The sequence below is a fragment of the Taudactylus pleione genome, unplaced genomic scaffold (assembly GCF_031769625.1).
Source record: "Taudactylus pleione unplaced genomic scaffold, aTauple2 ptg000114l, whole genome shotgun sequence".
In the NCBI taxonomy this organism is placed as follows: Eukaryota; Metazoa; Chordata; class Amphibia; order Anura; family Myobatrachidae; genus Taudactylus; species Taudactylus pleione.
In genome coordinates, this window is record NW_028284516.1 from 697,766 (window position 1) to 841,944 (window position 144,179).

At 44.4% G+C, this 144,179-nt stretch overlaps 1 protein-coding gene across 3 annotated transcripts; it reads right to left on the reverse strand.

Moving 5' to 3' along the window:
• Window positions 1-16,967: 16,967 nt before the first annotated feature.
• Window positions 16,968-77,053, reverse strand: ESRP1 (epithelial splicing regulatory protein 1). 3 transcript variants are annotated; one of them, XM_088471362.1, is made up of 16 exons: window positions 76,732-77,053; window positions 76,410-76,538; window positions 71,078-71,191; window positions 56,200-56,314; window positions 46,594-46,692; window positions 45,552-45,606; window positions 44,129-44,236; window positions 43,408-43,540; window positions 43,286-43,328; window positions 41,520-41,821; window positions 41,112-41,330; window positions 35,411-35,609; window positions 28,248-28,419; window positions 24,105-24,258; window positions 22,279-22,388; window positions 16,968-20,329 (listed from the first exon to the last, which is right to left on the reverse strand). In XM_088471362.1, the coding sequence occupies exons 1-15, from the start codon at window positions 76,864-76,866 to the stop codon at window positions 22,305-22,307; spliced, it is 2,061 nt and encodes a 686-aa protein (XP_088327488.1). In that variant the 5' UTR covers window positions 76,867-77,053; the 3' UTR covers window positions 16,968-20,329; window positions 22,279-22,304. The 3 variants fall into 3 exon arrangements, with proteins under 3 accessions (XP_088327488.1, XP_088327489.1, XP_088327487.1); XM_088471363.1 differs by having other exon boundaries at window positions 35,423-35,609; window positions 44,129-44,239; XM_088471361.1 differs by having other exon boundaries at window positions 44,129-44,239.
• Between the last annotated feature and the right edge of the window lie 67,126 nt (window positions 77,054-144,179).

A 144,179-nucleotide genomic window follows, 5' to 3' on the forward strand; every position in this document is an offset into this window, starting at 1 on the left:
ATCTCTGGTATGGTGCGATCCCGTTTTCAATGTGTGTGAATACTTTTTAGCATGCAAGCCATGGTGCTATCTGATATAAACGAGTCTCTCTATGGTTTATCTACTGTCGGACGCCATCTTCGAGGTGGCACCTGAGTATATTGTGCTGTTTAAAGCAGACTAGCGGGCGCCATCTTTGTTGTGTCATGAACTCGTTTGTTTTGTATGTTTTCTCGTCATGCATGCATGCCTTGACATTCTATTTCAAGGATGTCCTATTTCGTTGATATTTACATCCACTGGCTGTATGAACTGCCTCACAGCTATACTACATAATTGTTTTTTATTTATTTTTCATTTCTGGGTGTATCTTAGTGAGTCATCATAGGGGTAGGGTCCTAATGTATTCTGATTGCTATTTAAGGTGGCTCTCACACAGCATTGATCAGTGGCTGTGGAGAGACCTGTGTGTTTGTGTCCTGATGACGGTCCCTAAGCGGATTGAAACATCAACTCTAATGTTTTAATCAAGATAAGTAATAAAGATGTGATTTTATTCTACTACCTTACCTGGTGAGTGCCCTCCTTCTCTGTTAAACTCTAGATATATATATATATATATATATATATATATATATATATATATATTTTATATATATATATATATATATATATATATATTATAGCCATGGCCAAAAGTTTTGAGAATGACACAAGTATTGGTATTTACAAAGTCTGCTGCTTCAGTTTTTATGATGGCAATTTGCATATACTCCAGAATGTCATGAAGAGTGATCAGATGAGTTGCAATTAATTGCAAAGTCCCTCTTTGCCATGACAATTAACTTAGGACCTGATTCAGACCCGCTCTCTAGGATGCGTTCGCACGCAACCAGCCGATTGTTTGCATTCCGCGTACGCTCGCCGCCCATAGACAGCCCTGCAGAATGAGTGACAGGAGAGGCTGTTTGTGGGTGGTGATGGGCTGGCCGCTAGAAACGGGGGAGTGGAGGTGCGAACGCAGGCATGCCTGAGAATCTTAACGCCGTTTCAGAGGAGTGCATAATTAAGAGGCAGCGTCATAGTACACGTCACTTGGTTGTATTTCACACTGAAGCACTTGCAGTGTTTGCGGTAGGGTATGGTCAGCCACAAGCGCTGCGTTTGCTTCTGATGGTACTCAATGTACCGAAGGTTGCATACACTTCCTGGAGATGACGTGCGTAAGTGGGCATCTTAAGACAGGCTGGTGGGCGTCTGCATACACAGAGCGATCACACGCCAAGACATAGTGGGCGTGCTATTGCATTGCCGAAATTTGCATATGCATCCAGCATGCGAACGCATCTAGCGAGTGGGTCTGAATCGAGCCCTTAATCCCAAAAATATTTCTACTGCATTTCAGCCCTGCCACAAAAGGACCAACTAACATCATGTCAGTGATTCTCTCGCTAACACAGATGAGAGTGCTGACGAGGACAAGACTGGAGATCACTCTGTCATGCTGATTGAGTTAGAATAACAGACTGGAAGCCTTAAAAGGAGGGTGGAGCTCCTCTGTTAACCATGGTTACGTGCAAGGAAACACATGCAGTCATCAATGCATTGCACAAAAAGGGCTTCACAGTCAGGGATATTGCTGCTTGTAAGATTGCACCTAAATCAAGAGCAAACCTGCGTCTGGTTGATTTCCAGCACTTCCAGTACCACTCCATTTCCAGTGTTTCCCAGTACCATCCCATTTCTACTAAATCCCAGTTTGTCTCATTACTAGTAATATCCAGCTTTTAGTGATTCTCAGTGTTATTTTCTAGTATAATATTCCTGTCTTCTGCCACTCCCAGGTACCTGTCCAGAGGGCCGCAACCTGCCCAATTGTTGCGGTGAAACCCAAATCCCAATAGGAGGGGTCACTGGTGACGACCACCAAGAGGGTTAGATGCCGTGCCTCTGGGCAGGTCTAGCCAAACTTGGGTTTGGCCGCAACAGGAAGACATTTTCACTGTCACCCCCGTCAGTTACTGCTCTACCACCTTAACCCCCCGGTTCTTGGCCTCAACAGGGGTGTCCCTAGTGCCCAGTTGTGACATTTTGACCAGGCCCAATATTCAAGCCTCCGGGTTTCTGGGTGAAGCGGGTTTTCAAAGTTTAATCTCTCGTGTGGATGCTCAAGAGACAAATCAGCAAATCTTGAGACAACAACTTCAAGAACTGTCCAATCAATTAAAGGTTTTTCATCCTGTTCTCGCTGCCTTAACTTCACAAGTTCTGCCAGTGAATTCTCCTGTGTCATTTCCTTTCAAGTTTCATTCTCAAGCTTCAACTACCCCTACTGAAGAAATTTTTGCTGAGTATACCAGTCAACCTCTCAAGTGTCCTCTGGCCTCTCCATTAACTAATACCAGTGACTCTAAATTGTTTCTAGTAATTCCCAAGGTTTCTAGTGCTACTCCTGACTTGACTAACATCTCTCTCAAGCAAACTAAAGTAAGGCATCAAAGTTTCCTGTGCCCTAAACTTACTGAGGTTGAGCGTCAGCGGCGCCGGGGACTATATCTGTGCTCATACTATGGTGATGATGACCACTTTATTAAAGATTGTGGTCTTTGCCCTCCGAGACGCGGAAGAGAGGGTGAAACATCCAACATCCATGCTTTCATGCTTTTGGTTGTTCTCTTCAGTCATTGGAGGTTCCTGTTTCTGACAAGGAGACGATGTCCATTAAGCAAAAGAAGGTTCAAGTTTTTGATTGGGGTCCTGTTACAAGATGCTACTACCCTCGTCTTGAGATTCCTGGGAGACTATTACGAGCTTCTAAAGTCAGCGAGACACCTGATAGCTTAGTTTTGAAAGAATCACTCAAATTTACCAGATGTAGGAGAGACACAAGGTTCTGTTGTTTCTGGTTGCAATCCGGTTGAAGTCTGTTCCACTCCCAGTCTCAGTAGGCCATGTGATTCAACAGGTTTTGAAGGGGCAACAAACTTGCTATCCTTGGAAAAGGAATCTGACGTCACAACACCAAGAAAGACAGTTGAGCTGTTACCCTCAAGGGAGCAACTGTGGTTCAAGTTCAAGAAGAGCCTTTAGAACAATCAGACTTTATTTCTTCTGTTTCAAGTTTTAAGAGGGAATTTCAAGTTTCACGCCCCAGGAGGGGTTCTAGAGTATTGTACCCCAGGAGGGGTCTTCTGATGTAATACCCCAGGAGGAGTTTTTGAGTTTTGCACCCCAGGAGGGGGTCTCAAGTTTCTCACCCCATTAGGGGGTTTCTAGTTTCTTACCCCAAGAGGGGGCTTCATGTTTCGTACCCCAGGAGGAGGGAGTTTCTAGTTTCTCACCCCAAGAGGGGGTCTGAAGTTTTTCATCCAAAGAGGGGGTTTCAAGTTTCTCACTCCAAGAGGGGTTTCTAGTTTTGCACCCCAAGAGGAAGCTTCAAGTAGTCTGCCTACTTCTGATGGGGATTTTCATTTGTCCACTTTTGAATGTGCTTCACAAGCTTCAATTCCTCAGAAGCTCACTCCTAAAGATTCTGGTATCAAGCCAATTCTTCAGGGAGCAGATAATTGCATGGAAGGGTGTTAAATCCTATTTTAAATCTTACCACTGCTCTTGGTGCCAAGTGGATGCACCTTGCGTATGGTGATACGCAAATGCGAATGCACAGTGTACGCAACGTGTGATGCTTACACAATACCTTCCTATACTGTAACACTAACAGTATGCATAATAATTGCTACCTTCATAGCAAAATACAATGTGAATTACAGTGCAATATATATCACAGTATATTAACCTTATGTGAAAGCATGTGAACACACACACCAGTTTCTGTGGTAAATATTGTATTGAAATATATAACATTATCATTGAACAAGTTATACAGTGGTACAATATAATACAAGAACAGAGGTCAGAGTTTACAAACCAGTATATATACGTTCGCATGCGCGTCCCTGGATCCAGAGAGTACAGTCATCACCAGATGACTGGTAGATTACAGCTACTGGTCTCTGGATCAAGGAAGCCTTATTTTATGCAGTTATATTAAAGGGTGTGTATAATGGCAAGTTGTGTTTCTTTCCATTGGTCCAAGGGCGGGACATCTCCAGTTCACTAGGAGTCATTGGCTGGCTCAAACAGTGGGTGGTGCCTAGGCTTCAGGACGCTGTTACAGGAACTCACCTCTGGGGTTCCCTCCAAAAACAAGCTCAGCTCAACCATCGTTATATGCATAAATCTGACATTGTCGCATATTGCGGCAAGCAGATATTGGTAATCTATTCTGAACCATCGGATTACTGCTAACACAATTCTGCACAATATGATACTAAACATGATATTAATATGTGGTTCCATCCTTGGACTATATGTATTGTGTGAGCCCCGAACACTGGGATATATATATATATAATACATTGGACATGTAATATAAATGTCTAATTCTTCCTATATACATATATACTGAAAGTACTAAATCATATGTGTCTGTATGTATACATGTATCAAATAGGGAATTTCTTGAATTTAATGTACATCAAATATATTAGTTTGTTAGGAAGGCAGTTTGAACAGGTTTTTTTTTAATGTCTAAGTTACAGAACAATGAACTGGCCACTCTTTGCACAGGTGTGTGTAGGCGATACGTATAATTAAGATCCAATCTCAGTGCAGCAGACCTGGGGAGGTCATTAAACCAGTTCATCCATTGTCCAGTGAGGGCCAGATAAGGAGATGAGGAGAGTATATATATATATATTGGTGTCAAGAGACCTCAGGCATCACATGCTTGTTTGAGTAGATCAAATACAGGGAAATGTTGATGAATAGGAATTCTACATTTTACGACACCATGCTTGTTTGAGTAGACCTATTCAACCTGGGTCAGCAAACACGATTTCATCTCCTTGGAGATTACTGGCTAAACTATAATTATCTATTGCATTTGAAATCTGTAAGACTAGGCCAGTTATTGCATAAGATTTTGGATATAAGACATTATTTTGTATTTAATATTTTTATCTGCCTTCGACAAGGGCTAACCTTTGTAATCACAGTAGTCTTGGAATCTATTAAGAATGATGAAGCCAAGTTATTAATAGAGAGCTATGGGGACAAGGTTTCTGGAAATATTAGAAGAAAGACCAACTACCTTCTCATGGGTCGCGACAGTGGAGAATCCAAGCGAGTGAAAGCAGTGAGTCTTGGAGTCAAGCTTATTGATGTGGATGGCTTGTTTAAATTAATTGACACCTCGTCTGAGGAGTCATCTTCTGAGCATAGCATCTCGATAAACAACGATTTGTGTAACATTAATTCTACCCTGTAGTTGAATTCTACCAATTCTGTAACACATGATACTTTAACGTCTATAATTTTCGATGGAGAAGTGTCCAAGTACAGCTCATTACTTAAGCAATATGAATTTTCTAATGAGAGCCGATCCATCTTGTGGTATTACTTAACCCACTCATTGAGTCCAAGGATCCAATCCTACAAGATGTGATGGCCTTCAGTGCAGCTCTGATTAAAGAATTTGCTTTTATGTGTCCGTCTTCAGATACCTTTTCTGACAAAAGTTCTATTCCTGCTCCTGAGCATAATTCTACTGCCCAGGATTCATCGAACACTCCAGCATATGTTGTTTTTGATGGAGACATGACTCAATATTATGCACTACTTGAACAATATATGGTCTTAATGGGAGCTGATCCTTCAAGCGGTATTACAACCTCCAACCTTGTTCAATTCCTTCTTAACTTCAGAGGAAAGGAGTTGGAGTGGGTTAATCCACTCATAAATTCCAAAGACTTAATACTTTTAAATCTGAGGGCTTTCACAGTATGGCTCTCTCTAAAGAATTTTCTCCCTCTTGTCCGCCTTCTGCTACCTCCTCTGATGAAATTTCTAGTGCAAATTTACCACCCTCAGACATTAAACTCAGATACACCGCTTTACTTCCTTCTCAAGATTGTACAGTACAGGATCAATCAGTCCGAAAGAAGAAGTCTCAAAGGAATATTAAGAACCAACAATCTGACACTATCAGAGTTGATTATGCTTCTCTCTGTTCATCTCCAGAGTCCTCCATGATTTCTAGTCATATCAATTTTTCCATTAGATACAGACTTGGAGTCAGTATTAAATCCTTTACAAGGCAATGTCCAGTTTCCTGAGGATCCTCCGTTGTCTGAGCCTATTCTTCCGAGCCATATATTCCCCCAGGATTTGCCTATGAGAACTACGACTGTTCAGAGGAAAAATCCATACTTTCGTACTAGATATCAACTGAACATTGGTAAATCTACAAGTCCAAGCACAAAATATGGTAGTTGCTCAATCAGCTTAATGATATACTACAGGTGCTTGTAAAGGGCGGGATTTACACTGAACACAGAAAAAAGAAAATTGCCCCCCAGCACACTGCAGATAAATCAAAAATACTTGAATCCTACATGATAATAGAAATTCAGAGGTATTGGTTTACATACATTTGCAAATTTGCAAATATGAGCTCTCAGCTCATACATGTACTGTTATCATGCAGTACATCAATTTGTAATTATATGACCCAGAGTGGGTGCTACTATTATGTAGCAATAATTATTTTGGGGTGAGCATTTGGGAGTGGGGCCCCCGGGGTTGTTCTGGCTGGACCTTGCTCATGGCATCACCACTTAATTCACATAGAATATTTTTTCACTTATCTATTCGTTTGTATATTATTTATGTAATTTTAATTCTTTTACATTTCATTAACACTTATTGATTTATCTTTACACATCTATCCTTTTACACTTCACTATCACCTTTTTTACCTTGGCTGGAATTTTTTTGGGTGCCTTGCTTCTCGGACGTGAACCCCTTAATGTTAGGGACGCTGGTATAGAGGAGCCTTGACATCGGCCCAGCGCTTATTCATATATTTGCAAATGTATGTAAACCAATACCTCTGAATTTCTATTATCATGTAGGATTCAAGTATTTTTGATTTATCTGCAGTGTGCTGGGGGGCAATTTTCTTTTTTCTGTAAATCTACAAGTCCCTCAAGTCTGAATTTTTTTTTTCAGTTTTTCTGGTGCCTCAAGTTTCAAAGTCTTGAAATTTTTCTAGTGCACTTTCTAGGTGTCTGGAGTCCACCCTGAAAGAGGGGGGTACTGTCAGGATGCGGCCTGGGATTGGCCGCTACTCACCTCCGTGTAGGCGTCCTTGAGCTTAGGTGTTTAGTTGCTGACAATGGCCTGCCCTAACCAGGTGGCCTCCTTCTACAACATCACCCTCACTTCTGCACTTGACTCCGTTGCCCCCACCTCCTCTGTATAGTTTACTTTGTAGGCGGCTGCTGCTGCTTGTTGCAGGCAGGCGGCAATGTGCAGTGCCGGTGTGTGTATAGAGATTGTCCTTGAGGCGCTGAGGTGGGCTGCAGACAGCCTGGAGGCTTATGGGGGAGCTGCAGCTCTCCATCTGCCATTTTTCTTTAGGTTCAGACAGCTGTAGCACTGAGCTCCGATCATGGCAACTGGGCCAGCAAAGCAGAGGTGTGGGCAGGGCTGGATTAAGGGAGGGGCGACAGGGGCAGTCGTCCCTGGGCCCCCACACCCAGAGGGGCCCCCCACTAGCAGCGGTGCGCTGTCTGCACCCGCTGCTAGTGTCCCCTCCGCTAGTGAAGTGTAGACCCCGCAGTCCACACTACACAGTGACATACACACATCCCCCGGCAGCAGCTTTGTGTATGTTACAGCAGCCGATGAGAGTCACACAGACTCTCATTGGCTGCTGCACAACGGAGGGAGCCGGCCGGAGCTCACTCATGAGCTCCGCCTTCCAGCTCCCCCCGCATCTGCTGATAATAGGAGAGACGTCATGATTGCTGACGTCTCTCCCATAGTGCAGTGGAAGAGCCTGGACTCGGAGCGGGCAGCGGCGGCCGTGTCAGGAGCGGGGATGCAAGTAAGTGGTGATTTTTTTTTTTTTTGTGTGTGTGTGTGTGTTTGTGTGTGCATAGGGGAGGGGGCCCCTACAGAGGTCACTGCATGGGGGGACAGCTACAGGGGACACTCCATAGGGGAGGGGGCCGCTACAGAGGTCACTGCATGGTGGGGGGGCAGCTACAGGGCACACTGCATAGGGCAGGGGGCCGCTACAGAAGTCACTGAATTGGGGAGGGGGCCACTACAGAGGGTGCTGCATAGGGGGGCCGCTTCATGGGGGCACTGGGGGGGTGTTTTCTAGGGTCAATGCATAGTGGGGACAACTACTGGCCCCACTGTATAGGGGGGACCACTACTGGGTCTGGGGGCACTTTATAAAGGGCACTGCATAGGGGGACCACTACTGGGGGAACTGCATAAGGGGCATTACTACAGTGGGCACTGCATATGGGGGACCATTACTGGGGGCACTGCATAGGGGGGGACCACTACTGGGTCTGGGGGCACTATATAAGGGTCACTGCATAAGGGGCATTACTACAGTGGGCACTGCATAGGGGGGACCATTACTGGGGGCACTGCATAAGGGCCCCCCACAGACCTTAATCCGGCCCGGGGTGTGGGTGAGGAATGAGCGACATGAGCGGAAGCTGTAAGGCCTATATCACATTTTCCAGTTTTGGCCAGCCGTGTTTTTCCAGGCACGCAGTGCCTTTCACGAGCAGCGGCTCTGAGCCGCTTTTAATGTGTTTTTTTAAATTTATTTATTGGGCATGCGCACAAGCCCGGCCAGCACAAGCCAGTGTGTGTGTGTAAGGAAACATTGTTTCCTATACAGCACTGGCGTGCAGGGATGCACACCGCACGGCAGCCGTCCTGCACAGTGGATATTCCCGGCTGTAACACGGCGACCGTGCCGTGTGAAAGAAGGCACTTGCTTTCAGCCACCACTATTTTTTCACACCCAGCAAAAAAAACGGGCGGCTTTTTGCCACCCGGTCAAAACCGGCAAGTGTGAAATAGGCCTAATGCTGCACGATCAGAGCTGAGTTCTTAAAGGCATAATAAGGGACCGGCCCAGCGGGAAACGGCCTGGCATCCCAATCCACCACTGCTCGGGGGGGTCTAGCCTTGGAGAGAGAACGTGGATTACAATTGGATGGATTCCTTCAATCAAGGTCACTCAAAACCAATCCTACGGATTTAAGCTACATAACATTTCTTCCAAGACCGACATCCAAATCCTGCATGAGGCAATGAAGGGTAATTTTATGAGATTACATTGGCGAGGAGACGGGTGCAGCGACCAGGACAGTGCTGCCAAGGACAAGGCCGCATGATTACCCCTGATCCTGTTTGCTTCTCCATATGAAATGTTAATTACACTAACATTTGTATTCTAGAAAATATTTCAGAGCAATAAAGACACAAGCCTTCCATTATATTTAAGCCTTACATAGCTAATGTTGCCCAGTGGCGTAAATACCTTAGATGCGGCTGCTATGGGGCCCAGCCTTCCCCCTGCACCTATGGCAGTGGCATAACAACGGCCCCCGCAGTAGAGATGGCTAGTGAGTGAGTGTATCGACACAATGACTCGAATAATTTAGATGTATGAATGATTCGAGTCACTCAAAGTTGTGTGTGTTGAGACAGCCACCTCCCTAGCCTCTCACAGTCACAGGGAGCCAGGAGGCAGAGGTTGTCATAGTGGGTCTGTGTCATTACTTTAGTCTGCGGCAGCTCCAGGAGTCGGGACTCAGTAGTCTTCTTTGATGTGATCCTGCCAGCAGCGGGTGCCTTCACTGACTTGGGAGTCAGCAGTGCAGGGCTGCGGGGAGCGGAGCTGTCAGCGACTCACTCAGGAGAGTCAGTGCAGATGGAAGATCAGCAGTGCGGGGCTGCAGAGCTATCAACTACTCACTGAGTCGCCGGCGCCCCTGCTTGCCAATGCTCAGTAGTCTACTCTGCACAGCCTAAAAGAATCGTGTCTCGAGACACTCTGAGCTGAGCCATGTGGCTCAACTCAGTAGAATGAATCACTCTGCCCATGACTACCCCGCAGACCCCGCGGTTGCTTGGGGGCACCGGCAGGGGGGGAACGTAGTGATATGATATATATATATATAGTATAAAGGTATAGGGCAGAGGGTGTATAGATATATGATATATAATGGCACTATCCATGCCCCCTTCTTGGTGTTACAGCAGGTGATTGGATGAGAGCGGCTGGCCCCGCCCCTGGTGATGCTACGCCACCTCTGATGGGAAATGCTCGGTAGTTGTAGGCCAACCTGTAACGGGAATACATCAGGTTGGCCAGCTGCCCTGGGGACTGTGTAGAAAGGCTCAGAGCGGGTCCCGTACCTGGACTGTTGACAGTCTCCAGGTACAGCCGGGGCCATCGGGTTCATGTCTGGGTGATACAGGCAGCTGAGTGGAGGCAGGTGAGCTTGCACACTGCTGCTAGCCCAGTGCAACCCTGTGCCCCTCCTGCCTGTGCACTCCACTGCTCACCTCAGTGACTGCCCAACCTGGCAGCATCCTAATCTCACCACCCAGTCTGCTCTGCACTCACACACATCCCCCCCTCATCCCAAACACCCTGTCTATTCTGCACCCACACACATTTCTCCCCCCCTTCATACTAACCACCCTGTCTCATCCCCCCTCACACATCCCCCACTCATACCAACCACCCGGTCTCATCCACCCCTCTCACACACACACACACACACATCCCCCACTCATACCAACCACCCTGTCTGCTCTGCTCAACCCCCACACTGCAATTGTAAGGGAAGGAGCATCATGACGTCACATGTCACACGTCAAACAAGTCTGCATACCGCCAACCGGATTAAGGTGGATTTGTGTCTCCAGGCCTCCCCTCTCTGGGGTTCTCCCTGCCTGCTTTGTCCTATAGGCTATGCACACAGACCACTGCACTGTGCAATTAATTGGGGCAGGCCGGGCTGGAGGAGGAGTGATGATGCAGGCTGTAGAAGAAGAGGGGCAGGCATGGGAAGGAATGGGCAGAGCAGGCAGCCAGGACTCCGCGGTAGCATACAGGGGCACCGAGGGGGGGTTAGAGCAGGTACAAATCACCTGGGCCCGGGCTTGATGGAGGGGCCCCGGTCCAGCACCGCTCTCTCTGTTATGCTGTGTGCTGGCCTGCCCTGGAGACTGCTCACGGCTGCTAAAAAGCAGCCACAGCAGTCTCCTACAGTATGCCTGTGGGGGGAGCGTTCAAGCTGATCGCGCCCCCCACTGGTTATGCACCAGGCTGAGGGGGCTCACTGTAGAATATTGCCTGTTGGGGGATGTGGAGTGAGTCCTAGATGGAGAAATGTGCAGGCACTGGTCTGACAGTAGAGACTACAGCCAGAGAGGACCACCAGACAGAGTTCAACAGAAGAGACTGAATTGAATCAGCCAACAGCACCAAACCCCATGCAGCCGACGGTCTTGAGTTTAGTGTTTATTTAAGCAGCTGTAAACAGTTAAGATGGCTGCACACCGCCAACCCAGTAATCCACAGACCAAGTTGCAGATTAGAAACCCAATACACACTTACCAATCTGCCACTAGATGTGTCTGCACTGACATCACAACTAGGCAGGCATTTAAATTTGCCCACTCAGTTGAGAGGTCAGTCACCACTGAACCCCTAAAGAAAATGTACAGGCGGTCGGCAGGCCGCTCTTACACACAGCTAGATGTGCCGATTATATTGGCGTCGGCTGCGCAACAGAGCAGAGGCGATATTTCTGTACATACCTGCCGATGCACTACAGATATCGCTTGTTCCATTGAACGGCCGATATATGCGTCAGTGTGCACATAAAAAAAAAAACTTTCAAAAAAAATTTTATATATATATATATATATATATTTATAAAAAATATTTCCACAAGACCACTGCCCCTTATTTTTTCCAGCGCACCTTAGGTGCTCGCAAAAGTACCACTAAGGGCACTGACAACAATATTTTCGCTTACCAATATTATTGTGCTTAGGGCAGCCGTGGTCTCCTCCTCCTTCAGCAGCAGTGTGCTGCGCAGGGCAGGCACATCTGCCCTTCTGGTCAGCTCCGCCTCCCTCTCTCCTCACTGACTGATACTGGGAGGAGGAGTGGTCATGATCCGTGGTTGTCCCAGGAGGCTCAGCACAGCTCCTTCCAGCATCAGTCAGTGAGGAGAGATGGAGCAGACCAGGAGAGCTGTGCCTGCCCTGCACAGCACACTACTGAAGGAGGATGTGACCACAGAGCAGAGGAAGTCACGGACGAGGAGGCCCATGAAAATGTTGCTATGGGGCTCCACTAGGTCTAGCTACGCCCCTGATGTGGAAAACCTGAAAAGGTTTAATAGATGGGCAACAAGTCCTTACAAATGAGATGCCCAAAAGCATACCTCATATTCAGTATGTGCTCTAACTAATGTCTAGGCCAGTGCTTCTTAAACTTGGTCCATAAGCACAGATGGTTAATCAGAATGACTGCAGCATTAAGGCACCTGTGCTTAAACATAGACATCCTTGGGATGTAGCGCTGGTCTAAATCCCAACAAGGGACTTAAGAAAGGCATCAAAATACCGCTGCCCATCTTAATCCCGACGCCAGAAGACAGAAGGATGGCTGCCCGAATGAGGCAAGTCCAAGGTGCCCTTAGTGTTAGCCGCAGGGGGAGGGTGGGGTTGGGTTTAGGTTACATAGCGCGGTTAACGCCTGGTCCCCCGTATGTGTAAACCCTGGCGGCAAGGAGGTGATGATGCGATTCGCGCTGAATTGCATCATGGCCCCGCCCCAATTCCCAATGCCATTAATCTCAGCATTGTGAAGAGGGGGCGCAGCCATGACAACATGATCACGCTGTCATGCCCCACCCCCCAATAAAACATAATTTGCCTTGACATGTGCCGCCTCACCCCCCTGTGTGGAAGCTAAATGTCGGCAACCCTGGGTTGGCATTATGTTTTGAGTGGGGGGGGGGGGGGGGTTTAGGTACAACGCAGAGAGGGTTAGGGTTAGGCTACAAGAAGGGAGGGTTAGGGTGAGGGTAAGTATACTTACCTGACCCCTGTCGGGATACCAACCATCGGGACGCCGCTGTCTGTATTGTGACAGGAGGCATTCCGACAGTCGGCATTAAATATAGAGTCAGATATTCTTAAAACCTGGACTGTTTGGGTACCTTGAAGACCAAGTTTTGGAACCACTGATCTATATTCAGGAATTACTATGGTAAAAATCATTGACAGAAATACAGCAATCCAAATCTTGTAGTTTAACCCAATAACTTTTACAGTGTTCTAGCACTGTATTGTAAGTAGGATTGAGCTGGTCAAGGCATTGACCACAAAATAGAGCATCCTGAGCAGAGAACCATCAGACAGGATACAGATAGCAGTTGTTAAGCGATACATTAGGAATAGTTCTGGGTGAAAGGTCAGAAAAGCAGACGTAAACCTGGAGAGACCAAGTACATTTACCCATGTACAGAGCATGGATGACTGTAGTGGGTATAAAAACCATTTGCAGAGTGGAAGAGTCTCATTAGCCTGGAGTGACAACAAACAGGTACTGGCGAATCAGGACAACAGCTAGAGAGGACAGTGTAGAAGACAAGGTTCCCCAAGACATGGAGCGTCAGCTCTTGCGCAAATTGTATTTCAACTAACCTCGCACTGCAGGAGACGTTTTTTTCTCTTCAAGATGGCCTTTCGTTCATATTTATACCTGCTGTGGCGTGAACTGTAATGATTCTCTAGTATACTGACCCACAAGTCACAGGGGTGTTGAGACCAAGCTAGCCCAGAAGTACCTTGGGCAGAAAGTAGGTGGCGCTGCTATGAAGTCATTCAAACTTTGGGGTTTATGTATCAAGCAGTGAAAAGCATGGAGAAGTTGCCCATAGCAACCAATCAGCTTTGAAGTAGCATTTATGTAGTCTATAAAGTAGGTAGGAGCTGATTGGTTGCTATGGGCAACTTCTCCACACTTTTCACTGCTTGATGGTATTTTGCTTGAAGACAAAGGGGTTTATGTATGGTTGATGCTAGATCCTATGTGGAGAAAGGACCTCTGTGATGCCTGGTAAAACCCACCCACAACAGTGTCGTTGTGACAGGGATTGGACGCCAGGCAGCAACGCACACTAAATCGCACCCAATTCGCCACAAAATTGTGTAGTTTGCGGCCCCGTAAGGGTGCGATTTATAATATACAGTTTTGAGGCTACCATAGAACCAAAAGTGGCCCCTCGCGCGCTCGCCACGCTTCGGGCACGGTGGCTCGCTGCACTCACCACAAATATATATTCCCCCTCTATGCCCTAGTGGATGGTAACGCAGGAGCGGTCCAGCCTCCTGCAGCGGTCACGTTGTGTCTACGTCACAGAGGTCCTTTCTCCAACTTGGAAATAGCAGCAACCATTTATGTATCCAAGACTGAGTTCCAGTATGCACCCTCATCTCTGACACCTGAGGAAAGGGGCTACATCGCATTAAAATAAATCTGAAGTTTCTTGTGTAATACTGAAAAACTATAAACTTTTTGCCATAGGCACAGAGGGGGGAATAGATTGGGCAGCAGCATTCAACGACACTTAGTTTTACTACTCCACCATAATCATACCTCCTAACATGACCCTCTCCAGGAGGGGCACAATGCTCTGGTCCTGGACTTCCCTGGTAATTTATGATTGGTGGCGGCTCCAGAGGTGGGGCTGCAGCACAGTCCAAAATTCAAATAGGGGAGTCACACCAACTGCCGGTGAGTCCCAGCCAGTGATGTTTGGCAGTGTGTGAAATTACAGTTGGTGTGTCTCCCCTATTTGAATTTTGAACTCCGCTGCAGCCCCACCTCTTACCAGGGAAGTCCAGGACCAGAGCATTGTGTCCCTCCTGGAGAGGGTCATGTTGGGAGGTATGCCATAATCCAACAGGGGAGATAGCGGAGGTTCTCAGTAATGTAATGGAGGGTGCCATTTTTCAAGCAAAATAATATGTGCAACCTGCTCCTAGTAGTTTCATAATTATTGAAGGTTATAAATACCTACAGTATATTTAGACAGTGGCAGACTAATAGTGGGTTATAGAGGGCACTCAGTGACCATGAGTTTAGAACTCACAAAATTGCACAAAAAAAAAAAAAAAAGGATTTATTACGGTGTTACGCATCCGGGAGTAAGTTTTGCAAAAGTGTTATTTTGTGTCACAATGATATGCCAGGTTATTTTGCACTTCAATGCTGACAAGACTAAAGAGCAGTGATGCTCAATCTCAACTCTCAGGTTTTCCCAACAGGTCATGTTTTGAGGATTTGTGTCTGTGGAAGCAGGTGGGATAATTATTAAACCAACAAAATAGATTAACTACACTGTGCATGATCAAATATCACCAACAGGTCTTGTCTGTTGGATGTCTTTAAGGACTGGTGTTGAGAACCACTGGACTACACCACTGAAAATAAAGCCTAAAGTCGCGTATCCACTACACAATTCGCTCCATGAGCGATATCATGTAGTGCGGCCCTCGGCAGTGGTGTGCTCAATGTCCTTAACAACGTCACAATATAGTTCGGTTCCGGCACCCTCCCTCATCCCCGAAACTGCACAACCTGACTATATCAGGTTGGACAGCAGATTCGGGCGATTAGCAACGTCGTCAATGACCAGCGGGTGCGTGCATCGCTGGTCGTTCATTATATTGGCCAGTGGATATGCAGCCAACGATTGAACGATAATGATATAATTCTTCAAAATATCATCTAGTGGATACACTACATTACTCTAGGTATAAAATGGCACAGTAGTTTGAGAAAGCATTGATCAAAGCCAATCTATAATGCAGTGCAGCTTTAGAAAGTTCAGAACTGTTAAGATTTACCATAAATGTCTTCATAATCTGTAGTAATTAAGAATACCACTCTTACACCAAAGTCCCATGATTTGGAACACGTTTCAAACCTGGTTCAGACCCAGGACAGACCCCCTTTTACATCGCGGCCCTGGGTCGGCACTGTTCACACTGGAGCTGGGTCAGCACGGACCCGGCTCTCCGGCACATGTGAGCAGCACTTCTCCCCCCCTCCCCTTCCATGACCCTCTTACCTCACTCCGCAGAGGTCCGGAGGCAGGGAGAACAGGTGGTGTTGGGTGCACTGCTCTGTTCTGGTCGGCCTGGCCCTGGTTGCAGTGGACACTTGGAGAGGTCATCTTCAAGCTCCACTGAAGTCAGCCAATCAGCTAGCATGCGGCGCGACCTGGTTCATCGTGACCTGGGTTGTGCAGTTTACACTGCAGGGTGACACGGGAACAACCTGTGCTCAACCCTGCAAGCTAGCCGGGTCAGACCCCCTGGTAGATCAGTTTATGCTGACAAAAATCCTGGGTTGATGCACGTTTACGTGCATCAACACGGGATTTTTAAGTCAGTGTAAAAGGGGTATTAAAAAAAAAAAAAAAAAATGCTTTCTAATAGTAAGTGTACAAAATAACTGCAACTCCAAAATAAGTCAAAAGATGTAACATAACACAAATATGACAGCTGGCTGACTATTGCCCCTTACAGACTTAAGATCCAGGAATTTGCCAGGTCTATCAACCTGGCAAATCCCCAAGTCGTGGACCTGAGACTTCATCCCAGGTTGTTTGCATTCACATAAAGCAAAAACCCAGGTTTATGCCATGTGTGAGAAAGTCTTATAGGTGTTTTAGGATTCTTTATGCACCTACAGTATTTGGGACATAATTGACTTCAATTCTGGAATGCCAGTTGGTTCCCAGAACCTTGACACAACCTTTACTATGGTCACCAGCTTAGAAAAGGTTTGAAAAATAAAATGCGGGTGAATACATAAGACTATAGTGAAATATGGATGTGCAGGAGGGGGAAATAATTAGTTTAGTTTTTTTTGTCACAGTAATTATGTACCTTACAGGGGGAGGTTAACCCAATGCTAGCTGCCACTGAGCGATGGTAAAACAAGGAGTGAGTATGGGGAGACTTCAAGGTACCACTTACACCCCAAATGACTGATTCAGAGCAACTGGTGAACAGGAACAAAAAACTTTTATTATGAAATACAACCATACAAAAAAAAATGTGACCATCTACAAATTGGGATAACTTTTTAGACAGTTCGGTTTTTGCCACAATACATTTTCTTATTTTAATTAGACAACATTTATTTCATCCAAGAAACATGCACATTAACTCTCTAATATATATATATATATATTTTACACATTTCATTGCAGCTGACAAAATGATACAGTAGAAAGCACTTCACTTCAGTGGATAAAGAGGGGGGAAAGAAAAAGCCCCAAAGCAGTCGCCTCGAATAGGCAGCATCAGAGCAAACAGTGATAACTACACGTTGCACAAACTACCGCAAAGAGTGGGGGAGGGGGCTCAGGGGAAAACAAATGCAATGGGACAGTCTGTATCCAATACTGGATTCTCCACAAAGCAATAAAGTGGGGCCATTTCTTTTAAATCTGCAACATGCTTTTCTGTTGTCTAGAATGTCACTTTGTCGAAGACAAATCAGGAAATATAAACAGATTGGTACTACTTGCTAAAGACGGCTCTATACAGTCTGTATAAAATAAACCGGTTTACCATACATGTATGTTGCTGCATTTTTCTATGTTGGTAGATCTGATCTTAGTGGGATGTATTCATCACCCCAGTGAAGGCAACCACTCACTCAATGGCTGTGCCCACTGAGGGTAAGCAACTGGTCCACCTTAAGGTTATGCAGCTGTATCCCTGCTGCTCAATGTTTATACTGTATGACTTAATATAATGGTAGCAATCTCCGCTTCTTCTAGATACATATTATGAATTAAGTCACCACTTAACTTTCCTTTGTAGTTTGGCATTTAAAGTACACTTTCTAATTTTGCAAATCCATATTTAAATATTTTAATTCCCAAAATTGCCACCAAATAAAAATGGTGTGTGCGCTTTTATTAAGCAGCTACCAGGGAATAGCGGACAGTAGAAGTTAGTGTAACTATATGTATCACAATTTTACAGTCTTACAGAAGATAAAAAATTTTTTTAGCACTCTTAGAACTGTAAAATTTGTTTTAATTATTTTTCTTTATGGGACAGGTCTAGTTTCTAGTTCTCGGTAGACAAAAGACTAAGAAGGTTGTTACCTGACTAGGACTATAGAAACCTGTACAAGAAATGTGCTGCAATGAAATCTTGCCATGGAAGCTATAAGACCACCTCGACAAGAAGAAAATTATAACTTGGACTATGACCATTAGCATGCCAGGTCACACAAAGAACTGGTATGGTAAATTCATTAAAAGTGATTAAAAGCATGAAAAAAAACTTGTCACATTCAAAAACAAACGAAAAAAAAAAATTGGGAGAAAAAAAAAAAAGTCAAATAATCATAAAATATTTAACAATAATTCTTTTCTAGTAACTAAAGACCTGTAAGGTCATATAAGTATCTTGACAAGTACAGAAAAGCCTTTAGCTCTCTGCACATGTAAACATTTTATTCAGGCATTTTCTGATTTTATTCTTTAGTTGTTTGCAATACAGCATTAATAAAACAGTTGATTAAAGACATAGGCCAAAACAGAAACAGACCACTCTTTCCAAGTCCGCAGTAAATGTACATGAGAAATATATATTTATTGTAGTTCACATTGATGTTTGGCAACTAGCAAGCATTATTCAATATAGTGGAATATGATGCGCATGCGGTTATTAAACATGGCGCAGTAATGTAGTGAAAATGTGCCAAGGGTCGCCAAAATTATAAATGGACAACATAGGTCAGGAGTAAGTAACGTTTCGGATTCCACATAGAACTGCTCCTTACTGGTCATACAAATAACGGTCATTATATGCAGTGGTTTGAGAAAATTGCACATAGTAAGAATCTGTATGCCGTCTAGTTGATATACTTACATCGGCATTGTGTATTAAACCTATTTCTGACACAGATTCATTTGTTGCGGTGAGTCGAAAACAAAGCCCTTTGACAGTGAACTCTGCAGACAATGTGCTACTTTTTCTAGCAAGAATCTTTATAGAACAAGGGGTTTGTTTTTTGGGGGGCTGAATACCAATACATGACAGCTTTCAAAATAAATTTTTTTTCCAAAAAGTCAATTTATGGTCCGTGACCACCTTTATTATTATTATTTTTTTACCATGTTATACTACTTAAAAAAAAAAAGCAAACAAACAAACCATGTTTTCTCAAAACAAAATTGCCCACTGTGTACCAAACATTATAATGCTCATGGTTAAGGAAGCACAACACATGTTTGTGCCGTTGAAGTAGGGCATTAAGTCATAGCACAGTATTCAGCTTACCAGGGAGAATAGCTTAGTTTGACACTATTTAAACATGGCAATTAGCCCTGGAAATAAATGGGAGGTTTCTTGTTGTACAACAGCTACGGGAATTGTTGAGAAACTGCATTTATTTTTTATATAAAAAAAAAAAAAAAAGCTGTAATTGAATAATTAAAGCGCTAATTCATACTTAAGCAGTTTTATAACAATGTTCACAAGCTATTCTCAAAATATATACACATATTAATATATATAGGTAATGTAACAAACATACAGTGTTTGACAAAAGCAAAACAATGACAGGAGTGCAGCATATGAGTACATCACTCACCGGTATAAGTCTGCTTCATGTTGCCAGCACACAAATTCATTATTTTTGGGGGAAGTTTGGTTTTATTTATTTTTTTTAACCAAACGATAAAGGCTACTTATAACATCTGAAAGCTTTAGTCAGTTAAAGGTTGGTGTAAAATGAAGGGAAAAAAAAAAATGCATCAAAAACATTAATAGAACTGACAGCCAGTCTTCTACCAATATGGCAACCATGCTTTTCGGTAAGTTAGAGTGCGCCCCTTTTTATAATAATGCGGAAAAAAAAAGTAGTCACCCGCTGTATTAACACTTTTGGTGCTGCAGTGGAAAGTATAAGTTAAAAAAAAGCTTTATTATATAGAAATTTCTTATACTTAGCGGATTGCACTACGTAACTTGATAGGTCAAATATTTCAGAAGAAAAAAAAATAAAAAATGGATTACCACTTGACCAGGGAAAGAATTTACCATGTACAGGTATAAATAGATGTCACTTCCTTTAGGTGGTGATGAGACAACTTATTGTTTAATGACTGATATCGTTTTGGGAATGAATGACTTTGCACATTGGAAGATTTGTCCATCTACCCAGTTCACAATGAACGTGTTGACTTTCCATTAAAGTTCAAGTTTGGAAATCTTAAGGGCAGATTATGGTTTCCAAGGCCCCATCCAGTCAAATTCCTGATCAAGTTTAGAAATAAAGATAAAACCAGGGGCATCCTGCCGAGCAAGGCGAAGATATACTATTAATCTGGTCGAGGAGAACCTATTGGAAGGAGCAAAAGGAAATAAATTAACTGAAAAGCAAAGAATATAGCACAAGAGAATATACAGATACAAGACAACACCTAATGCTCTTTCTTCATCAGTGCAGAATTTCAGTTGAGTCTGTGGTATAGGTGACTAACAGCACTGAAAATTGACATTATTAAAAATCGCCATATTTAATAGAGATGCTTTTATTGGGTGTTCTTACTACTGTAACCATGCCAATACAACTGCGCCAACAAACAGCTGTTGCAGCCAGTGGCGTAACTAGTGGGGGTTGAGCAGGGCATGTGCCCTGGGCGCCGTTTCATGACGTTTCTCCCATAGTGCCGAGCGGGAGTACGGAGGAGCGGATTGGGACGGACGCAAGAGCAGGGGGTTCATGAAAGTAGTGCGTTTTATTTATTTTGTGTGTCTGTTCTATATATGTAAGGGGCACTGCATATGGGGTGACACTGCTTGCAAGCAAGGCCCAATTAAGGGCCACATGGGCCTTGGGGTTGAAACTGATCAAAGGCCTTTCATGAGAAATTAGGAGAGGGGCGTAGTAAGAAAGGAGGGGGCCCGTGTTCACTCCCCCCGGAAGCCCCCTCCTCTCTCCCGGCTGCAGTCAGTGAACTGACAGCAGCTGTAGACTCCGAGCACTAGAGCCCAGAGTCTACTGCACATGCGGAGATCACCAGGAAAATGGCGTGGCAGCCATTTTCCCGGTGATTTCCTACTGTGCATGAGCAAAACGCCAGGAAAATGGCCGCAGCGGCAGTTTCCCGGGAGTTCTCTGTAGCGCTACTCCGTGGGACATCTCAGAGGAAAGTAACAAAAAAAATAAAAAAATGTATGGATGCTGGGGGTGCAGTGCGGGACCCCCTGGACCCAGAGGCCTGTGTGCACCGCACACCCTGCATCCATTATAAATACGCCCCTGGGTCAGGGAGCTGTGACCAGTGCTGTGTGGCCAGTATTATGTGGGCATGTACATCCCCTACACTATCAGCCTCAATGTCTTCCTAGTTAAGTAAATAGAAATAAAACTTTAATACTAGATTTATGGCCAACCGTGTGGGCAGCTAGTGGCCAGTCATCTTCACACTGTCATGACAACAGGCCTATTTTTATGTGGTGGCCTGGAGCTCGAACTCCATCCACCCAATTGATAATCTGGCCCTGGCTGCAAGGAAGGCAGCCCATTTCCTGCTCCACCGCTGATTCTCTAACGCTTGCTCTGTACTTGACGCCATGACGTAAAGTACCACAGGATCGGGAGGTGCTGGACCAGGGAGACTGCTCACCTACTACAGCATTGGATGAAGGTGTTAAAATGTTCTTAATGCAAAATTCCAAATTAATGCATTTACCTTGGTGTAAGACCTTACAATGCTTACAAATTAGAATAGTTGCATGGTAGATTACCAAGAGGTCTTCAGTTGGCGCCTTATACAGCAGAATGACCGGACACACCTCTAGGAATGAGTTCCTCTCCACGTTCATGACTATGGGGCGGATTCAGATATGGACGCCATTGTGTCAGCCGCTGTGTCTTTGTACGCAGCGGTTGTGCGACTTCTCTGATCTGCTACCGTGCCCGGAAACGAAGCATCGGATTATCTGTGTAACCATCAGTTATCTGAGTAACCCTCAATGTTACTTAGGAAGCCCGGGTAGATCACGCTTTTGGGGGACAGTGAAGCCGCAGCCAAGGACACAGCCACTGGTTTCGACACGGCCATAAAACTGTGCCAACATGCGCCCGTTTTCTGGCTCGCTAACCACTCCCAAATGCTAGCAGCATGTCAATCATGCTGTCGTTTTTGGGGCACTGCAACAAACATCACAGAAGCAGATCTGCAAACGTATGTAAATATTGCTTACATCTCTGAATTAGGCCCTATGACCGCACAGCGCCAATTAAGTACAAAAACATTAGTTATTCAAAATACATTTACATACCTCCTCTACACAGGCACGGGAGACTTCTAGATGCACACCCATTCTTTTGGGTGCGTGATCAATGCCCTGGTCTGGTCACTTACTGGAAGAAGACCCTCTTCTGGAGCATACTAAGAGCAGAGAATGATGGAACATCTAATTACTAGGGTACTGGTCACACAAATATCCCATGTTTCATAAGAAAAAAAAAAATGTAAGTCTACACAAATCGCCTCTTTTCTGAGCAATACAATTTATATAGCTTTCCAGACCAGTACAAAAAATAATTACTTGCTAAAATAACCATTCACCGAGGTGCAGACAGGCCACCTCTTCTACATTGCTGTCAGAATATCATCTATAAAAAAAAAAAAAGATAATTGAGAGCAAGGTTGCTTACTAAATATTTTTAAGCAACAACTAGGTCATAAAAGCTCCTTTACTTTTATTCTGATCAATGATCATTCAGCATGCCATGTTGGAGAGATGTGTACAGACTTAAGGGCATATTCAAATTAGCCGCGATAAGCCGTTTTCGGCGATGAAGTCATTTCGCCAGGTGAAAACTTATCCCCGTATTCAATTCCAAAAACTTTTCGCCTACGCGGTTAGTCAATGCATTGGTATAGATAAAAAAAGATTCACCTATGAAACCCGCCGAAAAAATTGCAGAATTGCGGTTTTGGAGTGCAAAAGGTGGGAAAACCACTCTGCTCCCTTGGGACAGGCCCCCAAAGAATAACTGCATTAAAAAAAAAAAAAAAACACACCACAAAAAAATTACTTTGAAAAAAAGGGCCGAAAGTACAAAGTTGGGGTACAAACTTAAAAACTAGCAAAATAAGCTTTTGGGGGGTCTGCAAGCATGGGGGAGGTTTTTTTTTCTATTGCAGGTGCTTGCTGAAGGTGCTTTTTCAAAAACTTCACTTTTGCGTGTATCACCCATGCTTGCACCCATTTTCATGTACCCCAAATTTGCTGGGACTAGTTATTTTCTCCAAAAAACACTGCTAAATGCTATTCTTCACCCCTTGTGCAAAGACGCTAATTAGCAGCTATTGAGAGCACTAAAAGTTTTCCTCCAAAACACGCAAAGTCGGCGAAAAGTGCGGCAGGCAAAACCTTTCTGGCTTTTCGCATCTAATTGAATGTGATCCTTAAGGTGGTAACCGTTCTTGTACACACCAGCGAATATCTCAAACCTACGAACAGCCCACTTGCTTAACTTGTGGAGCGGTTTATTGGTGTTACACAGCTTACAGCTGTACTCGGTTATACACACTAAGGGCAGGATGGAAAGAGCTTGTGCGGAGTGGAGTGTCATACAGCTCACCAACCCATGACTGTATGCTGGAAGCGGTGCAGGAGTGCTAAACAGCGCCTGGGACATCGGGTAATACTGGGCCTCACTGGAACCAAGTGGTACACAATCGTGTACTACTGCATCGATCTTACACAGTGACAAGATGGCGCGATGCATGCATCGCTCTTACAGTGACACGATAGCGCCGTGCACACACAGCACTTAGGTCGACGGCCATCTTGGTACAGGGAATGAAGCTTCCTTGAAGGAGCAGCAGCATGAAGTCTGCGCAGTAGTGCACTCCATTTTAAACGTGACATCCAATACTAGCTGCAATTCCTAACATGATCAGCCAAAACCACGCAGTTATCCTGTAGCCATCGTATGGCCAAAAGCTGCCTTGCTCTGCTAAGCTCACTTCCCGCACTTAGTCTTATACAAGCATAGAAACACTGGAGACTGCAAACCAAAATTTCTAGAAGTTTGTGGACAATAAAAGTCCTCCAGGAACACAGATTGTAGTAAACCTCTACGGATGACCTACCTGATAACCTTGGAAGAAGTTCAGGATCTCTTTCATTCCAGAATTGTATGCCAGTCCTTGCATGCGCACCATTGTGGCTCCACTATGAGGGGGGAGGGCGCTGGTGGCAGCTGGAGCTTGGAAGAACCCAAGATTGCTTGGAGAACCAGGGGGGCTGAAAATCAGAGACAAATATGAAATGCATTTTTATTTATTACTAAATGGTTTACAGTTATTCTGCAAATAAAAAGACTGGAATAGACTACGCCCCTTCCCAGGATAGCCTAACAAGCTCCACGCACTAGACACTTCCCACTTCGATTTCAGTGACCTTCGGCTGACCGGAACTACTCTGATCTCTGATAAAGCTCCCATCAAAAAACTGAATGCCATAACCTGGCGTGTTTACAAATTCATTCAGAGGAGAACAGTGAATGGCCCCTGTGTGCCCGGTTATCTTTGCCCCATGCTATCAGGCTCTAACTGAACCAGAGGTCATAATACTAAACTTTAATTTTTACAAAAAAGGAATAACTTAATCATCTGCAAATATAACCTCACAAACATCAATTTTGCCAATGTAAAAACAAAGTTATCAGCAGCTCTTTTACATAAGGAAATTAGTGTTAGTTTATGAAATAGGGGTCGCCTCATCTGATCTAGGAAAGTGCTATATTGCCACAAAGCTGAAGATGCCGCAAAATATTCCAAGAATAAGCAATACAATAATTTTGTTTTCTTCTAGGATACAAAAAAAAAAATATTAGCCCTAGGAATATTTGCTAACTTTATATACAGAAGTAGGGCTTGCAAATCAAAAATAAAATCACAATCATTAGGTCTCAGTCATGAAATTCAGTAATTGAAAAAAGTGGTTACAAAAGATGAAATGGCTGGGTTGCTATGGATTACAGAACAGATAAAGCGGCCAGTCCGCCAGAGAGACAAGTGACCAGATTACAGAAAATTGTATAAATCGGATATTAAGGATACACAAATACTCGTAGCTGTGGTGCAGTTTTCGACAATGGACAGAAAATATGCAACACCCCTCCACACATCTCATCAGTTGTAATCTCCAATCCTCTTAAATCACAAAACTACATTTAGGAACTGCCTGCATCGTTACACCAGATACAGGAGGAGATTGGGGAAGGGTCTAAATAGTTCCTACTGTGTATCAGCTAACTAGTAATTATTTGCTGAGATTTTATGAGCCCCTCTACCATATACTATACAAGCAAATGTTCCATATTCTGTAAAATAATGGGTTTGTACAGTACCTGTGGATTTATTAATATACTTAAGTCTACAAAACCAAAATGAAATCCATGTAATGATCTCGTACAATATAGAAATCTAGATTTAAAATAAAAACCAAAAAAACCCACACCTGCATGCTTAATGTAGGAGGTGGCAGTCTTCTTTTAGTACAGCTTATTTATTTTACTATATATTTTGGTTTTTAATTTTTTTTTGTTTTGGTTTGTTTTAGATCGGATGTTGGACATAGCTAAAGTACTGCTTTAATGCACAAAGTACTCCTAGGGCAAAGAGTCAAATTCATTAAAGTAAGTAGCCAATGTAAATTTATTAGCACTGTATATTTGTGATAGCATCAGAACACACCTTTCACGACAAGTAAAGGTGCAGCATGTTCCCAGAATGAAACTTACTATACAGGTATACTGCGGGCCACTCCTAGAGAAGCTTGGAAAACATACAACAATGCAAGCACAGTAATGTCTCCTGCATAGGTAACATTCTTCCAACTCTACAGAGGCTGCAAACCTAAAAAAGAAATGCAGCCTGACCTTACACGCAACTATTTTTACTCCAGGGCAACTATCTGGCAGGTTGAAAGATTTCTGCTCATTATAGAAGCTTTTACTGCAAGACATTTACTGCTGCTCGTTCACCCATTAACCTCTCTGTCCAATGCCCTTGAATTGAAATATACCGTTTGCCTCCCTTACACCTTTTCAAGGATTCCTCAGCCACTGTAGACTACTAGTTATGGGATTTTCCACATTGTTAATTCTCCCGACAACTAATGTCTCATACTTTGTGGTGGTTTTAAGAGTTGGCAGCGCCAGTCTGGTGAATTATGGAATCTACTAAAAGTACACAATGTTTTTGTCTATAAAACTTGAAGTCTGTTTCACCAATTTTAAAAAGGAACAGAAAGTTAAATAAAGAAATTAGTCAAACTAGCTGGCTTTAAAGTCCATACACAACTGAGGCAGCCACTTTATGGGCTGAAACAATATTTGAATGCAGCCAATGAATTTACTAGGTACTAATGACACCACTCAGGGGAGAGGCACTTCGTGCGTCAGAAATGAAGGACTGTTCTGCTGAGCTGATTTATGTCCAAGAGCTCTTCAAATTATTGGCCCAGGACCAGATTCTAGGTGGCTGTTGCCAAGAGTCTGGATGTGGCTACGTTCCACTGTGCCGCACCAGTTTGGAGACATGCATTCCAAGGCTCACAGAGGCCCAAGTACTTTATGCCAGTCTCCTACACGATCAAACACCCTGAGGGGTCTATTCATCATCACACAATTTCTACAAAGCAGGTGAAAATGAACTTTTTCTCATACTTGTGTAAAGTCTCAGGACTATTCATGATAAACGTAATGCAGGAGATATCAGAGCTCTCTACTGCTTACCTTTCAGCCCCGATGTGGCCTGCTGTCCCCCATACACTACTATGGGGACCTAAATTCATCATAGTCCAAAAAGAATATATTTTTGGACTTTGACTACAGGAATTTATGCCAGCTTCAGATGCAGTTTGTTCCGACCGCAGATCCTTCTTATGGGAAGGAGTCCGGAGTTGCCCGTTCTGTTACTTTTGCCAAAGGTTGAGCATGACGTTTACGCATGCGCAGTTACACTGCCGAGTCACTCGGCAGTGGAAGATCGTCTGTCTCTGCAATTTCTAACAATCAGCCGTCTCCGCACAGGAGAAATGTTGAATTGCTCAGTACCTATGTATCCACCGCTTGTGCTCGGTTGGCCCCCGATAATTAGCATCATGAATGGACCCCTTAGTCACAAGCAGTGAAAGCCTTGTAACCTGCTTCCATTTACAGGAAGTGTAACCAGTGTCGCCGAGAAGGGGGGGAGAGCGGGTACTATTTACCCGGGCCTGCTAGAGGGGCCCTGAGTCTGGCGCTGCCCCCCTCCCTCACAGCAGCCCAGCACACAGCGTGATGAGCTGCAGTGGGACGTTGCTCATGGCTGTAGGGGGCGATCACACTGATCGCACCCCCACCGGCTTCGTACCGGGCTGAGGGTGCTTACAGTACCCCCCTCCCCAGCACCGCAAAACTTTTTTTTAAGCTCTAAAGGGCGTGGCCACATCTCCCATAATTAGGCGACTTCCACTTCCCCTGGGCCTGGCCGGGCGCATCTATAATGGTGCGCACTACACTCTGCACCCATATATTATACTCACCTCTCCGGCATTTGTGCTGCAGAAATCGCTGGGAAATAATGGTACAGTGAACATTTTCCTGGAGACTTACGCATGCACAGTAGAGAAGTCACCAGGAACAATGTACAGGCGCCATGTTCCCGGAACCCTTTGCATGAGTCTACTATGCCGCAAGAGAGGACACTCAGACTGCACACGAGCCCCTTCCTTGCTTATATTGCCCGGAATGTAACATACGTTCCACAAGATCAAATGGCAATTCATCGACTAAGCAAGTTTAGACACCATCTTCTCCTTGGTCTATCACTTCGCAAAAGGAATAAACAATGCTGCAGTGAGGGGGGAAGGGGAATGGGATCTATGCCATCCTGAGCACTTGCCCTTGTCAATAAGGCCAGCTTTACCATTAGATGAACAGACCTAAGTGGTCCCCCAAGGTGCCAATATTCTAGAGAAACCTAACACCACAGACATGTTGTCAATAAATGGCAACAGGCTATTTTTTGTTTGAGCAATAGAAAACCCCCTATCGCCACTAATATATAAATACAATGGGAAGAAGCACTTAAATGACAGTGTGACATTTCCCACAACATGTGTTGTATTAGCATACTGAATCTATGAAACAGCTTAATAAAATGATAGAGTAGATCTAGATCTTGCACACACAGCAAACCCCCAAAACAATCCCCACAGCAGCCTTTGCTCCTGGCCAAGCTTACCTTGGGTAGTATGCAGTGTAGTTCATGAACAGCTGTGCGCCAGCTGGGTAATACGCCGCGGATGGTTGCAGAGCCCGTGGATTCAAGAGCAAGGAAGGCTGGTAGAGGGCAGCGGCTTCAGTTGGAATAACGGCGGTTGGTGCTGGGAATGTGTACGATGGTGGAGATAAACCTAGTATAAAAATCAAAAAATTACATATCAGTATTAGTGGCATAGGGAGAACCATTGTAAAATGGAACATGTACCACCTCAGAGAATGCAGTCCTAAGATATTTTGGCATATCAGTCTATAAATTAAATATAACAACTTAACAAGTAGTAGTTTGAGAGTTCCAAATATATGTGTGTGAGGTCAAAGTGCATCATGAGGAGAGGGTGTGTTGGCATGTTTTGCATCCTTAAAGCCCATCGCCATGGCTAGATTACAGAGAAACGCGGCATACCGCAGTGGGCATGCGGCCACAATTTGCACCAGGTCCCCCGGTCACTGCACTAGGGAAACTGGTGGGTTTCCTGATCTCACTGGAAGTCAGAAAAACACTCCACAAATTTGGAAGTCTAAGGGAGTATAAAAGTATACTCTTAGTACCTAAAAACCTTATCTGGTCAACTGGCGCCGGTCTAATGTTGCATGTGTGGGATAATAATATAAGCATGAACAGGACTTTTCCCATAAGAGGCTGTGATTTCTAGAAGATCACCGCTAGATCTAAATCAGCAATTAGTTTTAAACTGCCACTTTAAATCTAGCGGCTACTTCGCCAAAATGTGTTTGCGCTTCAGTGTAGAATCATGGTAACAGAGCTGGATCAAGCATTCTGCAACCTGGGCTCTTGCCTAGAGCCCAAATTACAACACTTTGTACCTCCCTGCCCCACAAGAGGTGGAAAAGGGGACCTCTCTTGCATAGGAAAATATATAAATTTTGATCAGACTATTCTGGATTATGACACTTTGGGCCTGATTCAGACCCACTCGCGAGCGGCTGTCCGCTCGCAAGTGGGTCGATGTTGTGCACTGCGCATGCGCACGACGGAGGGAGCTCCGTCGTGCGCATGCGCCAGACGCGACGAGCGAAGGAAAGTCCTTCGCTCGTTGTGTCCGATCAAAGGGGGCGTGCTGTCAATGTTGATTGACAGCACGCCCCCTTTGGTAGGCGTGCCGGGGGCGTGCCTCCCTGACGGGGGCGTTCCCACGGGAACGCCTCCCGTCAAAAGCCGGCCCACTGACATCACTAGTGATGTCAGTGGGAGTGATTTTGGCTCTGATAGAGCCAAAATCACTCCGGAGCTTGCGGTTGAAAACCTCAACCGCAGGCTCCGGCTCGCAGTTTCGATGGTCGCGATGGTCTCGACCATCGCGGCCATCAAAATGCACGCTCGTATAGCCTGTGGGTGGTGACCCACAGCTATACGAGCGTCCAGAAGGACGCTCCATTTTCATAGAGGCCGGCCCTCATTCAGAGCGTGCGCTCTGCTCAGAGCGTATGGCTCTGAATGAGGGCCTTTGAGCTCTATTTAATAACATTATTTTGACTAAAATAAAGTGAAGGGGTATTTTCACACCCTTTTCACACCATTTTAGTATCACCTATAGGGCTCTATTTACTACAATCCGCATTTGTAATGCAGATTGTAGTGTGATATTATCGACTGAATTCGCATTGAGAACTCAGGCAATATCACAGGGATTTACTACAAATCCCTTGCAGGGACAGAGCTTGTGAGAAAGCTCTATCCCTGCGAATCCCCTACGCACACTAGTCACGATATTTTAGCAAAAAATACTGTGATAAGCGCCCACGCATGTGCCGACAGGCCGCCGCTGATACACTCCCCCCCCCGGCGCTAAGCCACATACCGGTCATTAAGCCCCACCCCCCACAATAGCGGACCCGCCCGCGCCCCCATCCCCCGTGCTTAAAAGCACTTACCTGCAGTCATCGGTGCTCCGGTGAGGTCTTCCATGCCTCCGTTCAGCTGATATCCCATACTGCACTGGAACCCGACCACCGGGCCGCAGTGCACCATGGGAGACCAGCTGACCGGAGGGGAGTCATCACTGGAGCCCTGACCACTGGCTTGCAGTCAGTTTAGACCACACAGCTGATCACTGGGACTGGCTCCAGTACTCTGCGTTTTAGAGCAGAGTAGGAGCGCAGTAACCGGGGGAGACCCTGGATAACGCCACCTCCAGGTGGCGTTATCATCACAGGGCTTTCCCCGGTATTTTTTTACAATTTATTTTTAGTAACTTTGGTCGGATCACATTTCCCATTACAATTATGGGAAATGTGATCTGCTTACTAAAAATAAGTGATACTTAGGGGTTGGAGTAGAATTTTACGAATACTACTCCAATTGCCCTGTAATAACTATAGGTGATACTAAAATAATGTGAAAAGGGTGTGAAAACACCCTTTGGGCTCTATTTACTATAATCCACATATTGAATGCAGATTGTAGTGTGATATTAACGACTGAATTCGCATTGCGAATTCAGGCAATATCAGTGATTTACTACAAATCCCTTGCAGAGACAGAGCTTGCGATAAAGCTCTGTCCCTGCGAATCCCATCCGCACACTAGTCACGGTATTTTCAAAAAAAATACCGTGACAAAGTGCCCTGATCCGGGCCTCCAGTGATGTCCTCCATGCCTCCGGTCAGGTGATATCCCATACTGCACTGGAACCCGATCACCTGATGACCGGCCCGCAGTGCAGCATGGGAGACCAGCTGACCGTCTGTTTAGATCACACAGCTGATTACTGGGACAGACTCCCGACTCTGCTCTCCCCGTTAGAGCAGAGTAGGGGGTAGAATTTTACAAATTCTACTCCAACTGCCTTATAATAACTATAGGTGATACTAAAATAATGTGAAAACACCCTTTCACTTTTAGTAAAAATAATGCTAATAAATAGAGCCCATAGTTATTACAGGGCAATTGGAGTAGAATTTGTAAAATTCTACTCCAACCCGTAAGTATCACTTATTTTTAGTAATCAGATCGCATTTCCCATAATTGTAATGGGAAATGTGATCTGTCTGGTAGTTACTAAAAATAAATGAAAAAAATACCTAGGGAGGCCCTGTGATAAGAACGCCACCTGGGAGGTGGCATTATCCAGGGTCTCCCCCAGTTACAGGACTCCTACTCTGCTCTAACGGGAAGAGCAGAGCCGGTCCCAGTGATCAGCTGTGTGGTCTAAACAGACTGCAAGCTGATTCACTGCAATATAATATAATAAATATATATTTATATTTTTACTAACTTACCTGACTCCAGGGACCAGTGGTCGGGGCTCCGGGTGATTGTCCTCCCTCCGTGAGCTGGTCTCCCATGCTGCACTGTGGCCCGGTCATCAGGTGATCGGGTCCCATTGCAGTATGGGATATCACCTGACCGGAGGCATGGAGGACATCACCGAAGGGATGCAGGTAAGTGTAATTAAGGGAGGGGGGGTCCATGACCGCTGGGGGGCAGCAGCCGGTCGGCGGATGCGCGGGCACTTTGTCACGGTATTTTTTCCGAAAATACCGTGACTAGTGTGCGGACAGGATTCTCAGGGAAGGAGCTTTATCGCAAGCTCTGTCCCTGCAAGGGATTTGTAGTAAATCCATGTGATATTGCCTGAATTCGCAATGCAGATTATAGTGTGATATTAACGACTGAATTCGCATTGCGAATTCAGTCGTTAATATCACACTATAATCTGCATTTAATATGCGGATTGTAGTAAATAGAGCTAATTGAGAGATGTTTACCAACATGGTTCACAGGTTCAAGTTAGCCCTAAAGCTTTAGCAACCAACCTGCTTTAATACATCCAGTGGAAGACTGAAAGCATCAATAAAACCCTAGTACACAATCAGACTTGTACATGTGTCATCTTAACTTGCACTGAAGAGATCAAACAAATTGCTGGTTTTAGTACAGAAGCGCTCTACAAATAGTTACCAAATAACCTTCACTGTGTCAAAGCTTGTGAAGTAACAGAAGCCTCACTTCTCCCCTTAAAGTATATAAGGGGCATAATACACCCACAGGGCAAAAACACTACAGTTTTAGTCATCCTAAAACATGAGGAAACTTGAATAATATTCAGGATTGAAGGTATTTACGTTTCTGGTAGGTCAGCCTAGATCACAAAGCCATAGAGATCCGACTAGTTTGGTATATCATACTTTATAGGTAAACTAAAAGATGGCAATACATCAGCAACTGCCGCGATCCAGAGATGCGATGGGAAATGCCAACGTTTCCGGGTGGAAACACCGACCTCCCACCATCGATGTTGTGCGATCCATCGCCGGATCGCAGACATTTGTCATGTTAAAGGTCGGCGATTTGACAATTGCGATTTTTTTATCGCTATCGTCAAAATCCAACATGTTAGATTAATGCAATCCTGCGATGCCGGGTTGCGGGATAGCGGCAATAGATTGCATATGTGTGGGGCCCATAAAGTAAGAAATGTTTGCATTGCTAATGGGCCCCATACATATGCAATGGATTGCCGCGATGCTGCAACCTGGCACCGCAGGTTCGCAGAAATCCAACATGTTGGATTTCGGCAATTTGACAATAGCTATAAAAAAAATTAAAAAAATCAATCGTGATTGTCAACTCGCCGACATTTAACATAGGTCTGTGATCTGGTGATGGATCACAGAACATCGATGGTGGGAGGTCAGAGTTACTACCCGGAAACGCCGGCATTTCCCATCGCATTGCGACAGTCGCTGATGTATGTCCACCTTTACTTTATTGTGCTCTGATAGATGGTTTATGTTCCTACAACTCTCCTCCCAGAATTTCAAGTGAAATTACTACCACCTGACACATTTTAAGTATCTACAGGTGCCACTAATTATTTGTCTGTAAATACATCTGTGCCAAAGCACAGAGTATGGCAAGCAGGCACCGTTAGGGTTCCCTAAGGACTGCATTTGGGTTACCCCGGATGTGAGACTTGCCCTGACTGCTCACCAGCGCAACAGAGGTAATTTGCATGCTCCAGCCATATGCAAAGAGGAACGAAAGGTAAACTTTAAATTTTACTTAACATTAAGAGATTTCCTTTTAACCTTGAAAAGGCATATATTAGACATGTTGGGGTACAATTTAGCTGTCTGGCCACCAACTTCTAAGAAATGTCCCTAACGATCCAGCTGTTGAACTGGGAACTTCCAACCACGTTAAGCTGGGTCATTTAATTCAAAAGCAGCTAGAAAGGCCCAAATTACTTCATTTGACTTTCAAAAGCCTATCTTGATGGTGAATCTTCCAAGTTTTTCTTGCTAGTTATTTTGATTGGACTATAGTACCAGTATTTAACCCATACATATCAATCAGGGCTAAAGCTAGGTACACACTACAAGACTGTCCAATCTGGTTGATTGGAACGAAAATCTGGTAATGTATGGGAGCAAACGACAGTCAACAATTTACTACCAAATGTCGGAACACAGACAAAAATGGTTGTTTGGTTAAATCAGTTTGTCTGAATGACCATTTTCTAATGTTTTCCAGTGTTTGGGATAAAAATCGGGGAGCAAATGCCAATTGACCATTTGTTCCCAAACAGCTAGATTGGACAGATCGTGTGTAGCCATGTTAAGCCTAAGATATATAGTGCGGATCGTATAGTGTGTACGCCCAATTGCAAATGCACGCCAGATTTTAATCTCATCGTCCCATCTGCCGTACTGCGCAGCAGATGGAATGATGCCAAGTTGCTACATACAGCATGTAGCACGCAGTAGTTCACAGGATTGTGTAGTATGTAAGGCGCCCTCGATATATAGTTACATTGTGTCGTACTGTTGCGGGATACACACATCATACAGTGTGTACCCATCTCAACTGCCGTAGTATTGAGGCAACCCAGGGAGAGGGGAGGATGTCACATAACAGCCAGTTTGACACCTCTACCAACACATTATGTTCTTTCCTAACATAAAACTTTTTTCGCAGTTTCGGATAAGAATGGTGATCTACTTACACTACAGCATCTCATATATTCCCCTCACTCTGAATTGGAAGAATTACTTTGTTACTCATTTTATGGTTTAGGGGCCCACAAGGATTAGTCTTGCACACAGGTCCATATGCCTTCATGATATATCCATACTTTGATTGTTTTGTAATTAATCGCTCGAAAATGGTCAGCACAAATTAAAAAAAAAATCCATATAGGAGAACGAAAAACAAAAAATATATATATTTAAATGCAATCTTACATTAACTTTGTATTTTTCATTTAGGTATCAGTAGCAAACCAATAATAAAGTGTAGAAAATTTGGCAGAAGATTCCCTAAACAAAGAATTAAATTATGTGCAGCTAAATTATTTGAGAAAGTGGTCTATTTCAGTGGCATGGCAAGACTATCTGCCCCCCCTCAGCACGAACAAAAATCGACAGAAGGCGAAATGATTTAAAAGAAAAATCAAGGAGGCAGTGTCACACTTTGCTTTGGGAAGAAGCCCCTAGTCTACAAAAAGTGGCTTAAAGGGGAACTAAACCCAAACAGAATGTTTTTCCTCGGTACATATGTGCACCACTTTAATGCATTTCCCATTCATTCTAGTCTTGTGATGGGAAAAAGGGTCATGTGGTTTTATTAATCATTGTAGACCGTAGGCTGTCCAGAGTTACATTAACAGTCTTTACAGTCTGAGCATTGATCTCAGCCAACTACTTGGTGCTACGGAAGTCACAGAGAACCTTGTAGCCAAGCAGCGCACAGCTTTCCTTAACAGGCACTTCCTTCAACCACTCAACCAGCCATTTGCTAAGCACCAAGGTCACAACATGAGCAACCGGAGGGAAATACGCTAACCAACTCATTCACAAGCTCCTTCCATAACACACATGGAGGGACCAGGAATCAAGTGTCATGAAAACTAACCTCAAAAAAGGAGGCGGCTATATTTGTTCAATTTTGCTTTAGTTCCCCTTTAAAAAGGGCAGCATAGATATCCCCACTGGTGCCCCCGAAATCTCATTCACCACAAGAGATTTGCAATCATAGATTTTGGGTTTCGTTTCATACATGGCAAATAATTAACCAAAATACCGACAGGAAGGAAAGCAGTTCCAACACCTACCAGCTCAAAGCGCAGAGAAGCGGCAAGACCCTCAACCCAAACTTACATGGTAACTTACATGGCGGTGGGGACAAGCCATTGCGATTTAAAGTTCCCCCCATTAAGACAAAATTCATCTCCTCTGCAGAACATTGAAACACCTCCACATATCTGTCCTTCATGGTCTTCTTGTGACACTTCTGCGCAGCCAGGAAAGCCCTCTCTGCCGACTTCATCTGAATAAACGAGTCTCCCGATGGTCGCCCCTGGGAGGGAAGAAAACCACCGCACAATGTTTGTGACTAAACAATTAAATAGTGAATGTTAATTTAACAATATAGGCCCAGTGGTCCCCAAACTCAGTCCTCAAGCCATCCTAACAGTCCAGGTTTTAAGGATATCCATGCTTGACCACAGGTGACTTAATTAGTATCTTAGTCAAGGTGATTTAACCACCTGTGCTCAACCATGGATGTTGGGGTGCCTTGAGGATGGATTTGGGAAATGGAAATGAAAGTTTATTAGGGAAATATTTTATCGGTGCAATTTACCAAGAGTCTTGCCGGGAGACAAGCTCCCAAGTGAGCCTGTGCCGACTAAGGTTGAAACGTAAAGGGATTACTTCCAGGCTTGGACCCAACTGAGCAGCTGCGCACTGCACAAACAGATGTCTGGAAAAAGTTTGCAAGATGTAGCCCAACGGCATTAGCTCAATGGGACTATGCTTTTTGGAGCTTGGTAAATGGGGCATTTTCGCAGTACACCCTAAACATATGGAGACCGCATCTGTGAATGTTAAGACAGCAGCAGATTTAATAATCCTCTGAAAACACCAGTTTCCGAAGGATTTGCCACCAATTTGAGCTTAATAAATAGGACCCTTGGTGCACTTATAGAGCCATAAACAAGCTGCATAACTTCTGTAATTAATTTGCCTTTATTATAGTTATTTGGCCAATTGCAACCAAACAGATGGCAATTGACAAAAGACTAAAGAATTCCTTAAGTCTCATTTAACCGTATGCATCAGGCAGGTAACAGAAGCCGTGCAACAGATCTCTGCCACCAGGGGTCCTCTGGAAGTGAGAAGTTGTTTGCGGAGTACTAGAGATAGTTTAGCCCAGCAGAAAAACAGGCAATAATTGTGACACATTCAGTACCAAATCCTGTGATCTAGCAGGAGCTTCCATTGGTCAGTAAATAGACCCCGAAAGCACTAAGCAGTGTTAGGAGACAGAGCGAAAAGTGATAAGGTGCCAGCCAATCAGCTCCCAACTGTCTCCTAACACCGCTTAGTACATAGACCCCTTAGTGCTCATCCAGGAAGGGGGGGGGGGGGGTTTCACATAATGAAACGGAGCAGTCCATACTGCAGGAAATAAAGGGTTAAGATTGGGAGGTGGCAGAAATAGTGATTAAAGCCTTTGTCATTAAGTAAATGGGAGTTGCCTGGTGCCAAGTCTCTGCAAGGTATTTTCCTGGTGACCTTGGATAAGTTAACAATATCTGCTTCTGTGTCTATTATTGTTACACAGTGAATGCCTCGCGCCTGGCCTCAGTACATGATATAAAAAAAAAAAAATAAAAAAAAAAATAGACCTGCTGTGATATAAACACAGGCAGATCCAAACAAAAGCCCTTCTATTACAGAAACGTGCGCCTATAGAAAGAACCTTTCTAGATGCACTGAGTTCTGTAGCTGCCATCTTTGGTACCAACCATTTATTACCCAAGTCATGAATTGCAAATCATAATAAATCAATGACAATCTATTACCAACAGTATACCAGATATTCACTCTTGTAGATCACTAACCATAGTAGATATGTCTGTTTATTATGTGAAAAAAAAAAAAACCCATACATTCAGTAGACCAGTACGGGACACCGATTGGTATAGAGGGCGCTAGTGCTGGAGCAGGGCCCAACTACACTGCATCCTGGGAAGTGTGGGAGATGTATCAAGCCACGTACACACTGGCCGATATTGTGAATGATTAAGATTATCAATATCGTCGAGTGTGTATACAAGATATAGTCAATGATGCGCGCTCTCGCAGAGAGTTAACGATATCTCTCATCGCCTGAACATGCAGGCCAACCTGACGATATTGTCAGGTTGTGCATGTTCAGTGATGTTGTCGGTGACGTCACTGAACGATATCGTTCAGTGTATAGGCTCAATGTCCCGGCAAACACTTAATGTTTCGCTCCATGAGAGATATCGTTAAGTGTGTATGCACCTTTAAAGTCGAGAGAGAAAGTAAAAAAATAGGTTCTAACTGTCATTTTACAGGCTGATGAAAAATGGCCTGTAAGAGCAGATTGGGTTGTACTCTCTCCCCACTTTCTCTCTCCAAGCTTTGATAAATCCCCCCCCCCCCCCCTTGTTGATGTGACTCCTTCCCTTCTATGCCCCTCCCCTGGAAAGACTTCAGTTTCTTACTCAGCGCCCATATAGGAGCACTAAACCAACCATTGAGAAACCAACCAAGATTAAAAATACTAGAGAAACTGTCCCAAATTTCCCATTTTTTTTTTTCTTACATCCATATGTGGGAACACCGCTGTACCTTGGATACCCTTAAAGGGAGGCCCCCATATCTTTTCGCATTGTGAATCGAGAGGAATCCAATTGGTGAACAGGGGGCACCTCCTATGGAAGCCAGCGCTGTTCAGACATGGGCACCACAGCAAGGAAGCTTAACAGGAACTACTCCAAAAACAGGGGAGTAACTAGTTATTTAAAGACCTCATAGCAAAAGTTTGTAAGGGCCCCTATTTACCACCCAATGGTGAAATATGTATATACACATGTAACTGACAAGGAAGATGGGCCCCCCTCAGCTCTGGGCCCCATAGCAGCTGCACCCCTTGCAGCTATGGGGGTTACGCTAGGGCCAGGAAATATAGGGTATATTGCGCAAAGAGGACATTACTCATCGCCATGTTCGGCAGCTGGGGAGGGGTGCACATGGAAGCTGCGGAAATATGCACAGGTGCCCAGCCCTGGGGACATGCTGCTGGTCACTCTTACAGTAGCTGCAATACAAATCTGTATTCCATGATCCTCCTGCTCTTCCCAGCACATCCCAGTGGCCAGGCCGCAGCCAGCTGCAGGGCAGCAGCAGTGGGGGTTGTGGCGACACTGGTGAGATGCAGGGGCTGTGGTAAGAACCAGTGGCAGGAGTGAGACGCAGCAGCCTGTGGTGAGATGCCAAGGGCTAATTGTATATTACATACATACATTTAATAACGAACCTTAGTGCAAGCGGCATATTTCGCTTAGTATCGCAGCGATACTAACATACAGTATGCCATTGGTACTTAATATTGCTTAGCCCTCCAGTCAGTGAAGTCCAGTGCCATCCCAATCCTTGGGGGCATCCTCCACACTGATTCGGGCAATCAGGACAAGTTAAAACAAGCCCAAGACCCAAACTGTCGCAATTGCTATACCCCCTCCTTATTCAGCAGACAAACCTGCAACAGGCATAGTAATGTCAAAACTTTGTGTAAAGGTCAAATCTCACTTCAGGGCCCTGGGCTAAAAACAGAACACAAAAGAAAGGGGGTGACCACCTTCATTCTTTGGGAATAATAAGAAAACAGTATGCAGAGTGAATATGCTCACTTTTCACTATACAATTTTTATATATATTTCAGAGCTCATGGTAATAACATGGCACTAAGAGTAACAATGGAAAGAAAAAAAAAAAAAACACCCAACACCCACCCTGGACAGGATACAGGGGAATTAAATTGTTTTTTTGGGCTTAAGTAATGGTCGTCTATCGGAGCAATTTAATTGTTGCTCTGATCAGACGTCCATTAGCTGCGGCAGTAATTTTTTCTCGCAGCCTCCAGGTGGTGTGAAAATATAATGTGTGAAAGGTCCTTAGTTTAGACACCCAAATGGTAGTTTGGACGCCTAAACCAGGATTTTAGACAGGATTCGCCACTTTTTGCATCCAAAACCGATCCTTTTGAGTGTGTAAAATACTAATGGGTGTCTGATTGGCGCAATAATTGAATTGCTCCAATAGACGCCCAGCGCTAACTGAATTCCCATAAGAGACATATGCAATACATACAGAGAAACAAAACATTATGCAGACGTTTTCTTGTGCCGAGCTCCATGGCGCGAGTCTCATTGCTGTTCATGGTAGCCATGTGGTATAGCGAGCAATGCATGACAGCTTGCAGCATTGCACTTGTTTTTTGAATTTGAAAACGCACTTATCTGACCAAGCACAGCAGCAGCTGCCAAGGACACAAACACAAAGTTAGACTAAAGCTGGGTATACAGGCGATATTTCGGCCGATCGAAAGGACGGGTATCCGATATATTGTCAATCGCCTAATGTGTACGCTTGATGTAGGCCCATGCGCACTCCGGTTGGGTCGTCAGTCGCATCATCAGGTCGGCCCTACATGCAGCTCAATCTGACAATGCGACCGATGACTCCATTCAGACGGATGTGACTGGTGCCGACATATATACGGCAGTTGAGCACTGGATCGTCTAATGTGTACCGGCCACCCAATATGGTCGCCCGTCGCATCGCTGGATACACATAGTCTAATGTGTACCCAGCTTAAGGGGAAAATGTGTCAAACTATAGAGCGCTCCCGGGAAGAAGTTGGCTATAGCAACCAATCAGCTTCTAGCCATTATTTATCTAGCATAGTGTATAAAATGAGTTAAAAGCGGATTGGTTGCTACAGGCAATTTCTCCACTTTAGCTCTTTCGCTAAGGTTTGCTACATCTTTCCCTAAAACTGCACAATACCAGACACAAAATTCTACAGATGTTAGGTTTGGGTTATTTTGTATATAGCACCATTGCCTGAAGAGAGCAGTCAACTATACTGGAATTAAGATTCACAATTCACACTAGCCATAGAACAAATGTATTACAGTGCCTTTTGTTATATTATAAATACAGCACTAGCATTGATTTTCTGACTTATTAGCCAGATATTATTCTGCATTTTTAGTACTGTACTCCGGTGTCTCTAACAACTACAATACAATCTGGAATTAAAGTGTTGCATTCCCTGGAAATAAAGAAACCAGGTTCCATAAAGAAGTTTCAAACAACTTAAGGAGCACAAAATTCTAATCATGAAGTGGCCTGTGAAGGTGGTTCTACAGGTTTTACATTCTTGTTTGAGCAGAGATATAATTGCTGCATAACACCCAGTTAAGCCTTTCCTTTCTTCGATCTTTAGAATTTCTTCCTAAAACTCCCTACCTAGAAGCACCAACTATTAAGTCATAGTAAGCAAACTCAAGATCCTTCAGTTTTACAGATATTCATGTATGAAGCATTTGTATTGCTGACAATTTTCAGGAAAGACCGATCTACCAACTCTTGAAAGTCCCATCATTGTACTAGTAATGGACGGCAAATGAGCTGATCATTACCACACACTAGCAATCTACAGCACGGAATGGTCTGAAATACCACATGTTGGACAACCTGATTTACCGGTTCCGATTACTTTTTGGTCGGAATCGGCAATTGGTGTATCCCATATACATTGCCGATTCTCACCCACCCCCCAATCTGCAAATCGGGGATTTTTCCCAATCAATTGCAGTCGTAAAGGGGCCTTTACAAAGCTACTTTTGAAACCTATAAGGGGCAATTAGGACAGTACTCCGAAATTCAGCAACATCATTGTTCTAGTCACAAACAAGATGTACCCAAAACATCCAATTTAAAAAGTCCGAAGTTCAGTTGACACAACAAAAATTTTTACCTGGTGGTTGAGCACCATATGAACACCGTGCGTCCGGATATCGGCAGAAAATTCACCCAAAAACTCCAAGATATCCTCAATGGTGGCAGCATATGGGAGCCCTCTAAGACGTATACAGTCTCTGACGTTGACTGGAGGAATGAACGGCTGAGGTAGTACTGGAATTATCGGCGGTGTTGGGAGTGGGATAAGGGGAGTAGAAGAGTATCTATTCAGAACCTGCACGAAAAAAAAAATCATGTTTTAAAGGTCATGGGACCACCATACATTTCTTCAAACACTTAATATTGCAAGATAACTCAACACGGGAAACAATGCACAGTCTTTACACCACCACCGGTGTCTATCAGCTGATATATTCACTGCACAAATTTAAATATTAAATAAGGAGGATTAATATCAACATACCTGCTGCACCTCTGCTGCTGTGCTCCTGAACAGCTCAATATATCGCTTGCCAAGCAAGTCCTTGTGCTTCTTCAAAGCATTCTGTGCATATTCCTCACAGGCAAATAAGACAAAGGCATCTCCTGTCGGCCTGCCGTCAGGGTAGGTAACAAACAGAATTCCTTCCTTGCTCCCGGTGACGGGGCAGTGTTGACCAAAAAAGGTCAGCACTTCCTCAGCCGTTGCGGTGAAGGGTAGCCCCCGCATGCGCACAATCACCTGGTTCTCCTTGGATAAAAACTGAGCAACCTCATTGGAGGTACCTGCAAATTATTTACAACAAAAAAAATTAAAAAAATTTTACCAATGAGAACATTGTTTTTAGATTGCGAATGCCAAACAGAAAGTCCTGAAGACTTCTATATATTAATACATTTAATTGACCCTCATCAATTTTCTGAGTGAAGTATAACACCATCTTCAGTTATCTTCCCACATCCTAAAGCTGGCCATACACTGGCTAATCATTCTGATCAGCCAATCTACTAGTACTTAACGATTATTCAGTGTTTGGGACATGAACCATAATCACAGTATGAAAAAGGCTGAAAACTCGCTAAAAAAAAAGTTTTAATTGATCATCAAACATGCCCAATCGTGAATTGCTGATTGCGCAGCGTACGGCGATTATGAGACCACTGCCCCTCTTTCATATTTAAATCTGACTGTGCGCCCAATTATGCAGTCTACAGCCAGTCTACGTGTGCCCCGCACCATTATAGATACGCCCCTGCATGAGCTCCAGATGTGTCTACCAATTAAGGGTTGTATTCAATTAGCCACGGTAAGCCGAGATCCGCAAAAAAGTATCGCCGATTGAGACTTTGCAATCGAATATGGCGAATATCTTCCGACTGCTAAAGACTTCCCACGTGGGTGAAAAAGATTCGCCTATGAATAGGGGGTTCAAAGAAAAGTGCAGAATTCCAGTTTTGGGGTGCAAACATTGGGAAACCACTCAGCACCCTTGGGACAGCCCCCCAAAGCATAGCTGTGTAAAACAAAACAAAAAACACGCCAAAAAATTACTTTGAAAATGGGGGCGAAAGTGCAAAGTGGGGGTACAAACTTGTAAGCTAGCAAAATAGACTGTTGGGGGGTCTGCAAGTATGGGGGGGGGGGAGGTGTTTTTGATTGTAGGTGCGTTTTTTGAAACTTCACTTTTGCGATTTAAAACCATGCTTGCACCCATTTTCAAGTACCCCAAATGTGACAGGACTACTTATTTTCTTCAAATAAAAAACTGCTTAATGCCATTCTTCACCACCTGTGCAAAGACGCTAATTAGAGGCAACTGACAGCACTTAAATACCCCAAATAGCTTCAGTAGGGCTATTCGGGGACATCTATACTGATACCCAATGTTGGTGCATCTTTTAGGGCGTGTCAGGCTGATATCCCCATTTTTGATAGCACTTTGCCTGTTTGAGTTTCACCGGGACACGTTTGTGTCCTCAGGAATGGAATACGGCGAATAGCGGGGGCGCGCCCAATTAGTTTCCACGACCAAAGCACGCCATGTAGGCGAAAAGTACAGCAGGCTAAACCTTTCCAACTTTTCGTGGCTAATTGAATACACCCCTTAGTTACAAGGTTCACCTTAACACATCTCCATAATTGAAATGCTACACACATACTTCAATGAGAGCATTATTTCATAGATATAACCTGTGGTAGCTGTCATTTTGCTTCCCCTCCCAACTTCATTAAACAGGGCAAATGATTACCTCCAGCTATTTTTAGAAAATCTTCTCCCGTTGCCTTATACACCTAGAAGAGGAACATAAATTGTGTTATTCTCTTTTCAGTCTGCGGAGGTCAGGAATTGCGTTCTCGTCCTGGAACATACCTCAATGTATCTATTTCCCATGTGATGTTTGTGTCTTTGCAAAGCCAGATCTCTGTGCTCTTCAGTAATGAACCTGACCAGGGCTTCTCCGTTCCTTCTTCCCTGAGCATTGAGGCAGAGGGCTGCTCCACCCCTACACGTGTAATAAAACAGGGTTTACAGAGAAGAGCCAACGTTAGCTACACCAGCCCATTCGGAACAAAGCAAATGCATTTACATGGGACAATCTGATCAATTTGATGCAACCATTCCCATTGAACCAACAACCCTTTAAGATCACAAATCCAAACCGCAAAACACAGGTTCACAGCAAATAGGGTTTATTACATGCAGAGATCAAAATATAGCAGATCAAAGTACTGATGTGCCAATAAAATAAATTACGCCAGAAGGGACAGAAATTTAAAACCATACTAAATACAGCAACCCAGTTCAGGGGGGAGAAGGAGAGCACACACGGCTGGAAACAAAAATAAAAAAAAAAACCCAACACAGAACAGCAGGGTATCTTGTTTAGCGAAGACCATAACCTGCCGTGAATCCTGCTCTAATCTTACCTTATGCAATGTAGGGTGTATACAACCACCCCTTTAAGATATGGAAATTTCCCAACTGGGAAAAACAAAAAAGTAAAATAACTAAAAACTGCATAAAAACAGCATAGAAATACAACTGGGGCGATAGAGCAGGGGGAAGAATGGAAGAAGGGTGGCCAACTCACTTTGCTATATTTAAGCCCTTGAAGAAACGTGCGATGTCCTGGTCAGACGACTGCCATGGTAAACCTCTGGCTCTGATAATTGTGTTATCATCGATTATCTCCAGCTTACTGCTGTAAGACAAAAAAGCAATTAAATATTTTCTTTGACAAGTGAAGAGACGAACGTTAGACATTTTCTGGTTTTGGCTTCAAAGCAACCTTTCATAAAAATGGCAGAAAAGGTTTTGAGTTTCCTCTTTTACAGATTAGAAGATAAAAAAAACAAACAAACATCTGGCTGGCCGCAATGAGATTCTACAACATTGCTGCACATTTACCAGTAGGTCCTTGATTTATTCTTGTTCAACAGTTGTATCTAAATAAGCTTTCCCATAAAGATATATATATAAAAAAAATTAAAAATTAAAAAATTGTTCAACAATTAATGCCGACTTATTTTTTATAAAGTTTGATGTCCTTTCAAAATAAATTTTGTTGGGCATAGTTTATTGTACTAAGAGCGTTATGTTGCACAGTTTTGGTTTGCAGCCTCAGTGCAGTGCCGCAGCAGCTTCCTGGGCTGGCGCCACTCTCCCCCATCCTTTGGCGAACATGAAGTCACGACATCACAGAACAAGCGTAGGGAGCAGGCCTGCACCTTTCTATGTAGCGGAGTGCATCTCCAGGATTGCCACAATCAGTATGGTCAATAAGCTCTAAGTGTTTGAACACCTATAATATTTGTGCCGCCATTTAGAATCAGTAGGACCCTCTGGACTGCTTAAGGCAATCATGAGTAGGGGATATTTTACGTCAGGTCCGTGTTTGATATTAAAAAGCTTCACAAGTGACTAGAAATGTGCCTCACTGCTGAAGTGCAACATGAAGGTGTAAAAAGTCTGACTGGCAGAGGGCTGGCAGCAGGAGCGTAGGTATTTGAAGGTCCCATAGCAAAAGTTTGTAAGGGCCCCTATGAGCCACCCAATGGTAAAAAATTTATAACACATGTAACTTTGACAAGGAAAATGGCCCCCCTCAGCTCTGGGCCCCATAGCAGCTGCACCCCTTAGACCTATGGTAGTTATGCCCATTGCCGATAGCTTGTGGTCTGGGTGAAGGGGGTAAAAGTCTCCCACCAGTGATGAAACAAATTTTAATAAAATGGAAGTGGTGGTTGACTACCGTAGTGCCCTCTGTGCAGTACAATGCCTACAGCAGCACCTTCTGCGCAATACACAGCACCTATGGACGAGTAAAGGCATTCCTTGAAAACACTCTGCTCTTGCTCCACACACTAATACAAAGTCAGAAATTATGCACATAGCTACCACATAGTATGTGTTATATTAGCTGTATCCCTTATATAGATATATTAATGCACAGTGATGAAAAAAAATATTTAAAAAAATCCACCAAACCCTATAAATGAAAATCGAATACTCACCAAGTGCCAGACTCAAATTTGTAGTTTACTCTTTCGGGATCTGAAAATTTATGATCTAAAAGAACAGATAGTTAAGAGCTGTCAGTAGGTCACAAAGATAGATTAGTTACTTTCAAGCTTCAAGCAGTCATGACAAATACAAAATATATTTTTCAGAACATTTTAGAATAGAAAAAAAATAGAATCACCCGAAAAATCGAATCATTAAAAATATTCCTGTTCTGCAATAGGCTCTAAACGACCATGTACAGCATAAGAAATCCGGCAACATTAACAGATTATACGGCCATTGGATTAGCAAGTAAACTAATAGAACCACAATGTTTTAGGGAAATGACATCACTGCTTTCACTAGGGATGATAGGACTGTTGGGATGAGCAGCTGCAGCCATTTCAGCTGTTATTTAGCAGGGAAATTAGAATTGCGCTGTGACAAAATGACCCATGGCAGGCACCAGAAGGGGATAGATGGGTATGCAAGTAAACAGCTGAATGATGGATCCAGGGGCATTTCTAGAGAGGAGGGGGCCCGTGTGTAGTCTCCGACACGGGCCCCCTCCTCTCTGCTCGGCAGCGCACTGAGCTGTGCGCGGCCAGCGCCGGAGTTACAGACTCTGGGCACTCAGAGTGCCCCCCAAGTGTATAGACTATGCACAGGTCACCGGGAAAATGACCACGGCTGCCATTTTCCCTGTACTGCGAATGCGCAAACAACGGGAAAATGTCCGCAGCGACCATTTTCCAGTCGTTATTTTCAGCGTCGGACCCCCGCGCCGACGTGGGACTCCAGAGAGGTAATTAACAGTATGGGTGCAGGGTGTGCAGCGCGGGGCTCCCCTGGACCCAGGGGCCCGTGTGCCCCGCACACCTTGCAGCCATTATAGATACGCCCCTGGATGGATCCATTCTGCTTACGGGATGTTAAAATTAATGCATCTATTTTAACTGGACAGTATTTGTTTTTTATTTATGGTTTGATTTCAATTCCTTACAAGTCCAGAAATAAAAAGCACATAAAAAATAAAATTTAGATCATACTTACTGTAAGGTTTTGACATTAATGTCACAATTATATCTTCCATAACGGCCACTTCTGAAGCTCCATGGGGGACCTGCGCGTTTTCGTTTTCAAGGCCCAAATCTTGAAAATCTCAGGTTAAGGAAAAGCTAGACGCATCAAGTTATGAAGATGGAAGAGACAGCTTAGCAAGAGATTAATGATATGGGACTTCAGAGACTGGAGAGTGTAAATTTATGAAAATCTAAAACAATTAAATGTCACATAGTATAATACGCGAGCCCAAGAGAAACCCCCCTCCTCCCCCCAACCAAAAAAAAAACCCCACCACACATGCATAACAAATATAGCACAACACATGTACAGTAAAGCAATAATTCTGCTATAAAACAGAAGCAAGCACCAGCCTACCAGGTCACTTAAAAAAATTAAAAAAAAACATTTATTTAAAAAAAAAAGGTTATGCTCCAGTATTTACATTTATTGTTCGAGTGTTTCCATGCGGTTAGAATAAGATCCGGCAGCATGTAAACAGCCCGGGTCGGTTTTCTACTTATGCTTGTTTTCTGCATAACTCTGGGGCGAGACCCGGCCCTTTTATCACCAGAGTCCTAGCTTGTCACTACACGTAGACAAGCATCAATTGAATTTTCAGGACATAGGTTGTGCAATGATGCAGACAAACAAGCTGTGTGGTGTTGCTGTAAAATGACTTAACTAGAAGTGGATGGGAATCACAGAGACACTTGCCAACACTCCTTCCATTACAAGAGCTAAAACTCTAGTATATTTACACATAGAACATATAGGCAAGTCTAAGAGGAAGGGGTTACAGGTAATATTCCTAGCACTACAGATACACTTGCACTGTAGTTTTTGCTGTGCGATTTATAGATCGTTGCAAATGACGATACAACAGGGTAGATTGAATCAGGAGAGAGAGAGAGAGAGAGTCGGCTCGCCTCACAACTAATTGTGCGCATATGGGGCAAAGAATAAAAATCCAGGAGTCTGGGGAGAGTTGATGTTCTGTTTAATGAGATTTAACACCATACAACAAATTATGACACCGCTCACATCTAACCGAATTGACCCAAATGTGTTACGGTACTTGGGAACCAGCCCATGAGAGCTTCACCACCCACCAATATTTGTGGTGCCGCTGATACTAAACAGGCCCAGTGGCATAAATTCATCCCAGATGCCCGGAGGCATGTTATAATTTGGTGCCCCCCCCCTCATTACCATGTGGTCATGTTGATGGGCCCATTTTTAATGCGGGGGCCTGGAGCTGTAGTCCTATCCACCCTAATGTTAATCTACCACTGTCAGATTAAAACTAAAAAAAATTTCAATATACATCATGTAAAGCCAACCCCCCCCCCCCCCCATATTACGGCTTTTCAGATCTAACTTTGAATGTACTAGGTCATACTAGGTTAGCCAATAGATTGAGTGTAAGGTGGTGCTAATAGTTAAGCTTAAAATGCTGGCCAGTCAGTTGTGATTAAAAATGTAAGTGTTAAACTCTAACAAAATTATTTAAAAGGTTTACTAGGCCTACAGATGATCTACGGAGCCTCAAAAGTTGCAATAAAGTAGATAAAAAAAAAAGAAATAATGCATGTCAACACGATAAATAAACTGGGTGGATCACAGGACTCCAATTATGTACTTAAGTATTTTCTCTTCAGGGAAAGGCGGTTGTGAGCTAGGTTAGGTGACTCATGTAAAAAACAGCCTAGAAAAAAAAATTCCCACTCCACTCACCTTGCCAGAAGGCATTGAGAACAGACCAAACTTGCTGAGCAGGCTTGACATATATAGGATCTGTCATGTTGCACTGTCCCTACCCAAACATCTCGTTAACCCACTCTGCAAAAGGAGAGCACCTGTTGTGCAGTAAGGAAAGGGTCTTAAAAGAAATTAAATTAGTGTTAGGTCACCAAAGGCGATGTAGAAAGGAGGTATTACACATTATGTAGAAAGTGCAGGGTGTAAACGCTGCAGATTAAAATCCTTGAAAAAAAAAAAAAAAAAAAATACAGATGGCAATGTTTTAGATGAGTTTTTAAACTGTGCGGAGTACAGCACTTCAGCCCTCATGCGCTAATCATTACCCCAGATATGATAAATGCCGTAGAATTAGGCCCAAATGCTTCTGAAGCTGTAAAAGTGGGGTCTTATGAATTTGCAATGTTAATGACTTACCCTGAAACGACCTTCTAATTTGCATAGAAAATGTATACGTTGCTACGTAGATTTTAATCAAGGCTTGCTAACATTTGAACAGAACGTTTAAACAAAAAAGGGCCATTAAAACCAAAAACACATCACATACAGTTCACCTGAGAGCTAAAGATAGCCAGAAAACTTCCCAATGATCTTCCTAAACAATGCATCAGCCAACCCTCTTACTGCATGGAGTGCTTTCACCCTCGCCATTGTGATGTCCAATCTACACTCACACAGAAGCTAGATCTGGAACAAAGCGCAGGACAAATGACTGTTGGAGGGCTAAATACAGTTTGGAAAGTCAGAGGAAACTATGGAGAGTGAGATATATGAAAAAAAAAAAAAAAAAAAAAAAAATCAGTTTAAGAATCTGTAAACAGACAAACCATGGGAAAAGAAAAATCCTTAGTGACACCAAGGTGAAATGAAGGAGCTGAGCATCGGAATACAGACTTCAGCACATTTAAGATTAAGCCACCCGTAGCAATCGCTAAAGAATATTCACTAAACAAAGCACTAAACACATCCAGGATGCACCAATAAGAAGCAAGTTAAACAGGAATACACTGCAAGGTATTTGCATAAACTGACAGAACCTGGGATTAGAACATGCAATCGGTGCCACCTCATACACTGACAATATTATATCATCTGCGGAAACTGTTGCTGCTTAGTGCACCATGAATCCCAATAGTATTTTTTTACACAAGTTTATCATCTTTGCACCCTAATTTTATATATTGTAGCATGCCAAATGCAATATGATTAGTGTAAACTCGTACATCGCATATACACCGACAGATATGTACAGAATATACCCACAATAACAATTACTGCGGACCACTTATACATAGGATGGATATAATTAGATTTAGATTTAAGAGCCATTGATGGGGTGCATTTAGACAAACTGAGAGGGTATAGTAATTTGTGCACAGGTTGTCTTGTCTTAAATCCTCAAAGACACGTTATAGTTATGCTACAGCGCATTTATAATGGACATTACTAGGTGTGGTGTTATACAGAAGGCGCAGCAATTTGCAAGGAAAATTTTTCAGAAAATCTAATTATGAAAGTCATAATAAATATTTTATAGGAGAACTCCAAGAGTGGGGACTGTGCAGATCACTTGTGCATACCAGTGTCGAAAAACAAATATTGGCCTATACCGGAGCTGTAAACTACAGAAAAAGCTTAGTGAATTAATCAGAAAGCAGTTATTCCACACCCATGTTTTGCCATTGGTAACATCAGTCCAAGGAAAGTCGGAAGCGCCATGAAATATGCCAGTGCCAAGTGGAATTACCAGATTTACTGCAATGTAGGACGTGTTGAATATTGTGGCGTATTTATTTCCAACTGTTTAAAAGGGCATTTTGGGAGGGAGTGAAAAATAAAAAAAAAATCTATTATAGAATATATATTTTATTTATTTATTTTTAAATCACCCATAACCAAAATGCTTGGGACCAGGGGTATTTTGGATATCAGAATATTCCGTATTTTGGAATATTTGCATAAAATAATGAAATATCTTGGTAATGGGCCCCAAAACTAATTACAGAATGCATTTATGTTTCATATACACTTTATAAACACAGCCTGAAGGTAATTGTATACAATAGTTTTAATAATTTTGTGCCTTAAATCATACATATATACATACATAATATACTGAACTTGATAACATGAACAGAAGCAGCAGCCATGACAGAGGGCCTGATTCAGCGATGTACACCAATGTATTCTCGTAGCTGCTGTGTGAAAATGTTTATGCTGTAGCCAGCTTGAAATATATTGAGAAGCCCAGCGGCGGCTTCACAGATCCAAACAAGTGCATACAAATATGCAGCTGCCATTTTAGATCATTTGATAATCGGACATTGGAGTAACCCAATTGTCAAACAGAATGGACACCTGAGCCGAGACATTGGAACCACTCAATCTGCTGAAAATGTCCAGGACACGTCTGCATTTTTTTTGCCAACACTCCATTATTTCCCGCCCAAATGGTCCCAGTCAATCACTTTGGAAAGAAATCCTCTCTGCACACACCAAAGTACCTTTACAATGCCGCTCACAGGGCGACCGTGATACACAAGCAGCCAACAATCACTCATCTTCATAAATGTCAGAATAGCATACATCTGTATCAGGCCCAGATTCATCCTTTAGAATAATGTTTGCTCATGAGTTGCAAGTTATGCTCATTCTTGTATTCTGTCCTGGCTTAATTTGGACATCTATTATTAAGTGTGAGACTTTAAATTTAGGAACCATTTCTTCGAAATTAAAAAAAAAAAAAAAAATTTAATGTACTTTACACCACGCAATCTTCCCCTCTCCATTAGGATTGAATAAGATGAGTGGCAAGGTTAAAAAAATTATATATATCAATATAGTAACGTAAACTTCACGAGTTTCAAGCAGAGCCACAAAGCCGTTAAAGTAAATACATTTTTATACAAGATTTTTGCCGTTAACCATTTATTAAATTTTTAAATATTTAATGACAGCATTTTGTTTTGTCCCCCATTTGATTTAATATTTAAAAAAAATTAAACATTGAAAATCTAATTAAAGAAAATATTAATGGTGGGGGTGCTTCACTCACATATATATATATATATATATATATATATATATATATATATATATATATATATATATATAATACACACACACGAGAATATATAAAATTACAATTTTTGCTAGAGGCATTTTTTAAGTTTTCCAGCAACCATAGGATTTTCAATCAAAAATAATCAGTACCCCCTACCACTTTTTTTTAGGACTAAATGGAAACTATAAAATAAAATGTTTTAATAACGAAAATTACTATGAATTCTGTGTTTAATTTTTGAATAAGTGACTAAGACCAACTAAATTTCAAATACTTGTCAAAAATTAACACGGATACTACAAACACTTCCTTTTTTTGAAGTAGGGCTACATTTTTATGCAAGTAGTATTTATTAAAATGTTTGCATATGGACAAAGAAAATATCTGAGTAACAAAACAAACAATTAGCAAAAAACTATATTATTATTATTATTATTATTATTATTATCCTTTATTTATATGGTGCCACAAGTGTTCCGCAGCGCCTTACATAGTACATAGAACTAATAAGTGAACAAGAAACAAGTAACTTACAGTACATTACAGTGCAGGACAGGGACACAACTTATATACATTGCTGAAATAGTGATTAAAGCACTCACAATAAGCTGCCGGGAGTTGGCGGTCCCGTGTTAGGTGCCCTAATGGGGAGTAGAGAGTAGAAGAAAATGTAAAGAGAAGCACATGAGGGAAGAGGTCCCTGCTCATGAGAGCTTACATTCTAAGGGGAGGGGCAGACAGACAGGCGTGACACAGAAGGGGAAGATAGGAAGGAAAGAGCATGAGGTGGGTTAGGAGGAGTGCTGGAAGGCCTTGATGAAGTATATAAAAACACATCTACATCCAAATACTGAAATGGATACATATAAAAACTAGTCACTGTATCAACGAAGTAGGGCTATTTTAATTTTTGAAAGTACGTGTTCTAGATATTTACAGAAAGTAAATATGACCTGTGTGAAGAAAACAGAATTGTGAATCGCCCTTGATCTAACAAACTTAAGGCAGTAATTTCTATTTGACATATGGGAGGAGTACTACAGTAAATCAGTATGCATCACATTCTCCCTCAGCCTACTGAGCCTAGATTATAGTTAAAGATATTCTGACTTCAGGTTCTCAAGGGAATTTTAAAGAAAAGTTCATAAATAAAATACATTACGGGATCAATCAACTGTTTTTAAAAGTTATGACTAAAGCGGCCCATACACGGTGAGATTTCCAAACGTTCCGTTGTAGTGTACGATTTCCCTTGAAATTCTTTACGATTTGTGCAAACAAATGGAACGATTGTACAAATGATTAGATGTGTCGTATATGATTGCAAATCGTTAAGTATCCATTGTTTGCAGCAATCATCACGACTATGCATCTGCAAGAATCAATAGTGGAGGGGTTTTTCAAGACTTCATACATCGGCTTTCGACAAGCAAAACAGCATACGAAGTGTGTCACATCTGTGTCAAAATCTTACTGCAGGTTCATTTGATTTACGATGCAGATTCACGACACTGGGGACGCGCATCATGATCATCCACAAAATGCTATTTTTTTTAAATAATTTATTTATTTTTACACGATTGATTGAAATTGTCCATATTGTGTGTAAAAGAAAGAAAAAAACTGTACAAAATTTTTTTAGAAAGGAAACAAATTAAAATGTCATACATTACTAATTTGATGTCAAGAAAAACAAATTATTTCAGAATGTTTTTACTAGCTCTATTTTTTGAGCTACACTACTTGCACTATACTGTATGTACATTAGTAATATAGTCATAGTGAAAAGCTATTTTAAAATAATCTGATATTTTCTTGATAGAAAATAAACAGTTGTTTTAATTCAATCACAAATAAGAACACAAAACGAAACAAACATACAGCATATAGTGACCTATTCATGGGGGTGCTTTCTCTTTGCTTGTACTCTTCTGGGGCATCTCTTGTCACTGTCCAACAGTAGTGATTCACCTGCCCTGATATTTGTCCCATTGCAGAGATGTCTTGGTGGAATCGCTCACTATGCTTGTCACTCAGTGCACCACAGTTATCTTGTGTGGGTAATCCCGTGAATCGCATATATTTGAATAGGGGAAGGGACAAATAAATGATTAATTTAATTGGGTCATTAGGCCTTGCCCCCTCTGCGCAGAAAGCAGACTGCTAGTAAGATTCTCTCCATTCTGCCGACTTCACTAGGAATACCCCTACATCGTCATAAATGGGCTATATCTCAGAACTCAGAGCTAACAGAGTTTTAAGTGTCATATTCATTCTTTGCATGCTTAAATCAATTAGAAGTAACCATCTTCACATCGGAAACATTTTCATTGTTGTGCACTGTAAGGGCCGCTTAAAACTGACTAAAAATAGACTAAAATGAAAACGGAGGTCCATTGACTAAATCTTAACTAAAACAAATTAAAGAAAAATAAACTAAAATGTGACAAACAAAACTACAATTTTATATAAGAGAATAAAACCAAATTTAAAAAAAATACTAGTCGAAATGAACACTGCAACTTAACAGGGCTGAATAACGGCATATGGCGATACTTATACCCCAGCCCACTAGCTGGAGGCTGCCCTGTGCAGCCATTTTTCCTGGGGGCATCAGTTGTAGTCCCTGCCAAAAACTGTGTGCTGCTGCTATTTTAAAGGAGTTAATTATTTGGTTATGAAGCAGGTGAACAGCATGTTGACATCTTTATACGAGGGTGGTTCAATAAGTAAGGTAACAAGACCGTACACCGACAATTTGCCGATGATTTTCAGCTACTGATGTGCCCTTAACATGCAGAAATCTCTTCACACTATGCACCTCAATGTTTGACCATGTTTCCGCCAGCCCAGACATCTTACAACTGAAGTTGTGACATGATGACTGATATGAAGCGCAGTCTTATGGCTGTGAGGGGCAGCAGTGGTCTACTGTACCTCGTCTGGCGTGAAATTAGAATGAAATAGAGATTACAGACGTGAGAGGACTTATTACCTTACTTATTGAACCGCCCTCAAGGCAATTATAATAATTAGAAATAATATTGTTAGCATAATGCTACTGTTCTGAAGATTAATCAAAGCAATGAAACTCATAATATAGAAATAGTATATTTAGAATATATAAAAATATTACACACAAAGAAAATGACTTATCGAGATACTAAAGTTATTTTCCTAAAATGTGATTCCAGGGGGTTCTACCGTTTAAGTCATAATGAGAAAGGTTAAATTGATTTGATCGAAGGACCTATTATCTGCCAGTTCAAAGCTTCAGCACAACAGAATGTTGGTTGGGCAACCTGAATTCTGCCATAACCGTTCATGGATAATAAAGTTTTTTTTGCAGATTCATTTAAAGTTGTATTATGGTTTTATAATGTCCATAAATTCAGCATTATCTGACTTCAGCACATGATTTTGCTATTACATTCATTGTAGGTTATTACATGGACATAAAAGCCACAAAGGAAAAACACCACACAATAAATCTCACAACCTATTCAGGACAAGACCAATTTGCAAGTAGAACAATACAGAAAACCTGGATAGGTGCAAGTGTACATTTGTAGGAAAGAAATACACGGATATGAGCTCAGCACATGACAAGAATCAACAGAGGAGTGTCAAAGTAGAATGACTGTTACAGGCCGTCAAGTCAACAGTAAGGCTTTCCAGATAGTCAACCGTCTAGAGATTATAAATGCAAACAGTGTATTTGCAAGTTTCTATAATAATGCCATTTGCCTTAACCTCGTTTAAATGAGCAGGTCATGTAACAAATTACATTTTCACACAACTCTAGAACCAACCTGCGTAAGATTCAAATCTATTGAAGAAACCACTAGTTTTATAAAAATGTATGGTTTAATTTGTCGTCAACATGAACACATGCAATAGTTTCTACGCTCTTGCATTGGTCCGGCCCCCAGCACCTACGCAATGGCCCCGTGCATAAGCATTTCACCAGGTTCTAGGGACTGAGTCGGCTGCAGCCCCTAGAAGCCATGTAGGGCTGTCCGAAAGGCAGAGCAGTGGCTTACAATGGAGAAAACCCCTCCCCCTAGGGCTGCCTATCCTGTGTGTCTGGTAGGTAGCACTTCCAATGGGCAGTCACAGTGTAGTCAGTAGTGCACTCACGGACTGCAACTGGCTCACTGAGGTGACGGATGTTACTGGGGTGGACTGCAGTACCTGGGTAAAATGCACCACATCACTATTCTAAATTTGGTGTTATCTCATTCTAGGCTCTTACAGGTTAGATCACTAGCCAATGCAATAACCCATAATGGGCGTTCAAGAATAGTTATGAAGAGAATTGATGAACATGTCACATTAAAAGATACAGGAGCCTTCCAAATCCTGGTAGCTAAACCGGTCATTACACTAAGCTGTGAAGCACAAAACTATTATGGACACCATATAAATATTCCTGGAAAGAATAAACAAGCTCTGGACAAAGAGGATGACATAGGACATTGCATTTTATACAATATAAAATGAAATAAAGCTGCTGTATTCCACAGGATTAACAAAAAAAAAATCAATTGCATCAAAAATATAAAATCAGTTTCTAAAAAATACAATTTCCCCAGAGAAGAGTAGTCTACCTTTAATTCTCTTAATAAAACATTTTTAGCGCTACTTCATAGGCCTATTTAGGGATATGGGCCTGAAGCGTTAGCTAATATATCATTTCTATTTATTTTTTTAAATAAGATGGCAATAATTGGTGTATTGAACACATTTCGTTGATATAACAAAAAGGATACAACTTGCCATTGTAGTCACATCCAGCTCGTTAGTCTCACTTGATTCAGGACAGCATTTCTTAAATTCTTTTCTCAAGTCAAAAAAGGAATAGAAGCATTCTGGTAGTAGTATATTCTGTAAAGCAAAAACAAAAATAAGGCTATGATGAAAGTCAACCAAGTAGCCAAAAGGCTGCATGCAAGCAACAAGCCAAAATTTCTGCAGTGAGAACTCTACATTAGGTTTTACTATTGAACAACTGAATACTTTAGCCTTTTATGAATGAGTGAAACAAACGAATATACAATCAGTATTAACTTCAAATTTATATTCACATATTGCTTAGCTGGTTTTTAACTAGTTGGTTAGTTAAGCAAAGCGACCTTCTATATTGTGCAATTTAGAGGATTGTAATTTGTGAGTAAAGTTTTCAAGTGGTATGAATGTCATAAAACACACACACACACACACACACACACACACACAGTTAGGGGTCGGGATATAGATATACACCAAAAATTGCATTTCACAATGCTTTGTATTTGGATCTTAATTAGGACTCATCTCAAAACCCATAACAAGTCTTCGAATTACCATAATGTTTAAAAAACACTTACTACAAGATCAAGAAATCATTCATATTGACAAGATAGAGAAATTCATATGGAAACAATGGTACTTCACAACATTTCAAGTACATAGGCAAACGAAGGGGGGGTTTCGTCTGCCTGGAAACCCCCCTCCCTAGCACATACCATGACCACAGTAGAAATAGTAATATAATAGAATGTTACTAGCGCTGCATGTTCTTCTCAGTATCACAAGTTAAATTAGCACCACCTGTGGATCTTTTAACATGCATCAGCCACTAAAGGTGCATACACACACGATTTTTTGACCGTTTAACGATAATAGTTTTTAAAAATCGTTCACTTTCTGAGTCAAACAATGAACGATTTTCGTTCATGCGTGTTCACGTTTGTAGTTCAGTCAGACTTGTCAACTGAACGATTTTCATTAAGGGAATATGCAAAAATCGTTTGTAGTTCTAAAAAATCGTTAATTACATTTAAATGAACATAGTAAATGAACTTTAGTAGACGATTTTAGTTCATTTCTTCAAGGTAGAAAATAGTTTACTAAAATCGTTCATTAACTAAATCGTTGTGTGTGTATGCAGCTTAAACACACACAACGATTTTGTTACCAAAGATTTTCTGTCAGATTTTCTAAAGTGTAATGAACGATTTTTATGAACTACAAACGATTTTTGCATATTCCCTTAATGAAAATCGTTCAGTTGACAAGTCTGACTGAACTACAAACTACAAACGTGAAGGCGCATGAACGATAATCGTTCATCATTTGACTCAGAAAGTGAACGATTTTTTCAAACAATTATCGTTAAATGATAATCATTCAAAAAATCGTTGTGTATGCACCTTAAAGCTGCATACACACACAACGATTGAGTTAAATGATTTTCTACCTTGAAAAACTGAACTAAAATAGGTTTACTAAAATTGTTCATTTACTATGTTCATTTAAATGTAATGAACGATTTTTATGAACTACAAACGATTTTTGCATATTCCCTTAATGAAAATCGTTCAGTTGACAAGTCTGACTGAACTACAAACGTGAACGCGCATGAACAATAATCGGTCATCGTTTGACTCAGAAAGTGAACGATTTTTTCAAACGATTATCGTTGAACAATAATAGTTCAAAAAATCGTTGTGTGTGTATGCACCTTTAGAAATAACCTGTGCACCAACTAGGAGATCTGAAAAACATGCACTGTTATAGAGCCCAATATGTCCAGGGCAGTGTTAGGTTCTTCTGCTGCTCCTCCAGGCTCCCGGAATTGCTCCAATACTCTGGAATGGAGACCACATCCAAAATAAAAACATCCAGCTCAGGTAGGATGGCCCTTACTGCTGATCTAATGGCCTGTATATGCTGGAATTATGACACACAATACACATTGTATGATGCATATTAAAGCTGAATAAGTGCTAATTCTGCCCTCTTCATGGACTGGACACACTCGCTCTAAAATCAAGCATTTGGAAACCCCTCCCTCTAGAAATCCTGCATTTGCCACTGAAGTACCCACAAAAAATTTAGGCCAATCATGTTTTAGAAGCGCATTAAAGTACTATACAAACACTACCAGCAAATCAAAAACATTATACAAATTGCACAGTTCATTAGTAAGGGAGAAGATCGAACAAAAGAGAAAAACACTATTCCAACAAGGTCAACCTTTCATAGAGAGATTGTAATCATGTTTATCCATTAAAAAGCCAAATAATCACCCCAGATGTAAACTTCGACTGAGGGGGATGGGGGTGGGGTAGGGGGCAGGTAATAAAGATTCCTTCTGACAAAAAATAAATAAATAAATAAATAAAAAGTACAATTGGATGGATTCCTTCATTTAAAGGTCACACTAAAAAAAAAAAAAAATTCTAACAGATATACACGTACGTATGTAGCATTCCCACTAGGCTGTTGTAGCAGGGCGTGGCGCCCTGCCCTCCTTCTGGAGGGCAAAAAAGCACCCTGTCCTCACAGCCTTTGGGTGCTGTCTTCACCCGCGGGTCGCAGTGTCCCACGGGTGGAAAAATGTGCGGTGACCCGGTCACAGTCAGCAGCACTTGGGAGCTGCCTGGCGTGCCCGTAAGTGCCAGGCACGCCCCCAAGAGTGCAGAAGGGGTGGGGGTAGGGAGGAGGGGCGCGTCTTATAGACACCCCCTTTTTTTCAATGGCCATGCCCCCTTTTCAGGCACACGCACGGAAGTACCCTCTCTAGCTCAGGTGCCCTGCCTGCCGCCGGAGGTAGAGTGAACACTATGTATGTAATTTATGGTGTTTATTTAAAAAAAAAAAAAAAATGAACTGCATTTGACTAGGTTCTGACCACCTTTTTTTTTTTTTCGTGTACCCCATTTATCACATCATTGAAGTGTGCCAATACTGCATCAGGCATTGAAGGGGCAGCTCGAGATTACATTGGCGATTACAAGGCTGCAGCGACCGCGACAGAGCTGGTGAGGACAAGGCTGCATGATTACCCCTGATCCTCTGTATGCTTCTTCATATGAAATTACACTAACATTTGTATTCTAGAGAATATTTGTAATAAATACACAAGATTTCATGATATTTAATCCTTCCATATCGGATGATGTTGCCCATCTTAAATATAAGACGCCCAAAAGCATACCTCAAACAGGATGTGTTCTAATGTGTAGACCAGAAGCTCTTAAACATGTTCCTTGAGATACACTATCTGAACAATTCAATTTATGCGCCAATTCGATGCCCATTAGTTGCGGCAGTCACATTATTTCTCACAGATTCTGGAGGTGCAAGAAAAAAATAAAAAATAAATAAAGTGAAAAGTCCCTAGTTTGGGCAGCCAAACCAGGACTTTAGTTGGAGTTAGCGGCTTTACGAGGCTAAACGCAATCCTTTTGGGCGTGTAAAATACTAATGGGCGTCTGATTGAAGCAACAATTGAATTGCTGATAGAAGCCCATTAGTTAGATGCACTAAATTGAATTTCCCCCTTTAAGTCCTTGTTTTAAGGATATCCATTATTTCGCACTGATTGATAAATCAAAACTGGGTACTAAATAAAATCACCTGGATATCCGTAAAACCTGGCCTGTTAGTGTGTATTGAGAACAAAGTTTGAGGTGAACTGATCGAGGCTAGTCTAGATTTTGAAGAGACTCCATACCCACTAATGAAACAGGTTGGGTACTGGGTCCCGGCGACCGTGATGCCGCTGGTCAGAATCCCGACACCCATACGTATAGTAGCACTAACCCTAGCCCATACCATAATCCTCTCTGGTGCCTAAACCTACCCCCTCCCTTAAACCCAGCCCCAGTACCTAAACCTAATCTCCCCCCTCCTTAGTGCCTAACCCTAAAGCTAGCCCACCCCTAACCCGCGACACTTAACGCCTGAATGCTGGCGATCGAAAATTCTGGTGCCTGGATTACAACGCATCCCGCACCAGAGGAACCTGTGATCTCCTATCCCAGGGACCACTGGTACAGAGCGCCCCCAGGCGGAACAGTTGATTCTGCATAACAAATGGTGGCTCTCCAGCATATGCTGCTGCAGAGCCTGCTGAAAGTCGGTGAGTCTGTCCATCTGACCCACCGGCCGTTGTCACGCAGATTACCTAACTAACTTTCCTCCAGGCAACTGGGATGAATTTACACCCCTGCCCAAAGCAGTTAGCAAGATCTACTTGTTGATGAAAATACACTGATACTTTTCAGGGCATATTCATGTATTGTGTTTTACACACGATTCCATATAAGTGGCCAAGAGAAAACATTAAAATACATGTAGCCATCAGCATCACTGTGCCTTATAACCAATGCAGTGAAATGGCAGTGATGATCCCATTTGAAAGTATATATCTTGGATTTCTTTTATTTCTCCATGTAGAATAGAACCAGGGCCGGATTAAGGGGGTGGGGGGTGACAGGGGTGGTCGTCCCTGGACCCACACACAGAGGGGCCCCCACCTCTAGAACACACAGGGGGAAGGGGGTTCAGAGTAGCTAGAAATCCCCGTCGGACCAATTCCCCATGCTACCGTGGCCGGAGGGTGTGGAGCCAATATGACAAGCCCAGTCTCCAAATGACCCACGAATTACAGCATTACAGCGTGAGTAGTCCAGGCCTAAGGATGTGAGTAGCAGCTGCATAACGTGTGTGTGTGTGTGTGTGTGTGTGTGTGTGTGTGTGTGTGTGTGTGTGTGTGTGTGTGTGTGATAGAGAGGATATATATTATATATATATATATATAATATCTCTGTTAGTATGTATGTGTGTATTTATACATATGCACATACGCACCAGAAAATCCTGTATTTGCCCCTGCCCACACAGGGTCAGGGTGACCCTGCAGAGAGCAGATATCCAGTGTACCCTGTTCCCAGATGGGGGCTGATCTGTGTTCTGAATGCAGAGTCAGCGCTGCCGCATAGAGCGCAGAGCGGCTCCCAAGTCCCCTCATCAGCATCGTGTGACACATCCTATCCGTGACGCAGATCATTGATGTCAGACCTCAGTAACCAAGAGCTGCATTCACAAGAGCCAGAAGGTAAGTAATCAGGGAGGGTGGTGGTAGGCTCTGTGTGGTGGGGGAGGGAGTGTAGTCTCCACATGGCTTGGAGGGGGCCCCCCACAAGGCTTAATCCGGCCCTGTATAGAACAGCTACATAATGGGGGTAAGGTGCAATCAAGGAGACTGCTACTATTTGCGGAATTCTCCCTGAAGAGTCCAATCAGGTAGAGTTGGCAAGTCAGTTCTGCATGTTTTAGTAACAGGCACATTCATTATTAGGGTGCCGATGTTTGCTTGTGGGAACTGGAGTCATCTTTTTATGGTGTTTTATCACAGTGGCCTGCTCCTTCCTATTGGAGGGAGATCACGGCCCCCTCTGTGCAAATGCATAATCACGCATGCACACTAATACTGCCCGGCAGTGTGAAATGTCACCACTAGTAACTAGCAATGAAAGCGTTCGTGATCGAGATCACAGAACAGCTATCCTCCAGTCAGAGCAATACTGTATTGCAACAGTACTTCAGTATGCAGCGCCACTAGTCGTGACAAGTAGGACACTTAAATTCTCAGAAGCCAAATCAGCCCAAGAATATGAATAGGCCCTAAAGTACATTGCAGTGGATAATTTATGCACGCCTATGTAACGGTATTGAAAAGCACTGGCATAACTGCGTCATGCCATCCCCCTCTCCCTCACCATCCACAAATGGCACTTCCTGTCAATCACTCTGAGATCTGTCTGCGCAGTCCCTACGATCGCAGTCCCAATCGCAGTGGCCGGCTCACGCACTGTGATGCATGCGCAGAACAATCGGCAAATTGCATGCGAATTAGCAACTGCGATCCAAGCTGAATCAGGCACAATGATCCCTATGGCTACATGCATTTTATGTAAAGTATCTGTGTTTTCATCAACAAGTAAATCTTACCAACTGCTTTGGGGCTCATCTACATTTGGATGCAAGTCTATTTTAGGACACGCCTCTCATATGTAACAGTACACGCCCACTTTACTGCAGCGCTCATAGTGGTTGCTTTCACAATCTCCCTGAAATCCTTTTGCAAATGTAGTCAAGCATGCATTTAGGGGCATTTAAGAGAGGAGGGAGGCCAGTGTGCATTCCTAGTCAGGGCACACCTCCTTTCTCCCTGGCAGCAGACTGACCTCTGCAATAGACTCTGGGCATTAGTCTGCCCAGAGTCTACGGCACATGCGCGGGTCACCAGAAAAATGGCTCGCCGCTATTTCCCCAGCAATTCCCCCACTGCGCATGACGCTGGGAAAATGGCTGCAGTGCCCATTTTCCAGGCATTTTGTGCAAACCTGCGGCACCCAACACGGGACTTCGGAGCAGGTAAATATTAGAAAATATGGCTGCAAGGTGTGCGATGTGGGGCCCTGCTGGACCCAGGGGTCCGTGAGCACCGCACACCATGCACCCATTATAGTAGATACGCCCCTGTATGCATTGTATACAGTTTTAGGATTAGAATCCTACTTCACAACACCTTGAATAGATAAAATTATATCCACACACATATATACATACATAGTATGTACACTTTAGATAATTCGATTTGACTTTACAAAGTTATATTTTAAACTGCATAAATAAAAATGGGAATATGCAGAGTTTCTTGAGCAACAAGAGCTGCAAAATAATAATAATAATAATAGTAAACACAAGACACAAACCATTGGTGATCTAGATCTTTGGGCTATACAGTAATGGCATTACACCAGTCACTGCACTCAATGTGGATCTATGATGCTATGCTATATTGTGAATCATTCCCCAGTTTAAAGTAGCAGAAAAACAGAACAAATAAATTTTCTCTTCTATTAATATGGGTTAATTGTGCAATACTCCTTTGTAAAGTAATCAAAATAAGCACCCAAGCTGTAGATGTGTTGGAAAGCCTACACTGGCAGCAGCTACAGATAAGGAACAATTCCTTCTTGTCTCAGATCAGTTTTCAGGGCAGTTAAGCTGATTCTAACACTACGCCAAGCAGGGAAACCAGTCATGCCTGTAAGACTTGCTGCGACCGTCTCGCTTTCTTATACACCTGCATAGCCAGATACTAAGAAATACAAGGACGGTTTGCTCCACACATGTTCTCTTATGGGTAACCCACAATATCTGCAATTATGTCAGTCAATATTTACAACGCAGAAGGTCGACAAACACTTGCTGGAACTACATGGGGGGGGGGGGAGGAGAGGCTAACGAAAGACCTTTGTGCCAAAAATCACTTAAGAAACTCAGCGATGACAGACCGCAATGCACTTTTATACACATTTGTTGAAAGTTTTAGCTTGTTCCTAAGCCCTGTGCTACTGACTCCGGGAGGCTGCACAAGATACAGGATCACTTGTGTAACGGAGGAAAGGAGGGGGGGAGGGGGGAGGATGCAGCGTCTTTAAATAGAATATATTATAGGAGCAGATTCCAGTTTGCTTCACGCAATTAAGATCTCAAAAAGAGGGGAGGGGGCACAAAAGTGATATCCCAAATAGACAAATTGGGAAGAGAGATATTGCTCTGTATTTCCTGTGTGACTGGAAAATTGGCTGTGTATGAAATGACATGGATGTTGTACAACAGGCTGGGTTCTGGGGTGATAAGCTCATAACCAGGACTATCTGCTGTAGGCAACCCTTGCCTTGGAACTACGAGTTGCGGTGGGGGGTATATAGTGCATTGTGGACATACGGATATCTATTTCACTATTTGTGTGCTGATCTTTTGATTCACCTGCCTACAGATAACTGCTGTTTTTATTTCCTTAAATGTGTTAATTTTAACATTACAGTAAATGTTACAATCTAAAAGGATTACTTTTTAGTTTTAAAAATATGGAACTCAAATGTGCAAAATGTTGGTGTTAGGGACGAATAAAGGGTATATAATACATATGTCACTTACAACCTGTGTTATGGTTTATAAAAAAAAAAAAAAAAGAAAAAAAGGACACAGAAACCACCAGTGTGTTTAGATGACTTTCTAGAGTTGGCTGATAGTTCTGGAAGCAATGTGTAGAAGCCCATGTTTTCTATGTCTGTACAGGCTTGAAATAGAACAGCCATCATTTCTTGTGGTCTTTGAAATTGAATGTACTATATAAGAAAAGTACCTGGGGGGGGGGGGGGGGGGGATTATTCCAGGAAGAAGAACTGAAGTAGTAACCAATTAAAAGCCTGAAGGAAGAAAGCTGCAATATAAATTATCTGGTCTGCCATTGGCAAAAATCATAAAACCAGGTTTTGCTTTACTGAAAAGGTCACTAGAAATCAGTGGCGGGGATAATAGTAACAGAACATCTATAAAGGAGTTCCTGATTTTACGTTGTGGCTCTGCATGGAGGACTTGCACCATAATTCTCTCACCTGTATTTACCCAAATGATGGCCCGGGACACTTTAGATCAAGTGCTACAGATATAGTGTTGCTGGCTATTTTGCCATCTAACCAGGTCCTGCCCTAAAAACTAGATATGTGCCGGACCCTCTTGTTTTGGTAAAACCAACCTCAAGTGTTTTAATTGTGATTCGGTTTTGAATTTCTTTTGGACCAGTTTACATTCATTCCAAAACCAGTTTCTCTTTTTTTTTTTACAATCAAAGTTCCGCAATGGGACTGTTCTACTCGGAACCCCAAAAGGGATTTGGAACTAGGTCTCAGAACCCCCAAGTTCGGGTGTGCTCGTATTTCAGGAAAACCGACCCGCACATCTCTAAAGACTGGGATCACTGGCAGGACTATTCCCTGAACTAGATACATTTATGCCAATATTGGTTATGCTGTATCAACCAGAGTGTAGGACTGCAATCTGGCATTTTATACTAGATTACATTTATAGAAATAGGAGCTTAATATCTGGAAACTTTGGCACTGCTTTACTGTATGCACATTACCAATGTAATCGGGACTTCTATAAAAATATGGGTCTGGTGAGCAGTAGTCAGGAGAACACAAACGTTTTAAACCATGAGAATTAAGGGGTAGGGTCCTGGGTTTGATTCCTACCACATCTTTAACAGTGTGGAGTTTATATGTTCTCCCTGTGCTTGTGTGAGTTTCCTCCCAATCCAAAAATATACTGGTAGGTTAACTGGCTCCTGACAAAAATTAACCCTAGTGTGTACGTGTAGTGGGAAATATAGATTGTAAGCGCCACTGGGGCATGAACTAAAGGGAACGGCCAAATGTGTGCTATATAAATAACTAGGGGCGTATCTATAATGGGTGCAGGGTATGTGGTGCACACAGGCCCCCGGGTCCAGGAGGGGCACGCACCGCACATCCTGCACCCATACTTTCCTCTCTGAGGTCCTGAATCAGGTCTCCCAGCGCTGTTCAAACCCCGGAAAATGGCAGTCACGGCCATTTTTATGGCATTTTGCGCATGAGCTGTGAGAAGATTGATGCGCTGGTATAAAGGCGGCCGCGCCATTTCCCCGGCGATCTACGCAATAGACCCTGGGCATACTCTAGTGCCCAGTTGATTTATTCTGCGGTGTCCGGCGGAGAGAGGGGGGGGCCCGTGACAGGGGATGCACACGGGCCTCCTCCTCTCTAAAGACGCCCCTGTAAATAACGTAATAAAAACATATGCACTGTGGAACCCAAGCTTGTAAACCACAATTGCACATATGCAGTGTGCAGATCGACTACTCAGTGAACATATACAGGGGCAGATTTAATCAGTACTATTAAAGTCAATATAAATATAGAGGGCGATTCAATTGATTGCGATGTTCAAAGAGGTTCCCGGAGCTATTCAATTACAGAGTTAAGTTTTTCTAGTCAGACTTAACATTGCACTGTTACGTCTGACTAGAAGCACTTAAGTTGGAGAACACCGGTTAGCGTGACTAAAGCAGGGTGTTTAGTTGAGAGAACCTGCATTTTCAGACTTAAGTGCAAGCCGGGATGCAGTTAGCGGTGCACTAAGCTGTAAAACATCGTGGCCGGCACTTTACTTGGATTTCAGCTCTCACCTCGGAAGGGGGGTGCATGCCGAAATACTCCTTAAGTTGATTTAACATCGTGGCCAATTGAATAGCCCTGGGACCTCTTTCCCAGCGATATTCAACATTGAAATCGCCCCCATAACTCTTCGTACTCTAGAGCAATAAGAAAGTTTAGTTTGCAGTATATCGAATGGAAGGAACCAGCTTGCCTGATGTGCCTAGCCTTAATAGATAGAAACAAACATTTTCAGATGATTGACTGCTAAAAGTAGCTTAATGAATAAGCCCCAGAGGCACTGACCACTAGAAGCAGTAACTGCATACACTTCTTGTACAATAGAATTCCTGCTCTTCATATAGGAGGTGGTTGATAGTTGGTCACCGCCAAAGAGATCTGCAGGTGGTGTGAACTGTGCAGCTTGGACCACAGGAACCAACGAACAGTAACAAAGGCGCAAAGTAAAAAAGTGGTTTGTTCCAGTGCCTCTGGGTGGGTGACTTCCAAGATGGTGTACCACAAGAAGATACAACATATAGGGCTCAAATCAATTCAACACGAATGTGCTCCTGGAGCCATTTAATTCTGCGCACTGTTAGGTCATGGAATGCCCATTCTCCCGCCCCTTGCACCTTAAACAGGGTTTTCAGTTGCGAGAACAGGCATTCTCTAATGAAATGTCCCAGCGCGATGCTGTTTCCGCCACGCTAAGGACAGAAAACAGCATCGTGCCTGTACTGAAGGATTTCTGGTCACATCCCAGGAGGGATGCGAGAAGAAATCCTTAGTCGAGCTAGCAGCGTACTGAATTGAACAGCTCCGAGACCTCATTCCTGGCGCTATTAAATTCGCGTTGAATTTAATCGAGCCCATAGTGTACTCTGCATGTGATAAATACTAGGCTATATGGATAGATATAATCCATTTACAAGTTTTAATCTACACTTAGGGTGGTTTTAAATTGAGCCGCGCAGCACCAAAGCTATTCAATTAGTGGTGGGTTAATCGACACAGGCGTCCCCGCAGTCGAACTGAATCTCGCAGCTCAAGATAAAGGCCCTCATTCAGAGCCGTACGCTCTGAGCAGAGCGCACGCTCTGAATGAGGGCCGCCCTCCATAATTCTGGAGCATCCTCCTGGACGCTCGTATAGCTGTGGGTCACAAAAATAAACACCAAAACGGGCTCATTCAGGGAAAAAACCCATTCATTTCGCAGTTTATGCGGAATCTCTGCGTTTCCGCACGTGAATCCAGATTTTTCAACACGGAAAAAAGGCTAATTGAATAGCCTTTCCCCGCACCACAGGAATTTTGTCAGTCAATTAGCAGCAGGGTAAACCCCGCAGCTAATTGAATACCCCCCATATAGTAGAGCTAGAAAAGAGCAATTTGTATTTACCAAATAATGAGAGCAGAAATTAGGACCACACAGTCCAAATACAGGAGAAATGTAAAAAAATAAAAATAAAATTGATTTCCTTCTTATGATTATTTGCCAAAGTAAACATTTTGGAGGGAGTGAATGAGTAGATGATCCAAGAGGATATAAAATTATACAGCTGCAACAGTCTACTGTACTGGACCACTGTCCGCATCCTCGGGTAAGGAAGGAAATCAGGAATATAAAAGGACCATCAAAAGCACACATCCTACCATCAAATGGTGAGTGCCATCCACAGAACCTCAACACGTGTGTTATACAGTAGAAACCTAGGTTTTCCTTTCTGTAACCTTCTCCTGAGGATTCAAAAGTATCCTCCACACATTGTTTCAATGCGCAGCCATCGTATAACTGAGATTACACAAAGATCAATTCAATTTTGAAATTGATGAATATTTTAATCAGCTATAGCATTAATACCAATGACAGGTTAAGAGAACAACAATGATTCTCTCGCTAGAACGGAACCTACCAAGGGGTGGGGTATATCAAGCAGCAAGTGGACACTCATGGCACATGTCCACTAGGCGATATTCATGAACGATAACGGTAGTTATCGTTCATTAATTGTGCAAACTGTCGGAAACTACCAGCGATTCGCGCTGTTGTTTCTGACATCAATCATCGCCTGAACATACCGGTCAATCTGCCGATAACGACAGACTTACCATGTTCAGGGATGGGGGAGGGTGCCTGCACTGAACGATATATCAATCAGTGTGGGTACCGCACAGTTTAATGAACGACAGAACGATAATGATATTGTTAAGTCCTTCTCTAGTCGCCTAGATGATGTGTGCCTTCAGTTCTTGAAGTTGATGTGTTGGAAGCAGGAAAAAAAAATAAAAAAAATGGGCAAAAGATGGGTGGTTTTAATATTCTGGCTGATCGGTGTATGTTAGAAGAAAAAAAAAAAAAAAAAAAAAAAAATTTAACAACTCCACGCATACCATATTGAATCCTAGTTTTTATCACATTACAGTGTATACTATTTTATATCTCCATTGTTTTTAGTGCACCATATTCAAAGTTACCCACTCTTAGGAGGTTGTAGGTGGCCTAATTAGTACCAGTGTCAATTTAATTTAATCTGGGCTCAAGCATGGATATCCTTAAAACCTGTACTGTAATGGCAGACCTTGGGAACCTCTGGTTTAGGGAAACCTACGCTCCCACAAGGCCCTGACTTATACCCATTTTCCACTGAAAACTCAGATCTGAACTGGGTTTTTGGACTTAATTCCAACCCAGGTCAGACCCAGTTTACACTGTACCTTCAATCCAGGTTTTCCTGTCTCAGCCCCATTCACACTGAACCCAGGTCTGCCCTGCTCAACTTGTGAGGCCATAAAAAGTGGAAAGTAACTGCTCCACAGCCACCAATCAGCTAATTTTAGGCATTACCCAAGTCCTATAACGCCGGTCACGCCATTTAAACTGCACCATCGCTTGGGTCCATCCCGGGTTCAAGCCTGGTAGCTACCTGGGTTTGATTCCCAGGTTACTTGAGCCGGGTTATATTTCAGGGACCCTTTTCCTCTGAGCCGCTACCCAGGAAGACCCAGGTTATTGCAGCAGTGGAAAAGGGGTATTAGTTTACTATTTAGTCGATGTAGACGGGATATAGCCTGATTGCACTTAAGTATACAATTAATGATCTACGGATGCTTTGACCTTCTCCAACCCAGTCACTGATCTAAGTTTACTGTGAGGGGACATGTTTCTAACTGGTATGTATCACTCCATGGGTCAAATGTAATAGCCCACAATTTGCAGAAGCCAGCCAAATTCCAGCTAGATAGACACTAGATTTAAAGTGGCAAATAGTTTAAATGCAAAACCAACCTTTAAAATCTGGTAACCATCTCACCAAAATCTTGCCAGCAAATCGCCTATTTTACATATGGCCCCATGTCTCTGTATGTACGATTTTATAGGCTATTGCATCCTTTACTTTATAGGTTGTAGTGCCTATTGTTATATATTCGATTGTTGTTTTGTATGTTCTTTATCAAATAAGACTGCCAAAAAGATAAATAAAAAAGTGGTATCTATTCTAGTAATAACAGTCACAGCAAGTCCGCAAACATGGGGGGGGGTCTATTTACCAAGCCTTGGAGAGAGATAAAGTACCAGCCAATCCACTACCATCATTTTTCAAACACAGCCTGTACAGTGACAATTAGGAGCCGAATGGTTGGTACTTTACTTCCGTCCACACACACTCTCTAAGGCTTAGTACATAGACTCCTTGGTTAGCCAAGAACCTACACCTTGTGCAGTTTCAGTCACAGGAGTGGCCACATTATGTGTACCTGACAAAATCAATAACCTTTCAGTGTTGCCCCAAGTCAGTCATTAGGCAGATAAAAGTACAAGAGGTGATGAATGTAGTTAAAAAAAAAAAAAAGTGACATCTTTATTTGCATCCATGTCAGTCTTTGCTATAAAAAAACCTTGTGCATATGAAAAACAATTCCAGACTCAAAATCATCAGCCTTTAAAACGTATGCGGGCCCCCTTCCCCCCCACACACTAGGATGCATCCCATCAATTCAGTGGGAAGCACTAACATTACGCTGCGCAACTTGCTTCAGTGGTTACTGGTCCTAATAAGATGCCAGGATACATGTTACAGCATACAAGCAATGGGTACATTAGAAGACTGTTCTTTTTTTTAGAAAATGACTAGCACAAAATAGGCCAAATAAATAGTTTAAACACTAAATTAAGTAATAAGAACAGTTATTATATACTTAATGGGAAAACTGAAGTCAACAGGATTGCACAATAAACTTCAAATTATATCCAAACTGTAAACAGAGATCATTTAGTGTCTCTAAGTCCACTGGGTAATAGCTTTAATTAGAAACTCTATTTTAATGGTTTCATGTTACTAAACACATGAAAGACACAAGATTTTATGTAACCAGTAAATGTAACAAAATCTGCAGCAGTACGACTACAATTAATAACAAATGAAAACACACCAGTTATATCCTCATTTATAACTGTGCGGAGCCTTCCATCAATATCTCTGTATTAAACGCCTTTAACTACTGTAGGTCTATCAAGCAGCGAATATAGGTATTCCCAAAACACTACTGTTACAGATCAAGGGTTCTATTAAATACCAAGAAGAATCAGCTTTTCCTAAAATGAATAGAAAACCTTGTTCAATATATAGAAATGTAATAAACCAGTCAAAGATGATTTTAAAAGGTTAAAAAAAAAAACCACACGATAAAACTAAACATTTCAAACTTAAAAACACACATGATAAAACTAAACTTAAAATTTAAAAACACAAATAGTGAAAGTAGCGCAACAAAACCCCAAATATCTTTCATGGTGTATAGTAGAGACTTTAGGGTTACCTTTTTAGATGCCTCTGGGTGTAAAACTTGTCTGATATGAAGCTGTCCGTCTGTGCACAGGCAGAAAGAAGTTCCCACACCAATGTTTATCTCATTGCCTACTGACTGGTTAAACTGTAATTCAGGAAGACATTGACAGTGTTATTATGAGAGACATAGAACCAGGACATTATCCAACGTGTGCCCAGATACACAGAGTGCAAGGGCCGTATTGTAGATCACCTCCTCTCACCCTTGTAAAGACTGGAGAAAGGTTGCCCATAGCAACCAAACAGCTTCTGCCTATAATGTTAATGAATGTACTCGATAAATGCTACCTTAAAAGTTGACTAGTTGCTATGGGCAACTTCTGCACAATTTAGAAGGCTTGAGACATCTCTTTAATTCAAAATAATGGTGGTAAATTGCAAGTACTAGGGCAGACACACGGGTCATTTTGAAACATGGACAACTTGGTCCATTAATAATCCTACAGAACCACTATAAAATGGGAGTACTGATACACAGCTGGGGTATGTATAAGCAATTATGTGCTACCATTTCATACAACATTATAGCAGTGGAGTCTGTAGCCATCATTCATATAAATTAAAAAAAAAAAAAAAAAAAAAGAGCCCGGAATGATTACTAACAGATACTCCTAAAGATGGTATTAACGGATACTATGCCCCAACTCCATTACATTTTCTCCTAAAGCTGAACAGCATATCCAATGGCAACTGCCTTTTTTGGCAAATTATGGAAAATTCATTGTATACATATATAACAGGCTACCATGCCAACGGAACGACCGTTCTAACAGAAACTCAATGCCCTCACATCTATAGAATAGCTTTGTTCCAGGCAGTAATAGACTGAAATATAAAACTATTGTTTTTCAATTAATACCGAAGTTTAAACCCAGCCCCATGACAGAAATATTACAGTATGACAAATTGCTTTGACTATATAAAACAGACATGACAACGGTTTTCACTTTTAAGGGAATAGGACACTGGTTGCTGAGAACTTCTACTACTGTGCCCTAAAGGCTCTTCTTAGTTATCCATACCATGCAGGTTGGTGGCACCAGTGAGACAATCCAATGCTACCACAGGACTAGACATGCATGACAGAGCAAGCCTTTACATGCACAGTAGGGACAAGACTGTCTCGCACAACATGGTTACAATTTATTGAAGTTTAAGGAAACAAACTATCTAGAAGAAAGTTAACAAGTTAACACTTATAACTAGTTAACATATATTCAAGTTAACTGTAAAACGACAATATACTGTATTGTTTATTCATATGGCACCAATCACATTACATAATGCAGACTCTGCTATCATATAGACAAGATTGTAAGCGCTCATGAGCAGAGCCCTGTTCCCTCACTTACACCATCATCATCATCATCTCCTCCCCACTGCCAACAGCGGCACCCAACCTTTGGTATCGGCCAGCACGGCTTATTTGGATATTATGGCTGCTGATGCAGCAATGTCTATAAATCATGTCCATGTTCTACAATGTTTTGTACTTAGTCGCTTTTCTTGTTTTGTTCATACCGTTTCTGTACTTTGTAAAAGTAACACAGAATCCTTGTGATGTCACATAAATAAAGGATAATAAATATAAAAATCGGTTCAGGTCATGTTTGTGCTCCTGTTCAGAATTCCCCGTTACATAAGCTTATATCATAAGGCAATTAACACACAAACTAAAATATTATATACACAAACACTCCATTGCACGCTAAATTGTTGAGGCTGCAATTAGAATATTAAAGGTTTGGTATGAAATAAATCAATCAATAGTGGTATCCCGATGCATGAAGATCCCAACTGGGCAGGCAAGTACCCTAACCCTCCCTTATGTGGTTACTAACCCCAACCTCCCCCCCAGTGTTGCCTAAACCCCACCCCCACCCTGCTCCCTAAACCTAACCGTCCCAGAGGGGTGCCTATCCCTAACCTAACCCCCCTATCCCCGAGGAACGTGATACTTACTGTGTCCTGACATACAGCATTCCAGCAGTTGGGATACCAACGATGCTAACCTTATCTCATTGGGGATAGTGGCATCTGCATTTTGCCAGCGGTCGGGATTCCGGCATCGGTATATCGGCAGCCGGGATCCCGTCCGCTGGCTTTTTAACTACGTCTTGAATTTTAGAAGGTTGTAAGTGACATTGCCATTTATTGATATCCAGTGCAGTACATTAGTTTCAGGTTTTCTACAACTTTTGTTGTATTAATAATAAAATTATTATCATCATCATCATCATCATTATGCATGAGCAACTTCCTGGCCATAAACTTGCAGCAAATGTTTGATCAGTTATGGATTGGGAGAGGGGCTGGGGAGAAGAGATTGCTTTCACTCAGATAGATGACACAAAATATCAAATCTGCCTGGGGACCTTTATCATATACATTTGTATCCCAGAGTACGATTTACAATTGTAACACTGTTAACAACTGATTCTACTTGTGCTGCAATGTCATTCATCTTACTAGACTGTGTACATGAGCAATTGACTTACATTTATGACACTTCCTAAACATAATGATTAAAACTATATAGCAGATATAGTTGACTGTACTGACATGAACATAGTATATGGCAGACAGATATAGCTGATTGCACAGACAGATGAACATTGAACGTCATTATAGTATACGCAAATGAAAGGAAGAATGGAGGGAATATAGTTGATTTGGCCTACAAACTATATAATCTGTGACTATATATTTTTAAGATGGACATTATAGGGGGTATTTACCAAAGATTGGAGAGAGATAAAGTGGAGTGAAACTACTAACCAGCTTCTAATTTTAAAGGCTGTGTTTGAAAAATGACAGTTAGAAGCTGATGGGTTGGTACTTTATCCCTCTCCAATCTTTGAAATAGCCCCCTAAAAGTGAATTTACATTAACAGCATTGTTTATGGTTTAGTACAATGGTGTTTCAATCTATCAAATATTACATAAAATCTTTCTTCACCATCAGTTACATTTAGGTGTATAAAATCATATGCAAATTCATAGAAACTGTAAAGCAACACTTTAAAGGGGGTATGTATAAAATTTTGGAAAGCGAGAAAAAATTCGAGAGAAAGTACCAACCAATCTGCTCCTAAAGCTGGGTACACACTGAGCGATGTGTACCCAGCCAATATGTTGGCCTGACATATCGGATCATGAGTACACATCAGAACGAGGTAATAATCGGCAGAACGATACCTCATTCCGTCCTTTGTTACCTGCAATGGGGCCACTCGTGATATCGTTCGTTTGTACATGCAGCACAGCGGACCGGGCGATGTCACAATTGGCCGCAAGAGCAGGCCTATTGGCCATATACATGGAACGATGTGACAGATATATCGTTCCGATTCGCCCGAAAACGACATATCATGCCTACATAGGGGCCTATTTATCACTTCATTTTTACAAAAGCAGGTGAAAATGCACTTTCACCTGCAATTGTAAAAGTTAAGTTATCGGGCCATTCATTCAGAAGGTAAAGCAGGAGATATCACAGATATCTCCTACTTACCTTCCTCTTGCAGAATGGCCCGCTGGTCCCACACACTAGTATGGAGACAGAATTCATCAAGCTCCGAAAAGGTTATATTTTTGGAGCTTGACTGTGGGAACATTCGCCATCTTCAGATGGCGAATGCTCCTGCTCCGGGCTTGCAACCTGCTCCAGGTCCGGGTTGCGAAGAGGGATCCTTTCAGATCCCTCCGCCGGACATCGTGGCTCTTGTGCGCATGCATGACCTGTAGGTCACGCATGCACATACCTGTCACTGCTCCGAAAAGGAGCAGTGAAGCCGCTCGCGGGGATAGCTGATTTTGCACCAGATCAATGATGAATTGCTCCGGCAGCCGCGGCGAGTTTGAATGTTAGTTATTGGGGTCCATTCTGACCGAGATAATTAACATCATAAATATGCCCCTGTGTCTCAGTGTGTACCCAGCTTAACTGTTATTTTCAAACACAACCTTAAAAAAAAAATGTAAGTTAGAAGCTAATTGGTTGGTACTTTCTCTCTCTCCAAGCTTCGATAAATGCATTTGGAGTAATAACACATGATGAAAGAAAGGACATAAGCTGACTGCTGGATACCAGATTTATCATACCTTCCAAAGAGGACAAGTAGTGTTGGCCACAGCAGCAAATGGCATTCTAGTTATCATTTTTATAGAATGTAGTAGATAAATAATAAGTCATAACCTCATCGGTTGCTATGGGCAACACCTCTACTTGACTTTGATTTATGAAAACTTCTATAGACGACAAGAACCATAAATGACATATACAAAAAAAAAAAAAAATTATATCATACATACATACATACATTATATATATACATACACATACATACATACATATATATACACACACACACACATATACACACATATATACACACACACACATATATACACACACACACATATACACACACACACACACACACACACACAATAATAGGTTTATAAGCATAACAAATTGTCTGGGTATGGTATTTAAATATCAAAGGAACATACATTTTACAGAATTTTTCATGAACATTCTGCATCTACTGTTTGTGATCATTTTCTGGAGTCTGTGGGGTTAATATGGTCAGACCTGGTGTCTGAAACATGCAAGTCAAACATGGCTAGCATATTAGATCTCATAACAGAATAGCCTTAAAATATTCTGAGGTTTATCATTACTCACAAATATATGATTAATACATGGATTCACAAGCTCACTTTATATTTTTATTACCAAAATAATAGAAATAAATAAAAGTTTTAGGAAATAATGTATAAACATGTATTTGATTATATGTGGGGTCAAGGGGGGACCAAAGAACAAAAACCCCACTTCTCAAAGAGCTTATGAATAATGATCCAAAAACTGTTCCACCTCCAGGAAAATCTCCACCCGGATCTCTGCTGCTCTGTCTCATTACCAGCTACCAGCAGACTGATTATGGGCGGACGACGCCACAGCTATAGGTTGTGCAAACCCAAGCCACCTGTTTAGTTAATGACTTTCTTGTTTGGTGTGGCTACACCCACAGATGAAAAAAAAAAAATACAGGTACCACTACTTACTAATGTAAAGTCACTTTTTCCCCCACACAAATCAACCAACTGTTCTACTTTTACAAGACACTAATAACTTACATACATGAGTTGAAGCTGCAAGCGTTTATTGGCTAAATAGTAAGTAGTCCTGACGGTCACCCACATTGTTACTCCATGATAACCATATGCACATTCAGGTGTCAGACTCCCTCCCTTGTCCTTAGGGGGGATTTTGGAAAGGTGGGGGGGCCACTCACCTGTTGCAGAGCCTGCTCTATCTGTGGGGCCAGGTACAGGCTCTCAGCCTCCATCTTTGTGGCTTCTTTGCATTCTTCTGTCAGGTCCAGGTGATCAGGTCTGACCTTAACGTCGTGCAGCTCCCCCACCTGGAACACAAAGCAGCACAACGTGTCGTCCCATTATCTCTGTGTATGTGTGTGCAATGGGGCCCAGGTAGCACTGCTGCCCCCGTACTGCAGCCCACCTATAGGCTGCTTGCAGGACACTGACATTTTCTCTCCCCACAGGTGAAGTTCCAGGTGCCCTCACCTCACTGCCCCCAGGTGAGGGCTCACTCACCTTCTGGTTAGCCAAATCTATCACTTTCCACAACAGCTGGATGACTTCTTTCTCATCTGAGCCCAGTTTAGCACAGTTTGCACCCGCAGTGGTAGTGAACAGCACCACCAGGTAATCCGGGGAAGCCGCAGTCATGATGGTAACAAAGTGTCACAAAAATAAAAATAAAAGATATATATACACAACAAAAAAAACTTTCACCTTCCCCCCCAAAAAAAGTGAAAGAAAAAAGCCCCCCCAGGAAAAAAAAAACCACAACACCACCCTACACCTTGAATCACCTCCACCTATAGATATGGAACAGGACACCCTGGGGACCTGCACTCACTCTGCAGGAGGATCCAGGTTGGGGGGAGGGGGAGGGAGAGGCCGGTTTTGCCTCTTTTTTGTTTTGCGCAGGAGAGAGGGAACCAATACAATGCAGGCTGCGCCCCTGCTAGGTGCCTGGCAGTGGCTGGAGACTTGTCATTGGGATGTGCCTGCACCGCCCCACTTACCACGTGGTGTTCCAGGTAAGAGATACCTGGGCAGGTCGCTTCGGCTCTTTCCGTACATCCTGTTCGGCTGTGCTCGGGTGCCGTCTCTCTGGCTCCCCCCTCAGGCGCTGAGGGGAACAATATTCCACTGCCAATCTGTATTGTACACGTATTGTTTCACTTATAGCTATTGCATTGTCAGTGTATCATTGGAGTGTCAGGGAAATTGTATGTATTGTTACTGCTAAAACAAGGTCAAATAAGTCTCAGGTGACTGATTATACACAACTTGCTGCCTGCCGCTAGCATACAAAAAGACTAAAACAAAACAAGCCAGCTCAATAAAGTCTGTAACTAAATTAAAATATTACTCAGATCAGGGGCTGGCTGGCAACTTTTAGCCTGGGGGGCAAATGCATGCAGGCGGCCCTGGCAGAAGAGTAGCGTGTAGCCAGGGTGCCAGAAGAACGTGCATGCTACGGCGTCCCCCCTCAAGTGTTCCAGGGAGGAGATGGGTCCATATGGGATTAATGTAAAGTAAAAATAAAGATTAGGGGCAGCCCCCTGTCGTAGCGCCCATATGCAGTGCCCCCCTGTGCCCCAGGAGAGGACCCCCTTATGCAGGCCTCCAGTAGTGCCCCCAGTAGTGACCCCCCTATGCAGTGAACCCAGTAGTGGTCCCCCCTGTGCAGTGCCCCTTGTGCCCCCAGTAGTAAGCCCCTTATATAGTGCCGCCAATAGTGGTACCCCCTATGCAGTGCCCCTTATATAGTGCCCCCAGTAGCAGTCCACCCCCCATGCAGTGCACCCAATAGTGGTAACCCTTATGCAGTGTACCTTAAATAGTGGCCCCCAGTTGTAGTCTCCCCCTATGCAGTACCCCCAGTATTGCCCTTTATATAGAGCCCCCAGCAGTGGTCCCTCAATGCAGTGCCCCTAGTGGTAGTCCCCTCCCCCCTATGTAGTGCCCCTAGTAGTAGTTCCCTCCCCCCTATGCAGTGCCCATAGTAGTAGTCCCCTCCCCTTGTAGTGCTCCTAGTAGTAGTCCCCCCTTGTATTGCCCCCAGTAGTAGTAGTCCCCCCTTGTATTGCCCCCAGTAGTAGTAGTCCCCTCCCCTTGTAGTGCCCCTAGTAGTAGTCCCCCCTTGTATTGCCCCCAGTAGTAGTAGTCCCCCCCTTGTAGTGCTCCCAGTAGTAGTAGCTCCCCCTTGTAGTGCCCCCAGTAGTAGTAGTCCCCAGTAGTAGTCCCCAGTAGTAGTAGTCCCCCCCTTGTAGTGCCCCCAGTAGTAGTCCCCCCCTTTGTAGTGCACCCAGTAGTGGTCTCTCCCTTGTAGTGCCTCCAGTAGTAGTAGTCCCCAGTAGTAGTAGTCCCCCCCTTGTAGTGCCCCCAGTAGTAGTAGTCCCCCCCTTGTAGTGCCCCCAGTAGTAGTCCCCAGTAGTAGTAGTCCCCCTTGTAGTGCCCCCAGTAGTAGTCCCCCCCTTTGTAGTGCACCCAGTAGTGGTCTCTCCCTTGTAGTGCCAGCCCCCCTCCAGTAGACACACATAATAAAAAATAAAAAATAAAAAACCACTGTACCTGAATCCCCACTCCTGCCGCCGCCATCCGCTCCTCCGTCTGTCCTCACGGGCCGCTCTGCATTATGGGAGAGATGTCATGATGTCATGACGCCTCTCCCATGACCCACTTCGGGAGCCGGAAGATGGAGCAGCTCCTGCAGTGGGCACAGCAGCAGCTAATGAGAGTCTGTCAGACTCTCATTGGCTGCTGATCAAAACAAACACTCAGCTGCCGAAGCCGGCGGCTGTGTGTTAGTCAGTGTAGCGCTGACTGAACTCCGTCCGGTCAGCGCTACACACGCGGTGCAGCTGTGTCACAGAGACACAGACTGCCCGCGACCAGGGGGTCACATGGCACCCTGCCCCCGGTACAGCCCGCCACTGACTCATATGATGGTTAGGAAAATTGGATATATTATGAACAATAGTTCTCTGTGTGTGTTGATTTTGCAAAATACTCCAGAGACTACCACTAATTAATTGATAAAAAAACAACACTTTTAAATACAATTAATTTATTAAGCCCCAAATGATCTAATTAGAAAGTTGGGACTAAATTTAGGAGCAGACAAAATTCTCAGAGATTAAATTGGTCATGTTGCAGAGGTTTCTTTGCCTGTCATATACTAAGGGGCATATGTATCAAAGCTTGATGTGAGATAAAATTGTGAGCTATATCATACCCCCCAACATTTCATAGAAAAAACCCGGTACAGGGGCATGGCCACGATCAAAAGGGGACGTGGTTACATATAAAGGGGCGTGTCCACGGGGCTGTACATGGGGGCTGGAGGCAGCTGGCACTGGCTGGGCTCTGACTTCTGATCACCAGCGCTGGCGTGATGACGTCAGCGTCAGTGCTAACTGCACTACAGACCACCAGGAAGGACGAAGCGGCGCCGCCTGTCACTCAGCAGTGCTGCGGGAGTCCTGTGTCCCAGCAGTGCTGCTAAAGAATTCAGAAGATTGTACCCCACCGGTACAAAATGGTACTGTACCGGCTAAATCGGTATAGTTGGAGGGTATGCTATATATCACCAACCAATCAGCTCCTATATAATTTTTTAAACAGCCTGCAAAATGTAAGTTAGAATCTGATTGGTTGGTGATATATATCTCACAATTTTATCTCACCTCAAGCTTTGATACATATGTCCCTATATGTGACATTATGGGGAATATTTATCATCAACCATATTTTTAATGGAGCTGTGAGGTGATAATTAAGCTCCCACTCACAAGGTGGTTATGTAAATGACTGTGTGCATTTATCTTAGTTGGGTCGCCAGGACAGAGCTTCTCAAAACACTACTCCCGAGTTAGGACTAGAAGCAAAGTGATTTGATATCAGATTGCTTCTGGGTATGGACCCGGCCAGCGTACTGTGCTTACGCAATTTTTGGTTTGTGCATGCACCAGTGGGGGCTGATGGAGAGAGGTCTAGAGGATCCCCCATCAAAAAAAATGTGTAAGAGTATCCCATAGCCCATTATCTGAAGATGACGTTAGCTGTCTGCTGTAAGCTCCCGCAACAGAGCGGATGATGCCTCTGGGGGGAAGTTGCTGGACCCTGCCGGAGAGATAATTAATGTTAAATGTCAACGGCATATGCGTTAGTATCACTGCAATGCTAAGCAACATATGCTGCTGGTATTAAGACTTGTTGTTAAAAGAAGTCCTTAGTTTTTGCTGGAATCTCCCAAAATGGCTGTTTTTGAAGTATTTCCTGCATATTAACCTTCATAATATATCCCTTTGATGTTCACATCCATTGAGTACATTTGAATTCAGTCAGAAAGTCAGTGCTATGTTCAGGAGTAGACAGGTGTCTGGATGAAATGGGTGAGACTGACATAAGACTTGGTTGAGCTCATTAAAGTTATTATGAGTTTAGGACAACACAAGTTGTACACCCTGGGTGTAGTGTAATCCTGGAGCTCTCTGCTATATTGGGTTATAATGGAAATTTCAAAAGAACATTAATTAAAGTCTTTAAAAATGCATATAGAAGTTCAAAGGAGACCAAGTAGTAAACACGCCATCATATGGATTTGGAACCCAGGACTATATACACATACAACATTATGCTAACCACCGTCTATATAAACAAACTACAGTATGTTAATTTATACAATTCGGAGGTCAATACACTTCACAATACATGACTCTTCACTTTGAAGGGGAGAATTCTGCTTACCTGTTAGACAGCTAAACCAGACTGACGGGTAATTATTATGTTGCTATGAAGATTTTGCATTTGTATTCCAGAGTTCACCTAGCAATTTAGTATTTGCATTGTAGTTTAGTTTGTTACAAATTTGAGAAGTGATAATAAAAAGAATTAATCATGATATCACATTATTATCTGTAGTATACTTTAAAGAATAAAGCTGGGTACACACCTATACAGTTTTCGCCCGATCAACGGTTATAAGGTGATCAGGCTGACAATCGTATGTGTGTGCAGGAGCGTTAGCCGATAAATGGCTTATAACGCTCCTGCAGTGGTCAGGATCGGAAGGTCACATATTATGGGCTGTTTAATATTTCTCGGCGCAACCTCCCAATCCCATACTTTTTCTCTATCAATCCAACCACTTTGCCACTGTGCTGCCCTGGGTGTTGTATATTTAGTTGACATTCATCATTTCGACTTGGTCGTGATGTTCATGATGTTGACAGTCACCTTATCATTTATCATATCGATGCTAATGCTAACATTGTTGAAATGTTGACATGTTTTTGCTGTAATTCTGTCCCTAAACCCAATGGTGACCCTAAAGCCAAGCCTAAGCTTAATAGAAGAGTCTACATTATTACAATCTTGACATTGTGCCAATGTCGATATTGTGCAGGTGTTGACAGTAATGATGTTGTTACTTTAGCCATGTCAACATCATCAGTATTGACCTTTTCTTGTCAACATTGTCAAATTTTTTTTTGGTGGGTGGCTATTTGTTTTGGGCGACAGATCAATTTAATTGGTGCTCCGCTTGGGCGTGATAGCCGTCTGCGCCGACATTTCTGCTCGCACCCACAGGAGGGTGCAAGCAAAGAAGTGCAATAACACCATGATTAGGGCACCCTAACCACAGTTTCGGCACCCTACCTGCAGTTTGGGTGCCCTAACCAGGACTTTAGTCAGGTTTAGCCATTTTACATGTCTAAACCCAGTCTAATAGGGTGCGATTACCGCAACAATTAATGGGCGCCCAGAACAATTAAATCGCCTTGTCTGACTGCATACCACTACTGTAATACCGCTGCATGGGTTTGTAATAGAAAAATCAGGGATGCAAGCCATCTTAGTGCATTTACTGTAAATGATTTGCTGAAACCTGGTGCTTGATGTGATGAGAAGATTGGTCTTCAGCCTCAAAAGAGTCACATGTGTCTACAGCAGGGGCAGAACTATGGGAGACAATGGAGGCACCTGTTGCCAGGTGCCAGCACTGAAGAGGAATCTCCTCCATCGCCCACAATATATTCACCCCACTTAGGTCTTTAAATATGTACCTGGAGTGTACCGTCTTGGCTGCTCAATACTTGCCACCTCTTCCCGGTACCTGAGAAGCTACCATAACCATATACAAGTGGAGGGCTCTGTGTCAGACCATCAGTTGCCGCTTCCATCTCTATATAGCCTGTCCCTGCTCATTGGTGTCGCTGCTCCTCAGCAGCTTCTTATGCCAGTGAGACACGTCCGAAAAAGGGTGTTTTGGGCGGATAGCCTGCAAATTTACTTTAGTAAATAGGCCTAATAAAAACATAGTCACATATTCGGGGGGGGGCACAACAAATGATAACCTGCCTCCGGGCGGCTGGGATGAACTTACGCCACTGGTCTACAGGCGCGCCATTTGGTATCAAGACCCAGAAAGACTCTCTGATTACAAAAAGAAGATTTCAGGCCATTCAGTAGTGTTTTTATCCCATTGAACTAAGAATAGGGAGATGTGGATCTGCCAGCACTCAGCCAAGCCTAACCCCAACGTTACCCAGCCTAAGGGCACTAGATGCTAAGCATGTTAAGTCAAGTCGTAAGAGTCCATGCCCCTCAGGCACCAAACATGGATCCTTTGTGGGCACACCTAGAACAAAAATAGATGAATAACATACTAGCCTGCTAGGGGTGGGCTACCTACATTGCAATAGCATCTACTCAAACAAGATGATCCTTTGGCCTCTTGACTAATATTGTATGTCTTTGTACCAGAAGGACCTTACAGTTGGTATATTGATATCTACAGATTGCCCAACTCAATATATGGCCTTGTACAGGTTGATAGACTGATATATTTGTTCAAATTATTAAGATAAATAATTCGTAGGATGGAAATGAGGGACAGTCTGATCCCCCTGAAAGCAAATACACTGCATGCTGGGGCTTTTATACACTCACTCTCCTAGTTAGGAATCATCAACAGAATTGTTGTCTAATATATTTGAACATGTGCTTTATACAAGGGACTGTTGATGAGAGCTTCTACCCCCAGTGGTAACTCCCAAGATATAGTGCAGCATTTTGATTGGAGGAATTAACGGAATGTCTAGTGGTAAAACGTAACCTGCAAAGGCAGACAGAGCTTAAACTTGAATTGCTCTTCCAAACCTTCTGGTAAATATTATTTAAAAAAATCAGTTTTGGTCGAAACAGCTGGTATTATTCTTTTTCCAGGTAGCAAACTTCATCCAAATATGATGCGGAGTATTACATAGGGTTCTTCCTGGCATTTAATAATGATATTGCCACCTAGTCTGTTAGTGACTGTTTCTTTATAAACGTGGGACAGATGGCATGCATGGTAGATTGGGTTTTTTTCTTTAGTATAAGTGATTATTAGCGGATCTGGACTATAGATAGAGAGTAAAAAGGTCAACAATGTCTAGATAGACACCAGATATTAAGCCGCGTATCCATTAGGCGACTGACGAAAGACAGTATAGTGTCATTCAGTGCAGGCACCCTCCCTCATCCATGAACATGGCCAATCTGTCGTTATCGGCAGATTGACCTCCATGTTCAGGCGATGATTGATGTCGAAACGACCATCGGGAGCACGCATTGCTGGTGGCTTCCGACATTATAGTGCACTATTTGTGCACAATTAATGAGCGATTGAACGATTATGATGTCGTAATTGTTCAATTGCTCATTAAAATCATCTAATGGATACGCGGCTTTAGACAGTCAATAGGTTGACTGGGACAAAAGATAGTCAGGGACAAAATGTTGACACAGGAAAGGTCGACAGGTACAAATGGTCGACAGTGCCAAAAGGGCGACACAAAAAAAATGGTCGCCACATGCTTTTTTTTCTGGTTAGGGTTAGGCACTTACCAGAAGGTTTGGGTTAGGCACTTACCCCAACGGTTAGGGTTAGGCACCAGGAGGGAGAGCTAGGCACCAAGGGGAGGGTTATGGTGAAGATTATGGCTAGAAAACAAAAACAAATAATAATGTGTCGACATTTTGACCATGTCGACCATTTGTACCTGTCAACCTTCTTACATGTCGACCTTTAGCGTGTCGACCTTTTGTCCCAGTCAATCTATTGACAGTCTAACATCTGGTTTCTATCTAGACACTGTCAACCTTTTTACTGTCTCTTAATTCACACCCAATTATTAGAAGTAGTAACTAGAGCCATCTATTTCAGCAGGTGAATCCAGAACAATGTATGCATCACGAGTAACTCAACTTCCCCTTATCTTTTGCCTTTTTAATACTTGCTGGAATAAAAAAGGATATTACAAATTAATTTTGTCATTCTGCCGCCAGTGGCAGTGGTTGAAATTGTTCCTTGCAGTGGCGTGTCTATAATGGGTGGAGGGTGTGCATTCCACATGGGCCCATGGGTCAAGGGATGGCCTTGTGCTTCACACTATTTGTACCCAAAATTGTGCTGTGTAGAGATCCCGCCCCCATACCTGTTATCAGCTGTGCCATCTATTACTGTGCCAGAGTCTTCCACATCTACAGATACATCATCTTTCTAAAGGCATCGCCAGAGCGAGGGTAGCACCGGCATTAGATATAGCAGAAGGGGCTGCATATGTGCTTCCCAATTTGATAAAACACCTATGGTTCCTTGTCATTCCTTGCACAAGCTGTCATAACCATTTGTACATAGAGTAGGTAGGATAGTGTTATGAATTCCTATTAATCTTTATACCCTAATGTCACTATTTAGCGGTGCGTACGCACAAGAAATAATTGCTTTCCAGACTTTGTTTGTGGTTCCAAAGCACAAAAAGATATTATTCACATAAAAGCATATAGTTACACGCCTTGGTCTATAACAAAATTAGCGCAAAGGTTATACAAAATACAAGGTACAGTCGATACATACGCATGCGCTCTGGATCCAGGTTTCCCGGCATCAACTATGAAACCTCCGCCAACAGAAAGAAAGATGACTAACTACCAGATCTAGAGTGCTTGCATATGTACCCTTGCAGAGATAGGCAATACAATAGAACGAGCATCCCATTGGTTCTTCCTCCTGGTTCTTCTGTTACGATACAGGTCATAGGTCAGTTTGTATTGTAATAGTTCAGCCCTCCAACAGCTCTTTATGTGCATTTTTCCCGCCGAAGAACAAGTCTAAACTGGCTAATAAACATTACATTACAGAGTACATTTCAATGCCTATCTCTCTATGATCCATAACTTGCAAACGCATGTTGCGATTCCCTTGTCGATGGAACCGGAAGTCTGCAAATAAACAGTGGTTTAGAATGGCACCAAACATGGTCTGCTTATCATGTACTAAAGCTTAGATACCAAATATATGTATTTCACAATAGACTTGATAACGTATAAAACCTCTAATATTAACCTTAATGCTTAGGGAACCTTTTTATAAGTTTTGGTATGTGTAAGTTTAAGGATATTGCGTGTAGTCGCTAATATGCGTGGAGCGTTTTATGTGCAGAGTGTTCTAATAAACAGCGCAACTGTGCGCTGTGCGTCTTGTATATTATATGTATGATTTAATGTGCGCATGGGGTATGGTAGGACTTTTAACAATATGCGGTAGCAATGCAGTCGCATGATGCTAATAATAGCTTATTAGCACCGCACACAATGATTTCATGCTGACGACGCAAGATGGCGTAGTCAGGGGCAACATAAAATCGCGTCGCCCGATATTAACTTGAGATCTGGTCTCAGCCAATCATCCGGCTTCAACAGTGTATATGGTAAAACATAGATATTAAGACTTAATCATCATTATAGGAAGTGACCACAATTCAAAATGAGAATTGTGTCATTCATTTAAACATTTTACTGTGCCAGAATTTTTTACTCAGAAGAGCAGTCTCTCAGTACTCCTTATTACAGGCTCACCCATGGTGCTGGTAGAAAATAATTTGCTATACTTCCAGTTAAAGGCAGTGATGGGAAAACACTGTCCTTGTTCTGACTTACTCTATGTGTCCTGCCTGAGGGTTGGAGTTGGTTGGAACAGGCGTGGGAGGTTGAAGTGGAGCCTAGGAAGGTGTTAGGTGGTTTACATACCTCCGCCGGGATCTGCGCTGTTCAGGCTGCTGGCGTTGGGATTTGAACCGCCAGGCTCCAGTCAGGCGGTCATTCATACCGATCCCCTCATAACCAGCTGGATGCGATGTGCAGTGCAAGCGGACCTCTGCATCATTCGAGAATTATGTGCGATCACAACACGAGCAGACCTCAGTGCTAGCTGGAGCAAACACCGCAGAGGTAAACATAGGAGAAACTAATAGAATATGGGAAAAATTAGTCAGGATCGTGACACTGTGCTTTATATTATATAGCAGAGAAGGGTCCTGAGTGTGACAGTAGCAGCCAGTCTCCACAACACATGACCTCCTCTGCATTACACACAGAGGTAACACAGTACAAGTAATTGTAGAAGTATGAAAATGTGTATACTGTTGGTGGTAGTATGACAGAGTAATAGTACACACCAGCAGCCCAGTGAGGTGGTTTATTCAGCAGTAATCTGGATTACAGCCATACTCACAGTTTAGTATGTAACAGACTCTTAGAGGTAAATTTACTAAGAATTGTGTTTCATCTAGATTGCCCAATTAGAAACTCGATTTGCATCTCTGAAAATCATGTGATTTTAGGCTGTTGAAACTCTCAAAGTTACCAAGAATCGTGATTAACTGAGATCATGTTTTCCGATGGTGTATGTCACGGCAAGTACCAAAGGGCAGGCACGCTGGCACCCGTGGTCCACTGAAAAAAAACAATAGTATTCATCTATTCTTTACACTATTACCCCTGCACCCACCGGCCAGGGGTGCAGAGAAGAGCCCCGGACTTCAGTGGAAGCCTGGGTTGCTCAGGGTCCCCACCTCCCATGAGAACTCTGGCTTGGGCTGACTAGCTTGGGGTGTTAATGTTTTGGCTGGGGTGAACCGGTGAAAGAGTCCCCTGGCTGTGGCATTACACCCCAGCCAGAATTGAGTCCGGAGCTGGTTTTAAAAATAAGGGGAACCCCACACATTTTTCTCCTCTATTTTTAAAACAAGGACTGGCTTTGGGAGCCCAGTGCTGGTTCATAAAATACGGGGGAACCCTTCTCGTTCCCCCCCCCCTGTATTTTTAGAACCAGGACTGTCTCAGCAGGAGCATGGGGCTGGGAACCCTATGTAATTTATTTTTACATTAACCATTTAGATACTTATTACAGGCAGAAACATATACAGATCACACTGATCTGTGTATGCTTTTGCAAACTCGCAGCTCGGGGTAGTCTATTTGAAACTTCTATTTAGGTCAGAGTTTGCTGAAATTACATCCGTGATTCTAATCACGATTCTTGGTAAATTCCGGAGTTGTATTTTTTCCATGAAAGGTACTTACAGTTGGGGTACGTGTGCCGGCCACCTGCTGACACTTGTAGATTTATAAGTACCAAAGGGCAGGCACGCTGGCACCTGTAGTTTCACTGTAAAAACAATAGTATTCATCTATTCTTTACACTACTACCCTTGCACCCACCGGCCAGGGGTGCAGGGAAGAGCCCCGGACTTCAGTGTAATCCTGGGTTGCTCGGAAGAGGGGGGATCAGTGAGTTTGGCCGATGGTGTATTGATTCGTGTTTGCATACTCACCCGAGATTTCCCATTTCAAAAGATAAATCTCTCCTGAGTTTTCTTTTAGTAAATTTGCAAGTTGGAAAAAGTGGTAAAACACCTGAGATTGCAATCTCGACCAAACACGAATCTTAGTACATGTGCCCGTTAGCATGGAGTGGAGCTTGAACGGAATGTGCAGGAACCGGTACGTAATGCAATAATAGCAGGGTCTTTGGGGGAGTTGGGCAAAAATGCGTTAAAACCCCTGAAAATGCATTTTTTGGGGGTTTTACTGCATTCCCCATATGTATTAAGCAGCAGAATGTGCTGCATTCTGCTGCTTCGCGTCACTAGGTGGTGGCGTTACCCAATAGAAGCCTATGGGCTTCTTAACGCGACGCTCGGTGCTGGGAGGGATCCGATCAGATCCCTCCCATGAGCCCCCGCGGCCCGCGGCCTTCTGCGCATGCGCAGAAGGACTTCTGTGTGTTCAACCCGGAAGTCCCTCTGACCGGCAGCATCGCAAAGGACAGCTCTCATCGAGAGAGCTGTCCTTTGCGAAATCCTTGGTACATACCGCGGTAATGAACCGCAGTATGTACGCGAAGTCAAAGGGGATGTACCGCACCGGCGATGTCGCCGTTAATACATCTCCCCCTTACAGCGCTAAGTGGAACATGTCTGTGTTCCACTGTGGTGCTCTAACACAGTGGCAAGATGGCGCCACACGTGCAGAAAACCAGTCGGCGACCATCTTGGTTAGGGAATGAAGCCTCCCAGATGGAACCAATATGGAGACTGTGCACTAGTGCTCTCTAGGTTTCAACAAGAAAGAGGAGGGAGTGTAGCGTAGTCTGCACTATGGGAAATTACAGAACATAATTGTCACCAGTACTCAGTGAGTGGGCGCATCTGAGTGGCAGCAAGCGGTGAGAGTAGGTTTTCAGTGACTTGGACAAGTCTGAAAACAGTTTTGGTATACATGATTTTGGATCTGAGGGTAGGTATTTTAAGATTAATGGGAGCATTTTGTGGCAATTGGGAGATCCGAATAGCATGTGGGGGCATGAGTTACACATGGTACATTTTGTGGCAAGTGGGAGTCTGAACCCATATGGGTGAATGTTGGAGCATTTGAGTGGACATGGGGGAATGTGGAAGGTCTGAGGGGCATTTGGAGGCATTTTGGAATGAGTGATTTGGGGGTGTGGACGTCATTTTGAGGATTTTTTGTTTATTACTGAAATTACAGCTAATGTACATGGAGCCCTTTTGAAGGTCAGAGGGCATGTATAGTATTGTACCTGCAAAGAAAACCCATATACTAAAACATTGCTGTCTGCTCTACAACAGCGACAGTGAAGCCTCTAACAAACAGAGGGGACATCTCTTCTTTTGGCCAACAAAAAGATCAATGGTACGTAGTTTAAGCCTATAAAGTATACATTATTGTTATAATGTACAGAAAGGGCATAGTGAAAAGTTTGCTATGAGGAAATGGGGTCTCCAAGGTTGAGGGATATCAGCAACTGACAGCAACAGTGCAGTACTACAGCAGTGACCTGACTGCAATGAAACCTGTAACACCTGTTTGACATTATCCAGTATTACTTGTTTACTTAGCAGCAGTAAAACTCAAAATTTAATGCATGGCCCAGGGCCGTAACTAAATATTTCAAGGCCCCAAAGCAAATGTTTGTAAGGGTCCCTATGCACCACCCAATGGTAAACATTTGACAAGGAAGATGGACCCTCCCCCCTCAGCTCTGAGCCCCATAGCAGCTGCACCCCTTGCACCTAGGGTAGTTATGCCCATGGTATGGCCCCTTGTGTAGCGTATCTTGTGTAAATTGCGAAAATCAGTGCACACAAGTACTGCAATGCAGAGTGTTAGGCATTTTGGGCCTGATTCAGTACCGATCGTAAGTGCAACTAGGTACATAGATCCAGCGATTGTTTGACATTGCGCATGCATGTAAGCTGCACTGCGCATGCGCTACAATTATGGATGCACAGAGGAATCCATTGTAGAGAGAGCGACAGGCTGTTAGCATGGGAGTGGTCGAAAAAATGCAGGCGTGCATAAATTAGCCACTGCGATTGCATGTGCAGTTTGAGAGCCCACCGCGTGTGAAGAGACTTGCAGTGTCTGTGGCAGGTCAGACCTGCTGTAAATGCTGCATGAGTGGTCGATGCGCATTAATGGTATCGATGTTTACTCAGAAGAGCGACAGTGGGCGGATGTGAAAAAGCATCAGTGGGTGTCTTTATGCTGGCTGACCTTTGGCAAGCATTAGCATATTTTAGCAGCTGCGTTCCGTGCGAATTCGCAGCTGCCATCGCAATGGCGATCCGTACAGAGGGCCTAATTCAGACCCGCTCGCGAGTGCTGAGCGCTCGCAAGCGGGTTGATGTTGGCCCAGTGCGCATGCGCACGACGGCGGCGGCTCCGTCGTGTGCATGCGCGAGACCCGGATAGCGACGGGCAAGCCGTCGCTATGGGTCTCGCTACAAAGAGGGAGTGCTGTCGATGGTGAGTTACAGCACGCCCCCTTTGGTAGGCGTGCCGGGGGCGTGGCTGGCCAGACGGAGGCGTTCCCATGGGAACGCCTACCGTCTGGGGCCGGCCCCACTGACATCACAAGTAATGTCAGTGGGAGTGCTTTTCGGCTCTGATAGAGCCGAAAGCACTCCAGGGTTTGCGGCAGCGTGACCCTACCACAAGGGTCTCGTCGCAAGCCCGATGGTCGCGATGGTCTTGGTCACCCACAGCTATACGAATGGCCAGGAACCTGCTCTAAAAATGAAGGACGGCCCTGATTCACAGCGAGCACTCTGTCAGAGCGTCCAGCTCTGAATCAGGGCCTGAATCAGGTCCTTTGATTGCATCTGCACTCACGACCGAAAAGGCAGAACGGAGAAACTTCTGATGGACCTAGTAGATCAGTATATGTCCCAAAGACCACCTTTGTGATCACCTCTAAAATTGAACACAAACTTTACTGGTTCTCTGAGTCTTGCGATAGAAGACAGGATGAGTCAGACTTCTGGAGGATCACTGGACCAGCTAGCGGTGCATGTATTTTTTTTCATAGATGAGATCTGGTGAGTAATGAGTGTGTTCGTGGGCCATTGTCTGGGGTCCAGGGTGAGACCCTTCCAGGCAGCACCCCCTATACTCTTGCCAGAGCCATAGCTAGACATTTTGGTGTCCTGTGCCAGAAAGCGCTTTGGTGTCCCCCCCCATCGTAAAAAGGGACAGTGCATGCCGCAGGTGCGCAGGCCAAAAAAGGGGCGTGGTCTCATAGGGAAAGGGCATGGCCACACTATAGTACCCCAATTCACATTACGCCACAAGTATTGCCCCTTATTCACATTAGCACCCTCATATTAACCCCCAGTACACACAGCACCCTCATATTACCCCCAAGTACAAACAATGCCCACATAGTGCCCCCCAGTACACACAATGCCCACATATTGCCCTCCAGTACACACAACACCTCCAATATTACACCAGTACACACAGCACCCCCATTTCACACCCAGTACCTCCCTATTACCCCCCAATACACACAGTGCCCCCATATTACCCCCCAATACACACAGTACCCCATGGTACCTTTTTTTTTTCTTTCCTCCTGTTAAAACAGCAGTCAAGGAGCAGGTCATCAAGAAGTGGAGGGCTGATATGCGGCAGCCCACCTTGATATGCTCTGATAAGTATAGTGTGGTGCCCTCTGCCCTGTACTGGCTGGTCATTTGTTTACATATGTAAGCACTGCAGCACAGGCTTGTTACACCCGCGCCGTGTGCCAGCCATGGAGGAGGAGGAGGAGCGTGTCCGGCAGCAGCACAGCACTTTAGCAGCGCTGCATATTGTGACTGAGAAGGGGGCGGGTCAGTCACCATGACCAGACTGGGATGTCCGGCCCTCGCCTCCACTGCTGCTGACAGGGAGCAGTTCCCTAAGCGCGGCTGTCAGCCGCTGCTGAGAAGAGAGGAGGCTGTACCAGCGTGAAATGATCCAGTGTCCCGATGGCCCAATCTGCCCCAGAATACACTGCAACTGATGGAGAGGGGTTGGACACATGGGACAGGCAGCTGCACTGCTGCCCGCTGTATTGTGTATTAGTAGCGGTGCGCCCGGCAGAGAAGGAGCCAGGCGCACTGCTACTATTATACTTTGCAGAAGGCAGCCGCAGCAGATAAGGGGGTGATCATGGGTGGAGGCGGCCGGTTCCGCCCACAGACCATGTGCACTCTGTGCGAGCACACCGCCCGCACCACCCTAGCTACGGCCCTGACTCTTGCTGGACCTCTTTATACTTACCCAGCTCAGCACCATCTTCTGCTGCTCAGTAGGCGATCTGGATACCTCTACTCTCCTAGCTGCCGCACTGGCCTATCTGACCGGACTACCAATGACGGTGAGGCTGGGTACACACGTAAAGATTTTCTCTCCAACCATCCAACTAGTTGCATGGTTGGAATGAAAATCTGGTAACGTATGGGAGTAACTGGTGATCAGCAATTTGCTCCTAAATGCCAGAAAACAGATGTAAATGGTCGTCAGACAAGTTTGTTAAATGTTTTAGCTAAACAATTTGTTCAAACAACAGTTTTTGTCCATTTTCCAGCATTTGGGAGCAAATTGCTGATTGTCATTTGCTTTCATTCCTTACCAGATTTTCACTCCAACCAATCAACTAGTTGGATGGTTGATCAGAAAATCTTTACATGTGTACCCAGCCTAACATTTCAAATGTATATATTATTTGTAGGGTGGTGCCAGGCACCCCAACACCAGCCCTGGTAGCAGCACATAGGGACAGGCAGCGGCTGCAAAAGCGATGCATAAAGGGAGATACATGAATATGATACAAATATGTGATAGAGGTTTGACACTTATTGAAAGAAGGACATAGAGAACTCAAGGGAGTTCAAAAGTGAGAAAACCTCATTAATTATATAATTTAAGAGTGTCTACCATGATCCTGAGCCTGCTGAACCAACTTGCTGAGTACGTTACCTATAGCAACCCCCTTTTTTTTACTTTTGTTCACTGGTACTCGTCTGCCACCAGGACTTAAAACCTAAGTGATGGATAGGCTGGCCTCCTGATGGGCCGAACAATCCACCAATTGGTTAATGTTCTGCACAAACGAACTGTGCATATACACTTACCAATCCGCAGCCCGACAAGCCTGGCCACAGGAACCGGAAGAGACATCATTGTCGGCGGCTCCTCCGGTGAGCATATGGGTCGGTCAGTGAATTGCTCGTACACAAATGTAGATACACTGATATATCTGCATGTAATATCGGCATCGGCTGTGCAGCAGAGCCGACCAGATATGTTGTTCAGACATATTTTGTGTACACACCAATCGATGCACTACCGATGTTTTTGGTTGATCGATCTAACAATTTATTGACAAGTGTGTACCCAGATGGGTGGTAGAACTGCGCTCTCGTTGACCAGGGGGTGGTGTGTTGTGGTTTCGGGGTGCTGCACCTTTGTGTGGGAGTACCTTTCCCGCACTGAAAACGTATGGGGGTAGGGGGGGTAAGGTGCGCTCTTCCTGCTAGTACTGGTGATGACTTGTGTGTGTTTGTGAGTGGTGTTAATTAGAATGTTTCTTCTGGTGGTGGTGATGTTTTGGGAGTGAGGAGGGTGTGATTGGGTATGGAGTGTAGTTTGGAGTAATGTGAAAAGGGGAATGGAATAGGATCAAAATGAGGCCAGCGAGACACAGTAATTTTGGGCAAAATCTTTTATTGAGTAGTCACAATGCTGCTCTGTTAAGATCCCGGGCAGGTGGGTGGGGTTCAGTGATGAGTGGTGATGAGACTGGGGAGGTAGGTGGACCCTTTTAGGGGGCTCCTTCCCGTGCGGTTCAGTGACCTTGCACGTCACCCCTGCTGGACCTATGGTCGACAGTCTAGGAAGTCTCGGGGGGTGGGGGGATTTGCAGAGTGGGTTGGAACACCTGTGCGGCGTCCCGCGTGTTGGTGTGAGTCTTGGCAGTACTTACCTACCGGTAGGTTTTTTGTTGTGGTGATGTAGGTCGACGTTGCGGCCGTTGCAGATTGGTTGGAAGCTGCAGGTTTGTTGGTGAGCTGGATCAGCGTGTTGCTGGTGTGCTACAAGTGCACGGCTGTTCTGATTGGTCTGCGGAGGTCAGCGACCGTAGTATGCAGCTGAAATTGGCTCTTGGTCGTGCCGCTGGTGGTGCGGAGCCAGAGGTGTGGATGGGTGAGCTGCTGGGAGGCTGGGTTGCAGCGTGTGTGCTGGGACCACCCCTGGGGGGTGGTCTGCCCGGGATACTGATTCAAAAAAAGCCACTGAGGAGGGGGGATGTGGAAAGTGTGACCGGGATGGAGCTGGTCACTGGCGATGTTGGCTGGGCGGACTTGCGGCCGGATGTGCGGAATGCTCTTATCACTGACGGTCCCTCGTGGAAATGGGGATCGACGGTGGAGACACCCCTGGCCAGGAGTGAGTTGCTGAGCACGCCTGGGAGCAGGGGGGGGAGGGGCTGGTCCGGGGTGGAGACGGTCACTGGAGGTGTGAGCGGTGCGGACCAGCAAGTGGGTGGGCTGAGAGCTTTCTGCACTGGTGGTCCCTGGTGGGGATGGGGATCTTTAGTGGAGGTCAGCCTGGATCGGTGTCGGGTTTGATGTGAGGGTCTCCCACGCGTTTCGGCACAGGTGCCTTCTTCTCCTGAATAGCACAGATAATAGCACTGCAGGAGAATACAGAGATGGAGGGGTATTCAATATGAAACGTTAACTTCACTGCCGAAGTTAACGTTTCATATCGGAGTTTTTTTCTGCGTTAAGTCTGGTGCGCGCTCCCGCTTATCCCCGTATTCAATATAAGATTAACGAAAATGGGAAACTCCGAAGTTGGATTTGCGTAAAGTTACGAATTTTTCCTTAAAATAATTGTAAGACCCCCCTAAAGTTGTAAAAACATGGGTGAACACTATGGGTACCCCCGTTTTAGCCTTTAATTGAAAGTCGGGGATTTAAATAGCCGCAGCAGGTGTTTTTTTCCCGACATTGAAGAAGTGATGCAGAAGAGCACTTAGGTTATTTTTTTCGTTTTTTTAAGTGGTCCCATCAAATTTGGGGTACATGAAAATGGGTACTAGCATATTTTGATGTCCCTAAAGTAAGTTTTTAAAAATTCTGCATTTGTGCACCTGCCGCTATAATTCTATTCTTCAAAACACCTGCCACATACTTGCAGAATAGCCCTGAACCTATTTCCCTATTGTTTAACAATTTTGTCCCATTTTTTTTTTTTGCACCCTAATTTTTAAGTACATTTTTTGGGGTGTCCCTATTTTTTTTTTTTGCTTTTTTTGACACAGTTATTTTTTAAATGTCATTCTCAGGGGTGCAGGCTATTTTTTTTAAGCCTGCACTCCTAAACCCCAATTATGCACTTTTTGTCGACACCTATTCAATGGTGAAAAGTTATCACCGTTTTTTATCAAAGACTTGTCAAAACTGCGATAAGTCTTTGAAATTGAATAGGGTGTAAAAGTAAAACCTGCGATAATGACGTCATAATTGCGATATTAACGCAAAAACGATGTTATCGCACCCATATTGAATACCCCTAATTGTCTTTTAAATAGATCAGGTAATTTTCACAGTGTAGAAATGCTAACAGGTAACAGGTTTTCAGCATAACACAGATAATTGCACTGTAGAGAAATGCTGTCCACATCTTCCAAGTAGAACAGGTAACGTGTACAGTAGAGAAATGCTGTATACAGTCAGGTGCATAAATATTGGGACATTGACAGAATTTTCATATTTTGGCCACTATTCCACCACCACAATGGCTTTGAAATGAAACACACAAGATGTGCTTTAACTGCAGACTTTCAGATTTAATTTGAGGTTCATTACATCCAAATCAGGTGAACGGTGTAGGAATTACAACGGTTTCTATATGTGCCTCCCACTTTTTAAGGGGCCAAAAGTAATGGGACAAACTAAACAATCCTAACTCTAACTTTCACTTTCTCAATACTTTGTTGCAAATCCTTTGCAGGCAATTATAGCCTGAAGTCTGGAACGCATAGACATTACCAGACGCTGGGTTTCATCCCTGGTGATGCTCTGCCAGGCCTCTACTGCAAATGTATTCAGTTCCTGCTTGTTCTTGGGGCATTTTCCCTTCAGTTTTGTCTTCATCAAGTGAAATGCATGCTCAATCGGATTCAGGTCAGGGGATTGACTTGGCCATTGCATAACATTCCACTTTTTAGCCTTAAAAAATTTTTGGTTGCTTTTGCAGTATGCTTCGGGTCATTGTCCATCTGCATTGTGAAGCGCCATCCAATGAGTTCTGAAGCATTTGACTGAATATGATCATATATTATTGCCCGAAACACTTCAAAATTAATTCTGCTGCTTTTGTCAGCAGTCACATCATCAATAAATACAAGGGAACCAGTTCCATTGGCAGCCATACATGCCCATGCATGACACTACCACCACCATGCTCCACTGATGAGGTGGTATGTTTTGGATCATTATTATTATTACCAGTTATTAATATAGCGCACACATATTCTGTAGCGCTTTACAGAGAGAATATTTGGCCATTCACATCAGTCCCTGCCCCAGTGGAGCTTACAATCTATATTCCCTACCACATGCGCACACACGGGTCAATATGTGTGGGAGAATATACAAACTCCACACAGTTAGGGCCATGGTGGGAATTGAACCCATGACCTCATTGCTGTGAGGCAGTAACGCTAACTATTACACCGTCTGTGCTGCATGAGAAGTTCTTTTCCTTCTCCATACTCTTCTCTTCCCATCACTCTGGTACAAGTTGATCTTTGTCTCATCTGTCCATAGGATGTTGTTCCAGAACTGTAATGGGTTTTTTAGATGTTGTTTGGCAAACTCTAATCTAGTCTTCCTGTTTTTGTGGCTCACCAATGGTTTACATCTTGTGGTGAACCCTCTATATTCACTCTTGTGAAGTCCTCTCTTGATTGTAGACTTTGACACATATACACCTACCTCCTGGAGAGTGTTCTTGATTTGGCCAACTGTTGTGAAGGGGTTTTTCTTCACCAGGGAAATAATTCTTCTGTCATCCACCACAGTTGTTTTCCATGGTCTTCCAGGTCTTTTGGTGTTGCTGATCTCTCCGGTGCGTTCTTTCTTTTTAAGAATGTTCCAAACAGTTGATTTGGCCACACCTAATGTTTTTGCTATCTCTCTGATGGGTTTGTTTTGATTTTTCAGCCTAATGATGGCTTGCTTCACTGATAGCAACAGCTCTTTGGATCTCATATTGAGAGTCGACAGCAACTGATTCCAAATGCAAATGTCACACCTAGAATCAATTCCAGACCTTTTACCTGCTTAATTGATAATGAAATAATGAGGGAATAGCCCACACCTGTCCATGAAATAGCTTTTGAGTTGATAGTCCCATTACTTTTGGCCCCTTAAAAAGTGGGAGGCGCATATAGAAACCGTTGTAATTCCTACACCGTTCACCTGATTTGGATGTAATTACCCTCAAATTAAATCTGAAAGTCTGCAGCTAAAGCGCATCTTGTTTGTCTCATTTCAAAGCCATTGTGGTGGCGAATAGAGGCCAAAATATGAAAATTCTGTCAATGTCCCAATATTTATGCACCTGATTGTAGATCTTCCAAGTATCACAACTAATTTGCACAATAGAGAAATACTGACAAGTAGCAAGTTTTCTGCATATTACACTGTAGAGAAATGCACTGTAGAGAAATGTTAGTCAGATCTTCCAAATAGCACAGATGATTTAACTGTAAAGAGATTTTGGACAGATCTTCTGAATAACTCAGATTGATAGCACTGTGGAGAAATGCTGATAGATCTTCCACATAGCACAAATAAATGAACTACACAAAGCAGCATAGAACGGGTATCCAAGTTAATGCCAGGACTGACGGAATCAGATGGATTTATAGTCCACAAAAGAGTGTGAGAGGGAAATCTCTAAAAAGGCTTAACAGCCAATCATCATAGGTCCAGCAACCAGAAGGGCTCTGAACTCAGCTGCAGCAATCAAGATTCAGAATACAGCCTAGCACAATGACTCCTGGTCTGCACACCTTCTAGGAGACTGGTTGAAGCCACTAGAGTTAACCTCACCAGGAGCTGCTGAACTGTGCTTCTTCTAGATTCTAACATATAGTGAATACAAAGATTTGTCTCATGAATTTTTGTACCAAGAAACAGACAGAGGACAAGGGGTAATCTGTTGTAATAAATTGAAAAAACATGGAAACATGTTTTCATATCAGTATAGGAAGAGGTTGGGAATGATGGCTCTAGAATACCTCCAGGAGGAGAGGCTGTTAATCTGCCCTGTTTGTGAGTCAAGCTCTGAGAGACACACTCACAGAGAGACTTTACTGGCAATGGACCTGATTATGCACGTTCATCCGAGGTTCATCCATGTGCTTTCATGATATAATGGTTGAGTTAAACATCGCTTTAGAATGACGTGGTTTTAGAGTCAGCAAATTGCAAATTTCTAAAGCACCCACATGACCTTTCTTCAAACACTGCCAGCAGAAATCAGCTCATGTGACATTTTGTATAGTAGAGCACTTTCAAACAATTCTGCTCTTTCCTAGAGGGTAAAATGAAGCAGAGAAATACGTTGCCTGATACCAATCTGAGTGGTCTATGTACTAAGCCTTGGAAAGAGATAAAGTGGATGGAGATAAAGTACCAACCAATTAGCTCCTAACTGTCACATTACAGACTGTGGGCCTGATTCAGACCCGCTCGCGAGCGCTGAGCGCTCGCAAGCGGGTCGATGTTGCCCAAGTGCGCATGCGCACGACTGAGGCAGCTCCGTTGTGCGCATGCACGAGACCCGAATAACGGCAGCCAAGCCGTCGTTATGGGTCTCGCACCAAAGGGGGCGTGCTGTCCCTTTGGTGGGCTGTCCCTTTGGTGGGCGTGCCGGGGGCGTGGCTGCCCAAACGGAGGTGTTCCCATGGGAATGCCACCCATCTGGGGCAGGCCCCACTGACATCACTAGTGATGTCAGTGGGAGTGCTTTTGGCTCTGTTTGAGCCAAAAGCACTCCAGGGCTTGCAGCAGCGAGACACTACCGCAAGGGTCTCGTCGCAAGCCCGATGGTCGCGATGGTCTTGACCATCGCGACCATCATTTTGGACGCTCGCTATAGCTGTGGGTGGTCAAAAAGGAGAAGGGACGGCCCTGATTCATAGCGAGCGCTCTGTCAGAGCGTCCGGCTCTGAATCAGGGCCTGTGTTTGAAACATAATTACCTACCCTCCTGAATATTGGGTGGCACTCCTGGCAAAGTCTCCCAGGGCAGGGGCGTATTTATAGTGGGTGCAGGGTGTGCGGGGCACATGGGCCCAGGGGGAGGCCTGCACCGCACACCCTGCACCCATAAAACTTACCTCTCTGGAGTCCCACGTCTGCTCCGGTGTCTCCGCCTGTAAAAATGGCCATTTTCCCATCATTTGCGCATGCGCAGTACAGACGGCCATTTCCCGGTGACCTGCGCATGCGCTATAGACTCTGGGCACACTCTAGTGCCCAGAGTCTATAAGCGCAGCGCTGGCTGTGCACTGCTCAGTGCGCAGCCAGCCGCCGGACGGAGAAGAGGGGGCCCATGTCGGAGACTGCACATGGCCCCCCCCTCTATAGAAATGCCCCTGTTCCCAGGGGCTGGGGCCACCTGGCCGCTGCCATCCACTTCCCCGACATTGCATAGTGGGGGGCGGGGTGACACGATTGGGTCATCCGCTCACCTTCCCCGAGCCCCACCCATCATCATCCCAAACCCACCCGCCTCCACGGAGCCCCGCCCCCCATAGTGCCGACCTGGCTGCCTCCTCCTTGTGGAGGCAACCAAAAAGTTGGCAAGTATGGTTTGAAAAATGACAGCTAGGAGCTGATTGGTTGGTCCTTTATCTCCATCCACATTATCTCTCTCCAAGGTTTAGTACATAGACCCCTGAGTCTGCTCCTGGGCATTGTGCAGTTACACCGATCACAGGAGTACACAGAGAATGCATTTTACTGCAGGAGGGAGTTTGGAAACTGTAGTTACCATATCATTAACCTTGCATTGAGATTTCATATCTTAATTAAACTGTAAACACTGGAACCGTGGGTATATCAAATAAGAATTCTAAAATAAATGGCTTATAATAACACCGTGAAGGTGAATACAAATTAAACAAATACTACCTGGATGAACATACCTCTATCAGGACCTGATTCTGAGTTAGACGCTGGCCACTTTTTCATCTACCACAGCAGCCTGCTTGCTACCTTATGCTAATGCTATGAGTATCCACCTGTCTAGGCTCAATATCCGCCTGTCTTCAAGAGGATGACCGGCCCGCCCACTGTTTTTCCACCTTCAGCAGTCATCATTAGTATCAGGATCTGATCTCTCTGAAACAGGCGCCCCATCTCAGTACGCACGTTCCAAAAGAGCTTTGAAGCCGGCCTACACGCCAACACACTCCCATTATACTCCCATTACACTCTCATGATACTGTGCGTCTGCGTGGAAACCGGCCAGTTGCTGCCCAGAAATGCCCGTTTCACGCCAAGAGAGATCTGTCAATAGACTTTCAGTCTCCGTCTATGGGGTATATTGCGGGTTTTTAGAAGTAAAGTTATTGCCCAAGCAACCAATCAGATTCTACTTATCATTTATCTAGCACCTTAGATGATAATAGGTAGAATCTGATTGGTTGTCAAGGTCAACAACTCCACATCTAAGCCGTCATTATGGGTCTCGCACCAAAGGGGGCGTGCTGTCGATGGTGATTGACAGCACACCCCCTTTGGTGGGCGTGCCGGGGGCGTGGCTGCCCAGACAGAGGCGTTCCCATGGGAACGCCTACCGTCTGGGGCCGGCCCCACTGACATCACAAGTGATGTCAGTGGGAGTGCTTTTGGCTCTGATAGAGCCAAAAGCACTCCAGCGCTTGTGGCAGACGAGACCCTACCACAAGGGTCTCGTTGCAAGCCCGATGGTCGCAATGGTCTTGACCATCGCGACCATCATTTTGGCCGCTCGCTATAGCTGTGGGTGGTCACCCACAGCTATGCGAGCGGCCAGGAGGCCGCTCCAAAAAGTAAGAGGAACGGCCCTGATTCAGAGCGAGCGCTCTGTCAGAGCGTCCGGCTCTGAATCATGACCTCAGTCCTCAGGACCACAAACAATGCATGTTTTCCAGGTCTCCTCACAGAGTCGCAAGTAAATTAATTAGCTCCATCTGTGGATCTTTTAAAATGTGTCAGTAAGTAATGACTACACTTGTGCACCTGCTGGGTGACCTGCAAAACGTGACCTGTGTGGGGTCCTAAGGACCAAGTTTGAGGACCACTGTTCTGGAGAAATTTCTAGGGATGCTTTACTGAAGGACAGGTTGCATTTAAATACATGGATTCCAGTCAATAGATAGACATTAAAAATTTTGACAATGTCTACACAGACAGCAGATGTTAGACAGGGACAAAAGGTTGACACAGAAAAGGTCAACATGGATGAAGGTCGACAGCTACAAATGTTTGTCAAAAAGTTGACGAAAATTATTGACATAAAAATGGTCGGCACACACATAGGCAAACCCAGGGGGGGGTTTCCATCTGCCTGGAAACCCCCTCCCCAGCCCACACCATGACCACAATAGAAATAGTAATATAATATAATTTTACTAGTGCTGCATGTTCTTCTCAGTATCATAAATGAAATAAATAGCACCACCTGTGGATCTTTTAACATGTATCAGCCAGTAATAAATAACCTGTGCACCAACTAGGAGATTTGGAAAACATGCACTGTTAGGGATGCACTGCTATAGAGCCCAATATTTACATATACAGTATGTCCAGGGCAGTTCTAGGTTCCTCTGCTGCTCCTCCAGACTCCCAGACTTGCTCCCATGCCCTGGAATGGTGCCCACATCTAAAATAAAAACATTCAGCTCAGGCAGGATGGCCCTACTGCCGCATTTAATGGTTTACTGTAATCTCTGGTCCTGTATATGCTGGAATTATGACACACAATACACTTTGTATGACTCATATTAAAGCTGGATAAGTGATAATTATACTCTCTTCATGGACTGGCAACACTCACTCTAATTCAAGCATTTGGAAACCCCCCTCTAGAAATCCTGCGTTTGCCACTGACACAATTATTTTTTGTTAGGGTTAGGCACTTACCGCAGGGTTAGCGTTATACACTAGAAGGGACTGTTAGGGTTAGGCCAGAGGTTCCCAAACGCGGTTCTCAAGACACCCAACAGATCAGGTTTTGGAGATATCCATGGTTGAGCAGAGGTTGTTAAATCAAATTGACTGAGGTACTAAATTAAGTCACATGTGGACAAGCATGGATATCCTTAAAACATGGACTGTTTGGGTGCCTTGAGGACCGAGTTTGGGAACCTCTGGGTTAGGTATTTACCCTGATGGTTAGGCACCAAGGGGAGGGTTAGGGTGAGGATATGGGTTAGAAAAAAAAAGGTGTCAACCATTTTGTGACAACCTTTTGACCCTGTCGACCTCTGTTTTCTATCTAGATATCGTCTATTTTATCTATATTTTATACCAAACCCGATGTACGGTACTGACTCCTAGGACCTTCATGAACTACAAACCCCAGCATAGTTTTTTTTTTTATATATATTTGGCTGTAATATAATGTTTTGTGGTTTGAATGCTCATGATGAATAAATATTAGCTTGTAATACTACAAATAATGAATAGATAATTAAAATTGTATTAAATATACAGAAAATTGGGAGTTGTACTAAGCAATCGGTTGCACTTAAAATGAACAACATTAGGGACAAAATATACAGGGATAACTTTTTAAAACTATAATTGCCAATTAATTATGACGTTATAATGAAGAATGGATGTTGTATTGTACTGTCATTGTTTTGTGCCATATACAGCCTTCTTCACCCAGACTATAGTTATTGGGCCCATTGTATAATGAAATTGGCTGTTTTCTGAGATGCACGTCTTTTCTGTGTCCCCTAATGCCCTTTCCCTGTGACTAAGGAGCCAAAGAACTTCTCCATTAGCATTTCCATCTCACTTTATGGAACTTTTCTTATGTTATATTATTATAATGCTACTGGACTCATGAGAGGAGTGTGTATTCATGTCTGTCTATTCCAAGCATCATATTTATGGATTTTGTCATTTTGAATATATTGGTTTATTTGTGCTGTGTGGCATGAGCAGGGTAAGGGTGCCGCCTCCTGGGGTAAAGGGTTGCACTTGTCTTGCAGCAGGCAAGTAGTAGCACACCAGTCCAGGGCCTTGGTACAAGTATCTGCAGGGAATTGGTATGAAATACCGGCAGTCGGGATGCCTTCTGTCAAATTGCCGACAGCGGCATCCCGATGCTCGGTATCCCGACAGGGGTCGGGTAAGTATGTTAACCCTCCCCCCTTCTCCCCCTAACCCTGTCCTCTTGCACCCTAACCCTCCACATTAGTGCCGAAACCTAACCCTCGCGCCTTGGTACTTAAACCTAACCTCCCCCCAAAACCGAACCCTAACCCCCCCTGTGGTGCCTTAACCTAACACCCCCCGTGGCTATCAGCTAAGGCGCCCCGCTATACCTACGATCAGGATGGCGGCTGTCGGGATTCCGGTGTCGGTATCTAAACTGGCGTCGGCATTTCGATGCCCGCATGGCACGCCTCCAAATAACGTCAGGCTGGGGGTAAAGCCCAGCCCTCCGTCACTGGCTGGGCTTCCCCCAGCCCTCTCCCATTAGTGAATGGATGCCACGCGCATGCGCACAGCATCCATTCACACTCCAGGGGTCCGAACACCCCTACACACCTAGAGCTGGCCCTGAAGATTGGAAACCCCTGCACTACAATATGAACTTCACTATATTGAAAGTATTGGTTATCACCAGGGCCGGACTGGCCATCTGGCAATTCTGGCAAATGCCAGAAGGGCCGATGGCCAGATGGGCCGGGCTAGATGTCCGCAGGACCGCCCAGCAGCACTGCCTCCCGGGCAGCACTGCACTGCTGCTCAGTCAGACGGCAGCGTCATTGCAGAATTATGTCATGACGCGACAGCGTCATGACGTCATTCCGCTGCAGCCGTGCAAGGAAAGTGTGGTGGCAGGGGGAAGGTTGGTGTCCAGGCACCTCCTGTGACCCGGCAGCACTGTACTCACCACCGCTGGATCGAGGAGGCAGAGCAAGCCTTCCTGTATGCTCCGCCTCCCATACCTTGGAAAATCAACCCATATACGAGCGCGACGTGATGACGTCATGCCGCACATGCGCGCTCGGTCTCCATTCAGTTAAGAACAGAAGAGCAGTGGAGGAGCAAACCTGCAGTTCGTGGAGGAGGACATATTTTTAGTGAGTAACTATTAGTGACTAGGGGAGAGGGGAGAAAAGTACTTGAAAGTAACGGACAGAGGGAACACACAGGACATGTGCTTGTAGTGAAAGAGGGGACACACAAGGCAGGTGGCTGGAGTGACAGAGGGACCTGGAGGGGACTCACAAGGCAGGTGGCTGGAGTGACAGAAGGAGCTGGAGGGGACACTAGTGGGGTGACAGAGGGGACACTAGTGGCATGTGGCTAAAGTGACAGAGGGGGTTGGAAGGGAGACATGGGGCATGTGGCTGGGCTGGAGTGACAAAGAGGGCTGGAGGGAGCATGTTGCTAAAGTGCCAGAGGGGGTTGGAAAAGAAACACTGGGCATGTAGTTAGAGTGACAGGAGGGGCTGGAGGGGGCATGTGGTTAAAGTGACAGAGGGGGCTGGAGGGGAGGCATGGCGAATGTGACTAAATGACAGAGGGGGCTGGAAGGAACACACGGGACATGTGGCTTGAGTGACAGGAGGGGCTGGAGGGGGCATGTGGCTAGAGTAACGGGATTGTAGGGGATACATGGGGTATGTGGCTAAAATTACAGAGGGGGCTGGAAGGGACACATGGGACATGTGGCTAGAGTGACAGGGGGCTGGAAGGGAGACATGGGGCATATGGCTTGAGTGACAGAGGGGGCTAGAAGGGAGACACGGGGCATGTGGCTAGAGTGACAGATTGGGCTGGAGGGGACACATAGTGTAGGTGACTGGAATTACAGAGTTGCAGGGGACACACAGGGCATGTGGCTGGAGTGACAAAGTGGTTTGTAGTGGACACACGGGTCATGTGGTTTGTGTGACAGAGGGGGCTAGTGGGGACACACGGGGGGTGTGGCTGGAGTGAGAGGGGGCTGGAGGCGACACATATGGCATGTGGCTAGAGTAACAGGGGGCCGGAGGGGAGACGTGGCTGGAGTGATGGAGGGGGCTGGAGTGTACATCTGACTGGAAAGACATAGGGAGCTGGAGTGACACAGTAAGGAAGGAGGCTCTGTTGTATGATGATGACATTGGTTACATTCCTACACAAACAGGCATTTTCTGGACCATATGATCTCCAACATGAATAATGAATACCGACTGAAGACACTGTCCAAGCAGAATCAATTTATTCAGAGGCCACCTATTGCAGAGAAATCACCAAACAGGTAACGTGTATTTTTTATTTAGTACACACAAAAAAAAACATTTATAGATTTATTTTAAGGGGGGCTTTGAGCACTAGCATTAGAAAGGCTGATAAGTGATACTCTGGAGAGACTGCAGACTGGCAGGGATAGTATAGAGAGGCAGTATTTATTGAATTATCAACTCCCATCATATACAAAAATGGGGGTTATTTTTATTATTTACAGTAGATGGGACTGTACAGTGCTCTGTGTGGAGGAATAAAAGAGCTCCCAGCATACACTGATATGTGGGATTATCATACTAGTATTTTGGACCCATTTGCTGGATCACTAGCTAATGCAAAGGTTTTTTGCCCTCTCTGCCCCCCACTCATATCTCTGTCCCTCTAGTCTTTCTCTCTCTCTCTCTCTCTCTCTCTCTGTCCCTCTAGTCTCTCTCTCTCTCTGTTCCTCTAGTCTCTGGGCCTGATTCAGAGCCGTTCGCTATTTGCGGTCGTTCGTTTAAAAACAAGGGGTGGCTATTCAAATGATCCGTACGCACATTGCAGTCTGTTCACACCTCTAAGTCTGAACGATCGAGCAAAACATACGCTCGTTTATTTGTTAAAAACGCCCCCCGGCCACTCACACCATACGTCATGTCCGCTATTTATTAGATTAATCGAGTACATCGACCAGCGTATGAACTGCTCGCTATTCTTGTGGTTGGTGTTTGCTACCACAAATTTGCGAGCAGTTCTGGCTATAAAATAACCCAGTGACGTGGACAATGACGCTGCTGTTTTAAATATACACACCCATAAAACGCCCGTTTTGACCTTTAAGCACGCCTGCGTTCGGATCTCCACTCCCCATTTTCAAGCACCTTCCCCTGTTACCACCCACATACGCCTCATTCTGTCACTCAAAATAGCAGGCACTCGCTATATAGCGTACAAACGATTTTCGGCCGCACTGACTGGTTCGCGCATGCGTACTAAAAACCGTACGCATGCGCAGATGTGCAAACATCGCTCGGAACGAGCGTACTGCCGCTAACGAGCGGCTCTGAATGAGGGCCTCTGTCTCTATCTCTGTCCCTCTAGTTTCTCTCTCTCTGGCCCTCATTCAGAGGCGGTCGCAAGAAGCGATCGCTCTCTCTGAATGAGGGCGGGCGCTTCTTTTTTTTTGGTGCGGCCTCCTGCTCGCAAGCTATGCTGTGGGTTACCACCCACAGCTTAGCTAGCGACCAGGGTGATGGTCGCGACCATCGGGGCTTGCGACCAGACCCTAAGGTTGGGTCTGGGCACTCGCAAGCCCCAGGGAGCTTTCTGCTCTGATGGAGCAGGAAGCTCCCCACTGACATCACTGATGATGTCAGTGCGGCCGCCCACAAACGGTAGGCGTTCCTCTCTGTCCCTCTAGTCTCTCTCTCTGTCCCTCTAGTCTCTCTCTCTCTGTCCCTCTAGTCTCTATCTCTCTCTCTCCCTCTAGTCGCTCTCTCTCTCTCCCTCTAGTCTCTCTCTCTGTCTAGTCTCTCTCTCTCTCTCTAGTCTCTATCTGTCTCTGTAGTCTCTCTAGTCTCTCTCTCTGTCTAGTCTCTCACTCTGTCTCTCTCTCTCTGTCTATCTCTCTCTCTGTACATCTAGTATCTCTCTCTGTACATCTAGTCTCGCTCTCTCTGTACATCTAGTCTCGCTCTCTCTGTACATCTAGTCTCTATCTCTGTACATCTAGTCTCTATCTCTGTACCTCTAGTCTCTCTCTCTCTCTGGGCCTGATTCAGAGAAGGACGCTCTGAACGAGCGCCCGCTCTGAATCAGGGTGTGTTTTTTTTTTAACGAAGCGGCCTTTTGGACGCTCGCATAGCTGTGGGTTACCAACCACAGCTTATGCGAGCATCCATGATGATGGTTGCGATGGTCAAGACCATCGCGACCATCGGGTTTGTGAGGAGACCCTGCGGTAGGGTCTCGCTGCCGCAAGCCCAGGAGTGTTTTTGGCTCTATCAGAGCCAAAAGCACTCCCACTGACATCACTAGTGATGTCAGTGGGGCCGGACCCAGATGGTAGGCGTTCCCATGGGAACGCCTCCGTCTGGGCAGCCACGCCCCTGGCACGCCCACCAAAGGGGGCGTGCTGTCAATCACCATCGACAGCATGCCCCCTTTGGTGCGAGACCCATAACGACGGCTTGGCCGTCGTTATTCGGGTCTCGCGCATGCGCACGACGGAGCCGCCTCCGTCATGCGCATGCACACTTGGGCACCATCGACCCGTTTGCGAGCGCTCAGCGCTCACGAGCGGGTCGGAATCAGGCCCTCTGTTCCTCTAGTCTCTCTCTCTGTAGTCTCTTTCTCTCTCTCTGTAGTCTCTCTCTCTCTCTGTCTAGTCTCTCTCTCTGTCTTCTCTCTGTCCCTCTAGTCTCTCTCTCTATCCCTCTAGTCTCACTCTCTCTCTGTCCCTCTAGTCTCTTTCTCTATCCCTCTAGTCTCTCTCTCTGTCCCTCTAGTCTCTCTCTGTCGCTCTAGTCTCTTTCTTTCTCTGTCGCTCTAGTCTCTCTCTCTCTGTTGCTCTAGTCTCTCTCTCTGTAGTCTCTCTCTCTGTCTCTCTAGTCTCTCTCTCTAGTCTCTCTCTCTCTCTCTAGTCTATCTCTTTCTCTGTCCCTCTAGTCTCTCTCTGTCTCTGTAGTCTCTCTCTGTATAGTCTCTCTCTGTCTCTCTAGTTTATCTCTCTAGTCTCTCTCTCTCTGTCCCTCTAGTCTCTCTCTCACTGTCCCTCTAGTCTCTCTCTCTCTGTCCCTCTAGTCTCTCTCTCTGTAGTCTCTCTCTGTATTTTAATTCACTTGTATGGTGTTCTGATATTAATTATATTTGTAAGCGTATAGACTAAGAAGTGGGAGGAGGCAGGAATAGTAAGGGGAGGAGTCTATGCCCAGAGCCGATGCGAGGTGGGCCTGTGTGCTGTAAATGCCAGGGCCTATTTTTAGTCCCAGTCCGGCCCTGGTTATCACTACCCCCGAGTGGGGAATATTCATGACCACAGTAAATGTTTTGTGAGTCGTCTATTTTTATTCTTTTTTTAAGTTATGTTTTAAGAGAAAACTGTCCACTGTGCACCGTACATATGGAGTGGTTACTACAGGCAACTATGGATTTCTCTTCTCCGTCGAACAGTTTAATCCAGTGGTTCCCAAACTTTTTTGAATCACGGCACCCTAGAGTATCAGCATTTTTCCACGGCACCCCTGGGCCAAAAGTTTTCTTATTGAGAAATTCAGCAAAAATTAAATGAAGAAAATTGTGCTTATATGTCACTCTTAGGGTCAGTTATGTGCTGGTCGACAGGGCTGTGCTTCTATTTTGTCCACATATTTTTTGATTGCCAGCCATTAGCACTGGTTTTGCCTATCACATTGACTAAAAATGATTTTATTTGGTACTTGACCACCAACCTGAGGCACCCCTGCAAGTGCCCTGAGGCACCCCAGGGTGCCACGGCACCCAGTTTGGGAATCACTGGTTTAATCTAATTACACATATATTACTCCCTAAGGTGCTTAGGGCCTGATTCAGGTTGCTTCGCAAGGCTGCGTTCGCACGCACCCACTCGCTGCGAAAGTATGCTAATGAATGCAATTGCACGGCAACCGCAGCTCTATACCAAGACGCCCACCACTGGATAAAGCAGCCCACTTCCCATGACATGCATCTGCAAGTCAATGAAAACATCGGTAACATTGAGTAACATCGAACCCATTAGTACAGTTGTGGTTAACCATCACCTGCCACACAAACTGCTAAACTTCCTGTCACCAACTAGTTCTCTGGCTACGTATACAATCGCAGGGGCTTAATTATGCACGCCCCTGTAACAGCGTTCAAATGCACAAGCACGCCTGCGTTCGCCCGACCACCCCCCCTCTCCACCCCAAACGGTTACTTCCTGGCAATCACTGTGTAATGGGACTGCGTGCTCACTGTGATCGATTCCCGATCGCATCGGCCTGTTCGCGCAAGCGCAGTGCGATGCATACGCATGCGCAGAATGCAAACATCGGCCGCCTGCGTGCGAACGCAGCCTTGCGAGCCAACCGGAATCAGGCCCTAAGTGCATAAGACACCTTTACAATTATTAGTTATTGTTGTAATAATACACACTATGGGGCTCATTCAGAATTGCAGGCTTAGCTTTCGTTCGGTAGCATTTTGGTATAAGTATATGTTTAATTTAACACCATTATTTACGGTTAAATTAGAGGAAAAATAGGCTTTTCAGGAATCTTGTATTTTACACTTTTACACAATCAATATTAATTTCAAGCTAGCTCTCCCAAGTAACATAACACCAAATATGTGTATTTTATTTTTGAAGGAGTGATAGAGATATGGAATTGTACATGAGTAATACTCAGATGAGGGCTGTAAGGGGGGCGAGTTTTCATTGCAACGGCATAGAAACACCGGCAACAACACCGCAATATGCCCCTTTCACAGCCCTATCTCACCCAGGATCAAAAATCAGCAAGTCTGGAGTTACGCGGTGCTTACTCTCAACTCGAGGCAACTCACAGCAGCTAACAGGACGAAGACCTAAAGGTTCAATATAAAACAGCTGCTTCTGTTAGACCCCCCTTTACATAGATCTACTATTCCTGGGACTGGTTGTCCTCAGCAAGGCCTTCTTCTGACATCACTAGAATGACATCACATGATTTTTATGTTCAAATTGGTAATCAGCATACAGCGCTGACTGTACACGCAGTGGTCCTGATACAGAATGCAATTTTGTCTGTGGACGGATCTCACGATTTTTTTTATCAAACCGTGCATGCGTCCGAGTCTGCCTACGCAACTTTCAGTAATTATTTGGAGTTGTGCAGATCTCAGACAGATCTCCACTTGCGGCTGAGTGAGTGTAACTTGGCCGCAACTAGATGTTCGAAAAATGTTGTGAGGGTATGTTGTGTAGAATTGCGAGCTATTCATATGCAGAGGCCTGTTCTGCTTCACATGCACCAGGTTAAGGGCTTGCGTAAATGCGGGCCTGCTGCTGCTGATGCTCTACATCCAGAAGCAGATGGATGGGTGCGGTGCAGTCACGGCTGATTCTAAATACAGAGATTTACATTTGTTTGCGAAAACAGAAGAGGACGCATTTGCAGCCGCTTTACGTGCAGCCGCTTTACGTGAATGAGGCCCTGTGTGCAATTAAACAAATTAATAAACCTATCTGTGTTGGGTATGATATCCCGGCTGTCGGGATGCCGCTGGTCAGAATACCGACAGACAGAATCCCGACACCCATAGGACTCAATGGTGAGTAGTTTTCTAACCCCTACCCTAATCCTAACCTACCCTTCCGATGCCTAACCCTAACCCTTCCCCCCTAGTGCCCAAACCTAACCTCCCCGTCCCCGCACCCTAAACCTAACACCCCCTCACCAGTGCCTAAACCTAATCTCCCCCCTAGTGCCTAAACATAACCTCCCCCTCCCCGCATCCTAAACCTAACACCCCCTCCCTGGTGCCTAAACCTAACCTCCCCCTCCCCGCACCCTAATCCTAACAACGCCCTCCCCGGTGCCTAACCCTAACCCTCCCCCTAGTGCCTAACCCTAATCCAGATAGCGAACACTACCCTCCCCCTGCACCCGATACTTACCTTCGGGATGCCGACTACATCTCCCCTATTTATATTCAACGGCTGTCATTTATAGCTAGGACCAGTAGTTTCTGTGCTCCTACGGAAAATAAATCATATCAAGAGACAGTACCAGAACATACGAGGATCTAACGTGTGAGGGTAATGAGGGCCCTGCTCGTGAGAATTTACAATCTCAAGTTAACTCTTATTGGGCTCTATTTAATAACATTATTTTTACTAAAATAAAGTGAAAATGGGTGTTTTCACACCCTTTTCACATTATTTTAGTTTCACCTGTATTTATTACAGGGCAATTGGAGTAGAATTAGTAAAATTCTACTCCAACCCCCAGTATCACTTATTTTTAGTAAAGCAGATCGCATTTCCCATAATTGTAATGGGAAATGTGATCTGTGTGCAAGTTACTAAAAATAAATTGTAAAAAAATACCGGGGGAAGCCCTGTGATAATAACGCCACCTGGAGGTGGCGTTATCCAGGGTCTCCCCCGGTTACCGGGCTCCCACTCTGCTCTAACGGGGAGAGCAGAGGCGGGAGCCGGTACCAGTAATCAGCTGTGTGGTCTAAACAGACAGCAAGCTGATTGCTGTAAAAAAAAGAAAAAAAAAAATTAAACATTTTTTTTTTACTTACCTGAATCCAGGGACCGGTGATCGGGCCTCCGGTGATGGCTCCTCTCCGGTCAGCTGGTCTCCCACAGTGCACTGGGGCCCGGTCATCAGGTGATCGGGCCCCAGTGCAGTATGGGAGATCACCTGATCGGGAAGCCCGGAGAAGACCACCGGAGGCCAGGAGGATGCAGGTAAGTGTAATGAAGAGAGGGGGGGTCGCGGGGGAGGGAGGGGGGGTCCGCGATCACGAAGGGCGGGGCTTAGCGCCGGGGGGCGGGGCTTAGCGTTGGTGGGGGGGTAGTAGCGGTGGTCGGTCGGCGCATGCGCGGGCTCTTAGTCGCGGTATTTTTTCCGAAAATACCGCGACTAGAGTGCAGATGGGATCCGCAGGGACAGAGCTTTATCGCAAGCTCTGTCCCTGCAAGGGATTTATAGTAAATGCCTGTGATATTACCTGAATTTGCAATGCGAATTCACTCGGTAATATCACACTACAATCCGCATTCAATATGCGGATTGTAGTAAATAGAGCCCCTTGACTTTATTCCTGTACATTTGTGAATCCTTCAACAAGATTTTCCCTATGGGATAAACTTGTACTTTAAGTAATATTTTTCTTTTAATAGCTTTGCAAATCTGCCTTTTATTTAAATATATAAAGAATCAAAGTAACGTGAAACAGGAAACCAGTATATGAAATAAAAAAGATGAATAATTGAGAAAATGCCCTACGGTGTCAGGGGTGAAAAAAACAAACCACAGCCTTCATTTCAATGCATCTGGGAGTGTCTGAAATTGCTTAGCAGTGTGTCATACGCCTGCAGGATGTAATGAGGAGTGTATACGTATAGCCATAGTACAGCAATGTCTGGAGTAAAGTGTCACATTCTTTCTATACTTTAATTACAGGATGTTAAGTTGCCTGAAAAAAACAAACGAGCTCAGCAATAATAAGCTTTGCAACACTTCTGTATGTGTCGGCTCATTTGAGAAGATGTATCTGGTTCCTGTAAAAAATATATTTCAGGAACAGAGGCCCTGATTCAGAGCCAGACACTCTGACAGAGCGCTCGCTCTGAATCAGGGCCGTCCTTCTTAATTTTTAGATCGGCTTCCTGGCCGCTCGTATAGCTGTGGGTGACCACCCACAGCTATAGCGAGCGGCCAGGAAGATGGTTGCGATGGTCAAGACCATCGCGACTATCGGGCTTGCGACGAGACCCTTGTGGTAGGGTCTCGTTGCCGCAAGCCCTGGAGTGCTTTCGGCTCTATCAGAGCCGAAGGCACTCCCACTGACATCACTTGTGATGTCAGTGGGGCCGACCCCAGACGGTAGGCGTTCCCTGCTGAAAATGGGCGGAGCCTCACTGCACCCTCGTTTACATCACTCTCCGAGATGCTGGGCGGCCCCCAGGTTCTCCCTACACGAGTGTTCTACCTCTGCTTACCCACTGCTCTGCTCCCCCAACTCCCCCCCCCCACCGGCAGGACTCTGCGGCCCGCAGGCGGGACAGTCCCAGACAAATGGGACTGTCCCGCTAAATGCAGGACAGTTGGGAGGTATGTATTACTGAGCCGAGCTGTGTCCAAAGACGCACCATCGGATCATCTGCGTGATCCTCGGCTGCCTGAGTGACCATGGGACCATGCAAACTGGCAGCCGCAGATGCTGAATAGAGGCCAGGAAATCTCCGTCAGCCGACAGAGATCCTGGCCTCTTCCATCCTCACCAACGGCAGGGTCATGCCTCCGTTTTGGGAAAAGGAAGCTGTCGTCACCCCCTCCCCACCCAGAAATGGCAGCAGACTGTCAATCACTGACAGTCTGCTGCTAAATTCTGTCCGTCTCAGAACAGGCCCTACATATGCGCAGATTCCCGATAATCGGGAATCTGCGTTCAGCGCTGAATTAGGCCTTATGCCTGTCAAACATTAGCTACAGGAGGTTAAAGGTAAGTTCTTAGTACAAAACAAATAGTAAAGATAGTATAGTACAGTAGACTACTGTATACTGTAATTTTATGTATCTGTGTTACAGTCTGTAATACAGATACATCAAATATAATATATGAGACTTTCATGGTTCATGTTTATAGTATTAGTATTAGAGGTAATATAGCAGCGCTTTTTTTGTGGTGGTACTCGGGTCTAATTTTTAACTAGTTTCAGAAACTGGAAGAAATCATTTCAGAAATGAATAAAATATGTATTTGCACAATTATTCCCACAGCGTGGAAGGTATTATTAATTGTTCATAGAAAAAGGCTTTACAATAGTCATTTGTGTAATTGCTTAGAATTTTCACATTACAGTAAAGGGGTAGATAGTAATTGGGAGCTTAGGGACCAAAAATAAATCTACAGTTTGTGTTGTCACAACAACCAATAGTAATAGTAATAGTGGGATGTAGACATTAGGGGCCAAATATAATAGGATGAGAGGTTATAAAATGGGAGAGTTTAGCAGTAAGCTCTTACACTTTTTAAACTCGGCCAATGTAATAGAGTCAGAGAACATGCAAACTCACCTGTTTTTAGACTGAAAAAACTCTCATGACAAATTCTCATTCAGATGTTTTCCCATTTTGAAGATTAAACTCGACCAATGTGAGAGATTACTGCTAAACTGTCACATTTTCTAAACTCTCACCCTATTACATTTGGCCCTAGGTAAGGTCAACATTTATAATGCCAACATTCATGTCGACACAGTTATGTCAGCATTTTAAAATGTTGAAAGGAAACATGTTAGGGCAAGACTGCTCAGGGGGGTTACTGTTAGGAACTAGAGGGAAGGTTAGGGATTAGTGTTAGGGATAGGGGAAGCATACGTAGAGAAACGCTAGAGGATCAAAGGTGTATGGTGGAAGTGACGTCACATGACCACTGGGACCCGCAAGCCACACCAGAGCCACTGCAGCCATCAGGAGCAGTCAGGGGTGCCGAGAGGGGGTAGGGCGGGTACTAATTACCCGAACCTGGGTTTGCTGGTGGGGCCCGGTGGGGGCCGAGGGCAGACGCCGCCCCTCGTTCCTGTTAGCAGCCCAGCACACGCTGCTGTGTGCTGGGCTGCAGTAGGAGACTACTTGCTGCAGCTGAGAAGCAGCTGCAGCAGTCTCGGCCTGTGAGTGGCGCTGTAACTAGGATTTTTCTCTTTTTTTTCTGATGGGCGTGGCCTCGCCTGCTACGATTATACCATGCCCCCTTCACCAGGGACCCGGTGCGGCTCTTAACGGCCCTGGGAGCAGTGTCAACTTTATGACTGCTGACATATTACACCACTTCCGTAAAAATAATAGTCTTCTTATGCATTCACCCCATTAGGATAATCAGATTATTTATACTTTTAACTGGACCTTTGTGTCGCAGAAGTGAAATTGCAGGTTTATTCATTACCTGTATGAAACAGTCCCTGTGGACAGTTGTTTAAAATTATTTAAATAAGCGGAGGTCCATCTACTCCCCCCCCCCCCCCCCCCTTATATTTATCCAGCCATAGTGCTAGAGAGCCTGAGGGGGAGATTTATCAATGTTTGAAAGGAGATAAAGTGGAGAGATATAAAGTACCAACCAATCAGCTTCTGTCATTTTCTTAACACAGCCTGCAACATGACAGTTAGAAGTTAATTGGTTGGTGCTTTATCTCTCTCCACTTTATCTCTCGCCAAGATTTGATAAATCTCCCCGCAGAAACAACAAGTATGTGGAAATACCAACTGTAATGAAATTCAGTCCCAGGCTTGTCAGAACAACATTGCTAGCTGAGCTGTCCCTCTATAAAGGGACCAAAAATAAATCTACAGTTTGTGTTGTCACAACAACCAATATTAATAGTAATAGTGGGATGTAGACATTAGGGGCCAAATGTAATAGGATGAGAGGTTAGAAAATGAATAAGTGCCTCCATAAACCTTTCATTCACCACTTTCTTAAATTGAAAAGGGAAATCTTCTGTCTTCTTTCTTGATCCTTCGTATTTAAAATGAGAAACAGAACTTTTTTTTTTCAAAAAGATAAACGAAATGACTTATATAGGAGTGGAGAGGGTTAAACCTCCTAGGCTGGGGGTGGACCAGCGTGGGGAATCATGTGATAATTAGGGCCAATGGGTTTTTAGGGTTGTAGGTTTTTAGCAGGGATATTAGAGTTTGTTGGAGGCGGAGTCAGCCTCTTTTGTTCCTGTCTTCCCACCCTCCCTCCCTAAATTTTATTTTATGTGCTCTCTTTGATTTGGGTTTGGTGATTTTTCGTTGGCTATTTTAGGCAGGAAAGAACGGCAGGTTACCTATTAGCACTGTGAATATTTGTTTACTTATTGTTTCGCTTACCTTCATTGACTGTTAAAGTCTGCTGGACCACCCTGCCGGGGGCAGCATCATCACCTTACCGGGTGGGTAGTCAAGGTAGAAGGCTTGAGTGTATGTGTTGTGGTTAGAGTGTTTATAGTGTTAGGCTTGGACTGTTGTTAGCCGTTCTTTCTTTGCCACCATATTTAAATTAATTTAATTAATTTAGTAACTAATTCATTATCTGTATTTAAATAAAATAGCTAACAAATTCTGCCAAATACAAGTCTCTGTGTCTTTATTTCAATTGAGTATGTTTTTATTGTCACTGATTCACACGCGGGTCAATCCTCAGACGATGGGAGGTTTAAGACACAACTCACACACATTACATCCAATAGAAACAAAATAGCTAAGGAGGAACCGAGACTCACCTGCCCAGCAAGCCAACCAGTCATTTGGCCACAAATTAAACCCTTCAGTCAGACACAATCTCTTCCGGACAACTGTGGAAGCGGATTTCTTTGATGAATAATTGAGCCAGAATGGGTGCTGACGGAAGGCACTGGATAGAAATGAAGTCTGCCATTTTGGAAAATCAGTCAACCACTACCCAGATTGTGGTGAAATTATCATAAATTGGCAGATCAGTGATAAAGTGTCACAGTGCGCCGGACACCGGGGGGTACTTACCGGGTCCGGCGGCACTGGACTGTCAGGCATCGGGTGGGGAGCCCCCGGCACCTGCTGCTAATGCACTTGGATCCCTCCAGCAGCTGTGACCGGTGGCTGCGGCTCTCCTAGGAGCGCGTGCGCTGACCTGTCTAGAATTTAAAGGGGCAGGCGCTCCAAACGTGAAGTCACGTTTGGCACAGGATTTGATCTCCTCCCTATAAAAAGGAGTCTCTGGCAGCACACAGGTGCCAGAGTATAGGCTCCATTATCTTACTCCAGCATTCCTGTGTTACATGGCTTCTGATTCCTGACCTTGGCTTTTGTTCGTGACTCCAATTTCATCTGCTCCCTTGGTACTGCATTTGATATCTGGTTCTGACCTTGACTAGCCTCCATGACCTGTATATGTCTGCTCACTGGTACCGTCTTGCTCCTTTGGTTCTGACCCAGCCTGTTTGACTATGCTTATATCTTCTCCACTCCGTCCAGAGTAAACCAACGCCTGTATAGGGGAACCTATTCTGAGGGCCGCGACCTGTGTGTAGGATGCAGCCAAGTCCATACCTTCTTGCGAGGGTCCCTGGTGAATACCGCTGACCCATTAGACTCCGCACCTCAGAAATTGATCACGCTGATCCCTAAATGCGGGTTGCATCCCCTATCCACCTGAGAGTTGCGACACCATGGAGCTGTGTGTCCAAGGTCTGGATGGAACTAGCAGAGGATGTAATTGTCCTACTGGTGCTTATATGGGGCTTTTGAGCGCACTTATCGCATGCAGCCATGAAAATGTCCACATCAAGCAGAAATGTAGGCCACCAGCAATTTCTTAGAATGAGAGTCTGTGTTTTACAAACTACAGCATGCCCAGCCAATTTGGAGCAACATGCCAAGCAAGCCCTCTGAAACAAATGGAGTGGTAGCAGCAATATGCTTAGAACTGATGATAGGTCGTAGGTCTGTTGGATTAGAATCCTTCTTTTCCACTACTGACCGTGACAGGGCATCAGCTTTGCAATTCTTGGCGCCTGGACGAAAGGTGACACGGTATCAAACAGAGGACAAACCAGAGCTCATCGTGACTGGAGGGGGTTCATGCATTGAGCTGTCTTCAAGTAAAGCAGATTTTTGTGATCTGTATACACTATCATTGGATATCGTGCACCTTCTAGTAAATAACTCCATTCTTTCAGAGCCAACTTAATAGCGAACAGTTATTTATATCCAATAGCATTATTGCGCTCGGCTGCGTGGAATTTCCTAAAGGAAAACCCACAGAGATGCCATTGTTTCTCAGATAATTTTTGGGAGAGAGCACCTCCGACCCAAACAGGCGTCCACCTCCAGGTAGAAGGGCCTACCGATAACTGCTTGCATGAGAATGGGAGCAGTAATGAATGCTTGTTTGAGCTGTAAAGCAGTTTGGACTTTGATGAGCCATTTGGCTGGGTTGGCACCACACTGGGTTAAGGCAGTAAGTAGTGCTAATACCATAGAGTATCCCAGAATACATTTTTTATAGTAGTTTGTGAAGTCTAAGAAGTGTTGTATGGCTCTGAGGGTGACGAGTTGAAGCCAATCGAGGATATCCTGCACCTGGACAGGATCCATTTGGAGACCAGTTCCAGATATAATATACCCTATGGTATGGTCTTGGTTTCAAAGGTGCATTTCTCAAGCTTACAGTACAGTTTGTTCTTATGGAGACATTGGAGGACCTTTCTCTGGGGAGAAAATAAGGATGTCATCCATATAAACTACAGGGGTACTGTACAGTAAATCACAAAATATTTAATTCACAAAATTTTGGAAGGCAGCTGGAGCATTTCTCAGTTCAAAGAACATAACTAGGTATTCATAATGTCCTTAACTAGTATTAAATGCTGTCATCCATTCATCTCCCGGCCTGATCTGAATCAAGTTATATGTCTGAGGGAGATCTAATTTAGTAAATATGGTGGCTCCCTTGACTTGATCAAAGAGTTCCGTGATGAGAGGCAAGGGGTACCGATTCTTGACAGTTATATAGTTGAGGCCTTGGTAGCCAATGGATGGGAGGAACCCACCATCCTTTTTCTTTACAAAGAAGAAGCCAGCACCTGCAGGTAAGGATAATTGGCAAATGAATCCATGTTCTACATTTTTCTATATGTATTCAGACATGGCCTGCATTTCAGGAACCGAGTCAGGATACACCCTGCAATGAGGAGGGATCTTCCCAGGAATCAAGTCAGTGGGACAGTCCCAAACACAATGGAGCGGTAGCGTCCGCACCCTGTTTATTGAATATATAGAAAGTCTTTGTAATGCAAAGAACCTTCAGATGTCTCCTTACCTGAGGTGACCTGATGTGGGAGAATCCATTGGAGACATGATTTGGAGCAATTAGCATCCCAGGTCAGAACTTAAAGAGATGCCCAGTCAATGTATGGGTTGTGATGCTGGAGCCATGGTAAGCCCAGAACAAGCGAATTAGTAGCCTCAGGAATCACAAGAAATTGTAATGTGTCTGAATGCAGGACCCCAACCTGCACTGGAGAAGTGTGGGTGATAGTGCCATCCAGGATACAGCTTCCATCAACTGCAGTAAAAAAGGTGGGAGTAGGAATCTTGATGAGACGGATGGCTTAATTTCTCAGCAAGTTTACCAGACTTGAAGTTCCCTGTGGCCCCAGAGTCCAATAGAGCAGAACTGCAAAATGGACCTTGTTTAAGTCATACAGTCTTTGCTCTGTGGGGGCTGCTCCTAATCTGACTCTCCCATTATCAGTTCGGAGTGAGAACTTCCCGACTTGTGTGGACATTATTTGACGATGTGACCAGAGCCAGCACTGATAAGACAAAGTATATAGAGAAGGTAGTGGTGGTCGCACTTGGGGGTTGGTGTGAGACTAGGGGTGTTTGGAACCCCCCTCCCCAGGAGCCTTCCTCTGAAGCAGAGATCTACCCTATTACTTAGGAAAATTAGATCCTCCAAGCTGGAAGGTAGTTTATGAGTAGCCAACTCATTTTTAATACGATCAGTCCCTGCCAGAAAGTGTTTTTAGAGCATCATTGATTCATGAAAGTTAAGAGGAGAGAGTTCTAAATTGGACTAAATACTGTCCCACCGACTGGCATCCCTGGCAAAGAATATCGGCAGTGGCTGAGGATGATCTCCCAGTTTTGCTGAAAATTCTATGGAATGTAGACAGAATCTCTGTTGGATAGGACTGGATCTGATCTCTCCCAGATCGGAGATGACCATGCCAGGGCTTGGCCAGACAGCAAGGATATTATGTAGGCACAAGGTAGTCTTGGTACGAGCTGTTGGAAAATTGGTAGGCTGGAGCCCAAAATGTATGCTACATTGATTCAGGAAGCCTTTGCAATTTTTGGGGTCACCATCATATTTTGCTGCTGTAGGGAGGACCAGTTGAGGTGAGGAAGATGTGAGGAAGCACTGGGGCTGGTTGGTTCTGTAGAACTCTGGATAGATTACCAAACCAATGCGGCCTGCAGGGTCTCCATGCAAGCGGATTGCTCTTGCAGGTATCTCATCACTTGCTCCTGGTTAGTCTCTTGCCTTTCCATATGTTCAGCTAGGTTCCAGATGGATTCCGTCCTTGTATGTTGCCCTACTGGATCCAATAGCCAGAGCAATCTGTCACAGGAGCTAATGGTTTGAGATCCGTTTTAGGACCTCTGGGACCAGCTGAAGTAGGAGTGTGGGTGATACTGGAAGACTTGATAAGTTGCTTACCCATAGAGAATGATTGGGTAGAATAGGAATGCTAGAGTATCCTTGGCTAGTTTGGCAGTACGAGACAGAAACAGGTTGGATCGCTCTGGAACACACACTACAGTACATAAGCCTGGAACTGGAATCAGAACACTGAACTCAGGATGTAGAACCAAGGTATGATACCCTAAACCCCCGAATCAGAGAAATGCAGCTCACAACAGCCCTGGAACCAGACCCTATAAACTCATGAACAGCCCAAGTGTAGACACTCAGAACAGGAGAAACCAGCCACGGTAATAGCCAGAGGGAGTAAAAGTCCAGATATGCACTAGATGACGGAAACACACTCTTGGAGAAGACAGCAGTAGATAGAAGCCAGCTGGCCTGATGCTGAGGTGTGCAAACGCCCTCTGTGTAGGACATTGGTGAGGCTGGCAGGTGACCTCATGCTTGCTAAGACTGCACACAGGTGGGGCTGGCAGCTGTACCGATGCTTGCGGAGGCTGGGCACAGGTAAGGCTGGCAGGTAAAACCGATGCTTGCAGAGTCTGAGCACAGGTAATGCTGACTGGTGAATCAATGCTTGCGTAGACTGAGCACAGGTAAAGCTAGCAGGTGAAATGGTGTTTGCAGAGACTGAGCACAGATAAGGCTGGCAGGTGAAACAATGCTTGTGGAAACTAAGCATAGATAAGGCTGGCAGGTGAAAAGATTCTTGAGTAGATTGATCACAGTTAAGGCTGACAGAGTACAGCAACAGGGAACAAGAACAGCACAGGAATGACTGAAGCCTGGGAACCAGAAGGAAGGTGTGAACTTGAGTACAGTAAGGGAATAGAACTAGGAAGTCACATGAGGAGAACCAAGATGGCCGTTCCCAGCAGCCAGCCAATTTGTTTACATCCGCTCTGTGGAGAGCGGGAATGTTGGTGACATACAGGGGAAGTGCAGAATACCGCAATGTGGCAGTGCCGGGTATGGTAAGTGGGGCTACGACCCCGATTCGTGACAACAACAAGAATTTGTATTAACAGACAGACGATGTGGTAATAGGGTCCTTTCAATCTTTGAATTGCAATAAGTACAGCCATTTATGTAAAACAGCCCGGCTCTGTATGTAAATAGTGTCAGCTTGAACTTGGGATGAAAAGTAATATGTATGTTTTCTACAGCCCTGAGGGAGGTATTTAATACACTTTGCAAAACTGCTGATCTGACACAAGTGCAGGAAGATTCCATCTGTCATGAGAAGATTATGTTACATTTCCAAGCAGAAACATTAGAAAAACAAATCTTGTTTCAAAGTTATTGACAGGGTGGCCAAAATGTAATTTATTAGTTGTACCTGTTTGTGTGCTGTTACATAACTTAGTACATATACAAATCCATGTTCTCATGATAATGCTACTCAGCATTGCCCACTGTGAGAAAGACCATGGTGCTTTTCAACCAGAAAATACAGGGGCTGTAGTACTAAAGACAATTGTGATTCTACGGGTTTAATACCTGTTATTTCAGTTTACACAATAAAACACATTGGTAAAAGATGAATCAATTTTTCATTCACTGCATACATAAAACAAACATAGAGGGCTTGATGAAGAGTTTAAAATGAATAGGGGGTACATTGCTCAAAAGAAGTGCGCATGGAATAAATAAGTATATTCACTTATATGCAGAGTTTCACACCTCTAGAAATGCGTTAGCCTCTGCACTCGTACATGGTTGCTTACCAGTTATCATCAGTGCAGACTTGAATTTGCTCTATACTATGTGCAAAATATACGCCTCAAAATTGGCATATTTAGGCTAACAGCACATCCAGCTCTGCATAGGCATGACCAAATGTTTGACTATATGAGAACGCCCCACTACAACCCGGTACAGCCTTTCTGATGGTAAGTGTGGATGCGAAATGCTCTTATCTCTGCATCATCCTTACTTGCTTGCACTTATTTTCAGAGCATGCACAGGGTGAATTCATGCACAACATGATCCGTCAGTAGTCAGAAACAGAACGGACTGAAAGAAAAGCAATTCAGAAGATAGACTAAGAAATAAAGAAATGTAGTCAGAGAAAGACAGGTGATAGGTAAATTAGCAAACAGATTTGAAATATCTATCATGTACTGTAATAGAGTCAGTGATAGAAAAGAGGAGTAACAGGTAGAAAGACCTCACAAGAAAAATTAGTATGAACTTAGAATGAGACGATGGTAGACATACTGGTAGTGTAACACATGAAAGAGGAATATTAGGGATTCAGCATAGATGGAGAGGGAAAGCACCAGGTTGAATTAGTTTGTAGAGAATGCTATGCGGCTGGTGGAAGAAGTGGATGTTTCCGTGAAATGCGTTACAGACTATTGTAAGATATCCATTTTTAGGGTTTAATTTTCTGCTTTATCTTAGATGTTTAAAGTATATTTATTTTGTACATATTTTTTCATTTTTTTGCCTATATGTGTTTATTGTCAGATCTGGTAACGTTTGTATTCCTGTACTAGAGGTTTGGGTTGGAGCTGGTGTGGAGGCCGAATGCAGGAAACTGAATTATGAAATTCTTGTGCTTAAGAGGTGTGCTGGAAGTAAAGGGTAAAGCAAAGAGGGCTAGGTCCCGGGCTAGGGGTGAATGTGCTGGATACTGGGCTGGTACCGGTTATGCTGGATACCGGGCTGGGACCGGTTATGTTGGATAACAGACTTGGACTGGCTATGCTGGATACCAGGCTGGGAGCAGTTATGCTGGTTACCGGGCCAGGACCGGCTATGCCAGTTACTGGGCTGGAACCAGCTAGACTGGATGGAATCAGAACTGGTACCAAGCAACAACTGACAGAGTCTGAATGCTGAGGCTTGTACTCTGTAGTAAAAGGATAAAAGGAACATACAATGTTGCACTGGCAATCTGCCAGCACTACAGGAAGCACTTTTATAGTACTTGAAGTACTCTGATTGGCGCTTGAAGTCATGTGGCCCAGGCTGATGTGCCATTGGCTATTCAGTGGTCAGGCGATGAGTCCAAAATGGCGACCCCCAGGAGAAGGAGCCATCGGGAGAAGCCTGGAGGAAAATGCCGGGACCAGGTGAGGCATGCTGAGGGTGGAGGCAGCGCAGCCGAGCCCAGCCCAACCGGAGGACTGCAGAGAACCCGGGACCCTCTCACGAGATGCGGCAACCAGCAGAAGGGTAAGTAGCGCGGAGCGGCTGTCTGATACCTGACATTTATTTGTTATAAATGCTAATGTTATTGATTTTTAAATCACTAAAACTGTGAAGTGAATATTAATCTGAGGATACATTATTGTGCTATTGAAAGTCACTTACTAATAAAGTATCTTTATTTTACCTTAAAGAGAATGCCCATTTTTCTTTATACAGATAGCTCACTCAAAGGTAAGTAAATAGGACCATCAGATTCACAAGGTAGGGACATTTGCATTTTTTTAAGGTTATTTTCCACCTTTATCCTAAATTAGCACCGGTGAAACCATATGTAGTGAGAATAAATGAGAGAGAAACGCAGATGAGGGAGTAAGTTACAATAAAGAGCTTTAAGTGACATTCAATAGGTCGTGGTTTACTAATTTTATTGCTGCGCGTCTCATCCTGTGCCTACGATCCCATACGCAGTAAAAATTGCTCTGACATCTCAGGTCCGGCAGCCATTCTGTGTAACTATAGGGTTACTCAATAGTCCTATAATCGACTGGTCTGCGACCGATGCTGCGTCTTTGTATGCAGTTGTTTGGTTTTGCGAAGCCACCGGTGGGCGTCTCCATACAAATCCCGGTGGCTGTGACATTTAAATATTTTCACACAGACGCTGAGTACAAATTTGAAGCAGCGGTGGCATTACATTACAATACAATACAATACATTACAATACAATACATTACATTACAATACAATACATTACATTACAATTAAATACAACTTTAATGTAATTTAACAATACAGAATTCATTTTTAAATGAAATTACAATGTAAAACACCCCAGCACAGGCAATAGATAGCAAAACCCAGACGGAATAACCTCTTTTTATAACTTCCTTCGATCAGTGCAACATTCACTATAGAGTGTAAGCTTGCAAGCAGGGCCCTCTTACCTCTATGTCTGTCTGTTATTACCCTGTTTTGTTCTATATATGTTTCCAATTGTAAAGCGCAACGGAATATGCTGCGCTATATAAGAAACTGTTAATAAATAAAATAAATAAACATTACAATTCAATATATGGACAGCAGAGGGGAAAAAACTCATACAAACTTTTTGATTGATGGTAATTTATGACATAACCCACTATAAGGATGGCTAGGGTCAACTAACATAAACCCTTTTACCAGAAGGTTCCTAGCAATATGTTCATGTACACCAGGCGTGGCTGCAGTACCATTGCCAAACCAAGCGATAATACCATAAGTCAGGAGACTCTTAATTGTACTCCAGTAAAAATATAAAAGAGTGCCAGCCTCCTTAAGAGGTTTTAGCCTTTTTTTTAATAAAGACATAGGGCTAAATGTAATAGCATGCGATCTTCAGCTGCTGCAGGGATATACGCGAGTCTCCCCGTATTTTTAAAGTGGCAAACATTTTAAAGGCTAAACCAGCTTGGTTTAACCTTTTAAAATGATTGCTGCTTTAAAAATATGGGCAGACTCGCATAAATCGTCGCATCAGCTGAAGATCACATGCTATTACATTTAGCCCCTAGTGTTCAATGATCATGTCAGATTGAAAGAAATCAGAGTTCCCAAAATTCTTAAAAAATCTAAAACCCAATTACAAATAAACCCATTTAAACCTAAATCAAACAACAAGTGTACATCTTTGAATTAAGCCCTGAGTCATTTTAACACTTGACATATTTCTAACACTAACATAAATAATGGCCAGGTGAAGCACGATCGCGATGAGCCAAGCCCCGGTAAAAAAGGGGCGTGACCTAATTGCGGTAGGTGTGGCCACTCCCCCTTTGGTTTAAAAAAGACGTTTTGCAGCGCCACGCAGAGCGACGCTTAGCGCTGGCGAGGGGGGCACAGGCCCTCATTCAGAGGCGCTCGCAAGAAGCGAGTGCTCGTTCTGAATGAGGGCGGGCACTTCTTTATTTAAGTGCGGCCTCCTGCTCGCTAGTTAAGCTGTGGGTTACCACTAGGGATGTGCGCCGGACCATTTTTGCCGGATTTGGTTCTAATTCGTCGTCCGGCTTTGGATTTGGATTTGGATTTGCCAAACTGCGGTGACTGGCTTTGGATTTGGATTTGGATTTTTTTACAAAAATGGACAAAAAAAGCTAAAATCACATAAATTGGTCTTTTTTTTCTTCCTAGAGTATTATTAACCTCAATAACATTAATTTCCAGTCAATTTAGACCATATCACAGCTTATAATATTGTTTTCAACATTATTGGCCAAAGGTTGCAGTGAGCTGACTGGTTACTAAGCGACAAAGCAGCGGCACAACGACACAGACACCACAGTATAAAGCACATCTATGACACATTGCCACACAGCAGTGGCAGAAATGAAAAGTAGGGCACCCACCCAGTGGGGTACGGCCAGCAGAGTCATAGTACTTGTTTATAAAGTGGGCTACGGCCCTAGGAGTCACAGTGCACAATCTTATTAGCATTACACCGCACATAGGGCCTGATTCACATTACACCATAAAGTAGTGTCTCTTATTTATGTTACGACACACAGTAGTGCCCCTTTTACACAATGCCCACAGTAGTGACCCTTTTACACAATGCCCACAGTAGCGGTGTCCCTTACACAATGTCCCCCAGCAGTGGTGCCCCCTATGCAGTCCCCTTAGTAGTAGGGTCCACTATGCAGTGCCCCCAGTAGAATGCCCCCCAGTAGTATGCCCCCCATTAGCAGGCCCCCCCCAGTAGTATGCCCCCCATTAGCAGGCCCCCCCAGTAGTATGCCCCCCATTAGCATGCCACCCAGTAGTATGCCCCCCCCAGTAGTATGGCTCCCCCAGTAGTAGGCTGCCCCAGTAGCAGGCCCCCCCAGTAGTAGGCTGCCCCAGTAGTAGCCCCCCCTGTAGTATGGGCCCCCCCTGTAGTATGGCCCCCCCTGTAGTAGGCTGCCCCAGTAGCAGCCCCCCCCCAGTAGTAGTAAGCCCCCCCAGTAGTATGGCCCCCCCCAGTAGCAGGCCCCTCAGTAGTATGGCCCCCCAGTAGCAGACCCCCCCCAGTAGTATAGCCCCTCCCCAGTAGCAGGCCCCTCTGTAGTATGGCCCCCCCAGTAGTATAGCCCCGCCCAGTAGCAGACCCCCCCAGTAGTGCAGACCCCCCCAGTAGTATAGCCCCCCCCAGTAGCAGGCCCCTATGTAGTATGGCCCCCCAATAGTGCAGATCCCCCCCAGTAGTATGGCCCCCCCAGTAGCAGACCCCCCCCCAGTAGTATAGCCCCCCCAGTAGCAGGCCCCTCTGTAGTATGGCCCCCCCAGTAGTATTGCCCCCCCCAGTAGCAGACCCCCCCCAGTAGTGCAGACCCCCCCCCCAGTAGTATAGCCCCCCCCAGTAGCAGGCCCCTCTGTAGTATGGCCCCCCAAGTAGTATAGCCCCCCCCAGTAGCAGACCCCCCCCAGTAGCGCCCCCGGACCTTTGACAAGTAAAAAAATAAAAAAAATAAAACTTACCTGATTCCCCGCTCCCGCGCCGTCCGCTCTGTCACACGCTGAGGAGGGAGCCGGAAGACGGAGCTCATGTGTGAGCTCCAGCCGGCTCCCTCCGTGCAGCAGCCAATGAGAGTCTGTGTGACTCTCATTGGCTGCTGTAACAAACACACAGCTGCCGCTGGCGGCTGTGTGTCTGTGTCTGTGTAGGGCAGAGCGCTATCACTGCGCTCTGCCCTACACGCGAGGAGACCTGATGTCGGATTCTCTAGTGAGAATCCGACATCAGGCGGCCGCCGTTCGGCCCCGAACGGGGATCCGAGTCAGGCGGTGAACACCCGAACAGGGTTCGGGTGGACTCGGATCCCCAATGTTCGGAGCGGTTCGGATTCCACAGAATCCGAACCGCTCATCTCTAGTTACCACCCACAGCTTAGCGACCGACCAAGGTGATGGTCGCGATGGTCAAGACCATCGCGACCATTGGGGCTTGCGACGAGACCCTAAGGTTGGGTCTCGCCAGCCGCAAGCCCCAGGGAGCTTTCTGCTCTGATCGAGCAGGAAGCTTCCCACTGACATCACTGCTGATGTCAGTGTGGCCGCCCACAAAACAGTAGGCGTCCATTTGTGAAACCACCCCCCCACCACGCATACAAAACGGGCCGAGCTATCGATCAACATCGACAGCCGGCCCTTTTGTAGTGAGCTCCAGAGCGAGAGAGTTTCTCTCTCGCCCCGGGGCTTGCGCACGCACAGTGCAGCCGCTGCACGCGCGCAGGGCCTAACCATCGACCCGGTTGCGAGCGCTCATCGCTTGCGACTGGGACTGAATGAGACCCAGCCCAGCTCATAACCAGTGGGGGGCACGATCAGCTTGATCGCTCCCACCACAGGCATAGGAGACTGCTGTGGCTGCTTCTTAGTAGCTGCGAGCAGTCTCTCAGTGCAGCCCAGCACACAGCAGCGTGCCGGGGGGAGTGGTGCCGGACCTGGGCCCCTCCAGCAAGCCAGGGCCCAGGTGATTAGTACCCGCCCCCCCCTCTCGGCGCCCCTGAGGTGAAGTTCTAATAATAGTCATAGTGACTCGTTTGTAAGAAAATGACCCTTCTATCTCTTTATGATGTAAGAATTTTTAACTCTTGTTTTTATCATTTGAGATTATTCCTGATCTTTGATTTTATTACTCAGACATTTTCTCCCTTTGTATCACCCATTGGTCATGAGCTCTTCTTCTTCATCATCATCATTATTATTATTATTATTATTATTATTTTTGTTAATATGTGTTACTGCATTTTGAGTTTACTCTTTGGAGATATTGTTCTATTATGTAATTTTCATTTATAGTGTTTTTCCGATATGCTGTTTTAGCGAGTTGCCGTGCCCTGCCCTATTTTTAAAGGGCTACATGCACTCTGCCCTTTTAGCGGCGCCCTGCTAAAACAGCCTACCCTGAGCCTTCTTCACCCACGGGCTGTAGTGTCCCGCAGGTAGGAAAAGTTGCGGTGAAGATCACCGCCGGGTGAATAGACGCTGTGCGCATGCGCAAGGTATCTATTCACTTTGGGAAAGTCCAGCACCTCTGTAAGTGTTGGGCAAGCCCCCAAGTCTGACCAATTAGAGATATGTCATAAGGACATGCCCCCTCCATGACTGGCCACGCCCTTGGCACCCTGCCCTGCCCGCAGTCTAGGGGGAATGCTATTTTATTTTTCTGTTTCGTGTTTTCACAGGTTGTTTTGTGACATATGCTGTAATAAAAAGAGCATTTCTATAAAAATAGTCATATTTGCAGATATTCAGAGACGTGTTAGGAGCTACAAATTTATATTTAATTCTAGAAAATAATCTTTAATGGTCATCACCCGTTTTGCTGCCGAATGGGTAGCTAGACTTACCGTTTCCATGACAATGTTATGTAATGATTTCACTACAGGTAAAAATCTCTATTGCCGGTAAAAGCACCCAGTGATGGGACCCTTTCTTCCATGCAACAGTTACTGTCGGCAATAGCACTACTATCGCCAGCAGTAACCCCCAACGGATGTATGATTTATCTGGCCTGATGATGAGGCTTGTGTAGTGATATGTGGTGAACTAATTTATTTATAACTAAGTGATTTATCTGTGATTATACTCAATTTCTCCCTTTCCAGAAGAATATCTCCTTATTGAGCCCCTATAGACACCATCGCTAATAACCTAGCACACCACACCATAGCTTTTTCTTGCTTCTTCAGAAATCATAATCTATACCAAGGGCCCTAACTAGGCATCTGCGAGTGGTGCCATTGCCCAGGGTGCATGGCCCTGGGGCAGGGGCGTATTTATAATGGGTACAGGGTGTACGGTGCACATGGACCCCTGAGTCCAGGGGAGCCCACGCTGTACACCCTGCACCCAGGGGTTAAAGTGGGCCGGAATGAGGCGGAAATGCATTCCGTCACTTCTATTTGTAGAGGGAATATTTAGCTTATACTTACTTTTCCGCAGTCTTCAGAGTGCTGCTTTGCAAGTATGATGTGTTGGCACTGTGGGAACAGCACGTAGTGTACAATGAGATACATGGAGTAGATGCAATATCCCTTGAACTTAAAACCAGACAGTGAGTGTATCAGAGTACACATGTGAACATACATCATAAATGCAAACATGTGTAATTGGCTTAATTGCGCGGAGTCTAAGAGTGCCAAGCAAACTTCACCAGGGTTCCCTGCAAGAGGATATGGACTTTACTCAGTGAGGACCCAGGTCGCAGGCCAGTATAGTTAGTTTCCACTATCAGGGCCGAAACTAGGATATCTGTCACCCGATGCAAGGCAGCAATTTTGCGCCCACTCCCTTCCCGTACCTGGATTTTGTCCTTGCTCCTCCATAAGGCAGTGCACTAGTCAAACGTCCCTGGTATAGTGACTTACATTGTTCCACACACCATAATGCCCATTACACATTCTGCCACACACGGTAATGCCTATTACCAAAGTGCCACTTACATATTTGCCCGACATCATTTTATGCCCCACAGTAAGGCTTCTAATTACTTTAAATGCTCTTTGCCAGGGGGTTTCATGCTCGTTGCTATGGGGTTTATGCTCGTTGCCAGGGGGTTTCATGCTCGTTGCCAAGGGGTTTCATGCTCGTTGCCAGGGGGTTTCATGCTCATTGCCAGGGGTTACATGCTCGTTGCCAGGGGTTACATGCTCATTGCCATGGGGTTACATGCTCATTGCTGTGGGGTTTATGCTTGTTGCCAGGGGTTACATGCTCATTGCCAAGGGGTTTATGCTCGTTGCCAGGGGGTTACATGCTCATTGCCAGGGGGGTTACATGCTTGTTGCCCGGGGGGTTACATGCTTGTTGCCAGGCGGTTTCATGCTCGTTGCCAGGGGGTTTCATGCTCATTGCTATGGGGTTTATGCTCGTTGCCAGGGGGTTTCACGGGAGAAGATGCAGCTTTCAGCATCTTCTCCCGGCACTTGCGCTGGCCTAACAGACACTAGAGGTCTAGTAGGACCTCTAGTGTCTGTCTCCTCCCTGGCAGGGGCCATTTTTGGATGGCCAGTTTCAGCAGAGTCCATGCGGACGGCTAGTCCGCTTGGAATCTGCTGAAAATGGTCTTCCAAAAATGGCCGCCACCAAGGAGGAGACAGACACTAGAGATCCAGTAAGGACCTCTAGCATCTGTCTCCTCCTTGGCGGCAGCCATTTTTGTATGGCCATTTTCTGAATCTGCAGCCCCCAAGCTACCGTGAGTCAGCCCTTTTTCACCTCCTGCTTTCCAGCACCCGGTGCACGTGCACCTCTAGCCCCCCCCTAGTTGCGGCCCTGCCACTATGAAAGCAACAGGGCTGGTATAAGGGCTCTGCCTGGAAACACCACTCATTGAAATGCAGGTATGGATGTGCTGCTGTCAAGGAGACCGAACACTGGAGTTGAACAACATGGGAAACAAACTACGATCATGAGCATCTATTAAGACACAATTGATACTTAGACATTGAGCAGCCTTTTTTAGTTGTTTCCTGCAAGAGTCATCAGTGCTGGAGGTCAGTGGTAACACCTGAGAGAGGTGTTATATCATCTCTAGCCTGAGCCCAGCTGGGTTCTGTTGAGGACTCTGACTGAGCAATCAGTGACCTGCTGAGTATTTGGAAGCAGGCCAGTCATGTTTATGACTGCCAGTATCAAGGGCACTTGCCAAGAGACTGAAATGTTGGGTACCTGCTACCCACAGAGAGATACATAGTTTTTAAGGCACCATAACTAAGTAGTGCGCAACACCGTAGGATAATTATATAAAAAAAACTTTTATAGTATAGAGGTTAACAGGTACAATGTGTAGCGTAAATAATATTGTTAAACTGTTCCTGACATTTATGGTGGTTAATGTGCACCAGGTGGATATCCTATAGTTATGTATAAACTAGTAAAGGGACCCAGAATATGCTGGGCAACTTCAGTCTGCCTCCGACTCCGCTTTTGCTCCTGCTCCGTCTGGCCCCGCTCCCTCTCCATCCACTGCTCTGGCCCCCCACCCTTGTTGCACGGTAAAGCCCCAGCATGCAGTCCCACCCCCAAACACTTCCTCCATTTACAGCCTAATATAGGATATATCAGATATATCTTCTGTGTTAGACAAACTAAATAGACTGCCAGAGAGGGTTTTCAGATGTCTCCCCAGCTGCCTGGACACTGTGCTCAGACCGATGGCAGATGGCCACATACACACAGCGCAGACACCTCCTGTGCCACTGCGATACACAAGCGGTTAAGGAAGATTGCTGCAAATAGCAGAAATAACAATGTTAAATAACATGGCGGCTATTTGATAAACAAACCCTTAAAAGCACTGGTTCTACTCATAATTGTCATAAGGAGTGTGCCAAGTTGTATTAAATTCGCCCCTCTGTGAGCAACTAATTACTGGCTGCACAAGTGGCAGTCAGAGTTATTGTTTCAATTGGTGAACACATTAATTTGAAGTATTGGGTGGGTGACAGACTGACAGGCTATATTTATCTACCTCGTAAGTATTTGCCATTGTTCTCTTCCCTGCTGACGGTACACCGTTCTGTCCTTCTGCTTGTCAGCATTCCTTCCTGCACTATATTTACTTCACTAGGTTTAAAATACTTAAAATTAGTGCTTGCATAATTTTAAATGCAATTAGCTGCTTTTCTTTAATACTGTTTGTAATTGCATTGTGTAGAGTAATAATACACTTTGGCCCTCATTCAGCAGCGCTCGCAGGTGTAAGTGTAGTAACCTCTGTTGCTGCTCTGTGTGGGACATATCTAAAACGGCTACAGCACCCACCTGCATTCTTGTGTCACAGCAATAACTGCGTCCAAATATGTGACTTGTGTCTTAGAAAACAGGTGGCGCCCGTGTACTCAGGAGGGCGGGGGAAACACTGAAAACAAGTCTTCGTGGAAAGGTATGGAAGCATCTGTACTGTATAATCAGCATGTTCTGGTGTAAGAAAGTATAGGTTATACAAATATTATTTCCTGAAATTTTAGAAGAGAGTGTTCAGTCGAGATGTAGTTGGGATACCAGTGGGCGCTATTCTGCCCGCCGATATCCCGACAGCCACATCCCAACATGGGACTAACTAAAGCTAGGCATCAAAATCCCGACGCCTATCATTAACCTCACTACTAAATCCCGACACCGGGCTTACCGAACAAAGGTAAGCCGGGTGTCTTAGCGTGCAGCCGTGCAGGGGGGGGGCGTTAGTGTCAGGGCCGGATTAATAATGGGGCGGGTGGAGCTACAGCTCCAGGCCCACCTTGAATATAGGCCCACAGCATCCCCTGCAGTGCAGACAGTGTTGACAGGAAAAAAAAAAAATTACCTGTCAAGACTGTCTGCACTGCACTTGAAGGATCCGGAGCACCGATCATTCACCGTCCCCCCTCCCCACATCGGCCTTCCGAAGCTCCACCCCAGACCGTCTGAACTCTGAAGCTCCGTCCCATGGCCATGCATGCAGTTTCTGCATGCAATCTGAAGCCCCGCCCCCATGTAGTGCTAAAGCATCCCTATGTGTTCCCTAGAAGCTCTGGTCCCCGGGTCATCCCCCAGTGCCCCTATCTGCCTCCCTTGGCAACAGAGTTCTGGGCACAGACATGATGAGAAAAGTCAGCCCTGCAGGTGGAGGGCAGAGGCTGAGCTGCTGCCACCACCAGCCATAAGAAAAAACCAGCATGCATGCACAACCAAAGTACCTTCCCACAGGTTGGTGTGTAAAGTCTGGCACCTATGTATGTGTGTAGTTGTGTATGTATGTATGTATGTATATATACATATATATATTGTGATAGGATCATTGGTAAAGTGGTCTGTGGCAGGTACATTTGTCCCAGATTCCTGTCTTATGTGTTTTAAACCTCCAGGAGAAAGTCTGCAGTGTAGCAGGCTTGAGTCTCGGCTTTTTGACAAGCCGGTTTGGGACCTGGGGGTTGTGGGTGAGAGGAGAGGGAGGGCTCCACCCACGGCCACTCCAGGTTTTGGTTCTCTTAGCCTGGTAACAGGCTTGTTAGGGTTTCCACCTGAGAGTGGCCAATATAAGCCTAGTGTGTTGAGGGCTGATTGTCTCACCTGGGAGAGCAGACAGGGAGTTTGCTCAGAGACACTTGAAAACCTAACTGTAAGTGTTATGCTGTGCCCTTGTTGCTGGTGAGGGCATTAGGCCCTGCCAGGTTCTGGTAGTGAGGGAACTACCTGTGAAGTTAGTGCCCCGACAGGGCTACAATTTATGTTTATGTTTTCTTTATGTTTGTTTCTGACATTGTACAATAAAGACTGGCGCCGACCAGCTTGTACTTGCATCCAGACTGGTGTGCTGCTTCCCTGCTGTGTGTGTGTGTGTAAGGAAGGAGTCCTCTACCCAGGAGAGGGACCCCCTAACCTTACTGTGTCACAATATATATATATATATATATAACTATATATATACTGTATACGTGTGTGTATGTGTATATATATATATATATATATATATATATATATATATATATATATATATATACACATACACACACACTGTATATGTGTATATGTATACATTGCTTGTCCGTAATAACAGGATGACTCTCAAAATGTTGGAAACCTAATAAAGGACCATTTTAAATTTATTTGAAAACGACTTGAATGCCTCCTGTTTTTATCTATCTATACATGTATGTACAGTCAGGTCCATAAATATTGGGACATTGACAGAATTTTCACATTTTGGCCTCTATTCACCACCACAATGGCTTTGAAATGAAACAAACAAGATGTGATTTAACTGCAGACTTTCAGATTTAATTTGAGGTTAATTACATCCAAATCAGGTGAACGGTGTAGGAATTACAACGGTTTCTATATGTGCCTCCCACTTTTTAAGGGGCCAAAAGTAATGGGACAAAATAAACAATCCTAAATCTAACTTTCACTTTTTAATACTTTGTTGCAAATCCTTTGGAGGCAATTACAGCCTGAAGTCTGGAACCCATAGACATCACAGACGCTGGGTTTCATCCCTGGTGATGCTCTGCCAGGCCTCTACTGCAAATGTCTTCAGTTCCTGCTTGTTCTTGGGGCATTTTCCCTTCATTTTTGTCTTCATCAAGTGAAATGCATGCTCAATCGGATTCAGGTCAGGGGATTGACTTGGCCATTGCATAACATTCCACTTTTTAGCCTTAAAAAACGCTTTGGTTGCTTTTGTAGTATGCTTCGTTCGGGTCATTGTCCATCTGCACTGTGAGGCGCCGTCCAATGAGTTCTGAAGCATTTGACTGAATATGAGCATATAATATTGCCCAAAACACTTCAGAATTAATTCTGCTGCTTTTGTCAGCATTCACATCATCAATAAATACAAGGGAACCAGTTCAATTGGCAGTCATACATGCCCTCGCCATGACACTACCACCACCATGCTTCAATGATGAGGTGGTATGTTTTGGATCATTAGCAGTTCCTTTCCTTCTCCATACTCCTCTCTTCCCATCACTCTGGTACAAGTTTATCTTTGTCTCATCTGTCCATAGGATGTTGTTACAGAACTGTAATGGCTTTTTTAGATGTTGTTTGGCAAACTCTAATCTGGTCTTCCTGTTTTTGTGGCTCACCAATGGTTTGCATCTTGTGGTGAACCCTCTATATTCACTCTTGTGAAGTCTTCTCTTGATTGTTGACTTTGACACATATACAGCTACCTCCTGGAGAGTGTTCTTGATTTGGCCAACTGTTGTGAAGGGATTTTTCTTCATCAGGGAAATAATTCTTTTGTCATCCACCACAGTTGTTTTCCGTAGTCTTCCGGGTCTTTTGGTGTTGCTGAGCTCTCCGGTGCGTTCTTTCTTTTTAAGAATGTTCCAAGCAGTTGATTTGGCCACACCTAATGTTTTTGTTATCTCTCTGATGGGTTTGTTTTGATTTTTCAGCCTAATGATGGCTTGCTTCACTGATAGTGACAGCTCTTTGGATCTCATATTGAGAGTCGACAGCAACTGATTCCAAATGCAAATGTCACACCTAGAATCAACTCCAGACCTTTTACCTGCTTAATTGATAATGAAATAACGAGGGAATAGCCCACACCTGTCCATGAAATAGCTTTTGAGTTGATAGTCCCATTACTTTTGGCCCCTTAAAAAGTGGGAGGCACATATTGAAACTGTTCTAATTCCTACACCGTTCACCCGATTTGGATGTAATTACCCTCAAATTAAATCTGAAAGTCAGCAGTTAAAGCACATCTTGTTTGTTTCATTTCAAAACCATTGTGGTGGTGAATAGAGGCCAAAATCTGAAAATTCTGTCAATGTCCCAATATTTATGGACCTGACTGTATGTGTGTGTGTCTATATATATATCTCTATATATCTATATATCTATCTATATATGGGGATGTAGTCGGCATCCCGGCGTGCGGGATGCCGACGGTCTTAATACTGGCGCCGAAATCCCAAAAGGTGGGGATCCCGGCACCAGTATCCCGACCGTTGGCATCCCAAAGGTAAGTATTGGTGTGCAGTGGGAGGGTTAGGCCCCGGGGAGGGTTAGGATTAGGGTGCGGGGAGGGGCAGGTTAGGTTTAGGCACTGGGGAGGGTGAGTTAGGGTAAGGGATAGAAAACTACTCACTGTTAGCTTTTATGGGTATTGGGATTCTGGCTGTCGGGGTGCTGCTGTCGGTATTCTGACCAGCGGCATGCCGACAGCCGGGATATCATACCCAACACTATATATGTGTTGGATATATCCCGGCTGTTATATTATATATATATACACACACACCCACACAAAGATCAGTGAAGGGTGGTAATGATCAATAATCATCACCCTTCAGAGGTGTCACAGACCGTGGACGGCAGCTGTGTCGGCCTCCTAAATCAGCTCTGCTTCACTACAGCGCAGCCGCAGGCCCAATGTGTCTGTTGTGACACACTGGCTGCGGTACAAACAGTATGGAGGGAGGCGGGAGTGAAGGATGGAGGAGTTAGGCGGAGACAGGGATTTGCTGCATTATACATATCTGCCAGCAGCTAGCTATCTGATTTATCCCATTTCAGGGACCATAGTTTATGGCTATGATGTCCTCTGTATTTTGTGGTGGTCGTTGGTGCACTCTGTATTATATGGCACTCATCGCAATGTTCTTTGTAGTGTATGGTGGTCGCTTGGATGCTTAGGGGCATATCCAATTAGCCGCAGGGTTTCACCCGCGTTTAATTGCCGGGCAAAAGTCCCGCGACGCTGGGATTAGCTATTCAATGAAATAGCTTTTTCCCCGCGTCATTAAAACGGGAGTCAAGCATGAGAACACACTGATTCCGTGAGAACTGCGGAATCAGTGTATTATACCCTCTCGCACGAGCCCGAATAGGCCAGCTTCACATGGATTTTATCTCGCAGCTACATGAGGTGCGAGGTAAAGTCTGACAGCAGGGACTCGCGTACGAGATCTAGGGGACACCCGCGTGTGGAATCCCCACTAATTGAATCCCGACCAACGCAATAATTAGCCGCGGGTGATACCCCACGGCTAATTGGATATGCCCCTTAGTGTATTATATGATGGGCAATGATGCACTGTATTATATGGCACTCACCACGATGCTCTCTGTATTATATGGTGGTCTACTGTAATGCTCTGTATTATATGGTGGTCACTGTAATGCTCTGCATTATATGGCACTCACCGCGATGCTCTCTGTATTATATGGTGGTCTACTGTAATGCTCTGTATTATATGGTGGTCACTATGATGCTCTGTATTATATGGCTGTCGCTGTGATATTCATTGTAACAGAGGCCATGAATTATGAGTTATGACCGATCTGTGTGTAGTTTATATGTCTCCCATTTTCGTTTGTATGGGTTTCACCACAGCACTTGTCACCCCCTGCAGCGGAACACAATAGGCCCTAAATTTCAGCTCCAGGCCCATGTGGACCTTAATCTGGCACGGCTTAGTGTTAGGGAGCCCGGGGGACTTAGGGTTAGACACCCCCCTGCAGGGTTAGGGTAGGGAAAGGGGGGGTTAGGCACCACTAGGGGTGGTTAGGGTTAGGCATCCCCCCGGAGGGTTAGGTTTAGGGTGCAGGGAGGGGGGTTAGCTTTAGGCACTAACGGGGGGAGGTTAGGGTTAGGCACTAAGGGGGAGGTTAGGGTTAGGCAACCCTAAGGGAGGGTTAGGGGAGGGGGAAAGGGGAGGGTTAGACTATTTACCTGATGCTGTCGGGATTCCGACCCGTCGTGCTGCCGAGGTCGATATTTGCTGCCGGCATTACATAAAGAATTACGTTCAATCATGTATACTGTGATTGGATTTGCCTTGAAATATACTGTAGAAGCCTTTGTGTCAGTGACTAAGGGCTCATGTAGAGTTGGATGTATTCATTGTTGGACTAGCCCAGCAGGGGATGCCTAGGTGCATGGGCGTAACTACCATAGGTGCAACGGGCAGCTGCTAATTTAATGCAGTTCATTTACCAGAAGACACCACAGTTTTTCCATGGATATATTGTAATAACAATTCTATAAATAAAAATACCTATCTTAATCAATATCAATAAAAGTGAGCACAAGGGGTTTGTCTGATGTGTGTGTTGTTTTTTTGTGTTTGGGGAGAACTAACTGAGAGCTGCAGTCTCTGTGTTGGAAGATAATTTGTATCTGATATTGTTTAATATGCAATATACTTTTCCCTCTTGCATCATTATTTTACACTAATACAATGGTTTCCTTTTTTTATGCTGTTTCAGATTAACTGTATAACATTCAGCACAACTTTATTGTTACAGTTCGTCTATTAGCAGAGTAAGCGGTGATAGCATACTGAGTGGCACAACCTGTTAGGGTTAATGTGGCTTTTAATGTGAAATGCGAGCGGATGTGCTGGGAGTAAGACTTTAGAGAGCCTGGCCGGGCCCGGGTACTGGCAAGAGGCATTGCCTAATGTAAGGAGGCGTGGCCAGGTCGGCTATGCAAATGGGGCGTGATGCGGCCAAGTGGGAGGTGCGGGGGCAGTGACTGTGAGATTGCTTCATTGTAATCAAAGCAGTGATTACTATAATTGTAAAGTGGGGAGCAGTACCATGATGATGCAATTCAGCACGAATTGTGCCATGAAGTTCCCCATACCACACACTTCACTCAGGAAGTGGGCAGCACCAGAGGGCCTTCACTACTCTTCTGGGCATCCCGGAAAACCACCCAAGATTTTGGACTCCGAGATGTTTCAGGAGACTCAGGGCTGTAGAGAGTCTGGCCAGGCCTGGGTACTCACAAGGGGGCGATGCCTAAAGTAAGGAAGTGTGCCCATCCCCCCTTACAAGTTACAACACAGTAAAATAACTAATATCTCCAGATCCAGGAGGGGGACGCGATCAGTGCGATCGCTCTGCCCCCTCCTATCAGGTGCAGACAAAGGAGACTACTTCTGTGCTCATCAGCAGCAGCAATCTCCCTGTACTCACTGCAGCCCAGCACACAGCAGTGCCTGCTGGGTGCTGCTGCTGCTGTCAGCAGTAAGAGGGGGGAGGGAGGGGAGGGGTGCCCGCCTTCTCAGCACCCCTGAGGAGAGTAGGACAGTGTGCTATAAAAGTTTACATTCTAGAAAAAATTAGGCCCTTGATGTTGAGTTAGAATCTCAAATGTTTTGATGAAAATATTAACCAATACCGCATATTTTTTATTGTGATAGAGGCAAGGAAAGCGCTGACATTAGTGCCTGACTTGAGTGACACCCATGGGGTTAGTCCATCTCCCACTATGTGTTGCTCCTTCCTTCCTGCTCCACCACCTTTCCTCATAGAGGAAACCATTTTGGAGTGCCAGACCCTCTCCAAGCCGGAGTGTCACAATCCTGGCTAGTTTTTACCTTTTGTGACTAACCTCTGCCAGCTGCTCCATGGATCTGTGTTTGTAATTCTCCTGGGACATCTGCTCTGGCTGAATCATGCTGGCTGTGACAGCTCTGTGTGTGCAGGCTGCTCTCCTTCCCAAACTGATTAATCACCTGGACCCTGCTCTGTCTGTGAGCTTTGCTAGTCTTAATTGGAATCACAGGTGTGGTCCTGATTCTCAAGGGCTGCAGAGATGATTACTCCCTCTGCATGTTGTGCCTTGCTCCACTCAGAATGCCACTGCCAGACCACCTGTCTGTATCCACCAATCGCTGCCAGACTCTAGGTATATAGATCCTCCTCTAATAGCACTCAGTGCTTGAACATCTCATTACGTCCCATGGTGTACAACTTGTGCTATAGCTGTACCTCTGAGTACCAGTATGTCCCAGGCTCCTGCTGGTTCCTAGACCAGTGCTATCCGTAAGCCTGCTGCGTTCAGCTAACCACGCTACCAGCCTCTCACCTACGGCTCCCAGGCCACCCCAAGTAGCTTCCACGCTACCAGCTTCTCCACACTGCTCCCAGGCCGCACCAAGCAGCTTCCACGCTACACTCTCTCACCCACGGCTCCCAGTCTGCACCAAGTAGCTTCCACGCTACCATCTGTCACCTACGGCTCCCAGGCCGCTCCAAGTAGCTTCCACGCTACCAGCTTCTCCACACAGCTCCCAGGCCACACCAAGTAGCTTCCACGCTACTATCTCTCACCCACGGCTCCCAGGCCGCACCAAGCAGCTTCCATGCTACCATCTCTCACCTACGGCTCCCAGGCCGCACCAAGCAGCTTCCACGCTACCCTCTCTCACCCACGGCTCCCAGGCCGCACCAAGTAGCTTCCACGCTACCATCTGTCACCTACGGCTCCCAGGCCGCTCCAAGTAGCTTCCACGCTACCAGCTTCTCCACACAGCTCCCAGGCCACACCAAGTAGCTTCCACGCTACCATCTCTCACCTATGGCTCCCAAGCCGCTCCAAGTAGCCACCCAGCTACCAGCGTCTACCCACGGCTATCCAGCCCTCCACATAGCCACCCAGCTGCCAGCATCTACCCACAGCTATCCAGCCACTCCACGTAGCCACCCAGCTACCAGCGTCTACCCACGGCTATCCGGCCACTCCACGTAGCCCCCAGCTACCAGCGTCTACCCACGGCTATCCAGCCGCTCCACGTAGCCACCCAGCTATCAATGTCTACCCACGACTTCCCAAGCCACAACAAGTAGCTTCCACGCTACCATCCGTCTGCAAGACCATCTACTAGTAACCTGACCAGCTCAGTCAGCCTTCCTGCCGGTCCCAGTCCGGTTCCTCCAAGTCCACTCACCTCACGGCTCATTAGCTGCACCAAGTAGCTTCCGTGCTACCATCCATCTGCAAGCTCATCTACTGGTACCCCGACCAGCTCAGTCAGCCTACCTGTCGGTCCCAGTCCGGTTCATCCAAGTTCCTTCTGGTCTCACTCCAACGCTTCAAGTTTCCAGTTCCAGTCACTCATCACCAAAGGCAGTTCTTACTGCTACCCACTTCTTATATTAAAAGAGCTATTCATGTTATCCATGGTTCCAGTCCAGCCGGCCTCCAGTGATTCCAGTTCATCAACTGAGACAGGTAACTCACTAGCTCCAACTGTGACACGGAGAACTGAAATGTGGCCTACATACCCAGTGAACCTGGGCCTCTGGTGACTGAACCCTCCCACAGTTAGAGCTGCTCAAAGGCGAAAACAGTACAAAATTCTGAGGCATGTGTTCCTCTTCAGACTACAAACTATCAATCTAACCTGAACAAACTAACTTCAAAATCAGGAAGGACAGAGAAGCCACTAACCGTTCTAGCACCCATCTATTACTTTTGTATATGTTTGCATGTCTTGTAATGGTGATGGTGGCAATACGGACATTTTTATGGAAATATTGCTTTACACAATTTTCCAGCACTGCTCCAGCACTGATGAATACTGTACTATTTGGACAAAGGCCCTGATTCAGAGCCGGACGCTCTGACCAGAGCGCTCGCTCTGAATCAGGGCCCACCTCCATAAATATGGAGCGTCCTCCTGGACGCTCGTATAGCTGTGGGTCACCACCCACAGCATATACGAGCGTGCAGGATGATGGTCGCGATGGTCTTGACCATCGCCACTGCGAGCAGAAGCCTGCGGTTGAGTTTCTCAACCGCAAGGCCAGGAGTGATTTTGGCTCTATCAGAGCCAAAATCACTCCCACTGACATCACTAGTGATGTCAGTGGGGCCGGCTTCTGACGGTAGGCGTTCGCTTGGGTACGCCTCCGTCTGGCAGGCACGCCCACCAAAGGGGGCGTGCTGTCAATCAACATCGACAGCACGCCCCCTTTGATCAGACACTACGAGCGAAGGAAAGTCCTTCACTCGTCGCGTCTCGCGCGTGCGCACGACGGAGCTCCCTCCGTCGTGCGCATGCGCAGTGCAGACCATCGACCCACTTGCGAGCGGACAGCCGCTCGCGAGTGGGTCTGAATCAGGCCCAAAGTGACACAAACCTGGCAGTTGTTCCCCTTGTGTGCCTGTATTTAAAAACATATATGGCAAAAATATTTGCTTGCTGTCAAAGTTCAAAAATACACAGGTTGGTTAAATGGCTTATGAAGAAAATGGATGGTGCCTTAGTCTCTTCAAATATACTGTTTAAAAGGAGTGATTCAGCTTAGGATGGAATTGCAAAGTTGCACAGAGGCAGCTTTGAAATTTCATCCTTGCTAATACTGTATGTAAATGCAGCAGGACGTGTGACACCCCCTGCTGCATTTATGATTCCAGCACTGCAACCAAGGTCATAGGCTGGGATCACCTTCGCAACCATTGGTCTTGAAGGCACTCGCAGAAAATGGGACGGACACGCCCCCGTTTCCGTGAACATCGGCTGTCCCTGCCCCAGCCCCGCCCCTTAATCAGTCATGCTGATTCTATCAGGCGGAGGCATAGAAGGGGCTGCGTGCAATCATGCAGGACCCACTCTGCACATTCGCAGAACGGGTCCTGCGCAAATGCAGATTCCCGATTATCGGAAATCTGTTGCGTGCAATGCTGAATTAGCCCCAAGGTGCTTTGAGTCCTACTGAGAGAAAAGTGAGAGATAAAAAATAATAATAATTATTATTATTATTAATATTACTATTGTTATTAATAATAAAAGAATAAATGGATGATAAAGTTAAAGGATTTAATTAAATGATTCTAACCTTTTCCTTTTATTTATTTCAACATTCATTTTATTTTAAAGAATGTTAAATGTATTTTTCTTTTAATTTTGCTATAGTAAATCGTATTCTTAGCAGTAAAATATGTGATAAATCCCAATTAAGTATTGCTCGCTGAAAAGCTATAAGACAACAATAAATTAAGATAAATATGATGAGTGATATTTCAGAACTTTAGAATATAAACACATTTTACACCTTTTTAAAGACACGTTAACGAGGGTGGCAACAAAAACTTGGTCAACTTGACAAGCAGCGTATAAAACTGACCCCCACATCACAAAACTATGGACTCTGACCTCTCAGTGTTGACCTACTGCAGTATTGTCCCTCCTGAAACATTAGTTTATTTAATGACCTGTGTTCTGTGCTGTCAAACCTCAGTAGCTTTTTTCTACCCAGCTGCAAAATGTGGTTTTCTAACTGGCCCCTAAATTCTTTTACTTACTTAGAAGATCTTTAAGGTGAAAGGTTGGGTGAAAGAATTATTGGAAACGCTTTGAGCTAAGGGTGTGGAACACCTATAAGCAGCTGGAGAAACCACACTAGTAACATTGTAATAAGGTAATTTTTTTTTTTTGGACAGTCAATTTAATTTGTTACTGCAGAGTTGGGTTGCAGGGAGGGACAAGATTAAAGTCTTCGTTTCCAGACTACACACCCCTCTTAGCTTCAAAAACTCAATGATTGATAATGGGTAGACTTAAGCTTTGTTTGTGTTTTATAAAATTGTTCTGTACACTGTTTCAATTTTCTTTGCGGCTACACTGATTTTTTTTTTTTTTTTATAGGCAGCCTCCGCAATATCCAATTTACACAATTATACAGAAAAATAAATACCAAGTACTGCATTTTATATATATATATATATATATATATATATATATATATATATATATATATATATATACTATAAAGACAAAAGAGCTATATTGTAAAATGTCATAAAATAATATGAAATGCAGTACTTTTAGGCACACAACTTCAGATATAAAAAATTGATAAATTGTTGAAAGAATATGTGATGAAAGGTCATTTTATATTTACTCATTTTATTTAAACAAACCAGTGCAAATAAATTTACTTAGTAAAGTATCTATCATATTCAGGTATTATAATATGGATAATATTATCAAATAATAGTTTTTGTAAAATAAAATGGTAATAATAAAAAAAATAATAAATAATAAAAAAAATTGTTAAAACTAGTTGTGAGAACCTTATCTCACAGGGTAAATTTAATTACTGCATGCTAATTGATCCCCCAGGGCTATTCAACTAGCCTTGAAGGCAGCCCGCAGACTGCATTTAATAGATTTTTTTTCGGGTCCTATCAGACCCACAAAGAAATCCCCAATAACTGGCGTGTTAACGGGTGCCGCGACCCTGTTAAAACATAGGTCCGCGAACTTATCAAGCGGGGGAGCATACAAGTGCATACACATTTGCCGATGCCGGCAGCGTCGGAGGTGCTAAGATGCAGGTCCGACAGAGGATGTCGCTGACAATGTGTGGGAGCATGCATAGTCAGCGA

Coding starts and splice junctions, on each gene's coding strand:
- ESRP1 (XM_088471361.1), bottom strand. CDS start 76,866: ATGACTGCGGCTTCCCCGGATTACCTGGTGGTGCTGTTCACTACCACT. Junction 56,315..71,077: donor ACCCAGAGGCATCTAAAAAG/GTAACCCTAAAG, acceptor TTTGCTTTACAG/AATATACTACTACCAGAATG. Junction 24,259..28,247: donor TACACTGCATACTACCCAAG/GTAAGCTTGGCC, acceptor TCTGATTTTCAG/CCCCCCTGGTTCTCCAAGCA.